The 128100-nt window shown below is 42.6% G+C and overlaps 7 protein-coding genes and 1 long non-coding RNA gene across 17 annotated transcripts; 2 read left to right on the forward strand and 6 right to left on the reverse strand.

Moving 5' to 3' along the window:
• Positions 1 to 7485: 7485 nt before the first annotated feature.
• LOC131105260 (uncharacterized) lies at positions 7486 to 11734 on the reverse strand. The gene is made up of 4 exons (XM_058053195.1): positions 11235 to 11734; positions 10349 to 11128; positions 8837 to 9553; positions 7486 to 8171 (listed from the first exon to the last, which is right to left on the reverse strand). Exons 2-4 carry the CDS (start codon positions 10667 to 10669, stop codon positions 7620 to 7622), a joined length of 1590 nt encoding a protein of 529 aa, XP_057909178.1. The 5' UTR covers positions 10670 to 11128; positions 11235 to 11734; the 3' UTR covers positions 7486 to 7619.
• Positions 11735 to 11935: 201 nt separating this feature from the next.
• ino80e (INO80 complex subunit E) lies at positions 11936 to 14517 on the reverse strand. 2 transcript variants are annotated; one of them, XM_058053197.1, is made up of 8 exons: positions 14434 to 14517; positions 14033 to 14115; positions 13888 to 13958; positions 13768 to 13820; positions 13614 to 13695; positions 13305 to 13425; positions 12995 to 13093; positions 11936 to 12537 (listed from the first exon to the last, which is right to left on the reverse strand). In XM_058053197.1, exons 1-8 carry the CDS (start codon positions 14459 to 14461, stop codon positions 12322 to 12324), a joined length of 753 nt encoding a protein of 250 aa, XP_057909180.1. In that variant the 5' UTR covers positions 14462 to 14517; the 3' UTR covers positions 11936 to 12321. The 2 variants fall into 2 exon arrangements, with proteins under 2 accessions (XP_057909180.1, XP_057909181.1); XM_058053198.1 differs by lacking the exon at positions 12995 to 13093.
• A 5533-nt stretch (positions 14518 to 20050) lies between these two features.
• On the reverse strand, positions 20051 to 37569 carry si:dkeyp-77h1.4 (uncharacterized). Its single transcript, XM_058052963.1, has 12 exons — positions 37287 to 37569; positions 32005 to 32068; positions 30783 to 30803; positions 30393 to 30668; positions 28387 to 28507; positions 27997 to 28172; positions 27632 to 27774; positions 26026 to 26173; positions 25744 to 25925; positions 25381 to 25473; positions 24846 to 25302; positions 20051 to 24765 (listed from the first exon to the last, which is right to left on the reverse strand). The coding sequence occupies exons 2-12, from the start codon at positions 32048 to 32050 to the stop codon at positions 24713 to 24715; spliced, it is 1716 nt and encodes a 571-aa protein (XP_057908946.1). The 5' UTR covers positions 32051 to 32068; positions 37287 to 37569; the 3' UTR covers positions 20051 to 24712.
• Positions 35559 to 41136, forward strand: LOC131105144 (uncharacterized). Its single transcript, XR_009119882.1, has 3 exons — positions 35559 to 35639; positions 40449 to 40533; positions 40840 to 41136. It is a non-coding gene; the product is annotated as an uncharacterized LOC131105144 (long non-coding RNA).
• On the reverse strand, positions 38829 to 52462 carry mdc1 (mediator of DNA damage checkpoint 1). Of its 2 annotated transcripts, none has more exons than XM_058052962.1 (12): positions 52374 to 52462; positions 51859 to 52005; positions 51252 to 51794; positions 51084 to 51153; positions 49393 to 50207; positions 49042 to 49104; positions 43814 to 48189; positions 43119 to 43244; positions 42135 to 42317; positions 41938 to 42063; positions 40833 to 40943; positions 38829 to 39753 (listed from the first exon to the last, which is right to left on the reverse strand). In XM_058052962.1, exons 2-12 carry the CDS (start codon positions 51989 to 51991, stop codon positions 39547 to 39549), a joined length of 6753 nt encoding a protein of 2250 aa, XP_057908945.1. In that variant the 5' UTR covers positions 51992 to 52005; positions 52374 to 52462; the 3' UTR covers positions 38829 to 39546. The 2 variants fall into 2 exon arrangements, with proteins under 2 accessions (XP_057908945.1, XP_057908943.1); XM_058052960.1 differs by lacking the exon at positions 52374 to 52462 and adding an exon at positions 52132 to 52193.
• Positions 52463 to 54085: 1623 nt separating this feature from the next.
• On the reverse strand, positions 54086 to 59227 carry tubb5 (tubulin, beta 5). Its single transcript, XM_058052964.1, has 5 exons — positions 59071 to 59227; positions 56664 to 56772; positions 55563 to 55673; positions 55239 to 55483; positions 54086 to 55074 (listed from the first exon to the last, which is right to left on the reverse strand). The coding sequence occupies exons 1-5, from the start codon at positions 59125 to 59127 to the stop codon at positions 54262 to 54264; spliced, it is 1335 nt and encodes a 444-aa protein (XP_057908947.1). The 5' UTR covers positions 59128 to 59227; the 3' UTR covers positions 54086 to 54261.
• Positions 59228 to 61373: 2146 nt separating this feature from the next.
• Positions 61374 to 69743, forward strand: flot1b (flotillin 1b). Of its 2 annotated transcripts, XR_009119879.1 has the most exons (14): positions 61374 to 61482; positions 61925 to 61984; positions 63047 to 63122; positions 63639 to 63729; positions 64730 to 64873; positions 64976 to 65095; positions 66479 to 66574; positions 66653 to 66805; positions 66892 to 67073; positions 67218 to 67263; positions 67341 to 67478; positions 67549 to 67713; positions 67783 to 67891; positions 69658 to 69743. XR_009119879.1 is itself a non-coding variant. In XM_058052907.1 (13 exons), exons 2-13 carry the CDS (start codon positions 61942 to 61944, stop codon positions 67810 to 67812), a joined length of 1284 nt encoding a protein of 427 aa, XP_057908890.1. In that variant the 5' UTR covers positions 61374 to 61482; positions 61925 to 61941; the 3' UTR covers positions 67813 to 69743. The 2 variants fall into 2 exon arrangements, 1 of the variants encoding a protein (XP_057908890.1); XM_058052907.1 differs by having other exon boundaries at positions 67783 to 69743.
• ddr1 (discoidin domain receptor tyrosine kinase 1) lies at positions 69435 to 121309 on the reverse strand. 7 transcript variants are annotated; one of them, XM_058052904.1, is made up of 20 exons: positions 121024 to 121303; positions 101264 to 101422; positions 96420 to 96522; positions 91487 to 91562; positions 91119 to 91271; positions 89330 to 89477; positions 87669 to 87771; positions 87066 to 87252; positions 82484 to 82733; positions 80710 to 80835; positions 80288 to 80350; positions 78571 to 78737; positions 78286 to 78487; positions 75848 to 75955; positions 74296 to 74600; positions 74089 to 74216; positions 72656 to 72853; positions 72325 to 72592; positions 72075 to 72224; positions 69435 to 72000 (listed from the first exon to the last, which is right to left on the reverse strand). In XM_058052904.1, the coding sequence occupies exons 2-20, from the start codon at positions 101367 to 101369 to the stop codon at positions 71860 to 71862; spliced, it is 2982 nt and encodes a 993-aa protein (XP_057908887.1). In that variant the 5' UTR covers positions 101370 to 101422; positions 121024 to 121303; the 3' UTR covers positions 69435 to 71859. The 7 variants fall into 7 exon arrangements, with proteins under 7 accessions (XP_057908887.1, XP_057908883.1, XP_057908882.1 ...); XM_058052900.1 differs by having other exon boundaries at positions 72325 to 72853; positions 121024 to 121121; positions 121217 to 121285; XM_058052899.1 differs by having other exon boundaries at positions 72325 to 72853; positions 121024 to 121309.
• Positions 121310 to 128100: the final 6791 nt, after the last annotated feature.

Below are 128100 nucleotides of genomic sequence, written 5' to 3' on the forward strand. Positions count from 1 at the left end.
TGAGTTTCGTCCACTTCCCGAACCAGGAAGGTGTCATTTAAACAACTCAAAAAAGGGCGAAAAATCGACAGCCGCGGACCTGAAAAACGGGCAAAAAACGAAGCGTCAGAAAAGTGGGATTTTTTGCCTTCTTTGGGTCCTGCCGGGACCCCTGATTAATGTGTGGTGGGTTTCGTCCACTTCCCGAACCAGGAAGGTGTCATTTAAACAACTCAAAAAACGGCGAAAAATCGACAGCCGCGGACCTGAAAAACGGGCAAAAAACGAAGCGTCAGAAAAGTGGGATTTTTTGCCTTCTTTGGGTCCTGCCGGGACTCCTGATTAATGTGTGGTGGGTTTCGTCCACTTCCCGAACCAGGAAGGTGTCATTTAAACAACTCAAAAAAGGGTGAAAAATCGACAGCCGCGGACCTGAAAAACGGGCAAAAAACGAAGCGTCAGAAAAGTGGGATTTTTTGCCTTCTTTGGGTCCTGCCGGGACCCCTGATTAATGTGTGGTGGGTTTCGTCCACTTCCCAAACCAGGAAGGGGTCATTTAAACAACTCAAAAAAGGGCGAAAAATCGACAGCCGCGGACCTGAAAAACGGGCAAAAAACGAAGCGTCAGAAAAGTGGGATTTTTTGCCTTCTTTGGGTCCTGCCGGGACCCCTGATTAATGTGTGGTGGGTTTCGTCCACTTCCCGAACCAGGAAGGGGTCATTTAAACAACTCAAAAAAGGGCGAAAAATCGACAGCCGCGGACCTGAAAAACGGGCAAAAAACGAAGCGTCAGAAAAGTGGGATTTTTTGCCTTCTTTGGGTCCTGCCGGGACCCCTGATTAATGTGTGGTGGGTTTCGTCCACTTCCCGAACCAGGAAGGTGTCATTTAAACAACTCAAAAAAGGGCGAAAAATCGACAGCCGCGGACCTGGAAAACGGGCAAAAAACGAAGCGTCAGAAAAGTGGGATTTTCTGCCTTCTTTGGGTCCTGCCGGGACCCCTGATTAATGTGTGGTGGGTTTCGTCCACTTCCCGAACCAGGAAGGTGTCATTTAAACAACTCAAAAAAGGGCGAAAAATCGACAGCCGCGGACCTGAAAAACGGGCAAAAAACGAAGCGTCAGAAAAGTGGGATTTTTTGCCTTCTTTGGGTCCTGCCGGGACCCCTGATTAATGTGTGGTGGGTTTCGTCCACTTCCCGAACCAGGAAGGGGTCATTTAAACAACTCAAAAAAGGGCGAAAAATCGACAGCCGCGGACCTGAAAAACGGGCAAAAAACGAAGCGTCAGAAAAGTGGGATTTTTTGCCTTCTTTGGGTCCTGCCGGGACCCCTGATTAATGTGTGGTGGGTTTCGTCCACTTCCCGAACCAGGAAGGTGTCATTTAAACAACTCAAAAAAGGGCGAAAAATCGACAGCCGCGGACCTGGAAAACGGGCAAAAAACGAAGCGTCAGAAAAGTGGGATTTTTTGCCTTCTTTGGGTCCTGCCGGGACCCCTGATTAATGTGTGGTGAGTTTCGTCCACTTCCCGAACCAGGAAGGTGTCATTTAAACAACTCAAAAAAGGGCGAAAAATCGACAGCCGCGGACCTGAAAAACGGGCAAAAAACAAAGCGTCAGAAAAGTGGGATTTTTGGCCTTCTTTGGGTCCTGCCGGGACCCCTGATTAATGTGTGGTGGGTTTCGTCCACTTCCCGAACCAGGAAGGTGTCATTTAAACAACTCAAAAAAGGGCGAAAAATCAACAGCCGCGGACCTGAAAAACGGGCAAAAAACGAAGCGTCAGAAAAGTGGGATTTTTTTGCCTTCTTTGGGTCCTGCCGGGACCCCTGATTAATGTGTGGTGGGTTTCGTCCACTTCCCGAACCAGGAAGGGGTCATTTAAACAACTCAAAAAAGGGCGAAAAATCGACAGCCGCGGACCTGAAAAACGGGCAAAAAACGAAGAGTCAGAAAAGTGGGATTTTTTGCCTTCTTTGGGTCCTGCCGGGACCCCTGATTAATGTGTGGTGGGTTTCGTCCACTTCCCGAACCAGGAAGGTGTCATTTAAACAACTCAAAAAAGGGCGAAAAATCGACAGCCGCGGACCTGGAAAACGGGCAAAAAACGAAGCGTCAGAAAAGTGGGATTTTTTGCCTTCTTTGGGTCCTGCCGGGACCCCTGATTAATGTGTGGTGGGTTTCGTCCACTTCCCGAACCAGGAAGGTGTCATTTAAACAACTCAAAAAAGGGCGAAAAATCAACAGCCGCGGACCTGAAAAACGGGCAAAAAACGAAGCGTCAGAAAAGTGGGATTTTCTGCCTTCTTTGGGTCCTGCCGGGACCCCTGATTAATGTGTGGTGGGTTTCGTCCACTTCCCGAACCAGGAAGGTGTCATTTAAACAACTCAAAAAAGGGCGAAAAATCGACAGCCGCGGACCTGAAAAACGGGCAAAAAACGAAGCGTCAGAAAAGTGGGATTTTTTGCCTTCTTTGGGTCCTGCCGGGACCCCTGATTAATGTGTGGTGGGTTTCGTCCACTTCCCGAACCAGGAAGGGGTCATTTAAACAACTCAAAAAAGGGCGAAAAATCGACAGCCGCGGACCTGAAAAACGGGCAAAAAACGAAGCGTCAGAAAAGTGGGATTTTTTGCCTTCTTTGGGTCCTGCCGGGACCCCTGATTAATGTGTGGTGGGTTTCGTCCACTTCCCGAACCAGGAAGGGGTCATTTAAACAACTCAAAAAAGGGCGAAAAATCGACAGCCGCGGACCTGAAAAACGGGCAAAAAACGAAGAGTCAGAAAAGTGGGATTTTTTTCCTTCTTTGGGTCCTGCCGGGACCCCTGATTATTGTGTGGTGGGTTTCGTCCACTTCCCAAACCAGGAAGGTGTCATTTAAACAACTCAAAAAAGGGCGAAAAATCGACAGCCGCGGACCTGGAAACGGGCAAAAAACGAAGCGTCAGAAAAGTGGGATTTTTTGCCTTCTTTGGGTCCTGCCGGGACCCCTGATTAATGTGTGGTGGGTTTCGTCCACTTCCCGAACCAGGAAGGTGTCATTTAAACAACTCAAAAAAGGGTGAAAAATCGACAGCCGCGGACCTGAAAAACGGGCAAAAAACGAAGCGTCAGAAAAGTGGGATTTTTTGCCTTCTTTAGGTCCTGCCGGGACCCCTGATTAATGTGTGGTGGGTTTTGTCCACTTCCCGGACCAAGAAGGTGTCATTTAAACAACTCAAACAAAAGCGAAAAATCGACAGCCGCGGACCTGAAAAACGGGAAAAAAACGAAGCGTCAGAAAAGTGGGATTTTTTGCCTTCTTTAGGTCCTACCGGGACCCATGATTAATGTGTGGTGGGATTTGTGCACCTCCCGGACCAGAAAAGTGTTGTTTTGGCACCTCAAAAAAGGAGAATTCACGACAGCCGCGGACCTGAAAAACGGGCAAAAAACGAAGCGTCAAAAAAGTGGGATTTTTGGCCTTCTTTAGGTCCTACCGGGACCCATGATTAATGTGTGGTGGGATTTGTGCACCTCCTGGACCAGAAAAGTGTTGTTTTGGCACCTCAAAAAAGGAGAATTCACGACAGCCGCGGACCTGAAAAACGGGCAAAAAACGAAGCGTCAGAAAAGTGGGATTTTTTGCCTTCTTTAGGTCCTGCCGGGACCCCTGATTAATGTGTGGTGGGTTTTGTCCACTTCCCGGACCAGGAAGGTGTCATTTAAACAACTCAAAAAAAGGCGAAAAATCGACAGCCGCGGACCTGAAAAACAGGCAAAAAACGAAGCGTCAAAAAAGTGGGATTTTTTGCCTTCTTTAGGTCCTACCGGGACCCATGATTAATGTGTAGTGGGTTTTGTCCACTTCCCGGACCAGGAAGGTGTCATTTAAACAACTCAAACAAAGGCGAAAAATCGACAGCCGCGGACCTGAAAAATGGGCAAAAATCGAAGCGTCAGAAAAGTGGGACTTTTTGCCTTCTTTAGGTCCTACCGGGACCCCTGATTAATGTGTGGTGGGTTTTGTCCACTTCCCGGACCAGGAAGGTGTCATTTAAACAACTCAAAAAAAGGCGAAAAATCGACAGCCGCGGGACCTGAAAAACGGGCAAAAAACGAAGCGGCAGAAAAGTGGGATTTTTTGCCTTCTTTAGGTCCTACCGGGACCCATGATTAATGTGTGGTGGGTTTTGTCCACTTCCCGGACCAGGAAGGTGTCATTTAAACAACTCAAACAAAGGCGAAAAATCGACAGTCGCGGACCTGAAAAACGGGCAAAAAACGAAGCGTCAAAAAAGTGGGATTTTTTGCCTTCTTTAGGTCCTACCGGGACCCATGATTAATGTGTGGTGGGATTTGTGCACCTCCTGGACCAGAAAAGTGTTGTTTTGGCACCTCAAAAAAGGAGAATTCACGACAGCCGCGGACCTGAAAAACGGGCAAAAAACGAAGCGTCAGAAAAGTGGGATTTTTGGCCTTCTTTAGGTCCTGCCGGGACCCCTGATTAATGTGTGGTGGGTTTTGTCCACTTCCCGGCCCAGGAAGGTGTCATTTAAAGAACTCAAACAAAGGCGAAAACTCGACAGCCGCGGACCTGAAAAACGGGAAAAAAACGAAGCGTCAAAAAAGTGGGATTTTTTGCCTTCTTTAGGTCCTGCCGGGACCCATGATTAATGTGTGGTGCGTTTTGTCCACTTCCCGGCCCAGGAAGGTGTCATTTAAAGAACTCAAACAAAGGCGAAAACTCGACAGCCGCGGACCTGAAAAACGGGAAAAAAACGAAGCGTCAAAAAAGTGGGATTTTTTGCCTTCTTTAGGTCCTGCCGGGACCCATGATTAATGTGTGGTGGGATTTGTGCACCTCCTGGACCAGAAAAGTGTTGTTTTGGCACCTCAAAAAAGGAGAATTCACGACAGCCGCGGACCTGAAAAACGGGCAACAAACGAAGCGTCAGAAAAGTGGGATTTTTGGCCTTCTTTAGGTCCTGCCGGGACCCCTGATTAATGTGTGGTGGGTTTTGTCCACTTCCCGGACCAGGAAGGTGTCATTTAAACAACTCAAACAAAGGCGAAAAATCGACAGCCGCGGACCTGAAAAACGGGAAAAAAACGAAGCGTCAGAAAAGTGGGATTTTTTGCCTTCTTTAGGTCCTGCCGGGACCCCTGATTAATGTGTGGTGGGTTTTGTCCACTTCCCGGACAAAGAAGGTGTCATTTAAACAACTCAAACAAAGGCGAAAAATCGACAGCCGCGGACCTGAAAAACGGGCAAAAAACGAAGCGTCAGAAAAGTGGGATTTTTTGCCTTCTTTAGGTCCTACCGGGACCCATGATTAATGTGTGGTGGGATTTGTGCACCTCCCGGACCAGAAAAGTGTTGTTTTGGCACCTCAAAAAAGGAGAATTCACGACAGCCGCGGACCTGAAAAACGGGCAAAAAACAAAGCGTCAAAAAAGTGGGATTTTTTGCCTTCTTTAGGTCCTACCGGGACCCCTGATTAATGTGTGGTGGGATTTGTCCACTTCCCGGCCCAGGAAGGTGTCATTTAAACAACTCAAAGGCGAAAACTCGACAGCCGCGGACCTGAAAAACGGGCAAAAAACGAAGCGTCAAAAAAGTGGGATTTTTTCCCTTCTTTAGGTCCTGCCGGGACCCCTGATTAATGTGTGGTGGGTTTTGTCCACTTCCCGGACCAAGAAGGTGTCATTTAAACAACTCAAACAAAGGCGAAAAATCGACAGCCGCGGACCTGAAAAACGAGCAAAAAACGAAGCGTCAGAAAAGTGGGATTTTTTGCCTTCTTTAGGTCCTACCGGGACCCATGATTAATGTGTGGTGGGATTTGTGCACCTCCTGGACCAGAAAAGTGTTGTTTTGGCACCTCAAAAAAGGAGAATTCACGACAGCCGCGGACCTGAAAAACGGGCAAAAAACGAAGCGTCAGAAAAGTGGGATTTTTTGCCTTCTTTAGGTCCTACCGGGACCCCTGATTAATGTGTGGTGGGATTTGTCCACTTCCCGGACCAGGAAGGTGTCATTTAAACAACTCAAACAAAGGCGTAAAATCGACAGCCGCGGACCTGAAAAACGGGCAAAAAACGAAGCGTCAGAAAAGTGGGATTTTTTGCCTTCTTTAGGTCCTGCCGGGACCCCTGATTAATGTGTGGTGGGTTTTGTCCACTTCCCGGACCAGGAAGGTGTCATTTAAACAACTCAAACAAAGGCGAAAAATCGACAGCCGCGGACCTGAAAAACGGGCAAAAAACGAAGCGTCAGAAAAGTGGGATTTTTTGCCTTCTTTCGGTCCTGCCGGGACCCATGATTAATGTGTGGTGGGATTTGTGCACCTCCTGGACCAGAAAAGTGTTGTTTTGGCACCTCAAAAAAGGAGAATTCACGACAGCCGCGGACCTGAAAAACGGGCAAAAAACGAAGCGTCAGAAAAGTGGGATTTTTTGCCTTCTTTAGGTCCTGCCGTGACCCCTGATTAATGTGTGGTGGGTTTTGTCCACTTCCCGGACCAGGAAGGTGTCATTTAGACAACTCAAAAAAAGGCGAAAAATCGACAGCCGCGGACCTGAAAAACAGGCAAAAAACGAAGCGTCAAAAAAGTGGGATTTTTTGCCTTCTTTAGGTCCTACCGGGACCCATGATTAATGTGTAGTGGGTTTTGTCCACTTCCCGGACCAGGAAGGTGTCATTTAAACAACTCAAACAAAGGCGAAAAATCGACAGCCGCGGACCTGAAAAATGGGCAAAAATCGAAGCGTCAGAAAAGTGGGACTTTTTGCCTTCTTTAGGTCCTACCGGGACCCCTGATTAATGTGTGGTGGGTTTTGTCCACTTCCCGGACCAGGAAGGTGTCATTTAAACAACTCAAACAAAGGCGAAAAATCGACAGCCGCGGACCTGAAAAACGGGCAAAAAACGAAGCGTCAGAAAAGTGGGATTTTTTGCCTTCTTTAGGTCCTGCCGGGACCCCTGATTAATGTGTGGTGGGATTTGTGCACCTCCTGGACCAGAAAAGTGTTGTTTTGGCACCTCAAAAAAGGAGAATTCACGACAGCCGCGGACCTGAAAAACGGGCAAAAAACGAAGTGTCAAAAAAGTGGGATTTTTTGCCTTCTTTAGGTCCTACCGGGACCCATGATTAATGTGTAGTGGGTTTTGTCCACTTCCCGGACCAGGAAGGTGTCATTTAAACAACTCAAACAAAGGCGAAAAATCGACAGCCGCGGACCTGAAAAACGGGCAAAAAACGAAGCGTCAGAAAAGTGGGATTTTTTGCCTTCTTTCGGTCCTGCCGGGACCCATGATTAATGTGTGGTGGGATTTGTGCACCTCCTGGACCAGAAAAGTGTTGTTTTGGCACCTCAAAAAAGGAGAATTCACGACAGCCGTGGACCTGAAAAACGGGCAAAAATCGAACCGTCGTTCGATTTTAAACTGTTGTTTAAACACATTGAAGGTGAAAATGTGTGATCATCCTATTAAAACAATAAAGGAACAACCAACGACATAGAATCCTTCTTCTCTTAATGACACAAGAGAGGTTATCAGCAACAACAAATGTTTAACAAATATTTTTTCAACAGGAAATTGAATAAAATATCTATTCTTATTCATTGTTAATTCATTTTAAAACGTTAGCTTCTACTCAGGCAACTCAAATTGCACATTGGTGTGGATTGTTTCCGTCTCCCGTCCAAAGCCTTCTGTGACCGCACCAAACACCACATTCACCACCCCGAAGATGATACTGCCCCCCACAATGAACACACTGAAAACCCCACTTCCACTTCTCCATGCCAGCTTTCCCAGCCCCCCACCCACGGCCGCAGCCTGATCCCCCATCTCCATCGCCACTGTTCCTACGTAGTCCCCGCTCTGCTCCAGCAGACGCCCTCCGAAAAACCTGGTCACCCACCAGGTGTTATCCAGGGCATCGCCAAAGATCCCCAGTGTGTCACCAGCCAGCGTCCCCATGCCTGTGACACCCGTGTAGCAGCAGTTCAGGAGCTCCCCCAGCATGGAGGAGATACAGTGGTAGAGGCCGTAGACGCAACTCTTGCCCATACCAAACAGGTTTTCTACAGTCCAGTGCATCCAAGAAAAGAGGTCAGAGGTCAGGAGGTAGAAGAGGGAGACCGTATCTCCTGGGAGGGCCGAGAGAACTCCAAGGTCTTCCTGAAGAACATAAGTCACCTGGATAATGACAAAATACATTTTTTTTAATTATACATATATATATATACATATATATGTATATATATACATATATATGTATATATATACATATATATATACATATATATATACACACACATATATATATATATATATATATATATATATTATAAACATAAATACAATACAATACATTATAATATAATATATAAATAAAAATTGAGTGATATGAAATAGGCCAGAAATGTGCTATAAAAATATATAATATATATATAATATATATAATAATAATATATAATAATATAATATATAATATAATAAATAAAATAAATAACACAATAAAATACATAACACAGCATTTATCAATGTTTATAATAAAATACACAGCACTTTCAAAATGTTTTTAAATTATACATATATAATAAATATAATAAATATAATAAATACAATAAATATAATAAATATAATAAATATAATAAATATAATAAATATAATATATAAATAAAAATTGAGTGATATGAAATAGGCCAGTAATGTGCTATAAAAATAAATATAATAAATAAAGTAAATAATAACATTTATGAATGTAATTACTTAAAATTAGATGAGGATATAATTACATAATGTACTTTTTAAAAATCATAAAAATAAGCCAAAAAAAAAGCTAAAATGCTCTCATTCACCTGTCCAGGAAACTGTGTGATTCTGGAGAAGACGGGCCAAAGTGGAGCTTTGAGGATGGTCAAAGTGGTGGAGATGATGGACATCACAATGCTGCTGGAATTTGCATCTTTCTGCTCAGCGCCTGCCTCATCATAATGTGTCAAAACTGCCTCTTCTCCCGTATTTGTCGTTTCTCCACTGCTACGCTCTGATGTGTGTGCAGATTCCTCTGCCTCGTTTGCTTCGGAGTCCCGCTCTTCCAAAGTTAGATCTTGACTTGTGGAGTGTACTTCCGTAGAATCTGCAGTCGACTCCTCTGTGTTCTCTGTTTCTGCCTCAGTGGGAAGCCTCATTGTGACACCTGCAGACTCCACATCTGCTCCATCACAGCCTCCGGAGAACAGCTCCTCCACTCCCAGCAGCTCCTGCAGTTCCTTCATGCTCACCTGCCGTTGACCTTCATCATCTGTGGCACTGATCAACCCCACACTGAAACTGCCTTTCCCTCCCGGGACTGAGCAACACATGGCAGACCACAGCGGTGGGGCCTGACACCCCCTAGTGGCGGTCAGGATGTAGAGATCCCCGCTTAAAGAAGAGCATTGTGGAGAGATAGTGGAGTGGACCAGCGTGGAGACAGCTGAGTCCCAGCGTTGGAGGGGGGCGTCTTCAGATGACGATGCATCATTGCCTCCTTTGAGAAGGGCTGGAATGAACACTCCATCTTCTTTAAGTGCCTGTGTGACACAAAAACAACCGTTTACATGTAATGAAAGAGGTTTCTATTTATTTGAGGAATTGAAAATAAAGTACAAAATAATCTGGCATGTCTGGCAAGTATTACATTACCTAAATATCCATTTCCTATGTCACAGTAAATCCCACATATTGTCAAACAACCATTCACATTCACATTCATACCTATGGACAATTTGGAGTCACCAATTAACCTAGCATGTTTTTGGAATGTGGGAGGAAACCGGAGTACACGGAGAAAACCCACGCATGCACAGGGAGAACATGCAAACTCCACACAGAGATGGCTGAGGGTGGAATTGAACTCAGGTCTCCTAGCTGCGAGGCCTGCATGCTAACCACTTCACCGCCATGCAGCCTAGTTTTTAATGTTATTCATTCATTCATTTTCTACCGCTTTTTCCTCACGAGGGTCGCGGGGGGTGCTGGAGCCTATCCCAGCTGTCTTCGGCCGAGAGGCGGGGTACACCCTGGACTGGTCGCCAGCCAATCACAGGGCACATATCGACAAACAACCATTCACACTCACATTCATACCTATGGACAATTTGGAGTCGCCAATTAACCTAGCATGTTTTTGGAATGTGGGAGGAAACCAGAGTACCCGAAGAAAACCCACGCATGCACGGGGAGAACATGCAAACTCCACACAGAGATGGCTGAGGGTGGAATTGAACTCAGGTCTCCTAGCTGCGAACCGTTCCCCCGCCGTGCAGCTTAGTTTTTAAAGTTATGCCAATTATTTTTTGTCATTCCATGAAGTGTACCGCCCTTACCACAAGCTCCTCCCCGTCCCGTCCTGGCGTCTCTGTCCATCCGTGGCTGAGATGCAGGGCCGAGCCGACAGCTGTGTCACAGCCGGGCCTGTGGAGAGTGGCGAAGTCAAAGCCGTTGGGTAATCTGTGACACCGAGGGTGCAGCAGCGGCGTTCTCTCAGAACCATCTATGGGAGGCGTCTGTTTGTAGAAGCTGTGACTGCAGAGGCTGAAGTCTGCTTCCTCTGTGTTGTCCTCAGCTGTCAGTGACAGGCCCCAGCCTTGCACTGGGCCTAGCAAGGCCAGGGCCCACACAGCAGCAGCTGCAGCAGCCGTCAGCATAGTGGTGGTGGTGGTGGTGAGCTCAGCAAATCTGCCCACTCTGTCTCACAAAGCCATGCAGTGTGAGAGGGCAATAAATGATTCCTTCCTGTATTCCTCACGCTCGTCTCGCTCCCAAAACCATGTTGTAAGTCCCTACAACAGGCTCAATCTTGCTTTCATTGGACGTCTCACTCCCCTCTATGTCAGTTCCATCTGCTAACTCTCCCTTTTTTTTTTAACTTTGTCCCTCCCTCTTCATCATCTCCATGGTGACACCTTTAATGTAGTGCACACACAAAGTTCACACCCTCCAAAAGCTGCCGGTTACCTGAAAGTCCGCATTCCCAAACAATAGTCGCCCAATTGCTGTTCATTTCTTTGGTAAGTCACGTTCTTGGAGGTGTCGACTACGGAACAAGTCAAACAGGTGCCTAAACTACACCACATGTAACAGAAATTGCCTTAATAGCTGTAATCCTGCAGATTGGAAGACAAAACACAGTATTTTATGAAGCACAGTGCATGAATATTATAAACACGCTAGTTAGGACATGATGTTGCAAACACAGCAAAACCTCATTACCCCCCTTGTGCGTGTGTCAGATAAAACACACAAACAGCTTGCAGTATTCAGGGCCTCTCTCTTTAGTTAGAAGTGGAATCCAGCCAGACTGCCTTCATATTGCTTAAGAGCGAGGGCAAACACGAGCCAAGTGCACCTCCCCTGGGCTTCTGTCAAGAACTTGATCAAGATTGCTTCTTTGGGTTGCAGAGTAAAACATTAAATCACAGTTTTACAGGAATGTACACACAGGCTGCAACACAGTAGAGAATGAGCTGCAGGGTGTGATTGTGTAGGTGTGGCACAAAAATGCATGACATTTGTGACACTTTCACTAGAATAAATAGTGACATAAGACCATTTGATAGGAACAACATTTTTGAGATGTACAGTTGACTGGTGTCAACATTGTAAACAATTGAAGCTGACAGACTAATATATTCATTCACATATGGAGAGGCTCAGTCATTCATTTTCTACTGTTTATCCTCACGAGGGTCGCGGGGGTGCTAGAGCCTATCCCAGCTGTCTTCGGGCGAGAGGCTGAGTACACCCTAGACTGGTTGCCAGCCAATCACAGGGCACATATTAGACAAACAACCATTCATACTCACTATGGAGAGGCTATTTATTCAATTTTATTTTAAATCATCTATCAAATGACCTCAATGTAAATTGTGCTTTCTGATAATTGTTTTATCACACAATGCAAATAAGCCATGTTTTTATGGTGTTTCAAAGTGATGCTGCATTTCGGCAAAGTTACCACAAGGGGGAGCACTAACTAAACAGGACAAAATTATTTGCTTATTTTTAAATGGTCAAACTTAAATACGGCAGATTTCCACTAAAATATAACATGTTTCCCATTATGGATTAACCTGCAATTTGAAAATTTTGCCATCAACTTCCATAAACGTACATAGAGTACATAGGCTCAATAGCAGTGACCTCTGACCTCTCATAAATCACCACATACACATTGCTGTAGGTGCCATTATGTCTAAACCCTTTTGACCACATGGTGTTTTTCACATTCAGCAATTCAGTCCAATTCAGTCCATCCTCTCCTTATGCAATATATACACACACACACACATAGTCAATCTCACTCATTAGGGATGTCAATGACTAGCTCTGCCTCGTCTCCTTCGCCTCTGTCTTCATCTCCTCTGTCGCTGTCGGCATCGCTGTCTCCCTCCTCGTCGGCAGCGTCCCCGCTGAGCATCTGTCTAGGTACCCAGCTGAAAGGCCCGCTGGCCGCCGAAGCAGCAGTTGCCGCCGCCGGCCCCGATTGGTAATTAGCTGCCATTGGTGTGACGACCTAACGGGCGGTCGGAAAAAACAAAATGTGTGAGACTCATGAATGTGAGACTCATGAATGACATACGGTGCTGGAAGGAGGGGATGAATGAATGCTATACACAGAATGAATCACAAAGATATTGATGGCCACAACAAAAAACATTAATTCCTAATAAATAAAATTTGATGTAGGAATTACTTTTTTTTGTCATTGTTTGTGAATGTTTTTCTGCAGCCCGATTTGGCACTGCAAACAGATCGGTACCGGGCCACGGCTTGTGGTAGGGGATCTCTAATATAGAGGGTCTAGTACTTGCATTTCTGCTGTAAGTTCTTAAAAACAGCAGCATGCTGCTGTTATGTAATGGATTTTGGACTTATTGCAGTTTAACAATTGAGTTTCATATATGCTGGTATATATGAACTGCACCGTTCCAGTATTGTATAGTATTTGCCCCATTTCTTCCCCATCTCACCTTCCCCGTAGTGTCTTTCTTGCCTTTGGGCACCTTTGTTTTCCTCTCTTTCTTCACTTGTTCAGCTTGTGGAGCCAAATACTCTGGTGGGAAGGGCATCTGCCACCAGTGTAAGCCGCCCCGTATGAGCACACATGCACACAATGGGAACGCATCACATGAAACATGCAAAAAAATAAAAATAAAGGGACCAAAAATGAATAATGCAACAAATGATATTGAATAGACACATAAATTAAGTTATAGTAATGATAAATAAGAAAAAAAATAGGATGCGGTGACTGGATAAGAGGGAAAAATGTACACTCACAGTGTTGAGGTAAGGTCCTGAGCCTGAGGACTGCAAGGGGTGAACACCTGAACGGGACAGCAGGGAGAGATGAGGCAACGAAGATGATGACGGTAGACACATCCCCGAGCTACTTCTTCGCCTGAAAAAAATAAAACACAAAGCAAAAATCAAAACCACATTAGAGTATCATTCAACAAGCATCAACTGATTAACTCTGTTGGGCTTTTTTTTTAGCTGGTTTAGATTCTTTTTACACTTGAATGGCACTTAAAAACACAACAGTTTGATTGTAAAATGGACTACAGGAAGTGTATTCTCAAGACTTACTTCTTTGGGCCTTCTCGTTCTCTGTCCCTCTCCCTAAGCACTTCTCCCTCGCTGTTTTCCGAAGAAACAGTTGCATCTGAATCTAAACAATAGGACAACAATCATGAAAACACAGTAGCAGAGAGCTCAACAATTTGCTGGTTGCCATGACTACCTGAGGAGTCTTCATCTACCCTCTCATAGTGCAGCAGTCGGTCAAGAAGGAAGCTGAAACGCACCGACAACTGTGTTATTAAACATAAGCAAATCAAATAAACACTGTCCATTTTGTTACCTTTTGTCTCTGGAAACTTTGAGGAGCTTTCTCTGTGCCCTCCTCAGTTCCTCTTGAAAGCATTCGTGTTCCTAAAAATGGAAGAACTTAAAAGTCATACTCAGTAGGAAAACACCTATAAGAAAACTGTGATTTCGTTACGTACATAAACGAGAAATTTCAACTTCCGTTTGAGATTTCTGTACTTCCGCTTGTAGTCGACTTCCACGTCCGGTTGACCGTTCATTTCTGAAACACATCACAGAATTTAAAAGCGAAATCTCAAGACGCGAGAAAACTTCAGATTCAATTGATATATTTGTACTCATTTAATGAACACTTGGTATTTCATTAACACTTACGTTAGCAGCCTGAGAAACACAAACTAGGCTAAGCTAGCTGAACACGTTAGCTTTTGTTGCTAGCTCCCCAAAAACATCCCAAAATCTCTACATGCATCCCATAATCTCTAGAAAGGCGCTCTGTGTTTGTTTCGAAAACTACGCTATCGTAAATTCAACCACAATACAACATATAACTAAGAAAGAAACCAAAACATCTTGATACCTCTTCCTTGAGTCTGTCTTAGCGACATGTTGTTGTGTTTCCGCCGTGTGCGTCATTACGTCACGTTACGTCATGGATGAGCGAAGTGGGCGTGTCTTCCCATATGGACCCAATATTGGATACGTGCATTATGCGCAACCATATAAGAAATACATTTTTATTTATCCGCCTTTTGAAAAAAAATAGCATCAAAATTAAAATTAAAGTTTTCATAATATACGTATAATATTTCAATACTTATTTTAATGTCAATATTTTATTTCATTATATTTTGATAACAAAGTTTTCATCATATATAAACATAAATCTGATTTTAAAAAAATCCACTGAATTATTGTACAAATTCAAACTGTATAAGCAGATATTAAACATTGTTTTACACAATAATAGCAACATGTGATAACATAAGTTTTTATTTCAGTGTTATCACAGTGTCCCTTTTATACCTGCCTCATAGTCGACTACACATCGCATCGCATCTCTTGGCCGGACCCTGCACCATGAATTATAGATGAGAGAGACTTTTGCAGGGGTGAGTAATCCTGCTTCAGTGCACTGTTAGATCCCATGGTGTGTTCAAGGGGTGATAAGGGTACAGCTACAATAAAACTACAATATTCTAAAATTGTAAGGCCACAAAACTAGAAGCAGGGATGTTTAATATGGCGATAGACTCCAGAAATGCTGACGGAAGGTTTAGTGACAGTGGCTATTCCTCAGACAGTGCAATGTCACCAAGTGTGCACATCATGCCAAAGAGCCCGGGCTCGTCGGCATGGCAACGAGCTCTTGCACACACCCATAGTGACAGTGTCATTTCTAGTACACACTAAAACCCCACAAAGATGACCTTTTCTTTTCACACGGTGTGAAATTCACACATTTGAAGAAGGAAGTGAGGACTCCGGGGTGCCATTCCCACTAAAAAAAATGATGCAGTATGATTTGGGAACAGCAGTAGCACTGCACTGGCTCCAATCAATGAGGCGCCATGTAAATCTAAACATGAAACTCAGTATCTTCCCACCATCATTTCCCTGCCCTTTGTTTTCCCAAAATAGCCTCTTCTTTGTCTGCTGCCATTAATCACATGGTGCCAAACACTGAGCCAGTAATGTAAAACCCTCCAGGAAGCTGCAAGCTCACCCACCACCCCTTACTTTTAAATGGAACATTCTCTGACCTTGCTTGATGTTCTATTCGTGTTTTGCAGGCATGTAGTTGATTGGTCTAAGATGGATCCTCTTTCATTGCATGGGTCCTCTTACTTTTGATATGATCCTGTGTTGTGCACGGTAGAATGTACCATAACTACACCAGCAATGTTAGCATTTCTGGATCTCCTGTTACAGTTCTGATGTAGCAATTTTGCATGATATCTTTGTAAAAAGGATAATGTCTTCATTGTCTTCATTGACCAAAATTGAATGGATTCTTGCCTACTCCTCCACAAAAAGTCTCTTTTACACAAAGATCCTATAAAATAGCTGCATTAAAACAGGAATGATATTGATTTATATAACTTTTATGCCACAACAGCAACACAACATCCGGCAATTAGATCATGTGAGAGCCAGGTGACGTCAGAAAGAGACAACAGCATGCAACATACAATTCAAAAGTCCCGGCTTCCTGGTATTTCCACTCGAAAGGCTACAATTCTACTTTGGAAGCCAACCTTGGTTATCTCTGTTGTGTTTACAGAATAGCAATTGAGAAATGCTGGATTTTGCATTGGTAATAAAAAATAGAGTAGATCAGGTAGGGTTAGAAACAGAAAAACACTTATTTATAACACTTTATTTACTTAAAGGCACACTAAACAAAGAGAGAAAGCCTCCATGTAAGATTTGTATTGTGATGACAACTTCTTATCAGACTAAGAGATTTCTATATTTCTATTTTTGTGCAAGGTTTAAATCCTCCTTTGGGATGTTGTGATGTGAATCATGTTCAATGTACTTTTTGGAATTAGAAAATAAAAATGAAGCCGCAGGGCACAATTAGCTTCTGGGCTGGACTTCATTTTCTCCCGCTTATCGCGTGGGGTGCCAATCACAGGGCACATATAGACAAACAACCATTCACACTCACATTCATACCTATGGACAATTTGGAGTCGCCAATTAACCTAGCATGTTTTTGGAATGTGGGAGGAAACCGGAGTACCCGGAGAAAACCCACGCATGCACGGGGAGAACATGCAAATTCCACACAGAGATGGCCGAGGGTGGAATTGAACTCGGGTCTCCTAGCTGTTAGGCCTACATGCTAACCACTCTTGCTCCATGCAGGACTTTGGACCTCACTGTGAAATTGATTCTTAAAAATCCCAATAAAACTATGATTCTTGTATTACAACTTTTTATCTCAAAGAAATACAACTATGCAGTATATTTACTCTTATGACATTAAAAAATATTAATAAAGTGTGGCACAAAAACGTCTCTAGTTATCATATAATTAACTATCCTACCATTATTTTGACAGACTATAATGAATGATAATACCTTTTAATTAAAAAAAAGAATAAAATGTAATTACATGTTGCCAAATTCTCCTTTATCCATGAGCAGGCGGGGTGTGTGGTCAGTGTCAGGGCTGTAGTACAAGCATACCAAGGAGCTGTTGAGCACCAGGCTGTTTTTCCCAATGAAGCAGGCTCACAAAGTTCTGGTGCTCTGAGATGACAGGAAATGAAGCCACGCATCACACAGTTCAGCCGGGAGGCCCGTGGTTGTGAATCACATTATGCTGTTAGAGACCATCACCGCTTCCAGAAGCCATTACGGAAAGCTGAGAGTGATTAGCAGGCAAGATGACAACATAACAACAAGAGTGTAATGGTACCATTGTGATGAGTCATCACTTTTGCTTTGCACTCACCGATGACGCGGAGACACACTTCGGGCATCTCTGATGGTGTAGCTGCCCTCGTCGGCTCGTCACTGTCTTCAGGATGACATGGTGGTCACTGATGCTGAATCGACCCTGGTAGCCCTCTATGGCCACGCCCATCATTGTCCTATGAATATTGTCTCTGAACTTACCTGAGAGATATTTGCACTCCTGCGGCAACAGCATGTTATTGCGACTGCCCGCATTTATCCCGCAGCGTAACAATCTAGCAAAGGGGACCTATTATGCTCATTTTCTGCACTTTGCATTGAGTTGTGGACTCCTATAGAGCATCTACACACAATAACCTGCACAGAAAGCTTTCTAGGCCTTCCAGATTGTGAACCTCTTCACGGTCTGTTTAATTTACTGTACTCCACAGCCGGCTTTCCTTTGGGTATGCCCATTCCGCTAATAAGTCACACTCCCAAGCGCTCCTGAGGACTTCTGGATAGGTACGCTTTTGCTAATCGACTTCATTGCCTGAAACAACACTTGAATTTGTTGTAGTATTTGGTTGCAAGGCGTGAAAATTAAAACATGCTTTAGGCTAAAAGTGGCTAAGAGACCCGAGTTCAATTCCATCCTCTCTGTGTATAGTTTGCATGTTCTCCCCGTCCGTGCATGCGTGGGTTTTCTCCGGGTACTCCGGTTTCCTCCCACATTCCAAAAACATGCTAGGTTAATTGGCGACTCCAAATTGTCCATAGGTATGAATGTGAGTGTGAATGGTTGTTTGTCTATATGTGCCCTGTGATTGGCTGGTGACCAGTCCAGGGTGTACCCCGCCTCTTGCCCGAAAACAGCTGGGATAGGTTCCAGCACTCCCCACAACCCTTGTGAGGATAAGCGGTAGAAAATGAATGAATGAATGAATAGGCTAAAAGCATTAAAAAAAACATGTGATCGGCATATGCCAATAAATGACTTTCAAAGCCAATCACAAAAGCCGATCACCTCTTGATGGGTATTGGTTGATTACACTCCTGGATGAATGGAATCATGATTAAAAAAAACTGATTGGAGCATCCCTAGTGTCGTTAACGACCATTGTTGCAAGCCAATGGAATACTACCAAGCGTGATTTTGTCCAAATTACTGTCATTGGCTGGATGGCATCTGGTTGGCTTCCACACTGAGGGGCCTGTACTCCAGACAGATGGGGGGCCAACACACCCAACAGTGTAATATGGTAGTTTTCCCTATATTTAATGGTCTGCTAGCTAGGAGATAAACGCAGAGTGTTTGCCACTTAACATGAAAGGAAGCAGAAAGAATAATTACAGCGAATTACAGCAAAGTTCCTGACTCTCTGAATCCACAAATGTTGGGGCTGGAATTCAACGGAAGTAAAGACAGCAGAGACGGAAGAAGAATTGGCTGTTGCTGATGTTGCAGTTGCTAAAAGAGCTGGCTGGAAGCTCCACGAAGAGAAGACACACAATCACAATATGAACACACACACACCTCCTCGTCAGCTGGCAACACACCACAAACTCCATATGGCACAGCTTCCACATATTACTGCACTGCGGTCGCCTTTATCCACGCTTGGTTTCAACCCACTGCTGCCCTCCATGCTTGAATTCATCTCCCATTTTGCTTATTTGTACGTCTTCTTTGATGCTACTTTTATGGTTTAGTAGTGAAGTATAAGTTAACTGAGGCCTTCTATTACATTGTGTGTTCCTCATGTGTTATTTCTGGTTGCACCGTGAGTGAGATAAACATTTGGATGGTTGTCCATAACTCAAACTCAAGTGAGATGTGTCTGACATCCCGCGAGTCCTTCACGGTGTGCACTCCCTCGTCTACAGAGTTGATGGTAAGGTACCTTGAGGTGGGTGTCAGTTTTGTTCCTCCCCGCATCAGGACCACATCTGGAGAGTATGGAGCTGACCTGATCGTACGTGGATAGCATTCATTCATTCATTTTCTAACGCTTATCCTCACAAGGGTCGTGGGTGTGCTGGAGCCTATCCCAGCTGTCCTCTGGCAAGAGGCGGGGTACACCCTGGACTGGTCGCCAGCCAATCACAGGGCACTTATAAACAACCATTCTGCAATGCAAACAACCATTCACACTCACATTCATACCTATGGACAATTTGGAGTCGCCAATTAACCTAGCATGTTTTTGGAATGTGGGAGGAAACCAGAGTACCCGGAGAAAACCCACACATGCACGGGGAGAACATGCAAACTTCACACAGAGATGCCTGAGAGTGGAATCGAACTCAGGTCTCCTGGCTGTGTGGCCTGCACGCTAACCAAAATCCTCACCATGGAACGTCATGCTGATTGGTTAGTCTTGCAGGAATGCAGGACTTTAATCCATGAAATAAAACTCCAGTTTCTCCAGTTGTTTTCTAATCGACTGATTTTCCAAGAGAATGTCCAGATTGGTAAAAATATTCCTGAGATCCGGAGTAGAATACTGAGCAGGAAGAAGGACAAATGTATTAAATACATTATTAATATCCAAAGGTTCCGTATAATGTCTGCTCCAATTTTAATCTATGGGATACCAAAAACCTAGGGAGCTTCAGCGTCCATGGCAGATGTACCCTGCTCGGAAAAAAATGCCATGTCAAGGTTATCGAAGCTGAAAACAAGGCGTTAGGCCTAATGCCCGGGGCACGGCGCTGGCGCTAGGGTTGAGTGACATGTTTGACTGACCTTCATTGAAGTGAGAATGATAACAACGACTACACAGCGATCATAATTGCCTGTTTATTCTTGGTGCTCTCTGAAGCCATGAAATAGTCAAGATATAAAGATTTTTTTGTTTGTTTTTACAACATATGGACATTGCAGCACTCGTACAGAAACAGACACACATACTGTATAGTGTATTGGCTTTTACAACAGTGGTTGTGTGGTGTTAGTGCAGGGGGGGGAAAACAATAGCTTGAAACAATATGACAACAACAGATTACGCTTCTCTCAGGGTCTATAGCAGCACCTTCTCTGGGGGGAGGGGGGGGGGCAGAGGACCTTAGCGGTTGGCGTAGCAGCTTGAGAAAAATAAAGACAACCTGCTACTATTAATATCTGCTACATGGTACTATTAAAGGCCCCCTACTATGCGTCTCCAAAGCCTGTTTATGAGCAACAAAAGATATTATCTCCGTCAATTGTTGAGGCATAGATATAAGTATAGAAAATGGATGGATGGATGGATGGATGGTGAAAATACTGTAATAGGGGACCTTTAATATGAAATTATTTATATGGTGGGCAAGATGGAGTGCACCACTTGGCTGCAACCAGCAGAGGCACTGTTGATTCAGTCTTCGTTACATCTATAGTCTTCACAATTTGGCAGTGTCCATTTGTCTAGAACAGTGTTTTTCAACCTTTTTTTGAGCCACGGCACGTTTTTTACATTGGAAAAATCTGGCACACCACTATCCAAAAATGTTACAAAATGTCACCATGACTTCACATGTGCATCAATAAGTCTATCGGAGGAACAAGGTAGGTGTTGCCACACGGACCAATATTACATGGCTCTGCCAGTCTTTACACCACAGACACTCGACAGTAGCCACGTTTTCCAAATGACCTTTCGGGAAGCAATGGTATCCATGGAAAGGAATATTCCAATCTCTTGTTTACATGCACCGTGAAAATCAAACAGAATAGTCAATGGGTCATGTGCGGTAAAACGTAAATATCAACGTCACGTGATACCGGTTTCCCCGAGTTTTTCTTTCACTTGTTGGAATAACTCTGTATTGTCAATTTTTCTTCTGTCCAGTCTTAAAATTTAGTTTGAATCAAAAACAAACTTTGCTTAGCAGTCCAATGCCGATTGTTCGCCTCCATTTTTAAAACTGAAGAACGTCTGGAGTTGCATGTTACGTTATATCATATCCGCATGCGCTGAAGGAACGCACCCGGGATCAATCTTGCTAATATTTTATAATTAAACTCAGGACATGTTTTATATAGATGTATATTTTCTTTTTTAATAAAACCGGACTTGTGAATGGCGTATAGAAGGGTTCAGATTCTGTTTCACAGATGGCGGTAATGCACACGAAAGCTGCTTGCCAACCGCCAATAAACAACAGAAGAAGAAAAACACCACGAAGAAGAACGCACCCTGACAAATTTCCGTTTGAGCGGGTACAAGATACTTGAATTGGATTGGTTAAAGGAATATTCCACCCCTGTTCAATTCTTTCCGTTTGAGCAAATATACCAAACGCAATTGGAATATTTGGGTCCATATATTCATGGCTATTGACATAATATTTGCAAATGATGATTAATCAATGTTAACTATAAAAAGTGATATTGGATAATTCCTCACGGCACACCTGACGGTTTCTCAAGGTACACTAGTGTGCCGCAGGCACAGTGGTTGAAAATCACTGGTCTAGAACATGTAGTGGCCAAATATGGCGGTCATCGGTGCAAACTTTACCCCCAGAAAATTGCAGATGTACCTTATGTTTTGGCTTGTGAGTATTATGTAATATGTACGTAAACACACCGGTAACAGACAGAAAAGAAGCCCGTCGATCCAATACATTGACAACACTAAAAATAAAAGTAAACAACAACATTTAGTGTTGTTTTTTTTACATCTGTGAGCACATTAACACTCATAACTTGTGGAACATAGCACTTGCTTTTCTTCACACACATCGACACCTCGCGCACACACACAACACACACACACACATACACACACACACAGATGAAAGTGCACTAAACACAAGCATGTATTACAGGCAAAACACACACATCTTTATCACTGCTGTGATGAACACACCCACACATATACTGTATATAAAGTGTACGATGACAAAAAAGCCTGCATGTTTTCTGTGGCCATGCTGCATTCAGTGGCATCAGGTACATTTGAACACAACATGGGAATACTGCGAGCAAGCTTGCAATAATATCAGATAACCCTGAAAACAGCGGATATAGACTCTATACATGTCATTGCTTACCTTTTAAATCAGCTTGATGCATTAGTGTGTATTAGTTGGTATAGTATAGCATGAGAGAGAGATATTTTTAAATATTCCGATTGGTGAGAAATTTTAATTCTTCTTTATTTTTTTTTAGTATGATACAATAACCATTCCATACACAAAATTTAATTAGCGGGTTAATAAAGGGCTTTTACACATGCATTATGTACAAGGCTGGAGTGTGTGTTCGCATCTTTGTTCCACTGATTAATTAATTAGTTAGTTAATTTTAGCCAGAATGCGAGGCTTTTGTCCATTCATAGAACACAGTTGGCCATTAAGCATAGAGGCACCATTTGTATTACATATTTTTGAGTCGATCAGTTTGTATTTAGGAACCTTCAGGTAAATATTATGGCTTTAGTATGTAAATGCTGAATTATTGTCTCATATTCTTTCTTACTTTCCGTATTTCACTGATCTATAATTGTTCTTTTTCTGTGCTTCTACTATTAATCCTTTTTTTTTTGGTCAATATCAATATCAATACACCCAAATCGGACAGTCATTATTTTTTCATGAGGTAGAGGCATGTGTTAGTCACATGACTACACACATATCTGGAGCAAGATTGTGTTAACTGAATAAACTGGATAAACTGGAGCGATGACAAAATACTATTTTGGATACATTGAATAGGTCATTTGCAGGAGGGGGGGGGTTCCCAACCAGTCGGGTGTGGTCAGGGCTGAGCCAGGTCAAATGTAGAAGTCATTATCAATATAGAAATAATGTGTTATTATGTAATATACAAGCACTGGCCTTTGTCACCCGCATAAACTGCATGTATTTGTATTTTTTTGGCACTAATGGATACATTAATGGCGTTAATGGAGGGTCGTTAATTATTTGTGTGTTCTGTTATGCTTTTTGAATACATCTTAAAGGGGCGGAACTGAAAAACTATAATTATTTTAGTCGAAATGGTTGAGAACCCCCTGAGTTACAATATAAAGGATGACTTGTCTGGGTTTTTTTTTAAAGAAAAATAAAGCCTAAAAGAAGCAACAACAAGTAAAAGGGAATAACAAAAATAATAAAACAAATATTGTAATTGATCACCCAAAAAACCAACAGACCAATCAGCATCCTTTGAGGTGTGTTTTAGATTGGATAGTACAAGCGTGTAAACAACAACGGCCTAGCATGGCTTAGCGATGACTGCGGTTTTATCGGAAACGGGACAACATGGCTTCATGACCTTCATATTTCATTTACAATACTAAACAAAACACACTTTTGATGCATTCTTCAAAAAAATATGAAGGATTATATATACTATATCATATCATATTATCATATCTCAGTGCACCACTTTTTTTCTGTGATAAAATTGCGGGAAAACACTAAATGAGGACACTCAATAAGTGATAAGCGACTGACATCATGGTAATCAATCAATATCTGTTGTTGGTATAGCGATACGGTGCCATGAGAGATAGTGATCAATATACAGTATATATGTATATATATTATATATAGAGATATTTGTGTAATTTGTTCATTATTTATGCCATACTCTGTTATAAATAAAAACAAATATTAGGTTTAATCACAGTCCTGTAAAAACACAATATTTCCTATTTCCCAGTAGCCGTGAATGCAGCATTTAACTAACAGTGGCGATGGTATAATGGCTGTGTTTGAAAGTTCTACATAACATATTGTTTGGTAAATGTGATTGCATATCATGTTAACGTGGGGTGATGTTGACATCAAAAAAGAGCTGCTTTTTTTTGTTGTTGTTGTTTTGCATATTTTGCATGCTAGTAAGTAAATAGGCATTCAGTGTTACGGTGAGGCCAAATAGTAGATGTTTTAGTGAAATACCTTATGTGTACTTTGTAATTGTAAACTCTGCAAAGGATTTCATTTGCAGTCTGGCACTTTTCTTTTTACATCTTATAAAAGATAAAAGGCTGCAAGAAATGTGCAGCTAAAGCGGGGCACACACATAAAAACAATATGAACGATGATAAAATTGAATTGAAACTTCCTTATCTGCTCCAAAAATGATACAAATATATGTTAATAAACATTTTCCAGATATACACGTTCAATATTTAATACACCGAGGTTAGATGTTCGGCACTTTACTGCCACTCGTCATTAAAACATGGGTTATACTCTACGTGTGTGTACCCCACTTTAGATGTCTAACAATCCAAAGGTTTCTGTGAGATAAAATAATATTAACTTTAAGATATTAATAACTTTACACACTGCTCTGCACTGTTGGTTTAGAAAGTGATGGTGCACGGTGATGATCTGCAGGGTGAGGTTCCCCTTGGGTATTTGTAGGGTATCCTATAGTTCTAAAGTGGTGGTGATGGTGGGATCTTCGTATTTACCCACTTTGGTTCAACCCCGGATTCACTTCGCTCTTTTTAGGCGGTACCTCCGATAAGATCCGCTTGATCCGGGCCTGGCTCGGGTGTGCCTGTGTTGGTAAATTAGAGACGTGGTTATTAAATGTAGTAAAAGGATGATTATTTGATGGGACTTAATGTCATGACGTACAATTTGGGACGGGTTCCGGTGGTGTCGGCACGGAGTTCTCGATTGGATCAGTTGCAAAGGGAATGTTATTGGATTCTGGTGCTGCCGGGCTGGTGGCTTTTAGGGTGGCAGCAGGTTTCTGATCAGCTGGACTGACGGCATTCATGGGTTCCGGACTTGAGGCTGGACTGGGTTTTACGTCTGCTGGTTTGGGCACGTCCAAGTTAACTGACTGATGATCGGGGGTCTTCTTGATCTCGGGGACGGCTTTGGTTTCAGCTAGTGGGCTTGCTTTTACTTCCATAGCGGCCGGTGATTTGGTCTCCGGGGGAACAGAGATGCTCACAGCCTCCGAGTCAGGGATTTGGTCCGGGGCGTCAGTGTCAGTGTCCAGGGGGAGAGCGGTGTTAAAACCAACACCGGAATCACTGGTATCGAGGTTACCAATGCCGACCTCTTTAGAAGACACCTCCAGACCCTGTATCCATAAAATCAATAGATGAGAATCCTGGGAATACATTAATTATTCCTGATTCCTGGTCCTTAAACGTCTTACTTTAATGTCCACTTCAGTGCTCTGAGATTTCTCTGTGTTGTCCGCCTGGGAATGCTTGGATTCCTCGCTAAGTTTGGTGATGTTCTTTACCACCTTTGAAATGAAAATGAAACCAAAATACTTACATTCAACCTTTTTATTATTGTTTCTATTCATAGTCCCTCACTATAACGTGGTTCAAATATCGCTCCCTCACTATGACTATGGCCTATTATTAGTCCAAAAAAATTTTTTTTCTCCCAACAATTATACTTATTTTTGTTTAAAACAAAGAAAAAGTGACTTCACTGCTATATTCTTGTTTTTCTCCCCATTTAGGCCAAGATAAATAGCATCCCCAGCTATTTAAACAGTCTGTCCAACCTGTCTGAAGGCTTCTCCCTCGTCTTCCTTGCCAGCATTCTGGGCAATCTTTTCCAAGGCGGCGGCCCTCTTGGCCCTCTTCTTGACTTTGATCAGGCAGGACAGCAGGCAGGCCAGCAGGAGGAAGACCAGCAGGCCCAGTAGGGCGATGATGGCCACATAAAGAGATTCCAACTTGTAGGCTGCAAAGAGTCAATAAGAAAAGACTCAGAAGTCAATAAGCCAACTGAACTTTCTTGTACTTTTTTCTTGTACTTCCTGACAAAATCGGTTGACTCTTACGTTTGAGTTCCAAGTGGACGTTGGACACAGGGAATCCCAGAATGTCAGTAACTTTGAACAGACCTTCATCAGAACGCTTGACCTTCTCCAAGATGACCTGTGAGCCCTCCAAGGACAGGCGGCCCTCAAAGCCCAGCTCTGTTTGGGCCTACAGTCAAACCACATGTATTCTTTTTATACAGCGTATATGCTCACTGATTACATTACATACATATTGAGATCCAATGCAAGAATATTAAAAAATACATTTTTGTGTTCATGTTCTCCCCGTGCATGCGTGGGTTTTCTCCGGGTACTCCGGTTTCCTCCCACATTCCAAAAACATGCTAGGTTAATTGGAAACTCCAATTTGTCCATAGGTATGAATGTGAGTGTGAATGGTTGTTTGTCTATATGTGCCCTGTGATTGGCCTCTCGCCCAAAAGACAGCTGGGATAGGCTCCAGCACTTCCCGCGACCCTCGTGAGGATAAGCGGTAGACAATGAATGAGTGAAGGAATTTTTGTGTGGCCAACATACTAACCACTTGTCCACCGTGCAGGCTATTCATGTCACTTAATTCCCATACTATGAGTTTTTTCTCATAACATTACAACTTAATTTTTCTAGCTGAGATATACCTATGTTTTTATGATATCAGTTTAATTTCTGGTAAACATAAACTTTATTTCCTTAAGATAAATTGTTTTCCTCTTAAAAACACAACTTATTTACTGTAATATTAGGACATTTTTTTCATAAAAGTGCAACTTCATTCATTCATTAATTTCTACCGCTTATCCTCACTAGGACAGCAGGTGGTGCTGGAGCCTATCCCAGTTGAGGCGAGAGGCGGTGTACAGTCTAGACTGGTCGCCAGCCAATCACAGGGCACATATAAACAAACAACCATTCACACTCACATTCATACCTATGGACAAATTGGACAATTTGGAGTCGCCAATTAACCTAGCATGTTTTTGAATGTGGGAGGAAACCGGAGAAAACCCACACATGCACGGGGAGAACATGCAAACTCCACACGGAGATGGCTGAAGGTGGACTCAAACTCGGGTCTCCTAGTTGTGTGGCCTGCGCACTAACCACTTGTCCGCCATGCAGCCAGAAGTTCATCCAGCATGCAGCCAGAAGAAATTTTGATAATATTATTAATATATATATATTTAATATTATATATATATATATATATATATATATATATATATATATATATATATATATATATATATATATATATATATATATATATCATATATATCATATATATCATATATATCATATATAATATTATAAAAAATATAATTTTTCCTCATAAAACTATTTTTTTTGGCCCATCATGTCACTGTTATAATGGGACTTTTCTTGTAAACATTAGACTTTAGCCTTGTAATATTACAACATTTTTTCTCATAAAACTACAACTTTATTCTTGTATTATTACAGCTTTGTCCTCAAAGCAAATACGATTCAGATTAGATGTTTTTCTTGATATAATTTTTAAAAAGTCGTCACAAAAACGTCTTGGAATTAATAATATGATATTTTTCCTACACATTATTATACCATAATGAATGATAATAAATACATTAAAAAAAGAGGTAATTACATGTGTAAATTCCCCTTTATCCATGAGCAGGCGGGGTGTGTGGTCAGTATCAGGGCTGTAGTACAAGTGTACCAAGGAGCTGTTGAGTATCAGGTTTATTTTCAGTTTTTCCCCATGAAGCAGGTTCTCAAAGTTCTGGTGCTCTGAAACAAAACATGTGGGGGGGGGGGCACATGAGATGACAGGAAATGAAGCCACGCATCACACGCTTCAGCCAGGACGCACGTTGCTGCGAATCACTTTATGCTGTTAGAGACCATCACCGCTTTCGGAAGCCATTACGGCCAGCGGGAAAGACGACAACATAACAATAAGAGTGTAATGGCGCCATTGTGATTGTGTCATCACTTTTACTTTGCACTCACCGATGACTTGGAGACAAACTTTCCTCTTGATACTGCCTCGGGCGTCCCTGATGGTGTAGCTACCCTCGTCCGCCCCCGTCGCTGTCTTCAGGAGGACATGGTGTTCATTGACGCTGATCCGACCCTGGTAGCCTTCTCTGGCCACGCCCGTGCTTGTCAGCAGCACAAGGGCGGGTCTGCAAAAGAAGGTTGATTCGCTTTTGTCAGTAGTAAACAGCAGAGTACACCTGTCATATTGAGGTACAACACATTTTGTAGTAGTAATAATAATACTTAGATCATGCCATAGTACATGAAAATATGTGCTGCAGATTACAAATGGCCGCTGGCTGGACTTTAGACATGTCTGACGTTATTATCATTATATTGTCAGGTGTAACAGGAGTATACCTGGCTGTCAGGTTGGCCTCCACCGCGCTGGGCTTGTACTCCAAAGTGATGGGGGCCGTCACCCCCAACAGTGCAATACGGTAATTTTCCCCATATTTAACGGTCTGCTCGTTAGTACAATCTAGGAAGTAAAAGCAGAGTTTTTGGCACTTTAGTGAAAGGAAGCAGGGTGAATAATTACAGTGTACAGCAAAGTGCCTGGCTATTAAGTAGGAACGAGTGACAGAGTAAGACATCACTAGTCGAGGCAAGAAAGAGAATGAAGAGGGGTGGAAAAAGCTTGACAGATGCAGCAAAAAAAAAAAAAAAAAAAGGGAACAGATTTTCAAGAAGTGAGGGAGCACTGATCCAGAAATGTCAGTCCTAGAATTAGGGAGGAAGTAAAGACAGCAGGGAAGGCAGAAGAGTGGGCTGTTGCTTAAAGAGCTGCATAATTACTAGCTGGCAGCTCCACGGAGAGAAGACACACGATCACAACAAACATACACACCTCCTCATCAGCTGGCAACACACCACACACTCCATATGGCACAGCTTCCACATATTACTGCACTACGGCCGCCTTTATCCACGCTTGGTTTCAACCCACTGCTGCCCTCCATGCTTGAATTCATCTCCCATTTTGCTTATTTTTGTGTCTTCTTTCATGTTAACAGTAATATGTGTTTGGAGCCTGTTTATGGGCATCGAACAAGTAAAACCTATCATCTCCCTCACTTGTTTGCTCTACTGTTGCACGCTCAAATCATAGCTTTGAAGTTCAATCATTCACGGGCATGCTGGAGACTATTCCATTCATTTTTTAGCTAAGATATCAGTTTCATTTCTGGTTAACATAAACTTTATTCCCTTAAGATATTTTTTTTTCCTCTTAAAAACACAACTTCTTTACTATTCATTCATTTTCTTATCCTCACGAGGGTGGCGGGGGGTGCTGGAGCCTATCCCACCTGTCTTCAGGTGAGAGGCGGGGTACACCCTGGACTGGTCGGCAGCCAATCACAGGGCACATATAGACAAACAACCATTCACACTCACATTCATACCTATGGACAATTTGGAGTCGCTAATTAACCTAGCATGTTTTTGGAATGTGGGAGGAAACCGGAGTACCCGGAGAAAACCCACGCATGCACGGGGAGAACATGCAAACTCCACACAGAGATGGCTGAGGGTGGAATTGAACACGGGTCTCCTAGCTGTGAGGTCTGCGCGCTAACCACATGACCACCGTGCTTTAATACTGTAATATTAGGACTTTTTTTTTTTATAAAAGTGCAACTTCATTCATTCACTATTTTTCTACCTCTTATCCTCACTCGGGTCGCAGGGGTGCTGGAGCCTATCCCAGCTGTCTTCAGGCGAGAGGCGGGGTAGACCCTGGACTGGTCGCCAGCCAATCACAGTGCACATTTAGACAAACAACCATTCACACTCACATTCATACCTTTTTGGAATGTCGGAGAAAACCGTAGTACTCGGAGAAAACGCACGAGGAGAACATGCAAACTCCACACAGAGATGCTTGAGGGGGGGAATCTAATCCGGGTCTCCAAGCTGCGTGGCCTTGTTTGCTCTACTGTTGCACGCTCAAATCATAGCTTTGAAGTTCAATCATTCACAGGCATGCTGGAGCCTATCCCAGCTGTCTTGGGGTGAGAGGCGGGGTACACCCTGGACTGGTCGCCAGCCAATCACAGGGCACATATAGACAAACAACCATTCACACTCACATTCATACCTATGGACAATTTGGAGTCGCCAATTAACCTAGCATGTTTTTGGAATGTGGGAGGAAACCAGAGAAAACCCACGCACGCACAGGGAAAACATGGAAACTCCACTTGGAGATGCCCGAGGGGGGACTCGAACCCGGGTCTCCAAGCTGCGTGGCCTGTATGTTACCCACTCAACCACTGTGTAGTTGCTTTAAGTTATAAACTAATAACTTCCTTCCTCATGGACATGACTCAACCCTAGCTAGATGAGCTTAAGGTCAGCCTTACCTCGAACTATAAGAGTGATGCGTCTGACGTCCTCTGGGTTATCTGGGTTCTTTACGGTGTACACCCCCTCTTCTCCTTCGCCCACAGCGTCGATGATAAGGTACCTGAAGTGGGTGTTAAATTTGGCCCTGTTGTTGACCACCTGGCCGCCCCGCATCAGGACCACATCCGGGGAGCGTGGAGCCGACCTATTGTGAAAAATCACCTCCAGGTTGTGGGCGTGCAGCATGATGTGGAAATCCTCACCGTGGAACAACTTTATAGTTTCCTCATTGACTGGTTCCAAGCAGGGATGAAAGGTCAATACACAGTCATTATTGTCAAAATACACAGCAACAGAAGATACTGCATAGTAAAGCACAAGGGAATGTACGTGCTTGTCGTACTTACCTTTTCCAGAGACTGACAGAACTGTGGATGGAAATAACGTACATTATCACATACTACAGTATTAATTGTCCCTGTACCCTAGAAACCGGCCATGAATGATACGGGAAAAAGGCCGAAATGATACTGTGTCAAAGCCCAGGGCAGTGATACTGATAAAATATAGAGTTTAACCATGTCCAGTATCAGCCCCCGTAGCTGTCCACTCAGAGCGCGCTGCTCTGGTATCGTGCCCGTGAAACAACCAATCAGAGAACAGCGCACGAGCGTGAACACACAGCGTTTGTTTTGCTGCCGTCTGTGCTCTGTCAACATGTCAGCGGTTAAATAGTAAATAGTATAGTAAATATTAGTATAATAGTAAATATTAAATAGTATGTGATAATAAGCTCATGATTAAATAGTATGTGATCATAAGATCATCACATGGTTTGTCTGGTATCAGGCCCAGTATCATGCATGATACCTGGCCTGATACCAGACAAACCATGTGATAACCGAAAATGAGTGCTATGTTGTTGTAGCCTTACACTGCTAACACGCTAGTACATTACAATGGAAAGAAAAAGATACCATCTTTACAAGTACAATGGAGTCTGTAAAGTCGATTGTACAAAAATATTCTGAAAAGGATGTACTATATTGTATGAGTGATGTTTACAACTTTCAAAAACACAACAAAAATGGGTGTTATTGTTTAAATTATTAATTATTATCTATTTATCTAGTTTTTGGTTCACTTACTTCAAATTACGAATTATTTTAATTTTATTTTTCATGAAATTCAAGCTAATGGCTGAACTGGAGGCTTGAAATTGTGTACCAAAACACTAGGGAAGAGAGCAAAGAACATTCTTGGTGACTAGCTATTTAGCTTCCTGTGTAGCAGTAGTGAACAATAACAGCATCCAGATCATTAATACACTGTAGGTCAGTGGTTCCAGAAGCTTTGATCCACATTTAAAAAAAACATAAACCTTTTTTTAATCTTCATTAACTTGAAATATTTTATTTATATTTAAGTAATGAATTCATTTTATAGTCAGTAATTCTGGTTCAAAAATTAGTATCAGTCAAATTTGAATAGGTTTTCCATGAGCACTGATACATTTATAAGTATTTGTCCAATATAGCTTTTATTGCAATGGTTTGAAGTTTTACAATTGCAATTCCTATTCCCAATGTTTCCTGTGGGAAAAATACTGAAAATCTCTTTCTTTCCTACCTGTGGCAAGCAGAAAAGTGAGTGTGACCACACTGGCTGTCCTCATCCTGGCTCTATACGGTACCTACAGAAAAAAAACAGGACATAATCCAAATCTGATTATTTATGAATGTGTTGAACTAAGAGATAATTGTTGCTCTCTTGTAGCTAAATACGGTAGTTAGAACATTAAAAAACATTCAGCAGTGTAGGAGAAAAATATCCAATATCATGACATCACCTGATGATGGTAGAGCATCCACACACTGTGACATAAACCGCATTCTAAGTGCATTATTACATTGTGCAGCATCACAAATGAAGGGAAGTGGAAAGCAAGACGGATCAAATAAAGCCCAGTCTTAAGATTAAATATCATTTCTAATGTCCTGAGACTGAGTCATTGTTCAAATATGGCCATGTACTCTAAAAAAAAGGGACATTGATCCTCAGTGAAGAAGAAAGGTCAACAACAGGAGACGTAATATCATTACTTTACTGCAGCGTTAGATCCCTCTGCTGAAAACAAATGCTCAAGTCTCAGTGTCAGAGCTTGAATATGGATATTTAAATGTAGCTACTAAATAAATATGATCAGTTTTCAGTATTTCAAATCAGCGGGGTGCAAAAAAAAAATCTGTCCCTTAGGGGGCATGACAGAAAATAACTGAGAAGCACTAATCTAATCTAATTTAACCTTTGAACTCTGTGGCTTCCTCCCATATTTATGGCTAAATTTGAATATTTACTTCAGAAATACTACAATAATCAGTGAGTAAACAGTAGCTTTCTTTTTTGGCAGGTGCTAAATATAAGCTATCAGTGCACCCACAATGAGTTGGTCAACCCATTGCAAATCGCAGGAGGTTATTATACGTATATAACAATATAACTCAAATTCACTCAAAAGGTGTACCTCATTAAAACACGTACCAATATGAGATTAAAATGAAAATAACTCTTTTAAAGTTTTCCCCTAATGCATTCTGTCTTGAGCAATGCATTCATTTGAGGCACTGCAATGACGTCAGCCTCCCTCTGGGCTCCTCTGTCGTCAATCCATTTACTATGCTGCCTGTCCTCCAATGAAATGCGTTGCTCAACCAAAATACAACTTTATTTTAAAACTTTGTATATATTTATTAGGTACAGCTTTTTAGTGTTAAGTTGCTGTGTGATGAGTTTAGTGTTCTTAGGAAGATGACACCGTCAGACTGTTATATTGACTCCCTGCAATTTCCAGTGGGTCGACAAGCTCGCCCTGAGTTTTTTTTTTAATAACCGGAGTACCAAGAGAAAACCCACGCACGTTGAGAACATGGAAACTCCACAGAGATACCCAAGCGGAGATTTGAACCCAGGTCTTCCCGATCTCCGGATTCGACAGTAACTATTGAAAGGAAATGTTCATACCACATTATTATCTAGTTAATTAGCTACGGCATGGAAAAAACACAAAGCAATCATCATTGTTTTGTGTTTCTTGTAATAGCAGAAGTTAGTTCTAGTCCAATTTTCCTACTTCATGAAGTGGCCATTGAATGATGTTTGATGTTTGTTTCTTTTGGAGGGCGGCACGGCGGTCGTGTGGTTAGCACGCAGACCTCACAGCTAGGAGACCAGGGTTCAATTCCACCCTCGGGCATCTCTGTGTGGAGTTTGCATGTTCTCCCCGTGCATGCGTGGGTTTTCTCCTTGTACTCCGGTTTCCTCCCACATTCCAAAAACATGCTAAGTTAATTGGCCACTCCAAATTGTCCATAGGTATGAATGTGAGTGTGAATGGTTGTTTGTCTATATGTGCCCTGTGATTGGCTGGCCACCAGTCCAGGGTGTACCCCGCCTCTCACCCCAAGACAGCTGGGATAGGCTCCAGCACCCGCCGCAACCCTCGTGAGGAAATGAAAAGCGGTAGAAAATGAATGAATGAATGAATGTTTCTTTTGGCTTTTTCCCAATTACGGAGTCGCCACAGTTGATCTTTTTGATCCGCATACTGATTTTTGGCTCGAGCCCTTTATATTCCGAATGCCCTTCCTGACAAATAGCGATGGTGCTTACTAGTGGAGAGTCGAACCCAAGGCCGAAACGCTAACCATTACACCACGGCGGGCTCCAGGGAGTGATTTTGATGATGGACATTAATAGCTCTAAGAAGGCCTCGGATTGTGTTGAGCACTTGTGAGCTTCCCTGGTACACACTGCTAAATAAATACTCACTGGGGTCATCATTAATCCTGCATGCAAATGTCATCAGACAGAACAATTGTCGCCTGCAGCCATAGGCGTTTCATTAAAGCGGTGCGGTAGCGGCGGAGTGACTTGTTGGCTGCTTTGTGATGATGCTGAGTGTGCAACATCACAAGGGGTCCACCTCAGTGAACACGCAGTGCCCACACCGATGTGCCCACCGTAGCCATCCTTTGGGGCGTGAAGCTGCACAAGCACACACACACACAAAGCACAACAAATGTACCATCTGCCATTTTCTCTCCCTGCCTCCCTCAATGCATGCATGCATGCATGCCCTCCTTTGGCCTCCATCATTCTTCTTCCCACTTGTATCTGCCTTTCTCACATCTTCAAGTACCCCACAGTGGCCAGACACAGTGTGTTCCGTATCACCCGTCCTCCATTATTATTTTCATCGCTCTCCCTTCCTTCTTTAACGCCATCCACCATATCCGACTCTGATAATCAAAGCCTGTGTTCCTTCAAAACATCTACAAGCACAGGCAGATCATTGTCCATCGCTTTAAAGAGGCGGAAATGCCTTTAGTGACTGCTGATGTGTGTGTGTGTGTGTGTGTACAAAGCTACCTCTGTCTGACCCCACAAATGGAAAAGTGGAAGAAGGGATGGTTGTGATAATCACTTTGATTCAGTGTCTTGAAGCAGTTGGTTACTTGCTTTCAACCAATAGAGGTGCTGTTGAACTAGTTAGCTATCTAAAGAGGAACATAACACCAGCATCACAGGTCATTTCTGCTTAATACGACACTGGCATGGAAACAGGAGTCCATAACATCCCGGGCAGCATTTTCCGAATCAATTAAAAGATTCATAAGCATGTCATAAGTCATAAAATTATTAGATTTAATTGTACTGACTGGGGCAGCACGGCGGTCGAGTGGTTAGTGCGCAGACCTCACAGCTAGGAGACCCGGTTTCAATTCCACCCTCGGTCATCTCTGTGTGGAGTTTGCATGTTCTCCCTGTACATGTGTGGGTTTTCTCCGGGGACTCCGGTTTCCTCCCACATTCCAAAAACATGCTAGGTTAATTGGCGACTCCAAATTGTCCATAAGTATGAATGTGAGTGTGAATGGTTGTTTGTCTATATGTGCCCTGTGATTGGCTGGTGACTAGTCCAGGGTGTACCCCGCCTCTTGTCCGAAGACAGCTGGGATAGGCTCCAGCACCCCCGCCACCCTCGTGAGGATAAGCGGTAGAAAATGAATGAATGAATGAATGAATGAATTGTACTGACTGTCTTTAACCTTACAAATACTGAGTCCTGCATTGCTCCACCCACGGACGCATCTGATTGGCTTAGCAAGTCCCAGCACATTAGTGGCAAAGAAATCAGAAGCGGACATTGTCCACACACGGCAGAGAGAAACATTTTTACTCGTGTGGAGCAAACAAATGTCAAGGTAAACACGGAAAACTCTCTAGAATTGTAATAAACTTCCCAGTGCTCTATATCTCAAAACTACTAATGTTAGTGAGCAGCAGAATAGCATAAGAGTGAAGTAAACGTTAGCGCTAGCTCTGCTAGCATGTAGTACTTCCCAACATGTCTGACTTACTTGATAGAAGGTTGCTGCTAATGTCAACGGTCAAAACAGTCTGAGATAGTGGTATTTTTTTTTTTAAATCAATTAACTTCTATCTAATCTTCTCTTTTATAAGAGGGAAGCACGCCAAGGTGAAGGCTGGCTAGTTAGCTTACCATAACATTAGCTTGCTAGTCTGGCTCTGTGTCTGACTATTAGAAATGGGGAGAAGGCATTTAATATGGAGTGTGTACATGTACAGCTCACAACTACTACAATTATGTAACATTAAGAGCAGAATAAAGACAAACGGCCTACCTTCGGACAATTTAGAGTAACCAATTTACCTCACGTGGTACCTCATTTAAACGCACTGTGCGGCCTCATTCTGCCTTTATTCTCATAATATTTCAGTTCTTTTCATACAGTAGAATGAGTTTCTTTTCATGTGGTCGCAATATTCCGATTTCGCGGAGTGGAGAATGCAGCAGGAGAGAGGAAAAAAAGTGTTGGGTTAATCAACATATAGCATGCAAAAAGGTTGATTTTTAGGGCGAGCTAGCTGTGAAAGTGATGAACTAAAGGATGAGACAGGCTCCTTGCACCTGTCACATTCTGTCAAATCAGCCACTTTGAGGAGGATGAGGAGGAGTAGGAGGGGGGGGGGCAATATAGAGTCATTAACACCCAGTATATTATTATTGACCAAACTGAAGCACGGTTACACACACACACACTCACGCAGTGATGCGTTATAAGGTGCTGCAAATATAGCCAACAGTGCTATGAGGTTAGTGTTGCAGGCTAGGGTTGCAGTGGTGGCGACACAGGCGGCGGCGGCGGCAGCGAGGGGGAAGTGAGGCAGGATGATGGAGCGTCCTCTCAGCTAATGGAGGCTGTTAAGCCTTTTAAGACTTCACAGAACATATACACAAACACTAAAACACTATAGGAGGTCACGGCTGCTCCGAAACATACAGTGTGAGCATTATTCTAAACGTATACATCTAATCGAGGGACGACACCTTCACAGGTACACCTGAGAGTATTTTGTTTAAATCATATATTACTTTAGTATATACTATATGTCTATATTCTGTAACTATGTAAATTGGGTATGCATGCAAACACTACACAAAATATGTATTGTTAACAACATAAATGCAACATTTGTTTTCCTTACAGTGTACCTAGTGAATTGGACATAATTTCAATTAACAATTGAAAATAATTTTTGTATGTTTTTAAAGCAAATCAGGGAGAAGTGATGTAATTACACCCAACAACACTGCAAAACATACAACACCTAGACTAATATATGATAAACCATTAATTCAACGTCCCAATCTTCTAAAAAAAAGTCCAATCCGTCCCGTCCCCTCCACCCTCCAGGGCCCGGGACAGCAGACACACGCACAAGGCGTGAAAAAGCTGCAGAATTTAACCCGTCACGCACCGGCTACATTTGAAGACAAGTCAACCGAACATGAGCACCTATAAGCGGGGAAGAGAACCGGCTCATACCTCGTTAAGGCAGTCTGGATGATGATGACGATGATGCAGGATGCTGGAGGAGGCTGCAGAGGAAGTCCAGCGGTGCTGCTTACGTGGGTCTCCCGGTCTCTCTCCCACTCCCTCCACTTCACGGCTCGCCCTCCTCAAGAGATGCTACTGCTTCTGCGGCTGCACTCGGCGACTCCGGCTCAACATTTGGAAGACGTTCAAAATATGCCGAGCACTCGGAAACACTCGGCTCTTGTCGGGAAAGATCGGACACCAACAAACCAATCCCCTCTCCTTCCCTCCTTTCACGACACCCACGTTTGTGTGACACGACCCGAAAACAGAGTCGATATTAAGGCGGGAGCTCGTTTCGATTGTGGCGTCATTATGGAAAGATGTTTACAAATGAAATTGGAAGAAGCTAAATTAGTTAAATGTCAATGGATCAACTGAATGATGTCATTCATTCATTCATTCATTTTCTACCGCTTATCCTCACGAGGGTCGCAGGGGTGCTGGAGCCTATCCCAGCTGTCTTCGGGCGAGAGTCGGGGTACACGCTGGACTGGTTAAAAAAAGCATAATACAAATATTAAATATGACATTAAATTAATGTTAATGTGCAACAGTGCTTACATATAAAACACAATACTGCATGTTAAACATATTTCATACTTCCTATAGATTTCTAAAAACATTCATTCATTCATTCATTCATTTTCTACCGCTTTTTCCTCACAAGGGTCGCGGGGGTGCTGGAGCCTATCCCAGCTGTCTTCGGGCGAGAGGCGGGGTACACCCTGGACTGGTGGCCAGCCAATCACAGGGCACATATAGACAAACAACCATTCACACTCACATTCATACCTATGGACAATTTGGAGTCGCCAATTAACCTAGCATGTTTTTGGAATGTGGGAGGAAACCGGAGTACCCGGAGAAAACCCACGCATGCACGGGGAGAACATGCAAACTCCACACAGAGATGGTCGAGGCTGGAATTGAACCCTGGTCTCCTAGCTGTGAGGTCTGCACGCTAACCACTCGACCGCTGTGCCACCCTTCTAAAAACATATTATATACAAATATATCCTAGATTCACCTAGAGCCCATTAACCTCATTGATTTTCTACTGCTTATCCTCACGAGGGTCGCGGGGGTACTGGAGCCTACCCCAGCTGTCGTCAGGTACACCCTGGACTGGTCGCTAGCCAATCACAGGGCACATATAGACACACAACCATTCACACTCACATTCATACCTATGGACAATTTGGAGTCGCCAATTAACCTAGCATGTTTTTGGAATGTGGGAGATGGCCGAGGGTGGGATTGAACTCTGGTCTCCTGGCTGCGAGGTCTGTGTGCTAACCACTCAAATGCCGTTCAGCCGCACCTTAACCTAAAAATAAAAACTAAAAATCATCAAAAAAAAGATTAAATTAAACAAAAAAGGCAGGTCATATTTCTGTTTTTATACATTAACCAGTAAGATACGTAAGTCGCCGGTAGATTCCTATATCCTGCTTAATTTTATATCTCCCAGCCCCCTGCTTATATATTCCACAGTGCAACATATGATAGACAGACACAGAAACTATTTAATGATTTCAGTTGCAAGGTGGACATATACGTAGATGCATGGTTGGAAGCTTCACACGTCTTTCTTTAAAAGGCAGATGATGATAGTGATACATGTAAGAGTGCAGTTCTTGCCACATCCGCAAACAGGGGGAGTGACGTATGCAGTTAAAAAGGCTTTGGATGATTGCACAGCAAGGACAAACTACATAAGATATTGATGAGGAAGCAGCGTCAGCCTCCTCGGCTGCGCGGCTTCCGTACATGGTTAATAGGACTGCATGGGGCCTTAATGGAGCTAGTTGGTGGTGGTGAATGGAGACTGTGGACACTCTGCTATCTTCATTATCATCATCATCTTGGTGTATAAAAAGGCACTTCTTATGTCGAGAGCTTGCCGAAATCCACCCCTTGTTTGGTAAACATGATTTATACACTCGCGCTTCAACGTGTGATTACAACGAGCCTCCAGTAAAACGGATGTTAAGCAATGTTAATTCCTGCTCTGAACGTTTGAGGTGGGGCAGAGAGGACAGGGATAATGAACAGGTCGTTAGTCCCATCTGGCACGGTATAAATAATGCTTGTTTAAAAAGTACTTAAGTACGTAAGTACTTGTCAACAGGATGGAGGGGATGGTAGGTTTGAAAGTAAAAGGGATGCTCGAGGAGGAGGCTGAGTCACTTCCTGATCGGGGATGCTACGTCTTCTTCCTGCTCCGCCCTTTTCCGCCTGTAGCAGGCTGCAGGGTATCAAGCGGGCCCGATAGTTTGTGCGTGTCGAAGTCCAGTTTGTACTGCAGGATCCCAGAGAGGATGAACTCTGCCGAGACGACTGGGAACGATGCCAAGGCGGCGGCGCGACACAGCGGCCAGTCCTCCTCGCAGGAGATCACAACAGTATTAGGCTGAGGAGGGACACGAAAATAAACAGTTTTAGACATCCATTTAGAACTACAGTGAAGCCCTGAGGGGGAATATGTTTTCCCATGGTAAATCATGTAAACAGGGTCAAACTGTCACCGCCATAAAAACTTTAATAACTGGACAGGCATGTTTTACGTAGGAAGGGGCATGACAATAAAAGTAATAATATAAGTGTCAGAAACAGTCAGACAAATTTGAGTGTCATAATGTTGAGTATATTTCTTAAATTAAACCTTCATGCGACAGTTTTTTCAAGAAAATATTCAGTTTTGATATAACTGTTTCAAACGGGTGTAGCTTGAAAACGGCTAGAGATAAAAGCATACTGTAAATGGGAAAAATCATCAGTATGACTCAAAGTTTGTGATGGGAATAAATTCACTAATCTAATTTGCATATTATGACATCACCAGGCTGAGAAATCTTAAGGGTTGAATTGCTGTTACATGTATTTTACTTGCATACTTCATTTTTTCCCTAGCAATTTACAAATATTTTATATTTTAGCAATTTACTTATACTTTACTTATATTTTTAGAGCATTTCTCATAATATTTTCAGAATTAAAAGGTATTTCCAAATTTTAGTTTAGTAATTTTAGTAGTAATTTTAAAAAGTCTTGTTTTTTCCCCCTTATCCATCCATCCATCTATTTTCTATGCCGCTTATCCTCTAGGATCACATGGGCATGCTGGAACCTATCCCAGCTGACTTCAGGCAAGAGGAGGCGTACACCCTGGACTGGTCGCCTGACGATCAAGGTCATTTACGTCACAAATTTACCTCATGTATGTATTTTTAGAACATTTCTAATGGTCTCGGAAGTGTAAAAAGAAGTTAACCACTGTCATATGTAAAAGCATCATAACAACCTCTCTTAGCTTTGATAACTGGCGTGTAAGTAATGATTAAGTATAACATGCACAGCTACGCTGAATAAACTCTTGAGAGGTTCTTCTCAAAAAGACCTCAGGATTGTTGGACTTTAGAGGTTCCACTGATTTGATGATGAAGTGTCACTATGCTGTATACTGTGCATTTTTTTAGGGCTTGTTTTTACCTTGTAGGAAGACGGCATCTTGGGAAGAAAGGTGGCTCCACTGCAGGTAATGATGTCTTTCATGTAGACCGGCTCTGGCTTCACTGACTTAGTGATGTGGATCGCATATCCCTGGAGGAGATGAGGCAAAAAATGTGGCATGAGGATCTTTTGGAATGTCTGCACAAAAGATCAATACAAGCTTTCTTTTTTTAGCCGGTATATTGAACAACTCCTTTAGATGACACAGCACATGGCTGTGGAGGATTCAGAGACTTGACTCGGTTTACATCTTGCGTTAGAATTCTGGCTCCGACTGCATAAATGAGCCGTGTAAGGACAAATGCATGCTAATGTAATTCTATACACTGGAGGTTGTTTTGACTGGATAAAATCCTGCAAGCTGAAACCAAAAGATTCCTTGCTAAAGCTATTTTCACAACATTTCAGTTGGGAAACATTTTGCAGTGTAACTAGTTTTCTAAACTTAAAAAATGCAAAATCCTGCCGTGACACACATGGTGGGAATGCTGTGATGAAAGCTAGATTCTGCCACAATTAACTTAAAAATGTCAAAGCAATCAACTTGAGAAAAACGACATTCATTCATTTTCTACCGCTTTTCCTCACGAGGGTCATGGGGATGCTGGAGCCTATCCCAGCTGTCTTCGGGCAAGGGGCGGGGTACACCCTGGACTGGTCACCAGCCAATCACAAACAACCATTCACACTCACATTCATACCTATGGACAATTTGGAGTCGCCAATTAACCTAGCATGTTTTTGGAATGTGGGAGGATCCCGGAGTACCCAGAGAAAATCCACGCATGCACGGGGAGAATATGCAAACTCCACACAGAGATGGCAGAGGGTGGAATTGAACCCTGGTCTCCTAGCTGTGAGGTCTGCGCGCTAACCACTCGATCACCGTGCTGCCTTAAAAAAAACGACATAACCTCAAAAAGACACAACTTCCACTGTCAGAGTGCTTCTTGTACTTAATTCTAGTAAGAGCTGGCTCATCTCGGATACTTTAAAAATCTTTGTAAATTTGACTTTCTACTAATTAGTGTGTTACTTTTTGTGTGAAATCCTACAAATCAACGGAAGAGGTGAGTGAGAGTACCTGCAGGAGGGGCTGACTGCTGGCAAGCCTCAGTGACTCCTGCAGGCAGAAACTGAACTTCTTCTCCTGCTCTGGATCCTGCACAATGAAGGCTTCAGGAGGCAGAAAACTCCCGGCTTTACCGCTCTGAAACAATATAGAGGACTGTCTCACTTAAATATTACACCATTTTTTTGGGCTTTTAAAACCATACTAACCATCTCCAGCCACTGTGTGTTGACAATGGGAACTCCTTTGGCCACAGCACACAAGAACTTGACAGTCCTGCGCACTTTGTCCGTCACCAGGCAGTTCATATCTGCGGCGCAGTTAGCCAGAGTGCCTCCTAAACAGGACAGCACTTCCTCACCGGTTTCGTCCACCACCCCGGTGAACAGCACCTAAAAGGTTAATTAAAATAAGCACATACCCATTAATAGTTATGTTATGTTTGTCAGTCAAAATTGAATAAATGCAAGGAATCGCTCCCGAACATAAACATTATGGACGCTCACATTGCGGCACAACCACCGGTCAGTACTGAAATGTCCGTTGGAAGATGGCAACTATTTGAGGAAATACAGGATTTGATTTTCCAATAAATTTATGAATGTCCTCATCCAAAAGTAGGATTATTTATCCCGGAGGGAAGATGCTGTGTCATTCATTCATTTTCTACTGCTTATCCTCACGGGGGGGTGCTGGAGCCTATCCCAGCTGTCTTCAGGCGAAAGGCGGGGTACACCCCGGACTGGTCGCCAGCCAATCACAGGGCACATATAGACAAACAACCATTCACACTCACATTCATACCTATGGACAATTTGGAGTCGTCAATTAACCTAGCATGTTTTTGGAATGTGGGAGGAAACCGGAGTACCCGGAGAACCCATGCATGCACAGAGAGAAACTCCATGGCCGAGGGTGGAATTGAACTTGGGTCTCGTAGCTGTGAGGCCTGCACATTAACCACTCGTACGCCGTGCAGCCCTAATACTGTATCATGTGACACAATATATATTATTTACAATTTACAGTCGTGTAGAACTGCGTTGTATCATACCAAGAGATGTTTCTAGTATTTTGTTGAATAAGGCAACTGAAATATTTGAAACAGTTCTGCGGTGCAGTTGTACGCCACTCCATACTACAACCACAAAACCTAACATATTGCTACTTGGCAGAATGCATCATACACAAACCTTATAAAATTGACCGGCAGTTCGTGGTCGACGACTCAGTGGCGGGGAAGAGGTGCAAGAAGTCCCGGGAGAGGATTCCACGGAAGCTTTTCTCTTACGGGTTTTGCTGCTGATTGGAGTCTGAGGCTGCGGAAAGATGGAGGATCAACATGTAGCTTACAAGGCAGAAAACGGGAAGCAGGAAGCGAACTTGTGTGCGTCAATTTAGCACTTCATTCATAAGTACTTCAATAGCGCCATTAGTGGTGGGTTTAGCGTACTTTGTTGGGTTAGCCAGAGGAAGAAAAGCACATTAGTTGAAAAGGCTGAAATCATAAGGGAGACAAAAACACTAGCTTGGACAACAGCTACAACTACAAAAGGCAATTAAAAGAAGGCAAACCTTCCATGCTGTTCCACTCCAATCCTGTTGGTGGCAGCATTTAGTATGACACCATATACTGAGTAGTATTTCCAATGCTGCCTATGATGTAGTGCATTTGTAAATATATACTATAGTAAACATATTTTCCCCTTAGACTTTTAGACTTTTAAAGCTGGTGTTTACCACAACTGTAATAATCCTCATTTAGGGCAAAATAGATAAATGCCAGATCAACTGTTATTGTTCTGATCGATATATGAAAAGAGGTTTAAACCTCTTTGATAATCTTAAGTAAAATGGAATAGTACCTAGATAATTTTGATGATGTTACCTTTGCAATTTCCGCAGCACCACTGACAGATGGCAGACTTCCATCCTCACTGGACGTGTCGAAAAGAGATTGTTTAGCAATCCTGCCTCTTCTCTTAGCTTGGACACGAGCGAGAGAGTCATCTTTGACTTCTTCCCCTCCTGCCTCCAACTCTCTCTTCCTTCCTTTTCTCTTGTATTCTTTAGCCGCCTGTTGATTGTCGTCACCGGCCTCAACGGCTTCACTTTTTACCGTTTGGCCCCTGATGGTTCTTTTAGGCAGAGAAGAGTCTTCGCCAGCAGATTGGTTCCTCTGATTTGACAGCTCTGCAGCTGTAGGCTCTTTGGCATTGGTTCGCCTGCGCCCTCTGGTGGCAGGTGACGGTGGCTGCTTTCCATCATCTTCACTGAGGGACACATCTGTCTTCTTGCCCCTTCTGCCTCTTGGTGTAGGCTTGGGAGCAGAAGTCTGACTTAAGACAGGCTGGACCAAGCTGGAAGAGTCTTCACCAGCAGACTGGTTCTTCTCATTTGACTGCTCTGTAGCTGTGGGCTCTTTGACACTGGTTCTTCTCCGCCCTCTGGTGGCAGGTGCATGTTCTACCTCTAGTTTCTCTCCATCATCTTCACTGAGGGACACATCTGTCTTCTTTCCCCTTCTGCCTCTTGGTGGAGGCTTGGGAGCAGACTTCTGATTTAAAATAGGCTGGACCGAGCTGGGTTCTGGTTCTGATTTGCCCCTGATTCCTTGCTGCCTGCTACCTCTGCCTCTACTCCGAGAGCTGAGGCTGCTGCAGGACATCTCAGAAGCAAGGGAAGTGGAAGAACTGGACCTTGAAAGTACATCGCCAATGTCCTTCTCTGGTGGTTCCTCCACAGCCATCATTTGTCTCCTGGAGGTGGACACCCGGCCAGGACCATTTGACCTCTTCTCCACTCTGCCCCTCCCCCGACTCGTTTGTGTGCTTGCATTAGACACTTCAGAGCTGACAGAGTTGGAACATGAGCTGGTCCTCTTCGCCGGGACGTCATCTGGATCCTGCTCTTCTGCTGTGAGAGCGGCGATGGTTCTTCTGGTTGCTCTTCTGCCTGTCAATGGTGTTTTGGGTCTTTCTTCGGCTTCAATCTTCAGCTCCGTCCTCTCCCTCTCACATATTTCTTCTTCAATGGCCGCTTCCAATCGTTCTTCCCTTTTTTGAGACTCTGCAATTTCTTTTTGTAGTCTTTCCTGCTCTTCATTCTCCTTTCTCTCAGGTTCCCGAATCTCGTCTCCGTTTATCTTGCTTTCCAATATTTCCACTTGGATGCTTTGATGCTCCCCATTGTTCTGTTGATGGTCCTTGGTCTGCTGCAACTTTGCCTTTTCCATATTTTCCTTCACAGACCTGGATTTTACAGACTTTCCTCTAGCTTTAGTTCTTCTGATATCTCTATTTTCTGTGTCTTCCTCCTCTTGTGTTGTTCTTGAGTGTCCAACAGCGGTGCTGCTAGTTCCAACATCATCTTCGGTTCCTCTCTGAAGTAGTGAACCTGGTTCATTTTCTGTTGACTGACTTGTAGAATCCAATAACGACTGTGTCTCATCTTCAAACTGCAGTGGTTTGACTTTTCGTCTACGTGGGCCCGGAATAAAAATCTCGCTGTCCAGTTCCTCATCTTCAGATGTGTCAACAGGCTGAGTTGCAGGCTCTTCTTCCTCTCGACCTAATCCATCCCCGAGAGCAGATATCTCAAGCGACTGAGGCTCCTCCGCTTGGGGTTTTCTTGGAGCTACTGAAATGTCATCATCGCTACTCCTTTGGCCTTTATCCCCATCTTCTCGCTGACTTTTTAGGCTCAAAACGTCGGGCAGTAATTCAAGAGTGCTGCTGAGGGACTGAGTCTCCTCCTGTTGCTGCTTTGTTTGTTTATTATGGCTTAAGACTGGAATAGAGTCCTCATCATCACTATCCTCATTTTCACTTGTAGCCATAGGCTGGGTGACAGCTACATTCAAACTCGATGTGGGTCCCGTCTCAATCTGAAGCTGGATTTCATCTTTAGGTAGGGCAGGAATAAGGTCCTCTGTATCACTCTCCATGGTTTGACTGGCAGCCGTGGGCTCGGTCTCAGCTGCAGGAAAGTCACAACTAATCAAGGGTTGTGTCTCTTCTTCCTCATTCTCACGAGGGTCATTTTCACTTGAAGTCATAGGCTGGGTCGGGGCTACAGTCGTAGAGTGCTCTTCTATGGCCGAACCGTTAGAACACATAATAGATTGAGTCTCTTTTTGAATTTGTACCAAGACCGGAATCAAACCCTCGCTGTCACTCCTGTCAACGGGACTTGGAGTTATGACGTGGGTCTCTGTTACGGGAATGTCGCAACCAGTCAAAGGTTGTGTCTCTTCTTCAAGCTGTACTAAGTCAGGAATTGGAGCCTCACTGTCACTCTCCCCGGTTCGACTAGTGGGTATAGGCTGAGTCTGGTCTAAGTCCATGGGCGGCGTCTCGGCTGCAGAAAAGTCACCGCTCATCAAGGGTTGTGTCTCTTCTTCAAGCTGTAGCGGCTTTGCTTTTCTTTTGTTATATTGGATTGGAATCGAGTCCTCATCATCGGTTTCATCGTTATCACTTATCGCCATAGGCTGGGTTGCCGCTACGGTCATAGGCTGCACTTCCACAGCCACATCGTTAGAACTAGACACTTTTTCATGTGAGGCAAGAACGGGGTCCTCGTCATCATTTTCCTCTGTGCGACTCGCAGCTATGGGCTGGGTCTCACTTGAAGAAAAATCGCAACTAGTCAAAGGTTGGGTCTCTTCAAGTGGCCTCGCTTTTCTATTATGATGTAAAACTGGAATCGAGTCCTCCCCATCATGTTCATCATCATCACTTATAGGCTGAATCACAGCTACATTCAAAGGATTAGTATCAACAGCTAAACATAGAATGAATTGCTTCTCTTTCTGAGGTTGTACTAAGCCAGGAATTGGAGCCTCACTGTCACTCTCCCCGGTTCGACTAGTGGGTATAGGCTGAGTCTGGTCTATGTCCATGGGCTGGGTCTCGGCTGCAGAAAAGTCACCACTCATCAAGGGTTGTGTCTCTTCTTCAAGCTGTAGCGGCTTTGCTTTTCTTTTATTATATTGGATTGGAATCGAGTCCTCATCATCGGTTTCATCATTGTCACTTATCGCCATAGGCTGGGTTGCCGCTACGGTCATAGGCTGCACTTCCACAGCCGCACCATTGGAACTCAGAATAGGTTGCGCCTTCATTTTATGTGAGCCAGGAATGGAGTCGTCATCATCACGTTCCTCATTGTGGCGAGTACCAATAGGCTGGGTCTCGGCTACAGGAACATCGCAACTAGACAAAGGTTGGGGCTGTAAAACTGGACTTGATTCCACCCCATCGCTTTCATCATCATCATCATCATCATCGCATGTAGCCACAAGCTGGGTCACAGTCTGGGTATCAACAGCCAAACCTGTTGTGTATTTCTCCTGTTTTTGAAGCTGGACCAAGCCAGGACTTGGGTCCTCTTCATCACTCTCTTCAGTTAGACTTGTGGGTATTGGCTGAATCTGACCTAGGTCCGTGGGCTGGGTCTCTGCTGCAGAAAAGTCGCCACTCATCAACGGTTGGGTCTCGTCTTCGAGCTGAAGTTGCTTGGCTTTTCTTTTCCGTACTATTGGAATGGAGTCTTCATCCTCGCTTATATTTACCAGTTGAGTTTCAGGAATAGGTTGAGCCTCATCACAAGTTTCTCCAACCGCCTCCTTGTGTTCTTCCATTAAGTTCATTTCTTTTGGTATCTGATCTCTGGTATCTGGCAAAGATGCAACCTTGTTTGTAGTTGGGGCTTCTATTAAGGCAGGTTGGGTTTCAGGCACTGCTAAGGTAGGAGAAGAGGTGGGCAAGTCCAAAGGTTGGGTCTCTTCCTCTGGGTCATCTTCAGACCCATTGTATGGTTGTGAAAGATAGGCTTGTGTTTCTTGTAAAGCCAGCTCTTCCTGACGAACTGGACTCTTTGCAGGCTCCTCATAGGCTTGCGTGGCCTCCATGTTAAAATCATCCCTGTGGGATGTCCTAGCTGGTGTTCCATATGCTTGTGTATCTGCCACACTCACAGAGACAAAAGCCTGGGTGCTCTCCATGGCCAGGGCATGGGCATGGGCATGACTTTGTAGGTGGCTGCTATCGGACAACCCCAGTTGGAAAGATGCCGCTCCGCTCGGTAATTCTTCTACGTTTTCACCCGAGGAATTATGTTCTGATGCTTGGCTGTCGTCACGGAGGCCACCCTGGACCTGCTCTCGTGTCTGAATGATGAAAGGCTGCGTCTCGGCCACGACAAAGTCCTCATCCTCCAGGCTGTCTGAGCATGAAGACAAATCCGTTGGTCTCACTGCACCTTGGGGGAAAAACATTTCCATTAAAACATGCATAAAATGACCCTGTTTGTCATGTTCCCACCATGCGGTACAGTTCAGTTTGATACAGAGCAGTTCAGACCCGGTAAAACATGATCAGGCTTACTTTTCACTGATACTAGAAGAGTGGAAGTTTGCCCTGGAAAGGAGAGGAATAAAGTATATATGTGTGAATGAGAGGGACCCAAGTGGAAAAATTTGGTTACAGGGAGGAGATATATAGAAGGTGGAGAATTTTAAGTACTTGGGGTCATCATGAGTGACCAGGATGGATAGGATCAGGAACAAGTACATCAGAGGGACATTACATGTTAGAGGCCTTGGAGATGAAGTCAGAGAGGCCAGACTGAGATGGTTGGGAAGAGATAGTAAATATATTGGTAGAAGGATGCCGCGTTTAGAGCTGCCAGGTAGGAGGCGTAGAGGAAGACCAAAGAGGAGGTTTATGGATGTAGTGAAGGAAGACATGAGGGTTGTTGGTGTGAGAGAGACAGAGGCGGTTGATTTGCTGTGGCGACCCCTGAAGGGAAAAGCCGAAAGAGGAAGCGAAAGAAGATTCCCTTCTCCCATCCAGTTGGGTTGAAAGTAATTATCCAACAAGTATTTTGTGTGTCAATTGAGTGCGTGTCGCGGTTTGAAAGCGCACACAGTAATATCCTATGGTGATGGGTTCTGAAGGGACACGGTTACACTCCACTATAGCACAAAAATAAACAAATAATAAGCAACCAACTGAAGTTCAGAAGGTCAGATATTTGGGGATTTTTTGACAGCAGACTAAACCCATTTGGTGGAAACAAGTCTTCCATCAAAAAGCGACAACAGTAACTTACGTTTAAATGAACTCTGAACAGGACTAAGGAAGGCTTGGGTCTCCATCATCTCCACGTCTCTTTCTAAAAACATCAGAAAGTGCAAATAAAATGATAAGATCCACAATAACAATGTATATGATAAAAACAAATTGGGCACCCCCATTGTAATTCTTAGTTGAGAGCTCTTTTGTTGTCTCTGATATGGCTAATTAAATATTACAAACAATTCTCAATAAGAAGCAGTAATCAACAATAAAAATATTGTTAAATTAACACCTCTTTGTGTAAAAAAGTGAATATTTTAGCTATCATTTTTTATAGAACTACTGTATCTAACATCATTAGATGTAGTGGTTGTGGATTGTTTACCTTGCACAGGAGTAGAGCAGTTCTGTAGAAGTGCATCATGCAACCCAGATGTTTTTATCCCAGGAAGATTTGGCATTTTGTCCTCCATGTCTGTTTTGCTGTCCTGTCCACGGACACATCCAGCAGAGGGCGCATTGCACTCATCCACATCTGTGTCTGCAGACTCGGAAGCCGCTATGTTAGTGTCAGCCGGAATGACTGCAACAGGCACATTATTGCAGTTTGATCCTCTGACATCAGGATGTGTATTAAAGGCAGGGCCCTGATCATCATCTGACTCTGACAAGTCCCCCATCTTTAAGTCTAGCCTGGAGGGGGTTTCGTCTCTGCTGGTGTTGTCAGCCCCCTCGTCCACATCTGTGTCGCTGTCTAGTTGGAAGTCATCCAGCAGCACTGGAGGAGCTAAATCTAGTTTCGGAGCATCATGTGACACATCAGCATCAGTCCCCTCAAGGCGTCCAGCTTCACCATCATCCTCCACATCTGTATCGCTGTCCATGTGAAACTGGACTGCTTCCGCCTCCACATCAGTGTCACTGTCCACGTTAAAATCAGGGATCACAGTGCTTGTGGACACTTGCAGCAATCCTTCTCCCATAAAGCTTGCATTGCTTTGTGGCTGCTCCTGCACACCATGTTTTTTCTCCTCAAGCCTCATCCCTCCTGGTGTCGGGCCGTTTACCACAGCGCCTTCCCCTTCATCACTGTCATCTACAGTCACAGGCGAGATTATGTCACGCTCTTTGCTGAAGCTGACATGTCTGTAGGGCTTCTCTCTGGCGGAGGACGACAGTGTGATCAGGCTTTCATCCTCACTGAAAAGGACAATGGAAGAGACAAGGATTATAGAGCAGATTTACAGGGAGGTTGAAGTGTTCAATCTTAGGCCACCGATAGATTTATTGTTTTAATGTAGACTTCATTACTTCTATGTTGTCGTTTTCATGTTAATAGCGCACTCTAAAAAAAAAATCTTAAAAGGGAACCTATTATGCTGATTTTGGCACTTTATATTGAGTTGTGGACTCCTATATAGCAGCTACACATGATTACCAGCACAGAAAGCATTCTAGTTCTTCCAGAATCTGCACCTATTCAGCTGTATTTATTTGGATTTCATGCTTCCCGCGAAAACGGTCTGTTTTAATGTACTCCACCCATAGCCCGCCTTTAGGTACAGTGGATGATCACACTGCAGAATGCATAGAAATAGTTTTAGTTTGTGGCGGCAACTTTATAGAGGTTGATAAAGGGTATCGGAGTTGATAATAAATGGCAATTTATCTTTTTAAAATGTCTGTTTATGTGTTAGATCCTGAATCCCATCAGGAAGTAGAGACTGGACAGTCCGAAGTTTCTCAAGAAAAGAGGTTACTTCAAGACGTCCTTCAGTTGTAAGTAGCTTTACCATTTTAATTACACATTCTAATGTGTTTTGCAGGGCTACCAGTGTGTATAAAAACGCGGGTAGACCCACCAATTGTGGTGGAAAAGGCTATTAGCTCCCTGTATGCTACACAGACAAGCACATGACTTACACACAGTGTGACATCACAATAGTTTGTCATCGTTTAACACGAGAATACGACATTCTAACTACATTAATAGGTCAGAAAAGTGGAAAAAAACATAATGGAAAAAAGCATAATGGGTGCCCTTTTAAGTTGAAGAATTTACATCCTCTGACATACCTTTCAGGGACTATATTGTTTGTAGGACTCAGGAAGGTGGCACTGCGGTTATAAGAGTCTGAATCTGAACCTGTAAAATCCAAGGAAATCATAAACATATTTAATTGTATTAAAAATTCATACATACAGAAATAGCCATACACTTCCTGCATTACAGATCATACTTACCTATAGACTTGTATCTGCCCTCTCTTTGCCCCTGAATCTCTCCATCCGAGTCAGAGTCAGATTCCGGGACCAGCATCCTCTGCAACTGGACTGGAGTAGTCTCTGCAGGAGTCTTCTGTGCTCCATCAAGTAGTGATGGCCCAACTGAAGCATTTGTGCTTCCACTGGCCCTCACCTTAACTTGTTTCTCTATGGAAGTATCTGGATACCTGAAGTTCAAGCCTGCTGTCCTGCTCTCAGGAATCCCGGCGTCCTCACAGGTGATGTACTGACACGGGATGTCCGCCACCACCAGGCGGTCACCCTCGCTGAGAGAGTAGCGTACATTCGGAGTCAACTTTCGGCGCCCCTTTCGGGTACCGTTCATGCTGCCCAGATCCCAAACCAAAGCTTCCATATCAACTCTAATATGGGATCCTCGTCTCCGGTAGACAGAGATGCTGATGGTGGCGTGCTGCTTGGATACAGAAGGTGCCGGCAAGGGCAGAGTACAGGTGCTGGGGTCCCGACCAAGCACGTTATCGCCCACAAAAAGGGGGAAGTCTGTGAGACAAAGAGCGCTTTGTCAATATTGACCAGAAAGTTTAAACAAAAGTTAACCACTTACCTCTTTCAGGGATGTGGTCATTCTTCAAGATGCACAGCTTAGCTAAAGGTTTCCGGCCACTGTTTGGTTTCTCTTCGTGGTCCTCCTCATCTGACTCTAAGATGGAGTCATTGATGACCTGCGTAGCATCCATAGCTTGTGGGACGTCTGTGAAAATAAATACAGTATTAATTTTACCGTTACTCATTCAGGATTCTTCGTATGACTTAACATAACATGTTGTGTGCGGCTAACATTAGCATAGCATTAGCGTGCACCTCTCCAAAAACATACCAACTATGAGATTGATGTGGATACTTAAATTAACATGGAGAGTTAATCCTCTCACGTTTCTAGTAATCAGTTAATTGGCAAAAGTAAGTTAAGGTATGGCAAACGTCACTGCAACGCGTGCATCACTTTACATTTGATCGGTTAGACAGCTAAATCTTTAACAGTGTTTTGTACTAAAGCTCAAAACTAGTTTTCGAAGTCACGTAAGTAATCGGTATAAAACCAAATTGAGTATCACTTACCTTACACGCCCCGAGTTCAATGAGGAGATAAACAATCCACATCCCTTCTTCCGGGTGACGTTTGATCAACCTCCAAAAAAAGAGTCAGGGCTCTACGATTGGTCACAATAGCCGTCAATCATTTTGAGCTGCACAACCAGAAGCCGGTTACGAGTTGGATGCATTACCCAAGTCTCTGATTGGACCAAGAACCGGAGTCAGACACCCACTTTTCGCGCCACGTATCTGTCTTAAAGGTGTAAGTACCAATTCAGTGAGAATGTGTTTTTTCTTTGGAGGGCCAAAATCTAAATACTTCTAATGTTCATCATAATGTTATAAAAATTACGTTTAATATTTCACTATTTTTTTATACATTTGACTGAAAATTTGCTGAACATCAATTACTACACTTAAGGACATTGTACTTGCTTTATGCAGTGTATTAGATAGAGGCAGTACTACATGACATAGTACTGCATGAGTTACAGATAATGCATTTTAAGTCTGGCTTGTGCTTCATTCCAATGATAGTTGTGGTTGCCTGGTTCGCTTGTCATTCGTTATTCAGCCTTAACCACCTTTACGCTTACAAAGCAGAAAAATTGAATATTACATGACTTAATAATAGTGTGTTATTATCTGGTCTGCTGCATGCCTCGACTGTCAAAGGAAATGCATTCTTGCGTGTTAAAATAATTAATTTCAGGGTGCTTGAATACACTATTGCTTTGAGACAGGAAACTGCTGATCACAGCTGAAGCTCATATTATGCTGCTTGTAAAATTAGACTTTTTTTTAGTCCAAGTCAGTGTTCTGTATAAACGGTACCAACACAGAATGCAGTGACATGGCAGTTCCAGCTTTGGGGCTATTAGAAACCCCTTTAACAATGCAAAAACAGTGTTACTGTATGAAAAAATGGCCGAATGGGTGGACAAAGTCACCCTGGCTATTTTCCACCTTTGGAGGTAGTCCGAAGCCGGCATTTTTTGTGTCTTTGTCCTGTATATCGGCCAGGTGCTGAACAGGGATGCAGTTGAACCAGTAATTTTCCACTTTGAGCGGTATAGAATCATAAGCCCCTTTTTCCAAATTTTCCACCATTTTTTGCCTGCTGTTCTGTATGACAGGCACCAACACAAAACAATGGTGAATAAGATCGAGCCTGCAATTTTCCATCTCTGCAATTAGTGTGAGGGCGGCACGGCGGTCGTGTGGTTAGCGTGCAGACCTCACAGCTAGGAGACCAGGGTTCCATTCCACCCTCGGCCATCTCTGTGTGGAGTTTGCATGTTCTCCCCGTGCATGCGTGGGTTTTCTCCGGGTAATCCGGTTTCCTCCCACATTCCAAAAACATGCTAGGTTAATTGGTGACTCCAAATTGTCCATAGGTATGAATGTGAGTGTGAATGGTTGTTTGTCTATATGTGCCCTGTGATTGGCTGGCGACCAGTCCAGCTGGGATAGGCTCCAGCACCCCCTGCAAAGCTTGTGAGGAAAAAGCGGTAGAAAATGAATGAATGAATGCAATTAGTGTCAGAAACAGTTTTTTTCTGTATTAAGTACACCAAAACAAAGAAAAAAAAAGTGTGTAAGTGTGTACTGCACAGATAGGATAGGGGAGGTGACATTATTATATGTAAATGATTGTGAGATGCGCACAATTGCAACTATATCCTGTTTTGTTGGATTCTGTGTAAGGTACAACAAATGTTGGAACTATGAACTGCTAATGAACAGACATCAGTTTGTGGTTTGACAGCTTTTATTTTGAAATGAATGAGATGGGAACGCTAACTTGTCTAAAAGTGGACTCTAGCAAAGCTGATACTATGTTGGTTCCTTGGTTACGTGAGTAGTTGCTCCTTTTTGACCGTTTCTCGTTGTCTCGTCTCCTTGTTTCTCTTCAAGCATCTTCCTCAGCGTCCTCCTCAAATTCACCCTCCTCCTCAGCGGTGGCATCCTGGTACTGCTGGTATTCGGACACCAGGTCGTTCATGTTGCTCTCGGCCTCGGTAAACTCCATCTCATCCATGCCTTCGCCTGTGTACCAGTGCAAGAAGGCCTTGCGCCGGAACATGGCCGTGAACTGCTCGGAGATGCGCTTGAACAGCTCTTGTATGGCCGTGCTGTTGCCGATGAAGGTGACGGCCATCTTGAGGCCACGGGGGGGAATGTCACACACAGCCGTCTTGACGTTGTTGGGGATCCATTCCACAAAGTAGCTGCTATTCTTGTTCTGCACATTCAGCATCTGCTCGTCCACCTCCTTCATGGACATGCGACCGCGGAAGACGGCGGCCACCGTGAGGTAGCGGCCATGGCGCGGGTCGCATGCCGCCATCATGTTCTTGGCATCGAACACCTGTTGGGTGAGCTCGGGAACGGTGAGGGCGCGGTACTGTTGGCTCCCCCTGCTGGTCAGGGGAGCGAAACCGGGCATGAAGAAGTGCAGGCGGGGGAAAGGCACCATGTTGACGGCCAGTTTGCGCAGGTCGGCGTTGAGCTGGCCCGGGAAGCGCAGGCAGGTGGTGACGCCGCTCATAGTGGCCGATACCAGGTGGTTGAGGTCTCCGTAAGTAGGCGTGGTCAGCTTAAGTGTGCGGAAGCAGATATCGTACAGCGCCTCGTTGTCGATGCAGTAGGTTTCGTCTGTGTTCTCAACCAGCTGGTGGACTGACAAAGTGGCGTTGTAGGGCTCCACCACTGTATCTGACACCTGAACACAAAAAACACACAAAATCGTTGTAATTTCATTACATAGATGGATATATATATATATAAAGCAGCCATGACTGTACTCATCAAAAGTATGTTTGCTATATACTGAAGTAATTTTTGCATATAGTCGACTCTGTAGTGAACTGAAGCAGGCTAACTTACTTTGGGGGAAGGCACAACGCTAAAGGTGTTCATGATCCTGTCGGGGTACTCCTCCCTGATCTTGCTAATGAGGAGCGTTCCCATTCCCGACCCGGTTCCTCCGCCCAGAGAGTGTGTGAGCTGGAAGCCCTGGAGGCAGTCGCAGCTCTCAGACTCTTTACGCACGACATCCAGGACCGAGTCCACCAGCTCGGCGCCCTCGGTGTAGTGACCTTTGGCCCAGTTGTTTCCAGCACCACTCTGACCTACAGTGACATGATGTGTGTTAGCTTCTCTGTTCATAGACGACTATGCCAATAACGAATATAACTTCAAAACACTCACCAAACACAAAATTGTCAGGTCTGAAGATCTGGCCAAAAGGTCCGGACCTCACAGAGTCCATGGTTCCTGGCTCCAAGTCCACCAGGATGGCACGGGGCACATATTTACCTCCTCCACCAGAAAAACAAGAAGACAGAATACACAGACAGAAAGAAGACCAGCTCAGTCACAATTTCAACATGATAACACAGAAACTAACACTGAATTGCATTCATTGACGTGTGTGTGAATGACGGAAGAAAAGCTCTGACTTGCTTGGGGAGACTATTCATTCATTCATTCATTTTCTACCGCTTTTCCTCACAAGGGTCACAGGGGTGCTGGAGACTATCACAGCTGTCTTCGGGCGAGAGGCGTGGTACACCCGCCAGCCAATCACAGGGCACATATAGACAAACAACCATTCACACTCACATTCATACCTATGGACAATTTGGAGTCGCCAATTAACCTAGCATGTTTTTGGAATGTGGGAGGAAACCGGAGTACCTGGAGAAAAACCCACGCGTCCACGGGGAGAACATGCAAACTACACACAGAGATGGCCGAGGGTGGAATTGAACCCTGGTCTCCTAGCTGTGAGGTCTGCGCGCTAACCACTCGACCGCCGTGCAGCCCGGATATTTAATTATGAAATGCAAACTATCATGATATCACTCAAGAGAACATGTTGAAAAATAACATTAACCTGTCAAAATTAATTCATTAATTTTCTACTGCTTATCCTCATGGGGGGTGCTGGAGCCTATCCCAGCTGTCTTTGGGCAAGAGGCGGGGTACACCCTGGACTGGTGGCCAGCCAATCACAGAGCACATATAGACAAACAACCATTCACACTCACATTCATACCTATGGACAATTTGGAGTCGCCAATTAACCTAGCATGTTTTTGGAATGTGGGAGGAAACCGGAGTACCCGGAGAAAACCCACACATGCACGGGGAGAACATGCATGGAATTGAGCTCCCATCCTGAGGCCAATTATTGTGAATTTGTACACAATCCATGACAGCTACAAACGTCCAAGTCCGCGTTTAGCATACTCATCAGACATGTCACCCATTAAGCATGTTTGGGATGCATTGTTTTGTGTGTCTAACCTGTGGCCTCGTTGTAGTAGACACTGATCCTGTCCAGCTGCAGGTCACTGTCTCCATGGTAGGTCCCTGTTGGGTCGATGCCGTGTTCATCACTGATCACTTCCCAGAACTGCACAAACACACACACACATACGAACAGTATGGCATTACTGTTTCCTCAATGCAAATTGTAGAAAATGAGCAAAACAGGAGCGCTTGCATGGTGATTATCCCTCCTGTCACTGATACAGTTGTGCTGCTTTCTCATCAGAGTGACTAACTGACGACTCGCCACTTCTTTCACATACAAAAACGTGCAAAGAAAAAGGCACAAAGAAGCTACTGATGCCTTTTGTGGGGCCAAAACTAAAAATAAGAACCTAGCTGAAGAAGTTGATTGTCTTCAGATCTGCTTGCTACCCCCCACTTTAAAAGACCATACTTGTGTCTGTGTTTTAAATCCCTCCAAGCCAGTGGAATTGTTGATGTAAGCAAGTAACTATTCGCAAGACGAAATCCTCCAACTTTTTTTCCTGTCATGCAGCCTCACTTTTTTTTTTTTTTTTTGCCAAGAGCAGCAATAGCAGGATTTACAATAATCTGGATAAGCGGGGCAGCATTGGAGATCAGTATTTAGGAGATTGGAGAATGGTGGGGGGGGGGGGTCATCTGTGGACTGACTGTCAAAATAAAACAAAGTGACCTTAATATGAGGAGGGACAAAGAAAAGCATCATAGGGAAAGAGACACAATGGACGGCTATCAGCAAAATATTCACGGTGAAAGAATGAGGACAATAAGCGGCAAAGCGATGCCACACCCTGACCCACTTCACCACAAAGACACCCGCTCAGCAATTGTGTCAATCAAATCCGCTGGACATCAGAGTCAGGGAGAGTCCATGGGGAAAACAAATATGATATAAAAATAGGGAATACAGTATATTGCTGATGATCTGTGATGTTATGCTAATAAATGAAAACATAAGCATATAACTGATTCAAATCATGTCTATCTATCTATCGCTTATGTATGACCACATTAGCATGGAATGAAATTCAATTTGGGAGCCTGCAGTGACTTCACCCAGGGAGCATCAGCTGTTTCCTCCATTCCTTCCCCCACCCTGGAGCATTTAATGTGGTTAGGGGAATAAGAAGCCATGGATCACAAAGGCAACACACACACCCTTTATTAAAATTATATTTCAAACAAACCTACATAGCATGATGTGATGTAATAGCCAACAGATTTATTTGTTTTTCAATTAATTTTTCAATTTGTTTTTACATTAATCCTTTATATTAATTAAAAATACATTAAAATGTATTTTTTTTATTTTTAATATGCCTCCTATGACATATATCCACTCATATGAGACGTAAATAAATGTTTCTTTATAGTTTTTATTATGTACAGTATACTGTATAATAAATACTTTAAAATATTTTCACTAAAACTCTGACTTCAATATATTTAAAGCCCTATAAGAGACAAATGCATGCAAAATAGATTTAAAAAACAATGTAAATGTTAATTAAGAACGATCAGCAGACTGTAACGAGTGTGTAAGAGGTGATTTTAAGCATTTGTATAGCATTGCTTGTGAAGCAGATGTGTGGCCTTGGGGTGGTATGATGTCATACTATTGTTCAAAGAAAATCCGCTTGGAATTATCATCATCTAGTATTTCAGTCATTAAATAAAACAAGGAAAACTCAGAGAAATCCATGTTATCAAGTAATAAATGGGATTTTTTTTTTATTAGATGTGTGTATTGCTTTACCAATTAACCATGCCACACCCTTGCTATACAGCAGCTGAGCCATCCGCTGCAGCCCCTGGAAATAAAAATCTCATCAATAGCAGTTATTGATCTGTCAGTCATTTACGAAAAATAAGATTAAAAAAAAAAAACTCACTGTAGATCTTCTTCTATACTCCCATTGTCTGGGTTATTTAAATATGCCCAGTATGGAAAGGACAAAAGACTCTAAATGAGATGAATTCTGTGTGAAAGGCTCCTCTTGACAATATTTCTTTTGGGGGGTTCTTCTCTCATTTGCACACACACACAGAGAAACACACAGACAAAAGAGGGTGGATGAATGTGGAGACAGACACGCCCGGTGTGGACACAAGCAGACAGACAAACCGACAACACAAGCGCACCGTTATTCTCCACACCCACGCAACATTTACCGCAATGCACAATAGTCACCAAACAAAAGACTATATATATACATATGTATATATATATAAGAATATATCTACATTATATATGCATATTATTCATTTTTGTTAGGCTCTTTGTCCACCAGTTATGAGGGATACCAACCACCTGCACAATGGAATCAAACCCACTATTCACAAAACTTATTAGTGAAATTATTTTGACTTTTTTTTTTTTTTTTTAACATTTTCCTACCTTAGCACCAATCTGGTTACCGCACTGGCCGGCTTGGATGTGCACGATCTCCCTCATTGTGGATGCTTTTAAAAAAAGAAGTCTGGAGAGCTGAGAGTGACAGCAACGGCGAGACGACACCCACTGAGCTGGCTGGACAATGCCTTTATAATGCTGGAGGGGCTCCAGAGCAGGGAGGCAGGCTGGGGGCCGGGTTGAGGGAGGAGGAAGAGCAGGAGGGGCTTAAAGAGGCAAGAGCCCGGGCGTTGTGGGTGTGGATTGGCTGGGATTGCTGCAGATTCGGGACCACTAGGAGGGGCTATGGATGCTTCCTTGCTGCAGAGTAGGGAGTGGTGGTGGTGATTAGATATAGCAGAGGGTCTTCAACAGCTGTTCAGCACAGACACAGATTAAAAAAAAGGAATTATAAATGACCAGTCTGCAGCTGACAATGACACTACGCCCCTTCCTGTAGCTGTGCAACTGGGACCACATTGATGAGATACTGTACTTTATTTATTTATAACACAGTGTGTGTTCTATTTCCTCAGAATTTTCAAAAAACATTTTGTGTTTTATGATGTCTTATTGTGCTTAAAAACAAAATTATACTATATAACTTCAAAACATTCATTCATTTTCTACCGCGTTTCCTCACAAGGGTCGCGGGCGTGCTGGAGCCTATCCCAGCTGTCTTCGGGCGAGAGGCGGGGTACACCCTGGACTGGTGGCCAGCCAATCACATATAGACAAACAACCATTCACACTCACATTCATACCTATGGACAATTTGGAGTCGCACATTAACCTAGCATGTTTTTGGAATGTGGGAGGAAACCGGAGTACCCGGAGAAAACCCACGCATGCACGGGGAGAACATGCAAACTCCTCACAGAGATGGCCGAGGGTGGAATTGAACCCTGGTCTCCTAGCTGTGAGGTCTGCGCGCTAACCACATGACCGCCGTGCCGCCCCAACTTCAAAACAATTAAAATTAATTTACTTTCATGTAAATTAATATACCACAGGCTGCACGGCGTTCGAGTGGTTAGCACGCAGGCCTCACAGCTAGGAGATAGGAGTTCAATTCCAACCTCTGCCATCTCTGTGAAAATGAATGAATGAATCACAGTCTTACTGTGAATGTACTATTTTGGATCATATTAAAACAAAATTATACTATATAACTTCAAAATAACTTCTAAACAATTAATATTAATCTACTGTCATGTAAATTAATATACCTCAGGCTGTGCGGCGGATGAGTGGTTAACACGCAGGCCTCACAGCTAGGAGATAGGAGTTCAATTCCAACCTCGACCATCTCTGTGTGGAGTTTGCATGTTACTTCGGTACGATACTCCGGTTTCCTCCCACATTCCAAAAACATGCTAGGTTAATTGGCGACTCCAAATTGTCCATAGGTATGAATGTGAGTGTGAATGGTTGTTTGCCTATATGTGCCCTGTGATTGGTTGGCCACCAGTCCAGGGTGTACACCGCCTCTCGCCTGAAGACAGCTGGGATAGGCTCCAGCACCGCCGCGACCCTTGTGATAGAAAATTAATGAATGAAAATACCTCAATTAAAATGTTGTTTTTGAGCCCACACCAATCCCACTCCAGGGCGTGCCTAGAGGCAGGCCGCGGTTGGAATACATTAAAACAGGACATTTTCGTGGGAAGCACAAAATCCAAAGAATAGGTGGAATAGGTGCAGTTTCTGGAAGATCTAGAAAGCTTTCTGTACTGGTTATTGTGTGTAGCTGCTCTATAGGAGTCAACAACTCAATACGCAGGGGCAAAACATTTTCATAATAGGTCTCCTTTAAGGTTAAGATTTAAATATAGGCTACAGGTGTGCAATGTTTTTATTTGTCCACCAGGTGGAACTACTTTTTCCACATTCAAAGCTGCATAATCATCATGAAAATCTATTGGTCCATCTACGGAATCAATAATAATAACAACAATAATAATTCTTTACTTATTAAAAAACACGTTTTTCAATTAAATAAAAACAGTGTAATTATGTAAGCATAATGGCCTTTAAAGGGTTCAAATTCCAAAACTAAAATTAAAACTTGATATGTAATGCTAGGCTGAATTAGTGGGGAAAACATTAACAAATTATATTTTTACTGTTGTTTTTGGGACTGATTTTTTATTTTGGTTGGTTCAAATGTGTGAGACCCCTTAACAGTTACTTTTTCAAACATCCTACTGTAGATTCTGACTGTGATATGCCGTAAACACGTAGTTGCCACTTTTGAGGGCTAGATGGCGCCAGAAACAACAACGGGGCGTGGTTCACAGTCTACTTCCGGTCTTGGCAGCCATTTTTGTCGTTTAGAGGACTGACGGAAAACAGCAACCCTGCGCGAGTCACCGTTACGACAATAAAGCTTATTTTTGTTGTGTCAAACGGCTGTCGGTGAGTCAAACTTATATGACAACGATGGAATATTACTATTAGTTCATATTTTATCAAAGAATAAGAGAGTTGTCGCAATGCTAACCATTATGACTTCTCGGAATGTTGGGTCTTTGGGGGAGGGGGGGTGGCGAGGGGGGAGCTTCGGTAGGCTTTGAACATAAACAAGTGACATTATCTTCAGTAAGTCAGTTAGACTATTATATGAATGTTAATATGTTTATATTTATATATGTACATGTTACATTAGACCGTATAACGTTTAATGTGGTTTAATTGGACTTGTTTGAGGTGGGGGCGTGGTTATGTCAGTGCAGTGAATCGATTAAATAAAAAGGCACAGAAGGTTCCTTATCAAGTTTCCTAATCCTTCTTTAACGTTATTTACCACATTGTCATGTTATATTTGTCATTGACAAGGTATTATTGTTTCTGTGTTTAGCATCAAAAGGAGCAAATATGTTCTACACATGTGGACCCAATGAAGCCATGGTGGTCTCAGGTAAGGTTTTTTTTTTTGGTTTGTTTTAATTTAAACAACCCACTGATTTGAAATGTAATTTAGGATTTTGGTCATTCCTAGGGGTCGTACTTGAAACACCTTCTATCAAAAAAAATTTAATCCTGCATTCAAGATAGTTTGTTGACGGTAAATTGCAAAAATCTTGAGTGTAAGGTCAGAGGGGAGCTTGTAAAAGAACAAAACTTTGTTTACTAACATCACATGACCATGTCAAGAGACAGCTGTTTTTAATCATCATGTCATGTGACTCGATTGTGAAACAACCAGCAAAGTTTACCTCATTACTGAATATCACGCTTTCAGACTAGCCAGAGCAAATATTAGCATTAGGTTAATACCTAAAGCCCCTGTGCAGGCCAGGTATTAGTACATACTGAATATTTACTAATTAGACCATTCATTTTTTACCGCTTATCCTCACAAGGGTTGCGGGGGTTGTTGGAGCCTATCCCAGCTGTCTTTGGGCGAGAGGCGTGGTACACCCGGGACTGGTCGCCAGTCAATCACAAGGCACATATAGACAAACAACCATTCACACTCGCATTCATACCTATGGACAATTTGGAGTCGCCAATTAACCGGAGTACCCGGGGAGAACATGCAAACTCCACACAGAGATGGCCGAGGGTGGAATTGAACTCCTAGCTGTGAGGTCTGCGTGCTAACCACTCGACCACCGTGCAGCCCTAATTAGACCAATGGTCCTCAAAACATTTTTACAAGTACCACCTCCAAAATATTTTTGCTTTCCAAATAGCATCATATAATCATGTTCTAGCTTTTAATATTTCAGCAGAGGAAGTCAGTTTTAGTTAATTTTGCATTAATAAATTTGTATTTGTACAATTATTGCGTCATTATGTGTCATTTTATTTTTCTAAAAGAAAAATCCACCTATTAAGAAGTGATGGCGGCAATCCTGTGTTACATCATGGAGTAACTAGAGTGATGTGTTTTTTTGCATTAAAGGTTGCCACATAATGAATGCCTTTAGTTCTACATTAGTAAATACCATGTTGACATCTTCTCCTTGCCTTGCAGGCTTCGGCCGCTCTCCTCCACTAATGATTGCTGGAGGACGAGTGTTTGTCATCCCGTGTATTCAGCAGATCCAGAGGTGATAGCTCTATTTTGTTGTCTTTGGATTAAAACATGGCGGTCATTGAAGTATAAGCCAAGTGTAAATGAGCTGTTTTTGTTATTACTGGTCCAAGCAAGCCTAAGGAAGTGGTTGATAATTGATTTTACCATCTCTGGCTCTGCCTCATATCCTCTCATCATTGCAGAGCACAATCTTATTACTACATTTGTGTTTCTGTTGTGTGATTACAGTGCAACCTATAAGGTTGAGGCATCATAAAACCTTCAATATGCATTGTTTTAAATAACATTAACCACTATATGGTAAAATAGTGTACGGCGGTGGAGAAAGGGAGGCTTGCTGACCATTACTGATTGTGATATGACTATAAAAAGACGTTAAATGCAATATAGTGAAATAACTTCTAAGTGTAGAAAGAAGTTAGTCGCGATATCGTCAAAATACTAAGCTATGGTTATTATCACACTTGTCCTTTTTGCCATTTTCAGTGAAAGATCCTGATCCATGTTTTTTTTTTTGTTGTTGTTGTAGAATCACTCTGAACACACTGACTCTAAATGTGAAGAGTGACAAAGTCTACACCCGCCATGGCGTCCCCATCTCTGTCACCGGCATTGCTCAGGTAATTTTTTTTTTGGGGCAAATATATGAAACATTACAGTGCATTTCTTACATCAATCAAAATATAATCATGTTCATTCCACAGTCTTGTTTTATCCTGTTATTATTATCATTTTAATATTATTATATTTAATATATATTATCTTTATCATTATTAACATTATTGTTATTATTATCACCATTATTATAATGATCATTAATATTACCATTTTCATCATTATAGTTGTAACAATTTTTTGATTTTTTTTTCTTCTTGTAGAGTGCTGTATCATTCCATCTGTTGTTTTCTGAAATCTGCAGTATTTGTGCTTTTATTGTCAATTTATTAGCCCACTTTTTCCCCCTAAGTGTAACATTTACATATCATTTTCTGGATTGCATGTGTCTAATCTTGTGCATTAAAAAACAAGAACTTGAGATTGTGTCTGAACAGGTGACCAATTCAAACATCAGTTTCTTCTTGTTAAGCCCTACCATGAGATTTTTAGACGTGCTTTTTAGTTTGTGTGTGTCTAGTCTTGTGCATTAAAAAGCAAGGTTTTAGGTCTGTGCTCAAACCAATGACCAGCTCCAGCCCCAGCATTTGGGATGGTCATTTCAAACAGATTAAAATGCTATAAAAATATTTGCGAGCAGGCAGGCAGGAGGATCCGTAGGAGAGTGCACACTTTAAACCTTGCCTTTCACCAATCATGGCGGGTCTTCAATGTCAACACTGGCAACAATGGCGGTAGAGATCGTGTTGCAGACTCCTAGCTGTTTATCTTATACACAGATTATTCTGCATGCACACACGCACAAATGGGTGGTGTACAGTTGCATTGTATATTATTAGAAGTATTGTTTTTTTCTGTTGTCTTCACCAAATTGCAAACAATAGCAGTGACTTCCCATAGCAAATATCTATGAGTCACAGACCATAACATATTATTATCGTCACCTTCAATAACAATACCATTGATCTCAGTGCTGTTTCATCCGATATTGTGTTTCTTTCTCAGGTCAAGATCCAGGGCCAGAACAAGGAGATGCTGGCCACCGCCTGCCAAATGTTCATGGGAAAGTCAGAGGCTGAGATTGCCCAAATCGCACTGGAGACCCTGGAGGGCCACCAGAGGGCCATCATCGCCCACCTGACTGTGGAGGTGATGTTCTATAATGATGCTGAGGCTAAAGGAGCGTCACTCTCACTCCCTGTTCAGTTTATGTAACTTTGTGTGTGTGTTTTTTTTCCTCACCTCTCGCAGGAGATCTACCAGGACCGTAAGAAGTTCTCCGAGCAGGTCTTCAAGGTAGCCTCCTCTGACCTGGTCAATATGGGGATCGGAGTAGTCAGCTACACCCTCAAAGACGTCCATGATGACCAGGTATATCAGATACAGTAAAAGGGTTTCCAACTCAGGGTCTCAGATCCTCTCAGGAGGCAAAGCAAGCATTAGTACAGTCCCATGATAGCATAATATTGTGGTATTCCTCTTTTTTTATGTACTACAGTGGAAAGTACCAAGTCAAAACGCCCCAAAAACCAAACAGTTAAGTGCTCCGGGAAAAATATGCTGCAAAATTGAATATTGCTATAATCATTCAGCTATAAGATATAATTCAGTTCAGTGAGTATCTCAGGATGAATTCCACAAGTGTGTTTGACTAGGCGGTACTAGAAACAGCAAATAGGAAAAGGGTGATGATAACCATAGAATTGGAACTGCAATATGAGCAATACAAATTAAGTATCAAATACATACACAAATGACTTATGCTAAACAGATGCTAGTGTAATTGGCATGTAAATGAGCAGAAAAGGCTGCCAAATCATGTCCTGTTCCTACTTCCTTAACCTGTGATACATCTGTCAGGTGTATTAAAATTGGCAAGCAGGGCTGTACTCAGTAAGGTAGGGAACCCCCCCTGGGAAAAACCTGAAAAGAAGGCATGTTTGCACCACATTTAAAGGGGATCTATTATGGTCATTTTTCAACCCTTTGTATTGAGTTGTGGTCTCCTATAGAGCAGCTACACACAATAACGCGCACTGAAAACTTTTCAGATTTTCCAGAATCGGCACCTATTCCAGCTGTATTTCCTTTTATTTGTGCTTCCTGTCAAAACGCTCTGTTTTAATTTATTGCTCACACATCCAACATGCGTCCTAACTATGAACCATATAAGGATATAAGGAAGTCCGCCCCTCTGTGACATCACAAAGGGGCAGTTTTACCACGCCTTTTGAAACTGAGCATTTTGAGCCATCCCAAACGTCTTTCAGGGCTCACTTCCAAATACACAAACCTCATTATCTGAAACTTTGGCATCATTTAACACGAGAATACAACATTCTAAGTACATTTATCGGTCGGAAAAGTGGAAAACAATATCTATGATATGCCTCCATATTCAGCTCTCTGAAGTGGGACACATCTGAAGTCACAATAAAGGTCTGATGGCGAGAACTGTACCTGCATCATGAACCTTTTAGTAACTGTGACGTCTTTTCCCACTAATAGACTTAAGTGGCCTTTATTGACTGTTTGCAACCCCCCCGCCCCCCTTCTCTTCTGTTCTGTTCTGCTCCATCCCCCATCCGCTCTGTACATTAGTGATGAATTAGAGCTAAGTGCTACTATGGCAACCGTGTCCTGTTAGTCTGATATGCATCTTTTTCACAGTGGTGTAGAAGTACACATCCACAACCACAGTAATACACGTATTACTACACTTCAATCAAAACATTTGTACTTTGCTTCTTCTAGGACTACCTCCATTCTCTTGGCAAGGCCAGGACAGCCCAGGTTCAGAAGGATGCCAGGATTGGAGAGGCTCAGTACAAGCGGGATGCTGTCATTCGGGTAAAAAAAACGGCATCGTCAGCTCATTTTCACACGGAATTCTTGTCAGGAAATCTCAAGTTTGATTCCACCATGCAGGAAGCCCAAGCCATGCAGGAGAAAGTGTCCGCTCAGTACAAGAATGAGATCGAGATGGCCAAATCCCAGAGGGATTACGAGTTGAAGAAGTCCGCCTACGACGTTGAAGTCAACACCAAGAAGGCCGAGTCAGAAATGGCCTACCAGCTTCAGGTACTAATGCCGTCCCCTTGATCTGCTCATGCTCCTTGGGGAGGAACCAGCTCCTTGAAAGTCTTCCTCGAAAATGCTCTTCCCAGGTGGCCAAGACCAAGCAGCGCATTGAGGAGGAGAAGATGCAGGTTCAGGTGGTGGAGCGCTCCCAGCAGATCATGCTGCAGGAGCAGGAGATCGTCCGCAAGGAGAAGGAGCTGGCGGCCAAAGTCAAGAAGCCCGCCGAGGCGGAGAGATTTCGTCTGGAAAAGTTGGCTGAGGCTCAGCGGTATGAACGTTTAAGAACTATTGGGAATGTGTTATGCCTGCACATAACTAGGAGCATGTGACCTACATTTTTTTAGCTTGCAGTTCAGAGCAAAATAGCAACGAGGGAAAGGAAAGTTAAGCTAATTTTTTTTTTTCCTGACAGCCTGCAGCTCATCATCGAGGCTGAAGCCGAGGCCGAGTCCATCAGAGTGAGTCTTTACTTCTTTCCTCCTGAACCTCCATCTTTAACTTATCCATGCATCACGCTTCACCTTGCTTGTTGTAGATCAAGGGCGAGGCCGAGGCGTTCGCCCTGGAGGCAAAGGGCCGCGCTGAGGCGGAGCAGATGGTCAAGAAGGCGGAAGCCTTCAAGCAGTATGGAGAGGGAGCCATGGTGGACATGCTCCTGGAGAAACTACCACTGGTAGATGAACATCCTTTTTGACGTCTTTTTGTTGTTGTTGTGGCGCTAACATCACGCGTCCTGTCTTTAGATGGCAGAGGAGATCAGCAAGCCTCTGACGTCAGCCCAGAAGATCACCATGGTGTCCAGCGGCGGCTCGGATGTGGGAGCTGCCAAGTTGGCCAACGAGGTCCTGGACATCATGACCCGGGTGCCCTCGGCTGTGGAGAAACTCACTGGAGTGGACATCTCCCAGGTATCCATCCATGTAGGTCAGTATAGAATCCATAAGAACCCACGGTGACCTCTTGGTTTATTATTGCAGGTCAGTGGGCAGTCCCTGCGTGTCCACTAAGACACCGTGGAGGATCACACCTCCTCTCTCCGTGCCTCCGGAACCACTCTGGTGACTCCTACCATCAAATCGCATGCAGGTGTGCCTCTACCGTGTCTCTATCGTCTCTTCCTCCGCCATTTCGTATCTCTTCATAAGTGCTGGTGTTTTTATCGATTTAGATAAATCTATTTAGCTGGAAATGGTTTAGTGTCTGCCTCGTTGCACCAAAAACATTTGGTTGTGCCTTTTCATCAACAATGTGTCCTCACATCTGCTTCATGAGCGCCGCTAGCCTGTCAAATAGATCCAAAGGTTATCCTATGCACTACACATTAACTGAGCGCCAATGCTACACATAGAGAGTATTACTACCACACTGGAAAAAAAAGTACTTATGTTTGAAAAGTAATAATTTGAACGAGAAAAAAGTGGTAGCATTACCGGAATATTGAATATTGTCACAATTTTAACTGGTGAAAAAGGTAATATTTGCAAGAACAAAGGCGTAATACTCCAATAGTCATAATTATGAGTGGAGAAAGAAGAAAAAAATGTTGTTATTGAGGGGCAAGAAAGATGGAATAAAATAAATGACCAGAATAATGCTATGCTTTTTATCATGTAATATTACAATAATATAGTCTAAAATATATTCCATGAGAAAAAAGTCAAAATAGTAGGACAATATGTACTATTTACATTTGCAAAATTGCCAAAATAGTTGCAATATTATGGGAATACTGCAAGCATATTCTGCATAATATTACTAAAAAATAATGGTCATTTAAAAAAAAAACAATAACTGCGGTATTGAGAGACTCAAATAATGTAATAATTGTTATAACACTGAAGGATTTAAAAAGCATATTTAGAGAAACATCTGCTCTGACTATTGATTTTGAGCACTTAAAATGCTGACATTTTAGTTTCGTAATATTTGTTGTAAAATATCAACCTTATCCTCGGAGTTGTTACCTTTTTTTGTCGATTCTCAATGTAGCTGTAATAGTCAATATAATTTGTGTTTTTGTGTGGTGTCTGAAATTGTTAAAGCAGGTGGGATTAGTGGTTTGCCAGCCAGAGACACGGTGGGCGTGATTTAGGGACGGGGAGTGGGAGGTCTTGCATTGTGAAAAGCAAAGGAAGTGTTGCTGGACGTCAACCATTGCTAACTACAGCTTGAACTGTCGTGTATGTTTGGTTAGCTTTGACTAATTATTCTCCATGTTTGCAAGGATGCTGACTAACATCGAGGTCCTGTTACATAGTTAGGTACCCATAAAGCTGCATGTCTGTTTTTTTTTTGTAATTTTTAAAAAAGACTTTATAATGCTTTACTAACAAATCAAAGCTGTAATGCATCTCGTCACCGTGAAGTGCCTGGTCAAGATGAACTGCTAAAAAACAAACTAAATCTCAGACCTCTTGTGTTCAGCTTGTCAGGGAATACATACAGTCATGGAGGAAATTATTAGAACCGCCTTGTTTCCTCACTTTAATGCCTGGTACAACTAAAGCTACATTGGTTTTTACAAATATAATTGAACTTAAGAGCGTATATTTAGCCATGTCTGTTTTTTTTTTTTATACTAGCCAAAATAAACCAAAGTTCTTACATCAATAGCTATGGCATTGTACTGCAAAAAAAAAAAAACAACTGTGCTTTTTTTAGACATTCCATGTTGTCCTGTCCAACACACTTGTAGTAGTACCAGCCTTTTAAAAAAAAAACAAGGCTGTTCTCATAATTTCTTCCATGACTGTATCACCGTCTATCCAACCGGTATAAGCCATAATGCTGCCATGTTATTTGGAATTTAACCCTTTAACTAATCCTATGTTTTGTTTTTTTTGTCACGTCAGAAAGAAGCATTGCTGCATGGTATAGCCGCAATAGTATGAAAATGGTCAGCATTTATCTGTATTAATAAAAATGTGCTGTATAATTAGCCATGAGTTTTTCCTTTTAAAAATTTGTAACGACTTAACTTTATTGAAACATCTACAAAAATAAACAGCAAAATGGATGGTAGCGGCATCAAGGTTGCAAAGCGTGTCTACAGAAGATAGAGAAGACTCTCAACAAAAGAGTTTTCCATATATTAGTACAGGAAAATACAGATCTGTATTCAAAATATGTACAAACTATTCATGTAACCACAGACAATGTACAGTATCTATAAAAAGTGATTAGTTGTACTACAGTGTATCAAAAAAAAAGGACTCAAATGGCACCGCGACCATTTGGCATCAGTAAACAACTATTAATTGATCATGTAGAACAGTGAATTCTCAACTGGGTGGGAGGGTCAAGACCCGAAAGTGGGTGGCATAGTTTTGGGTGGGTCGTGGGGTCGTGCCCCCCACCCGCATAGATGTCCGTGAATGCACCACATGTCTGTGCTATTTGCTTGCTGTGCAACGACAAGATGCACATCATGTTTACGTCCGACTTGGTCAAGTTTGAGTGAGAGAGCAATGACATCGATGCTAGTCGTTCGCTACCAGAGCAGAGGGTGATGGTGTGTCCCGCAGCCAAACCAGTTGAGAAGCACTGATGTAGAGAACTGATTAACAGTGCTGTACAATGAGTAACATAATGTAGACGTCCTACGACAGTCAAAGAGCATTCACGGCAGATCCTCAAGTGTCCGTCATTTTAAAATATTATACATCCAACAATGTCTTTCCAGTCGTCCAATCACTGCTCTTCATTCCACGTAAGCAGGAATCATAGCAACAGTTCATCAGCCACACGTGTGATGGAGTTAAAGTGCAGGAAGGTTGTGGAAATTTTTGTCCAAACTGGAAGTGACATTTCTGCTTAAAAGCGGAGGGGGCAGGGGGCGTGGTCATGTCACATCATCATCGGGGGGAATTGCATTTTCCCTGGCAAAAAAAAAAAAAAATGCTGTTGGGGGCTGGAAGTGTTTGTCTGCTCTGCATTTTGTCCCGTTTGAGTACAGTGTGGAAGTGGTTCATCAGGGAACTCATTGACACTGGGCTGCTATGTGAAGCACTACAGAACCTCTTCAGAGTTGCAAACTTGGGGCTTAAAGCGGATTAAACCCAGGAATTGAGCCCAAATCAGCTATGTGGACCACTAGAGTCTTCCCACTCTTCCCACATCCATCCACTTTCTATTCCACTTATCCTATTCCTGACTTTGGGGGACAGGGGTCGGGGTACACACTGGACTGATGAGCCAGGGGAGGGCTGTGTGGAAGGCAGCTACATGAACCTCTACATCTGACCTCATCTCGAAACATCTATGGACCCACTTCTCTTGTTCAGGGTTGCAGGGGGGATCGGACTACACCTCGAACCGATTGGCTAGAAATTGAGGCCAAGGCAGCCTTGTGAACCACTACACTATCAATGGATCTCATTTCCCAATAGTGCCTCTGGTGCAGGTTACACTGGACTTACGTAAACCACTACACTAGTCCATTCCAGCTGACCTAAATAAAAAAAGATGGAGATCATCCTGAACAAGACTGCTCAGGGATTTGAACTCAAGGCAGCTATGTGAACCACTACAACACCAACAGCGTTCATCTCCTAACATCCATTTTCAGGGTGTCAAGGGGGAGCTGGAGCCTATCCCAGCTGACTTTGGACAAGAGGCTAGGGACAGCTGTGAGGAAAGGCAACTTTGTGAAGCACTACATGGTACTTTTCTTTATCTTTTATCCACTTCAGGATTGCAAGGTGGGGAGGGGGGGGGCTGGAGCCTACCCTAAAGGGTGAAACCTGGACTGATTGGGGTTTGGAGTGGGTATTATTGTGCTATGTGAACCACTTTTGAAAAAAAAGTCACAAGGAAAAAAAAAGGCTCCTAATGCAGAACGCACCCACCACCCACTACATTACACCCACATTACACTACATCATGTAGCTCAGCCTAAGCTCTACACTTGTCAAGCTAGCTTACTGCAGTTTCCTGGGAGGGGGGGGTCTAGTGTGGGATTAAACTGAACCAGCAGCGTCTCCAGCAGCCCCCCTCCACCGAAAAGTCCAAAATGTGTTTTTTTTATTTTTATTACCCAACTCCACCAGTGCATCTTACACCATATTCATGGCGTCCTCCGTGAGGAAGGAGTGGATGTAACCAAAAGATGGTCGGAGCTTGCAGTCTCTGTTCCAGCAGCTCAACATGAGTTCATGGAGACCCTGAGGGCAAACGGCAGGCTTGCCCAGATACACCTGGATGGGAGGAGACAAAATGGAGGACGATGAGGCTATCTGGTTTGAAACCAGAAGCGGTGTGAACGTACTACCTGTCTGCCCTGGTCTCTGAAGAACTCTCCAGCGTTGTCGATGACTTGTTCATCCGTTAGGTTGGAGTACGGCTGCTCCTGACAGACGCTCAGCATCTCCCACAGGGTGACCCCGAACGCCCACACGTCGCTGGCGGTGGTGAATTTACCCTGGGAACACATAGCGGAATATTTGAAACCGATACATTCTGCAGTACCCTTGAGCAATACGCAAACATCTTTTCATGGAGGATATTGGATCTTCTCTCACCATGAGGATGCACTCCCAGGCCATCCAGCGGATGGGCAGCACAGCTCGGCCTTGGATCCTGTAGTAGTCTCCCGCGTACAGATTCCTGCTCATACCGAAATCGGCGATCTTGATGTGGCGCTCGCCGCTCGGGTCGCCGCCGCTGTCACCTTTGTCGCCGCCCACGAGGCAGTTCCGCGTGGCCAGATCACGGTGCACAAAGTTGAGCGAGGAGAGAAACTTCATGCCGGAAGCGATCTGGCTGGCCATGGAGATGAGAGCCGGGTAGCTGGGAACAAAGATGTCGGGTAAGAATAAAACCGACACCATATTTGTTAACGCCTTCTCATACCTGATGGTTGGAGTGTTGTGGGAAGGACCGGTCTTGTCCAGCAGCACTCGGTGGGACAGATACTGGTTGAGGTCTCCGCACTCCATGTACTCCGTGACCATACACAGGGGGTCGCTGCTCACACACACCCCCAGCAGACGGATGATGTTGGGGTCCTTAAGGCGGGAGAGGATCTTCACCTCCTTCAGGAAGTCATTCCTAAAGGATGCACTTTGTTTAATTCCTAGAGGTCAGGTGTTGGGGGACGGATGATTTGGAGGTACATGAATAAAAATGAGGCTGCGCGGTGGAGGAGTGGTTTACACGCAGGCCTCACACCTAAAAGACTCGAGTTCAATACCACCCATCTCTGTGTGGAGTTTGCATGTTCTCCCCGTGCATGCATGGGTTTTCTCCGGGTACTCCGGTTTCCTCCCACATTCCAAAAACATGCTAGGTTAATTAGCGACTCCAAATTGTCCATAGGTATGAATGTGAGTGTGAATGGTTGTTTGTCTATATGTGCCCTGTGATTGGCTGGCCACCAGTCCAGTGTGTACCCCGCCTCTCACCCAAAAATGAATGAATGTTGTAGTAGAAGTTCAAAAATGTGGAAAAGTGGGGTTTTAGACCCCAACTCTCCAATGAAATGAATGACCTATGACCTCAAAAATGTGAGTCAAAATGGTGAAAAATGGTCCCCTCTGAAAAGTGTGCTTTAAGGTCTCCAATGGGGGGTCTGGGGGGGTTTCCAGGGTGCTTTTTTATGTCTGACCAGGACACCCAATGAGATTTTCTACGATTTTATACAACCCTTTGACCCCCATGTGAGTGTGAATGGTTGTTTGTCTATATGTGTCCTGTGATTGGCTGGCGACCAGTCCAGGGTGTACACCGCCTCCCACCCGAAGACAGCTGGGATAGGCTCCAGCAACCCCAAAAGACCCTCGTGAGGATAAGTGGTACAAAATGAATGAATGAATAAAAATGGAAAAACAATTAGCGCCTAACATTCACAAATACAAGTGTCCTTGAACCCCTCACGCTGTAAAGAGAATGGAGCAGAAAGACAGTGCATGAAATAGTCCATTGCTCTGTGTGCATTATATGAACAAGTAAGATTTTATCGATATTGCAGATTTTATCGATATTGGCATTCCAATCCTTGCATGGTACTGCAGTGAAAACCTGTCACTGTGAGTGGGTATCCCCCCCACTGAAGTTACGAAACTAAAGCTATTAAAATGCAAGGATGTCAACATCAGACTGGAATAAAAGTAATGTAGGATTGCTTATCTACTTATCAGCGCTCATGTGAATTTTCTCCCACAATTACAATAAAATTAATCAAATTAATTATGATCAATAGTTCAAGTTAATTAAGATAAAAAGGTGTATGATATTTGACTGGTACTGTATATGGATAATGTGCTTTTAGGTGAAGATGAGAGTACCTGGCATTCTTGGATGCATCAGGCCGCAGTATCTTGACAGCCACCAGCAGAGGGCGACCTTTCCTCACGTTGAAGGGGAACTCCAGGTTGGGGAGGTCCTGGGGGTTTTCTATTTCACACAGGTGCACCTTCCACCACAATGGCAACACAGTTTAAGCACCTTCAACACCCGCATCAACAAACGTACTTGTCACTGCATGTCCCCACCTCGCCAAACTGCCCCTCCCCGAGTTTCTCCTTGAAGATCAGACACTGACGGGGCAGCTCTGGTAAGGGGGTGGCGTCCGCCCCACCGGGGCTGGACGAGGCCAGGGCGGGGACGGCGTAGGTGTTGTTGCCGCTAACGCCCTGCAGGCTTACGATGTCGGCTTCGGCGTAGTGCGGCACACTGGGGGGAAGCGGGGGGGACACGGGCGGCGACAGAGCGGGGTAAGGCGGTGACCCGGGGTAGGGAGGAGGCTCGTCCTGCGACAGGGGGAAACTCTTCTCCAGGTCCAAATCCAGTCCACAGGCTAGAAACAAGACGTAGTGTACACTTGTTACACAAAGATAAACAACTACTGCTGGATACAAAATGGAGGGGAATGAAAGATTTTGGAAATGATTACAAAGTTACGGCGCCCCTCCAATAATGAACACCTTACAGATGCCTGGTATTCTCTGCATTTGAGTAAACAGACACCCCTTGTCCACTATGAGGAAATACAGTATTCCATTTAAATAGTCCAGAAGATAAAGTGGTTACATTGCATCTCGTTACTAATAATAGAACCATCATAAAAAGACAATATGGATTCCCTTCGTTGATTGACAGATAGAGCTTCCAGAGTCCAAAGAAGGAGGCTAGAAAAGGTATCCAATTCCCAGAAAGGGTGAGAACATTAGCAAAAAGAGTGAAATGACGGACATATGTTAGGACTTAGGCGGCACGGCGGTCGAGTGGTTAGCGTGCAGACCTCACAGCTAGGAGATGAGGGTTCAATTCCACCCTCGGCCATCTCTGTGTGAAGTTTGCATGTTCTCTCCGGGTATTCCGGTTTCCTCCCACATTCCAAAAACATGCTAGGTTAATTGGCAACTCCAAATTGTCCATAGGTATGAATGTGAGTGTGAATGGTTGTTTGTCTATATGTGCCCTGTGATTGGCTGGCCACCAGTCCAGGGCGTACCCCGCCTCTCGCCCGAAGACAGCTGGGATAGGCTCCGGCAACCCCACAAGACCCTCGTAAGGATAAGCGGTAGTAAATGAATGATTTAATAAAAATGGAAAAACAATTAGCGCCTAACACTCACAAATACAAGTGTCCTTGAACCCCTCACACTGTAAAGAGAATGGAGCAGAAAGGAGTTCATTGCTCTGTGTGCATTATATGAACAAGCAAGTAAGATTTTATCGATATTGCAGATTTTATCGATATTGGCGTTCCAATCCTCGCACGGTACCGCAGTGACTCCAAATTGTCCATAGGTATGAATGTGAGTGTGAATGGTTGTTTGTCTATATGTGCCCTGTGATTGGCTGGTGACCAGTCCAGGGTGTACCCCGCCTCTCGCCCAAAGACAGCTGGGATAGGCTCCAGCACCCCCGGCGACCCTCGTGAGGAAAAGCGGTAAAAAATGAATGAATGTTAGGACTTACAGGAAAGAGGCATGCACCACAAGATGAAGAGCCAACCCCGACAGGCGTCTACGTATGTCAGCAGCGGAGGCGATGCGGGAGCCTACTTTAGCTGCATTTGCCCAGACTAAGGTCTCTTACCATGGGGCACATTGAGGTTCTTTTCCTGAGCCTGACAGGTGCCGGGCCTGGAGCCTTTCCTGTGATCTGACAGGAGCAGGTGATAGGCCGGGTTGTTTAACAGCAAGGCTGAGAGACCACAACATACACATATACACACAAATACACACATACACACACACACAGCGCGATACAACATCAAGTGGACATGTGACAAAACAAAATAAGGTACTGTTAGCATGTCAATCCATCAATAAAAAACGGGGACGATGGGATGCAGTGGCACAGCAAGGACAAGCATGTTAAAAGAAAACTAGCCAAAGTGGATGAAATGGTGGATGTTCAAACCATGGCATGCCAGTCTCATGCGGTGCGGCACGACGACACGCATGCCCTCGTTTTCATCAGTCATCCTTTTCTTTCCCCCTTCAAAATAAAAGCTCATCCTCACTCCTCACTCAGGTAATCATCCAGGTGAACTATTTTCTCAATACAATACGTCAACTAAAGTTTGGGGACTTTTTTTGGGGGGGTACAGCGTCCTTGGGTTCCATAAAATGCCTAATAAAATGCATTATTATTATTATTACGGTACTATTTGTAGTATTATTACAGGAAAGAACTCCGATTTCCTCCCACATTCCAAAAACATGCTAGGTTAATTGGCGACTCCAAATTGTCCATAGGTATGAATGTGAGTGTGAATGGTTGTTTGTCTATATGTGCCCTGTGATTGGCTGGCGACCAGTCCAGGGTGTACCCCGCCTCTCGCCCGAAGACAGCTGGGATAGGCTCCAGCAACCCCTGCGACCCTCGTGAAGAAAAGCGGTAGAAAATGAATGAATGAATGAATGCTACACATCCGGCTGCATGGTGGATAAGTGGTTAGCATGCAAGCCTCACAGCTAGGAGACCCGAGTTCGGGTTTTCTCCGGGGACTCCGGTTTCCCCCCCCCACCCCTTCCAAAAACATGCTAGCTTAATTGGCGACTCGAAATTGTCCATAGGTATGAATGTGAGTGTGAATGGTTGTTTGTCTATATGTGCCCTCTGATTGGCTGGCGACCAGTCCAGGTTGTACCCCGCCTCTCGCCCGAAGACAGCTGGGATAGGCTCCAGCACCCCCGTGACCCTCGTGGGAATAAGCGGTAGAAAATGAATGAATGTTGTAGGAGACACCGAGTGTGTAGCGCGCAAGCCACACATCTAGGAGAACTGGGTTCGATTCCCCCTTCGGCCATCTCTGTGTGGAGTTTTCGTGGGTTTTCTCCGGGTACTCCGGTTTCCTCCCACATTCCAAAAACATGCTAGGTTAATTGGCGACTCCAAATTGTCCATAGGTATGAATGTGAGTGTGAATGGTTGTTTGTCTATATGTGCCCTGTGATTGGCTGGCGACCAGTCCAGGGTGTAATGAAAATGAATGAATGTTGTAGTAGAAGTTCAAAAATGTAGAAAAGTGGGGTTTTAGGCCCCAACTCTCCAATGACATCAATGACCTATGACCTCAAAAGGCTCCCAAAAATGTGAGTCAAAATGGTCCCCTCTGAAAGGTGTGCTTTAAGGTCTCCAATGGGGGGTCTGGGAGGTTTCCAAGGTGCTTTTTTTATGTCTGACCTGGACGACCAATGAGATTTTCTATGATTTTATACAACCCTTTGACCCCAAAAAGACGACGGCCTTGAACTAAATGGACTTTGCAAAACAGCAGACAAATGTACCCCTCTGAAAGTGGCGTTTTAGGCCATTGTTGGGTCCATCTGGCAGCCCTAATGAGATGGCCTGAGTATCCTGGCACAACTCCCTAATGCAAAAAAAAAGATTTTGCATAACAAAACTCTGTTTTAGGTCATCTGTAGGTTCAGCCGAGATCCTTCACGAGGCTTTGGTAGGTAGACTAAAAAGGTCATGGCAAAGACCTGAAAAATTCAGCAATTTTGTACAATTGTGCAACAGGATAAAAGAGCAGACGTGACCCGTTGCCGTTTGAGGCCATTTTTGGTCCAGCTAATGAGGGTTTGTTAGCCCACAAGCTGGGCTGGGAGGCAACCTGAAAAAATGTAAAAACATAAAATAAAATTTTTTAGGAAATTTATAGTCCAACTAGGACTATGACGGTTTGGGATCCCTAAAGAGTGAAAAACACAACACAAATTAAGACCAAAAATAAAGCCCATTTAAAAGCTCCATTCCAGGCCATTTTCACTTCATGGAGGTGTAATGGCAGGTGTCCCGAAACTTTTGTCCATGCATTCAATGAGTGACATTCATATAATTCTCCTGGCAAAGAGCGCAAGAGCTTGAACACGTGTGAAGAAATCTGAAGTGGCGAAATTTAAAGCCTGTGTGTGTGCGTGCTTCAATAGTAAACAACCTCTATCAGCGTGTTGTGTTCAAGTGCCTCTCTCAGCAGGACATGCTGTAAATGGCTGCATGGAAGCATGTGTGTGTTAACCCACCCGTGCTGTCACGGTGGTCGCGTGGGCGGAGCAAGGCGCTGGGCTCCTGGTACTCGCACTCGCCCTCCCGCTCGGGGTCATCGGGGAAGGTGTGTATGCGCTGGTAGCGGCTGGAGTAGCTGTGCGTGTTGTTGATGACCACGTTGTCCGAGGGGACGGAGAGGTGGACGCGCAGCTCGTCACTCGAGAGGCTGTTCTGGGCCTGCCGTGGTAACATGAACACACCACATAACCATCCATGGAGTTCAACCCCCCCCCAACAATATTTTATGCAGGTGTACAAACCTTCCCCAGCAGTTTTTTCCAGTATTGCCTCCACAGGATGACGGCAATGACAGCCAGCAGCAGTAATATGATGCCGACTAGGCAGCCAATCAGAATGGCGGTGTTGCTACTATCATCCTTGGCCACCGGAAGCCCCGCCTTTGGTGACACGGCGGCAAACTCGGAGCCTGGGACAGATGAGAAGAAGGTGACGTCAACTGGTATCCATTTTTGTGATGCTTGTTGTTTAGTACAGCAGTCAGCTAGTCAGTGGGGATCTATGCTGAGAGTTATTTGGCTTATCTTACACACACACACACACACACACTGAGGTCACTCCTGCATAGTTTCATCACCTAACATATCTGGGGCCTCTCTAGGGGCCCGCTATGCGGAGAAAAGAATGTGCAAGGCTCTTCAACAACCTGAACCATGAATCAACACAATGAGGCTGTTTGATCATCTTTCAAGGTCAAACGCGGCATGCAGGTATGTACCAACACACACACACTCCCGCATGCACACGCACACACACACAAAGTCTCCAGCCTGTCAGCACCATAGTGGTAACAAACCCCCAACAAAAAAAAAAGAACTTCCAGTTATGTGTCCAAAAAAAACCCCGGAAAACATGCACTTTGTGCCACCACGGCCATGTTGTTATTCTTCATAAACATATTATGTGTTAGAGTTCTTGCTGCACACAGTGGAACACCTCAAGTTGAATAAAAACTTTATTTTCCTAAACTTAAAACACATACTACTACTGATGTGTTGAGTACCTCCCCCACATGTATGTACAGTAAACCTCGGATATATCGGATTCAATTGTTCCCACTGGTTTTGTCCGATATAAGCGATATCCGTTATATGCGTATACCGGAAAATGTCCGTTTTACGCATATATCGGATTTATATCCGGTATATGCGTAAATCGGATTTTATCCGTTATAAAAAGGCACTTCCTTGACTATGTTTCCAATGTACCTGGACGCGCAGGCAACGCTGCAAACGCTGCAAATGACGTCGTATAGCGGCCTGTCACGATTCAGCAAATCGGAGCGCCACGATGCGGCCATCCGATATATGCGAGGGAAATTTAATGGAAATGCATTGGAACGGGACTGGAGATTTTGTCCGAAATAGGCGAAATCCGTTATAAAAAATCCGATATATGCAATGAATTTTTATTGGAAATGCATTACAGAAAAATCGGTTCTTTTTTATCTGCCCGTTATGAGCGAATTTCCGATATATCCGAGTCCGATATATATCCGAGGTTTACTGTAGTAAATAGGTTCCAAAATATTGTACACGGCTAGTAACTTGAGGTATTTGACATCATTGGGTAGTTTCATCAACTTATAGTATCGAGCTATGATGTCATACGAGGGGTAAACGTTGCCTCGGGACAGATTTGTGTCCGTTTTGTGTTATGTTGTCCATCCCACATCGTCAAAGAATAGCAGTTTTAATGTATTTTAGATTTACTTCATTTGACTACACGGCGGTTAACTTCTTTTTACACTTGCATGGCAGTTAAAAACATTGAAAAGCACAATGCATGCTTTCCTCTTCCTGAGACGCCATGTGTCCATCATGCGCCATCAAAGATTGATATAGTTTTACTATCCGGTCATTGATGACAGTTTGACCTTGAAACCGACTCCAACCAGAGACGTTCCACAGTATTAGTAGGCCACCCATTTTTTATTTTTTTTTCTTAAAGCCGCCTCACCTGACAGCATCCAGTTAGCAGTGGTGTTCATCATGAAGGTGGAGGTGGCAGTGGTGGGAGATACTAAAGGAGGTAGAGGAGGAGAAGCAGGGAATATGGACAAAGAAGGAGGGTGTGAATGAGCAGAGAGGCGGTGAAAGGAGGAAAGCGACCAATGAGGAGGATGGGATCTGCCCAAGTAGAGTAAACGGTTGACGCTAAAGATACCAGGATGTTGTGTGTGATTGTCCAGTATGATCCTTAGCTGGTTTCTGCGTCAAAAGTTAAGATGCTCTGTTAAGATCTCTGTAGCACTCGTCATAATGGCAAAGGTGAAAAATGATAAGCAAAGGAGGAGAAAGTGAAGAGGAGTGAAGGATAATAATGGGTAATGAGAGCAGCCTCCAGACAAAGAGAACGCTGGAAGCAGGAGTCGGACTCACCAGTGGTGGCGTTGGAGGTGCTGCGACTCGGCGCTGGGAAGGAAGAAGAGGTGCGGTTGAGGAAAGGAGAGGAACTTGTGGTGGGAAGGATGGAGTTTGTCTGCTTTCTGTCCTTTTCAAAGGGCTCTGCAAGAGAGAGTAGAAACATTATAAAAGTATATTTTGGTCACCTTATTTAGCTAAAAAAACAAGCACATTATTATGAAGATAAAAAGTAAAATGTAATACTAAACTAATTAGAATGTGAAGGCGTGCCTCACAACAGTTTTTCAAGCTTGCTGGTTTCCTGCCAGGAATCCAAACAATGTATCATTTATCACAAGCACTGCAGGGATATGAAGGCTTTTCATCATCCTGGGTTAGTCCATTAATTAGTAACATTAACATAGTTAATTAGGAAGATTAATATAGAGAGCTGCAGGGTCAGTGTGATACAGCATCAATGTGCAGGTTTTATTTGTTTTTTTTTCCCCATACATAATGCAATCTGCCCTAAAAACTGTTCCCTGCCAGTCGGGCTGCCTGTGACATTGCCTGTCTATTATTATGTTGACTTTTCTACTCATACAGATCATGTTGTATCATCATAATGACCAAAAAGAAGTTTGGGATGGCTCTGAAAGCTTGGTTTCAGGGAGTTTTTCCAGCACCAGCTCCCTGTGACATCACAATGAGTCTGACTTTCTTATATGGGCGTGCCCGCGTACAAGCTGTTAGCTGTACAAGCCGAGTGGGACCAATCAGAGCAGAGTGGGCATGCCCGGAGGTGGGTTGTGGGTGGAATACATTAAAACAGATCGTTTTGGAAATGCAAGGAAATACAGCTGGAATAGGTGCAGATTCTGGAAGATCTAGCGAGCTTTCTGTGCGGGTTATAGCATGTAGCTACACTGTAGGAGTCCACGTCTCAATACAAAGGGCCGAAAATGAGCATATTAGGTCCCCTTTAACTGACACAAACTAAAATAAAACACAATAAAAGTTAACAAAAATCAAAATACAAAAGTAAAAATAATAAAAATAAAATGGAAAAAAATAACTAAACAAAATTAAAATTAAAACATTCATTCATTCATTTTCTACCGCTTTTTCCTCACGAGGGTCGCGGGGGTGCTGGAGCCTATCCCAGCTGTCTTTGGGCAAGAGGCGGGGTACACCCTGGACTGGTCACTAATAATATAATGATGTTATATTATAGTACATATCATATAATAAACATCAATTAATTATAAATTAAATGAAATTATAAAATGGTAAAAATAAATACATATCTTAAAATTCTGGAATAAGGGACATGGGGGAGGCACTGACGGTGCACAAAAGTCTTGTGGTGCAAAAGAAAAGAAAAAAACTACAGCAGTAATAATAATAATATAATAGTAGTAGTAATGACATAAGACATGGTAGTGGTAATAAAAAACACAAAACATGTCCCATCACTGAAAATTAATTAAAAAATTATGATCATCATAACAACACAGGCTACTGTTGTGGCCGTAATCCACACCAAGCTAAAACTTGGTAATACAAGTGTGAAGGTGACTATAGGGGTGTTAGTTCACATCTAGAGGACTCTAATAATGTTGAAAACTGTATTTAGAAGATTGTAAACCACTACTATCTAAGTAAAAAAAAAAAGTGATTTATAACTAATGAATGCTACTTTGCAGATATTCACTGGAATCAAGTAACTACGATAAACGAGTGATTACTGCGTATTTTTTTGGTGCTGCCCAATCCCAATCCCAAACACGGCATGAATAGAGATACCCACCAGACAGGAATGATATCTCGCTGAGGAGCAGCCAGCGGTCTGAGAAGTAGAACTTGCAGCGCAGAATCTGAGCCGTGTGTCCTCCCAGGGGCAGGGAGATGGTCCGAGAAGAGGGATCCTTCAGATCCTCCAGGGGGACGGGCAGTGCGAGCGCTGGAGACGACCACGGCTGGAGGATGCCAGGTTTGAAGAGACAATCCACCTTGTTGAACACCCGCACACCTTGAGTGTGACGGTTGTTACTGTGCACCTAGTGTAGGAGGAGGAGGAGGGTCAGAATAGATAATAAACAAATAACTCTGTGGTAGGTTCCTTCATTCAACTCAGCTGGGCACATTTTATTAGTAAACAAAATATCAACACATTGTCAGCCTCCTTGCTGCCACTGTAATTGCTTCTGCAAGAGTTGGAGTGCAAAGTGACTGCTGATGAGGAAACCTAAAACACTGCAGAGAGAGGAGGCGGATAGGGAGTCAAAAATAGAAAATGGACGCCATACATGCCAAACAATGGCAGCTCACTATTAACTGCAAAAGGTCGGAACACTGGTGGATGACCGGCAACAGATGCACAACTTATTACACCCTCAAAGCATTGAAAGATTATGTTTTACTAATATTAACATTTCCGCACGGCGGTCAAGTGATTAGCGCACAGACCTCACAGCTAGGAGACAAGGGTTCAATTCCACCCTCGGCCATCTCTGTGTGGAGTTTGCATGTTCTCCCCGTGCATGCGTGGGTTTTCTCCGGGTACTCCGGTTTCCTCCCACATTCCAAAAACATGCTAGGTTAATTGGCGACTCCAAATTGTCCATAGGTATGAATGTGAGTGTGAATGGTTGTTTGTCTATATGTGCCCTGTGATTGGCTGGCGACCAGTCCAGGGTGTACCTCGCCTCTCGCCCAAAGACAGCTGGGATAGGCTCCAGCACCCTTGTGAGGAAAACGCGGTAGAAAATAAATAAATTAATAAAAATGGAAAAACAATTAGCGCCTAACACTCACAAATACAAGTGTCCTTGAACCCCTCACGCTGTAAAGAAAATGGAGCAGAAAGGAGATTATATGAACAAGTAAGTAAGATTTTATCGATGAATGAATAATATTACATTTCAGAATTTGGATTACTCTCCTCTATTATTGGTTAACTTTTTTTTTTTTTTTTACAATTGTGTGCTAACAATGTGAGACTTTCAGTACGATAGCCTCCAAGCGTCAAAGGATTGACGTATTTTGCATTTTCTATTGTGCTAGCCACTGCATAGCTTTTGTGTGACAGCTAATAAACACTAAAGTGAGGTCCATCCCATTCTTTTTGGGTGTTTAATTTGTCCAGTATTTCGCCTATTTTTCCACTTGCATGATATTGAATATTTCCAAAGGGGAGAAACTGGAACAAAACAGTCCACCAGCATCCAGGAAGAGATCATTTTCCACCTTCACGGTTGCACTGTAGCGATGACAAAAAATCAGCAAGACAACCGAATAAGCCGTCAAGGTTAAAATTGTTGAACTTAGCGACAAATAAAATCAAAAGAAGTCACATTGTTAACCTTGCACCTCATTCGGAGCCCTGCTAACGTGATCCACATGTGAGCGCACGCGAAGCGACAGCTGCGCCACATGAGTGTAAGTTGCTTCTTTGTGCGCGTGTGTTAGCAAAAGTCACAGTGGTGGTCTGGAAAGTCAACAGAAAACAAGACTGTGTCAATCTAAATTCTCTACTGGGAATTTCCTGTGATCCTTTTGTTTTTTTTTTGGTGCAACCTCTCTGTGTTCTTACAAGGTCGTGTTTCAATAAAATCCCATAGGACTAAAAAAAAAAAAAAAAAAAAAAAAAAAAAAAACCTGGCTTGTGTTGAGCAATTAGCTGCAGGTTAAGTCCAAGAATCAGACCCTGACCTCTTGAGTGGGACAAATCCAGTGACTAGATCGCAATGACATATGAGGTTGGTGTTGGAAAACCCCTGGTGAAAATCCAGGAAACAGGCAACGCTTAAAGAAACATTTTGGGACTTCAGAGGTTGTTGCCTGTAGAACAGGGGTTGGCAAACTTCGGCCCGGCATGCCAGTTGCTTAAAACTTAAACATACAAGCTGGCAACATGACATGCAAGTAGTCAGAGTCAATTGGAGACAATCTTTTGATGGTTTAAGTAGCTTATCACATGCAGCGATGCACCCACTCCACTGTCTAGGGACATCCACACTGTCTAGGGATCGACCGATATGTTTTTTTTGGGGCCGATGTCGATACCCATTTTTTTTCCATCAGCCTTAGCCGATGGCCGATTTTGCTTGTACACCCTGGACTGGTGGCCAGCCAATCACAGGGCACATATAGACAAACAACCATTCACACTCACATTCATACCTATGGACAATTTGGAGTCGCTAATTAACCTAGCATGTTTTTGGAATGTGGGAGGAAACCGGAGTACCCGGAGAAAACCCACGCATGCACAGGGAGAACATGCAAACTCCACACAGAGATGGCTGAGGGTGGAATTGAACCCTGGTCTCCTAGCTGTGAGGTCTGCGCGCTAACCACTAGACCGCCGTGCCGCCCTATACCGAGTATAAAAGCAAGTATTTCAACTAAGTTTAACTGTTAGAGGCTAGTTGAAAAGTGTGGGAGGGGTACCGCGACTGCGTGTGTTACAGGGTCCTCCGGCAACACAAAGCTGCCCGGCGGATGCCTGTCTGAAAATAATGCGGCAGAAAAATACATCGGCGAACCCACGCGCGTATCGGCCGATACCGATTCAAGTAAAGAACGTAAATATCGGCCGATCTTTAATCCACATACTTTTATCATTCATTTTTATCATATTGTACAGTATATTACGTACTACATTACAGATGTTTTCTCCATCCCTAGAGACAACATTGCTGTAATCTGTTGTGGCTTGTTGTATTTTATAGGTTGCACGCATCAAATGACCTCCAGGAGTTTGTTTGCAGGGCTTCATTAGAGGCATAAATAAAGCATTAGCCTCCCATTACTCTGCCGTGATGCTCGACTTACCATAATGAGGTTATTCATTTACCAGATCAAAGCCTTCATTAAAAAAAATAACCACAAAAAAGGTCTTTGTCAGCATTGTTATCTTCGCTCAACACATGGAAATCATTTTGGAGGGTCTTACTTCGAATAACATTTATAGGCGTTATTCATGAGCATATGGATTTATGCATCAAGTTGTTCCAGAATACAATTCAGGTCATGTGGCCCAAAGTGGAAATGGCCGGCAGTATGAAGAATGAAGAACATCTGGACACAAATGATTATTTGGGGGTACTTGTGCCCCAAGTGGGGATTCATATGAATGCAGACAGGAAATTGAAATGGGAGCGAGGCGATTGCACAAGGTACAGAATTCTGTTTAACCACAGCTCCAAAAATGTGTCACACACACACGCACACACACACACAGCAAGAGGTTCCAAGGGCATCACAAAGACCTGTTGGCAGTCGACTGCATGCATAAATAGGAAAATCTAAGAGATTTTGAGGATAGTGCATGAGTTCCGGATAGAGGATGAACTACCTTGGAATCCAAATAAGAGCGTTGTTTAAAACATGTCCTGGGGAAGGTTGGAGCTCACGTCAAAAGGGCTCGACTCGAAAAGTCGCATAAATTACTATTTCCACACCCGAAAAGTACTAGCACAAAATATTCAGGGGAGGGGCACATTGACAGAAAGTTAATGTTCCTGTAGGCCGGACCGCCCCCTTGATGTACTAATTAACAAGACTAAAAGAAAATAAAAAAAGATATATAGCAGTAATAATAATATAATAGTAGTAGTAGTAATTGAAGTGGTCTTTTAGTTCTTTTTATTTTAATTGGTTTTATTTTTTATACCTTTATTGCTTTGCTTCTTGTTTTTAATATTTTAATACTATTTTATTTCTTATTTGATCTTTTAGTTTTGGATTAAATTCAATTTCTACCTTTATTTATTGTATTCAATTTTTACTTTTTATTTTACTAGTCTGTGCAGCACTTTGGAAACTCTATATAAATATACTAAATAATAATATAATATAATAATACTATATAAATAAAGTGGATTGGATTCGATTAGATTAAAAAAAAAACACCAAACGTGTCCTGTCACTGAAAATTAATTAATAACAACATTATGATCATAATAACAACACAGGCGACTGCTGTGGCCATAATCCACTCCAAGCTAAAACTTGGTTATACAAGTGTGAAGGTGACTATAGGGGTGTTAGTTCACATCTAGAGGGCTCTAATGTTGAAAACAGTTTTTAGAAGCCTCTAAACCAATACTATCTTAGTAAAAAAAATTTGATTTATAATTAATGAATGCTACTTTGCAGATATTCACTGGAATCAAGTAATTAATTACTAATTAACAAGACTATTTTTTTAAGTTTCCTATGGCCTGGTTCGGCCCTGCTCACAGCAATAGCCAAAGATCCTCTATATAACCAAAGTGGTCTGCTGTTTTCAGGGATCTCCTGCAAAATGGGAGTCACTTCCACGTTTTGAGCTGACCTAGCGGGCCAATCTAATCCAAAACACATCTGCTGCCACTGCTGCTTACCTGCATGGTGTGGAAGACTCGTGGCTTCTCAAAGTGGAACTCAATGTCCACGCTGGGCTTCCCGAGAACATCTCTGTTCCAGCCCAGGTAGTCGTAGCCCGACCACACCCTCAGCTCTTTGGTTTCGATGAAGTCGTCCCCTCCCAGGACGCCGTCGCACAGCTGACCCAGGCCACCAAACTGCATCCTGCATACACACGGCAACACAAGGTCACGACACTGACAAACAAACAGTAAGGTCACCAAACCGGTGGTGACTCTCCTGTCTCACATTAGCGCACATCTGCACCGAAATACGTCTGGATCGCATCAAAAGGTGTTAGCTTACTCATAAGCAAAACATCCCAGGCCCATTAACCGCACAGCCCGAGCGAGCGAGCATGACCCTCTAGCGGCTTGCCAAAACATTAGCACCAGGAAACATGCCTCCAAATCCCCCAGCAACTAAAATAACACAGTGGGTCCTGTTTGTATTAGGCCTTGAGGAAGGAGCAGGACAAGATCGGACTCCATGAGTTGAGTGGTACCTGACGGGAAACACGTGTAGCGCGAACGCTTCTTTGCTCAAGCATTTCGGGCCATTTTAAAGCCACAAGTGCTTACCTTTGTTCTGTGCTTCCATCGTATGTGGAGTCATTCAGGTAGACGGGCATGCCTGACAGATTCATGACGTGGCCCACTGGAGCTGTATAAGCCTTTAAACCATCTAGTGAAAGACACAATGCCAACAATTTGTCATTTGATTGCTGAAAAAAGGGCAAAAATGAACAAATTGCATGGAGGACTTCAACTTGGGGAGAGAACTAAACAGTTTGTAACCTACAATCTACAGTTAGTGGTGCCTCAGCATGTTTGCTTATACCATAAACTGTGCTGATTGGCGGAAAAGTGCCCATATTTATGCTATATAACGCGCCTCATCTCAGGCTCGGAGCCGACCTGGCTTACACGCCACGATGGAGGAAACTAACAAGACTCCCAGAAGACAAAGCCAGGACAGCTCTGATTTAAATCTGTCCTCCTGATGAACGAGGGAGTTGGAACGAGGCTACAGAGAAGGTAAGCGCTCATAAATACAGCGAGTGCTTCGGGGATCGTAGAGACCCACGCTATCCATCAGAGGGCGGACACACTAAACTCTGGCAAACATTAGCAAGCCTGTAAATTTGATGCATGGGATGGATGGCGAACACACTTGTAATCATTATTATTGACTCAATCCTCCTTTTCCCCTCTCGTCTTGGGTAGGACTAAATCTAAAATGACACTTAAGTCAACCTTCAATGTCTGAAAGGGAAGATTTGGAAAAATATACTATTTTTCCGGATTTAAAAGCAGAAATAATCTGTTCCAGGATAAAACTGTGGCCATAATAAAACCTATATTATGTACATTATTGTTGTGTACATTATGTATTAACTGTATTATTATTGTATTATTATTATTTAACTGGATTATTATTTTTTTTATTTAACTGTATTATTATTATTATTTTATTATTATTTAACTAACTGTATTATTATTATTTAACTGTATTATTATTATTATTATTATTTAACTATTATTATTATTTTTTAATTATTATTTAACTGTAGTATTATTATTTTGATTTAACTGTATTATTATTATTTTTTAATTATTATTTAACTGTATTATTATTATTATTTAACTGCATTATTATTTTTTTTAATTATTATTTAACTGTATTATTATTATTTTTTATTATTATTTAACTAACTGAATTATTATTTTTATTATTATTTAACTAACTGTATTATTATTATTATCATTATTATTATTTAACTGGATTATTATCATTATTATTATTTAACTGGATTATTATCATTATTATTTAACTGGATTATTATCATTATTATTATTAAACTGTATTCTTATTATTAATTAACTAACAGTATTATTATTAATTAACTAACGGTGTTATTATTATTATTATTATTTAACTTTATTATTATTTTTTTATATATTATTAACTGTACAGGCAAAGTTATCTCGTCAAATACATAGTATAGTTAACCTTTAATTGTGATTACACATGACAGGTGTGAGTATTACTGCCAACTTTGCCATATGGTACTGAGCAGCCAGGACGGTTGCTACAGTTTCCATTTCAGCTTTTTTTGATCAAACAGCATATTTTTCCTATTTCCTGTTTATTTTCACTGCTACCCTTCTGCCATGACATCATAACCACACCAAAAAAAAAAGCCAAATAAAAAGCAAAAGTCAAGAGAGGACACACTCACCCGTCCACACGCAGCCGTAGAGTTCCACTCGAAGGCAGACACTCATGACCCTGTCAGCCAGCGGGTAAAAGCGCACCATACGGGCCACTATGGGAGGCCCCAAGTCTTTCAGAACCACATCGTAGGTGTTCTCATTCCCCGACACCACCTTGGAGAAACAAGCACAAATATTCACCCACACTCACTCTCCCTCCTGTTTTTTGGTAGTTTGGAATCTCGCCCCGAGGCAGGAACTTATTATTCAGGGCGTGCTCCGCTCTTAATCCCAGAAAAGCTCAAATGAAATGCCTGGAACTTTCAAACACAGACGTGACGACTGATTTCAGAGGTGACGCCTCGGGCACAGTATTGCAGTTGCAGCATTTATGCAAGAGTTACACCGGAATTAAATTTGAATAGTGGCTTCCTTACATGAGTGTAATTCTCACGGTAGACGATACAAAGCACAGCTCAAAGTTGATCACTAGTGAAAATATTGGACGCTGACCAAACAAAAGCACAGGTGTTGTCATTGAAACTGAAACTGAAAGGTCTACTGGGCTCTTTTGTTACATCTCATGTAAAGTCATAAAAGATGTATTTACATAAATAACATAAAGCCCTGCACATGGAATCAACCCGCCGTCTCTAGCACTAAGCAATTGTGATGGTCGACGATCGACCAAGTCAAACAAGGTTTTACTGAACCGGGACTCGCGGGTATTCGACTCTTAATTTTTGTTCATTCACTCAACAGCTGCTAGCTAAATTAATTCCTTTCCACTTCCTGTTTCTGTCTGAACTACCCGCTCACTAACACCGAGCCTAGCACTCGAACGCGGGAACTCTCAAACTGGTATTCACAAGACTCCCTCACTAACACAAAATGAGGGTGCCGACTGGTGAATCGTGAACCTAACGTGGGTTCATGTGTTTAGTGAATTCTGCTGGGTTGGGTACTCGATTCACTTTTGTGAGAATTGAACTCGGGTCTCCTAGCTGTGAGGCCTGCGCACTAACCACTTGTTCACCGTGCAGCCTACCTCCAAACATGATATAGTGCAAAAAGTGCAAACTACAATTTTAAAACAGTTCTTGTATCGGTCTTCAGATTGCTAGTCTACCTTATGAAATGTCCAACCTACACTAGAAAGTCGATAGTATTTATCGATTATAGTACACATCAGCGCCGTTTCTAAGCAATTGTGATGGTCGACTCGACTAAGTCAAACAAGGTTTTACTGAACCAGGACTCGCGGGTATTCGACTCTTAATTTGTTCACTCACCCAACTGCTGCTAGCTAAATTGAAAAGGAAAGACGGTAACATGACAGATCAACTCTTCTTTCCACTTCCTGTTTCTGTCTGAACTACCCGCTCACTAACGCCGAGCCGAACACTCAAACGCGGGAACTCTCAAACTGGCATTCACTAGACTCCCTCACTAACACCACATGAGGGTGCCGACTGGTGAATCGTGAAACTGACGTGGGTTCACGGGTTTAGTGAGTCCTGCTAGGTTGGGTACTCGATTCACTTTCGTGAGTGACTCATAAAAAGTCAAGTCAATAAAAGTAATCGAGTTTCCCATCATGACAACGCAAGATACTGTTTGGTGGTCCCTTGTTTGTCAAATCTAATAGGAAGAGAATCTTATCACTTAAAGGGGAACTGCACTTTTTTGGAATTTTGCCCATCATTCCCAATCCTTATGTGAAACATGTTACTTGTTACATCTCATGTAAAGTCATAAAAGATGTATTTACATAAAGAACATAAAGCCCTGCACATGGAATCAACCCCGCCTTACTTCCTGGCCCCAGCGGTCCTTCCATGTCATCCACTTCACTCCGTCTCGGGAATAGTGGAGACGATAACTACGGGCAAACTCCTGGCCGTGCCCGTCAGCATGGCGACCCTGTGTGCCCACCAGTGCCAGGAAATGAAGTTTTCGCAGGTCCACCTGCAGAAAATGGGGAGTCAGTTAGCTGGAGCTTTGAGCCCTGATCGGAAATACAGTCGAGGGAAGGAAGTAGTCATGTGTGGCATTCCTTATGCCCGCTTGTCCTCGCTCGCTTGCGCGGGTATGCTGGCTGACTTTAGTGATAAAAAAAAAATCTGAGTATAGCAAAGTAAAATTATATACGCGCTCAATTCAAGCAAACTGAAAGTGGTCACCTGAAGATATTCAGCTCCACTGGGGAAGACGGCGCCTGCGGGGCACCAAGCTCCGTCCCCTTCTCCTGTGCTCAACCTAAAAATGGACACACATGAATAATTAAATGATTCAGTGAGTGAACAAGGCACAAATAAAAAGTTATTGAAATACAACACCAATGCCTGTGGCACTCTTACTACTGCAAGCAGACACCCACATACAAACAGGCAAGCATACACCCGGCTAGGACTATGTACAGATGCACGTACCCCCAAAGGGGAAAAGTAGCAAGTGAGAAAGACAAATCCCACTCTAATGCAAACAATGTAATTATCTGGACAACCACGCAAACTATTTAGCAGCCTTTAACTCATAGTCCATCCAACATTCTGTTCAGGGGCTTCTTTTCAAAATAAAAGCTGTGCATGAAACCATTAAATCCATTATGTCACGTCGACAGTGATGCTGCTCCCCTCGGGGGAGGGTGAGGTCATGCAGCAGGAAAGAGCCGCATGATTTCACACATACACAAGTCTTATGATGGGCGTCAACTACACTCCAGCAAGTGGTGGGATTAGCGCATCATAGTATTGCTTCCTATTTGATACTAGCCGCTTTCTATTAGCTAGAACGCTGCAACACTGTCGTCCATGTCGTGTTTTTAAATTATTTCTCCCTGGCTTTTAGCACCCATCCCTCCTCGTTTTCCTTCTGTACCTCCACTGCTGTCTCAGTGTTTCCCCCCGTGTCTCTTAGAGAGCGCCTGCAGCTAATAATCTCTTCCACATGGTCAGACTTTCTGCCAAATGTACACACACACACACACACACACACACACACACACACACACGTATCACTCCTACACATGGTTATTGTAGAATGTTACATGGCTTCCTGACAGACAAGTGGGTAATGTGATTACAAAACAAACACTACCACCTTCATGTCACAATAAACCTCAGGAAAACACATGGTGGGACTTACACGTGCGCGTTTCTGTACACAAAACAATTGACTGGGGATGGACTATATTGGACACACCTGTACAATTTCATGAAATCCAAAAAAAAACAAAAAAAAGAAAGAAAAGATACTATTACACTATTCTGTAATAATTTAAAATATCTCTCATTGGTCCCACATTAGTGTATTAGAAGAGTGCTGTGGAATTTAGAAGTTTAAAAGTGCCTTTAATAAGCCATACTGGGAATACACGGTTTGTGTGTCTTTAGCTTTAATTCTAATGAGCTGCATTTAGGCAAGTCGGTTGTGACCGTTTAATTACGGTATTACGGTCGTGACCCGGTTTTTGATACTATAGCTACAAAGAGTTCTGTTCTATAACAAAAAAAAATATTCCATTTATAAATAAGGAATCCTGTTTAGTTGAAATTCACTTGTAATGTTCAGTTCTGGAAGCAATTAACAGTGATAGATGAGGGAGGCTTTCATTCTGCATTTGTTCAGCGTAATAGTTGCCATATATCACGTGAAACAACATAACATTAGCGTAACTTTAGCAACATTTATGTAAACTTTAGCTACGCAAGCTAAAGTGCTAATAATACAGTTAACAGCAACATCATGCTAGGCTATTCACTGAAGAAAACTAAATGGTCAAACTTACACCCACCAGGTCTCATATGTAGCAACGTCTGTTTTTGTTTCTACAAAGAATGAAGAAAAAACATACTCGAGGTGAGTAAGAAACGGTATCATCTCCATGAAAAAGGTTTGAGTGCTTCCACTCTCAAAACTGGAGCAAAATGGCCACTGGTCATTCATTTTCTACCACTTATCCTCACAAGGGTCGCGAGGGGTATTGGAGCCCATCCCAGCTGTCTTCGGACAAGAGGCGGGGTACACCCCGGACTGGTAGCCAGCCAATCACAGGGCACATATAGACAAACAACCATTCACACTCACATTCATACCTATGGACAATATGGAGTCGCCAATTAACCTAGCATGTTTTTGGAATGTGGGAGGAAACCGGAGTACCCGGAGAAAACCCGCGCATGTACGGGGAGAACATGCAAACTCCACACAGAGATGGCCGAGAGTGGAATTGAACTCGGGTCTTCTAGCTGTGAGGCCTGCACGCTAACCACTCGATCACCGTGCAGTCCATGATATATTGTAAAAAGTACAAACTACAATTTTAAAAAAAATGTATCGGTCCTCAAATTGCAAGTCTACCTCGTAGTAAGTCGATCGATTCTATCGATGATGGGACGCATCAGCGCCGTCTCTAGCCCTAAGCAATTGTGATGACCATCGACCAAGTCAAACAAGGTTTTACTGAACCAGGACTCGCGGGTATTCGACTTCTTAATTTGTTCACTCACTCAACTGCTGCTAGCTAAATTAAAAAGGAAAGACGGTAACATGACAGATCAACTCCATGTCTCAAATCAACTCTCCTTTCCACTTCCTGTTTCTGTCTGAGCTACCCTCTCACTAACGCCGAGCCTAGCACTCAAACGCGGGAACTCTCAAACTAGACTCCCTCACTAACACCACATGAGGGTGCCGACTGGTGAATCGTGAACCTGATGTGGGCTCACGAGTTTAGTGAGTCCTGCTGGGTTGGGTACTCGATTCACTTTCGTGAGTGACTCATAAAAAGTCAAGTCAATAAAAGTAATTGAGTTTCCCATCATGACAACGCAAGATACTGTTTGGTGGTCCCTTGTTTATCAAATCTAATAGGAAGAGATTCTTATCCCTTAAAGGGGAACTGCACTTCTTTTTTAAATTCTGCCCATCATTCCCAATCCTTATGTGAAACATGAACATATATAAGTTAATTTGAGCTATGTTACAATGCTGTCATTGGGATACACTTTTTTTCGACTATAAAGCCCTCTAAAAAAAACAAAACAAAACATTGCATCATTTGATATACATGCCATGATCATGCATTAAAACGTACACTGATGATAACATGTAATCGTTTTGATGATTTAAAACACTACCGAAACTTCTTTCCACAGCACGTTCGTATCATTAGCGGACTTCAGAAAGATGCACCACTGAGTGCAACGAAGTAAAGCCATGACCACTTTTTTTTTTTTTGCCCGTTGACCTCATTTCCCAGCAATAACCACGTCACGTTACACGTCATCATCCCACCAACAGCCTCTTTTTGTAACATCTGCATTGTGTAACGCTTCCACACATCCAAATCACTGCAGTGTGCCACTCTCCAAAAGTTATTTGAATTCCAAAAAAACAATCCATCACGGTCATGTGTTGGAGTCTGAATTCATTTTGTAAATGTTTCAACTGTCACTTGGCAAGTTGGCAGATTGAATGTGATGATGACTGCACTCTGCTTTGGAGGCGTAACAAAACAGCGGAGGCGAAGAAAAGAAAAAAAAAAAATAGGCTGAGTGAAGCCCGAAATGTGAAACTGCAGCGAGACTTCAGAAACGACCTGTCACAATGCACAGCGTGCTATTTTATTGCACTGACAGGATAAGCTTTGTGAGTGTGCCAAAACCAGCCGCAGAATCCTTCTGAAGAACAACTCAACAATGATGTACACTTGCTAGACAGTGACCAAGGGTACGTTCATATGTGCCATGTTTGGGTCAGTTAAAAAGGAGCTATGTTCAATCAAGTCCTTACTTTATGTATATGTTCTTTACTGAGCAGCCTGACAAAAAAAAAAACAAAAAAAACAGTGTGAACGCTACTTAACCCTTAGATGAACGAGTGCCTGGACCCATACTAGAATCAATGCGTTTTTATGTCAATTTTGCCCCTTTTGGTTAGGAATAATCACTTGTATGATATTTAGTATTATATTTAGAACCACACAAGAATGATTTCATGTTAGGAACATCTTCATTTTTCACTTTTTTTACATATTTGAAAAAGAAAATGACCCCGTACAACAATAGAAAATGTGAGGATCCATTGTGTGTTACATAAAGGGAAGTTAAAAATGTGAATGGCATGATAGCAAAAACATGTTTTTTGAGGAATACATGGAATATGAAATGATAATTGATAAATGATAATTCTTTCATTACGAAGATATTTCAAGAAAACAACCTGACCGGGTCATTTTTGACCCACTTATAGAAGGTTGGGGTAGTATCACAAAAACAAAAATTTCTTAAAAATGTATAAAAGATAAGTTAAAAATGTGAATGGCATGATATCAAAAACATGTTTTTTGAGGAATACCTTGAATATGAAATGATAAAAATTTTTCATTACAAAGATATTTCACGAAAACAACCTGACCGGGTCATTTTTGACCCCCTTATAGAAGGTTGGGGTAGTTACACTAAAAACAAAAAAATCTTAAAATGTATAAAAGATAAGTTAAAAATGTGAATGGCATGATATCAAAAACATGTTTTTTGAGGAATACCTGGAATATGAAATAACAATTTTTCATTACAAAGATATTTCACGAAAACAACCTGACCGGGTCATTTTTGACCCACTTATAGAAGGTTGGGGTAGTAACACAAAAACAAAAAAATCTTAAAATGTATAAAGATAAGTTAAAAATGTGAATGGCATGATATCAAAAACATGTTTTTTGAGGAATACCTGGAATATGAAATAACAATTTTTCATTACTAAGATATTTCAAGAAAACAACCTGACCGGGTCATTTTTGACCCACTTATGGAAGGTTGGAGTAGTAACACAAAAACAAAAATTTCTTAAAATTTATAAAAAATAAGTAAAAAATGTGAATGGCATGATATCAAAAACATGTTTTTTGAGGAATACCTGGAATATGAAATGATAACAATTTTTCATTACTAAGATATTTCAAGAAAATAACCTGACCGGGTCATTTTTGACCCACTTATGCATCCAAGGGTTAACAGTGTACCGAACCACAAGTGTGAATGCAGCCATTATCTAAACACTAAAAGCTCACCGTGGCAACAATTCATCATTTATTTAGTGAAACCCACTGACCTTCCATGCTTGGCCTCGGTGGAGTCAGACCAGGCACTGGAGGCAGTGATGTCAGAGTCTGGGATGCTGCCATCCTCCATCCCCAGGGCGTAACGACACTGAGCTGTCAGGAGGAAATAGACAGGAAGGGACATCAGACGTGAACTTAAAAAGAAAAATCATTTCTTTAGACATTCTTATTGGTATGGAGCTTTAGCGCAGGAGAAACTTAATATTCCCAATAAATGTCAGCCGGCATCATTTTGTCACGGAGCATTCAGTTGTTATGTCATCGTTGGGAAAAACTTCCGGACTTTTCGGCGCTGCGTGAGCGTCACAGTCGCAAAGAGGAGACGGGAAGGATTCCAAACTACTGCAATAAATTTACTTGTAATTTCCCACGCTGCACAGATTTATCTAGCAGAGGAATAAAAAAAAACACCCGTATATTATTCTTTGCATGACTTACTCCTGTAAATCCTACATCCTCTGATACGCACAAAGAGTACAATCAAACAACTTCACTTATAACAAATCCTGACATTCAGTATGTGGTGCAACCAACTCCTGGCTGTTGTAATAATCATGTTGCCATAACAATGGAGATTGTGAAAAGGAGGTGAAGAAGCATTTGCAGGCAGGAAAAAATGTCATGCGTGATAGAAGAGTTTCAGCTAAAATGAATGGAAAGGTATAAAAAACTGTGCTGAGACCAGCCATGTTGTTTTGGTCTAGAGACAATGCCACTGAAGAAAAGACATGAGGATGCTGATGTTCTTATTGGGAGTGACCAGGATGGATAGGATCATGAACGAATACATTAGAGGGACATTACATGTTAGAGGCCTTGGAGATAAAGTCAGAGAGGCCAGACTGAGATGGTTGGGATATGTCCAGAAGAGAGATAGTGAATATATTGGTAGAAGGATGCTGCGTTTAGAGCGGCCAGTAGTGAAGGAGGACACGAGGAGGGCATGAGGGTAGTTGGTGTGAGAGAGACCGATGCAGAAGACAGGGTTGGATGGAGGAGATTGATTTGCTGTGGCAAATTATAAATTGTATTGAATCGTAAAGGCATATTGTAAATTTAAAAAAAAACACCATTATGACCCAAAGATTGTGATGGGAGTAAATCTACTCATCTAATTTGCATATTATGACAATATATGATACCATTTCATCAAAATGTCTGATCCATTTGTAACACACCCAGCCATCATCTGGATTTTGTGACTTTGGTATTTAAAGGTTTTTTTTTATTTTTTATTTTTTTTGGGGGGGGGGCATATATATGAAACATCACAGTGCATTTCTTACATCAATCAAAATATAACTTTCCATTATTTACATTTGTATTCAACTATCTGATCACAAGCCCAAAAGGAGTAGGCTGAAGCAAAAGCTTATAAAAGATACAATCATGTTCATGCCACAGTCTTGTTTTCCCCTGTTATTATTATCATCATTGTAATATTATTATTCTTATCATTATCATTATTATCATTATTGTTATAATCGTTATCATTATTACCATTATTATTGTTATAATTATCACCATTATTATAATCATCATTAATATTACCATTTTCATCATTATAGTTGTAACAATTTTTGGATTTTTCTTTTTTTTTTATTATTTAATTTTACAGACTTCATTGCTTCTTGTAGAGTGCTGCATCATTCCATCCTGAAGATCCATCCTGAATCCTGAAGAGGCTTTCAAGGTTTCCCCACCATCAGTCGGGGGTTCAAAATGGGTCAAAACAGTAGTGACAGTAGTTACTAACAGTAGTATTAGTATTAGTATTAGTATAAATGGTTTGGGGAAGATTGTGTCAATAAAATGTTACAGATATGTATGATGCTACAGTAAACCTCGGATATATCGGACTCGGATATATCGGAAATTCGCTCACAACGGACAGATAAAAAAGAACCGATTTTTCTGTAATGCATTTCCAATAAAAATTCATTGCATATATCGGATTTTTTTATAACGGATTTCGCCTATTTCGGACAAAATCTCCAGTCCCGTTCCAATGCATTTCCATTAAATTTCCCTCGCATATATCGGATGGCCGCATCGTGGCGCTCCGATTCGCCGAATCGTGACAGGCCGCTATACGACGTCATTTGCAGCGTTTGCAGCGTTGCCTGCGCGTCCAGGTACATTGGAAACATAGTCAAGGAAGTGCCTTTTTATAACGGATAAAATCTGATTTACGCATATACCGGATATAAATCCGATATATGCGTAAAACTGACATTTTCCGGTATACGCATATAACGGATTTCGCTTATATCGGACAAAACCAGTGGGAACAATTGAATCCGATATATCCGAGGTTTACTGTATTTACATCCTGCAGTAGAATGTTGCATTCATGACCATTAATCCCTTGATGTACACCTCTATCCCAATTTACACCAAAATATAATGAATTCTTATTTTGCTAATACCTTGGTTTTCACTTTTTTCGGGTATTAGGCTTCACTAAAGGGTCCAAATATTTCTTTTCACAGACGTAATCCAGTACAAGTACACTAAAGAGATCGGTATGAAGGAAGGTGACTAGTCCTATCCAAGACTACACCATTTCACATTCCTTCTTTTGTCTTTTCAACTTCTCTGACCCAGCGGGGCTCCTGTTACAGTTAGCGCCGCTGGGGGGGTGGGGGGGGGGGGGGGGGATTTGCAGGAAAGCCAACAAAGGAAGAGGCGACAGAAATGAGGGCGCCGTAGGGTGGAAGAAGACAGAAGCGAACGGGTCTCGGGTAACGGCGCTGACTGGGCTCCAGCGGCAGGCATCATCAAATGATCCAGATAGCGTGGGATTACACTGCGAGCCAGCTGTCTGCTCCAAACGGGGCGGGTCGGGTGGCAATAAAGCAGAGAAGGGGGTACTGACAGGAGGAGGGTGACGGAGAAGAAAGGGGCCAGGGGTTATTGAGTCACTGCGCTGGAATTCTGGGGCTGAATGACAAACCTTAAAGACCTCATTGGGCTTGATCCGCACCCATCAAACAGGTGCCCACATCATTAAATCATCATCACGCCGCCAGTTCGAGTCCTTGCAGTTTGTCCTTTAGAGGACAAACTGTGAATCAATCTGCCAAAATTGATTGCCAAGTAACTCCCTAACTATTGCACCATTTTAATGGGGGTTATGCTTGAAAAATATGGCTTTTTTTCTGCCTCATTTCCACTAGGTTGCTTTGACATATAAATTGCACCCACACAGATGGGGTGGGTGAAGTTGACCCTGCAATTTTTCCGTGATAGGAGATAGTATGAGCCGTTAACACATGCAGGAAGGTGTCGGCAGGTAAGAGTATTTATAATACTATTTATATTCTAAAGGAAGGCAATTGTCATTGCCTGACATGTTGTGCTTTCCTGGATTCTGCATAAAAGCAAATAAACGATGCATTTCTTAATGATCTGTCTATAGGAGGTGAGTGTCTAATCAGCCGTAACAGAGGAAGAACCTGAAGTGGTATTCTGCAATGCCGGGACTGGGGTTTGATCCCTGTAGTGATGAAAGCAAATGACACATCTTATCTGATATAATGTTTTCCTTTCATTTTTCTATAGGAGCCCTAATACCATACAGTATCTAGCTCCTAATTGGAACACCAGTGGGACTTCGGTTGGAACAAACAATCTGTGTAATGGAGTGAAAATATTGCCGCTGTTTGCAATATGAAACAAAACGTTGACAAACACAAATATGCTGTATAAGCTGAGGCTCGGGTTTTCTTGCAGCGGTCAGATATTAAACAGAGCGCTCCGGTTACACCTGTGCCCCCCCCCCCCTCCCCTTGTTTCGATACTTTGACTGACACTATGTAATCTGGCAGTGCATTAACAGTCCTGACCAACAGTCCGACTTCATTCTCCTGTTACACTGAACAGACGGGGGGGGGGGGGGGGGGGGGGGGGGGGGGGGGGGGGGGCGCACGGGATAGTCTGTTGATGTAGGAACAAGAATGATAGGTAGAACGGGTAGGAAAGAACGGCCAAGAAGGGAATGACAAGGATTTATGGCATTTAATCAAATTAAAGTTATATTATGTAATTGCTGTCTGTATGAAAAAAAGAGGAAATTATACATTATTAATATTCATTCATTTCCTACCGCTTATCCTCACGAGGGTCGCGGGGGTGCTGGAGCCTATCCCAGCTGTCTTTGGGCGAGAGGCGGGGCACACTCTGTAGTGGTGGCCAGCCAATCACGGCACATATAGACAAACATTTGGAGTCGCCAATTAACCTAGCATGTTTTTGGAATGTGGGAGGAAACCGGAGTACCCGGAGAAAACCCACGCATGCACGGGGAGAACATGCAAACTCCACACAGAGATGGCCGAGGGTGGAATTTAACTCAGGTCTCATAGCTGTGAGGCTTGTGCGCTAACCACTCATCCGCCATGCAGCCTACATTATCAATATTTCAGGTTAATTCACATTCATTTTCTACTGCTTATCCTCACGAGGGTCGCGGGAGGTGCTGGAGCCTATCCCAGCTGTCTTCGGGCGAGAGGCGGGGTACACCCTGGACTGGTCACCAGCCAATCACAGGGCACATATAGACAAACATTTGGAGTCGCCAATTAACCTAGCATGTTTTTGGAATGTGGGAGGAAACCGGAGTCCCTGGAGAAAGCCCAAGCATGCACGGGGAGAACATGCAAACTCCACACAGAAATGGCTGAGGGTGGAAATTGAACCCGAGTCTCCTAGTTGTGAGGCCTGTGAGTCCCTGCCTGGACTAAGAGGCACACGCCATCAGTTCAAATATCCGAAGGGGTACATGGCTGTAAAAAAAAAAAAAAAGTTTGTGAACCACTGTTGCGTGTTCTACCTGCATTGAAGTGCCACTCATGATCCACTTCCACAGCCGCCATCAGCACCGCCAGGGCCAGCGTGACCACAGCGAAACAAGTCAGGTACCTCACTGGCCTTGCCATGACGGCAGCACCTGGTTACCCGTCCGGAGACCCGCTAACGATCACAGGCATTCCTATCAAGAAGGGAAACAAGGCGTTAGATATCAAACATAAACAGTCGCGTTTTAGCTTAGCAAAACACCACAAAGTTTCTTTCAGGTACTGATATGTTTCTCTATCTCTCATGACAGGAATGATGCTTGATTCCGATACACCGCCTAAGTCTTGTTTAATGAGGATGGTACAATTAGCTCGACATTTACTCTCTCCCTCAGGTCTTGAAAGGCCAATCGATTCCCAAACTGTGAATTTCAGACCTGTTTTCGGTTAATTGGGCGGCGTATAATCAGCCAGGGGATGTTTGAGACAGAGTCACAATAACAATGGACTGACTATCTCACTGCTACTTTAACAAGGTTCTTTTAGATTTTGCTTTTTGTCACCAGCATCACAACACATTTGATGGCTGCCATTGTACTCAGCGAGAGGAACCGGGTAACTGGTAATAAGTGCAAGTCTGAAGTCGGAAAGACAGCTGGAGGTGAAAAAAGAGAGAGCGCATTTCTTCCCAGAAGACCCTCTGGGTTTCAACTTCATCTTGAGTAGACCGGGATGGGCCCGACAGCTGACGCACAGCTGTGGTGACAGGAGGAGGGAAGGAGGTGTAACGTATGGAAACAAGAGTTAGGACTTGAGCCCCGCCTATGATTTAATGATACACATTCTCCAATTGATCCTTATTGTAATAGGTTTTAGCCATCTTAATATGTACAGATTTCTATTAAGTGATGAAGACCATTACATCTCCATCATTCATGTCTAACGTGACACAGGAGATGATTTAATATTGGAGCGTGCTGACAGAAACAGATAGTCAGGCCGGAATCATCCAGTCTGGTTCTGATAGAACTGCTGCTATATGGCATCGTCCATGCTACCTCTTTGGTCCTTTCATTTTGGGCACAGCCTCATTCGGCCGGGCTCTACTCACTTCAGTTTGGGACAGTCGGGTTTCCCCACTTTTGAAATCAATGAAAACTGCTTTGGAGTCTGGTGTAACGCCACCTTAAACTAAGTTTACATTTGGTCATGCAGTAAGGAGTACAATATTACTTGAGGAGACTGAAATTGGAGACTGCAAAATATAATACTGTCCAGAGTATAATACAATAATACAATATAATCATTCATTCATTTTCTTTTTCCTCACAAGGGTTGCGGGGGCGCTGGAGCCTATCCCAGTTGTCTTCGGGCGAGAGGCGGCGTACACCCTGGACTGGTCGCCATCCAATCACAGGGCACATATAGACAAACAACCATTCACACTCACATTCATACCTATGGACAATTTGGAGTCGCCAATTAACCTAGCATGTTTTTGGAATGTGGGAGGAAACCGGAGTACCCGGAGAAAACCCACGCATGCACGGGGAGAACATGCAAACTCCACACAGAGATGGCCGAGGGTGGAATTGAACCCTGGTCTCCTAGCTGTGAGGTCTGCGCACTAACCACTCAACCGCTGTGCAGCCCCTACAATACAATAACAATATAATATAATACTGTCCTTAGTGTCCAGAGCTAAGACAATAATAGATTACATGTTTTTTGTTGTGTTGATTGTGATGCCAAAGTTGCTCGACCAGTTAAGCATCCCAAATGGTATTGTGGTGATATCAGTGGTGACTGATCTGTGTAAAAGGGGCAGTAGAGTGGCGGATCTATGAGAAACAATGTCCAGTTTAAGAATCATCAACAGTATGAAGGTGCATTTGTGAGAACAGAGGTTGCACGTTCTCTCTGTGCATGCGTGGGTTTTCTCCGGGTACTCCGGTTTTCCTCCCACATTCCAAAAACATGCTAGGTTAATTGGCGACTCCAAATTGTCCATAGGTATGAATGTGAGTGTGAATGGTTGTTTGTCTATATGTGCCCTGTGATTGGCTGGCGACCAGTCCAGGGTGTACCTTGCCTTTTGCCCGAAGACAGCTGGGATAGGCTCCAGCACCCCCGCGACCTTTGTGAGGATAAGCAGTAGAAAATGAATGAATGAAAATACCTCAATGAAAATATTGTTTTTGAGCCCACATGTGTCTTATCAAACTATTGCAATCCTTAAAGGGGACCTATTATGTTTTTTCCACTTTTCTGACCTATAAATGAAGTTATAATGTTGTATTCTCGTGTTAAACGATGCCAAAGTTTCAGATAATGAGGTTTTTGCATTTGGAAGTGAGCCCTGAAAGAAGTTTGAGATGGCTCAAAACCTTAGGTTTCAGAGGGCGTGATAAAACTGAAGGTGTGTGATGTCACACATGGATAGGGTTCCTTATATGGGCATGCGCTGTAGGTCAGATACAGCGTTTTTTTTTTTTAATTGGCAACTCCAAATTGTCCATAGGTATGAATGTGAGTGTGAATGGTTGTTTGTCTATATGTGCCCTGTGATTGGCTGGCGACCAGTCCAGGGTATACCTCGCCTTTTGCCCGAAGACAGCTGGGATAGGCTCCAGCACCCCCGCGACCCTCGTGAGGAAAAGCGGTAGAAAATGAATGAATTTGTGAGAACACATACAACACATGCGTTCTCATGTAATATCCAGCTAGAGTCCAGACACAATGAAGTGAAGTGTGTGCATAATGGAACAATAGCAGTGATGATGTGTTTGTAGGGTGGGTGGTGACTTATGGCCTTGGAGGGAATGTACGTATGCTGCCATGTGGGCATAAAAGGTAGCCGGTGCAGCTGTCCTGTGTTCTTATACCACGCATGTATGATAGGAGTTTTTAAGAGTACGTCAAATTCAAAACGCTGACATGTGAGGCTTTAAGGTGCGGCAGTAAAAGCTGAGAATCTCCCCTGATCAGGTGTCACTCGACAAATAAACAGGCCGTAGCAGACGTATTATTCCCAAACACAGAGACGACATCACTCAAATGGAGGAAAAAGAAGAAGAAGAGGGGGGGGGAAAAAAAACAGACAAATGTTTTGGCGAGCAGGGGAAAAAAAAGTGTCTGCAGCCATGTGAGACTTTGTTTTGTTGGGGAAAAGTCAAGTGGCGTTGAACAGCTGTGGTTAGAGCTCAGGCAACGAACACAAGAGAAAGGCCCCGCTGTGTTCTGGTGAAGCCCGACGACCGCTTTCGAGTTTTGTCTTGGCTAATCCAACCAAATGAACGCACGTATGAGCAGCTGCTGAAGAACAAAAGTCGGAACGCAATGCATCATTAAAGATACTTTCTATAATTAGACAGGTGTCCGTTCTGGGACAATAAAAAGTCCAAAAGTGTTTACGTGTTCAGGCGTTTGACACATCTACGACTATACGAATACAATAACAGACACCCACGTACAACAATGCTAATGTGGTCTATTTACTACCATGATGACATTTACAGTCTAACCTGATTAAATCCCCTGTAATCTACATTTTGCCACCAGAAATGAATCATGCTAAAATGATTCTAGTGGAAAATCAGCCTTTTACGACCCAAAGTCAACCCCTAAAATCAATGCAATCGCTCCTCTTGAAAGGCTTAAATTAATCCACAAAGTTATGCATAGATAATAAAGCAACATCTACTGTATATTCTACTAGAGAGGATATCAAATAATGACATTATGTTAACATGTACAATGCCAAACAGTGTGTGGTGTTCAGTACTTTGGAATAAATGTGACATTTTACACTTAGTAAAACTCACATAACCTTTGAAAGCTGGCCTTTCAAGTACAGTAAAGGCAAACTTCTTAATGTCCGACAGTCAAATTCTGAGAGAAAAGTTGTAATGCAGGGGTCTCAAACATGCGGCCCGCGGGCCAAATGTGGCCCGCAGGACACTAGTTTGAGGCCCCCGCCTTGATATGAAAGTTTAATGTTAGCAAGTTTGATATGGATGCTGTATGGTATCATGTACCCAGAAAAAATTATTACGTTTGATTAATGTTCATGTTAAAGGTTAAATAACTGTTAATAGTTATCCTCCCTATCCGTGTGGAAGTGGTAGGTTTTTGGCTATTTAAGTTTAAAGGAAATAACTTGAAGGCTACCGTTTAGGTCGCTAGCTGTCTAGTTTGCGAGTTAGCATGTGTCTCAAGACCCTGCAATATGTTGTAAATAAAACAAGTATAAATGTGACTATAGTTGTGTTTTGTCATGTCTACAGGGCTCTAATAATGATTTGTTAATTTTAAATCTGAAAAAAATAATTTGTCTACCCACCAACTATATGTGGTTTCTTAAGTTTTTTTTATTTGCTGTTTTATTATTATTATTATATTTATTTATTACTGATTGATTGATTTTCTTTATTCTTGATTTGTTTATTTTTCATCTTATTTTGTGCAGAAAAATAAAAATTAAGATATTTGAGAACAGTGGAATGTTTTATCAGAGCTTTTATTGTAGAAAATCGGAATCAAAACACTGAAAAAGTTTGTATATTTTTCTGTTTTTAATAAATGCGTTTTTTGTTGTTTTTTTTTTTAAACCTGATGCGGCCCAGCCTTGCCCAGACCCTAACTCCAGTGGCCCCAGGTAAATCGAGTTTGAGACCCCTGTTGTAATGGAACAAAAGATGCTGACAAACTTGCATGCAAGCTTGAAAAAAATCTTATGTTTACCATGTCAGCCATCTTTGTTTACCATCCGCCTATGAGGAATGTATGGTATGCGGTCATAAAACAATGTAAGCCACTCTCGCTCATGTGACTAGGAATCAGCAACAGCACCTTTTCTTCATAAAAACACATCTGAAGAACATTTAAGAGAAACCCATCCAATATGAAAGACTAATTTCATGTCCATCATTCCACAAGCCAAACAAATTCATGCTGTCATCTGCTACTGATGAAATGGAAGCGTGACCAAAACCGGCAGAGGTTCAATGCTTTGCTCAGGGCACATTGGCAGTCCTTTTAAACGATATTATGCATCCTTACATCCTAGCCAGCATGATTCTTCTCAATATGACACTGGCATGGAAAAAGACGTTCAGAACATTCAGATATTATACAACACTAATAAAAAGATGACTATTTATGGAGGGGTGTATATAGTACAAATGTATTCATCAGATTTATTGGTCATGAAAACCAATATTTCAGTTTTATACCAATGTCAGCCATTGTAACTATGAATTTAGCACCAGAATGAGGCACTAATATCGACTTCTTTGGTTTGGTTAATACTGTTTACGTCAGCATTCATTCATTTTCTAGGGTCGCGCGAGTGCTGGAGTCTATTCCAGCTGTCTTCTGGCGAGTCCAGTACACCTTGGACTGGTTGCCAGCCAATCACAGGGCACATATAGACAAACAACCATTCACACTCACATTCATACCTATGGACAATTTGGAGTCGCCAATTAACCTAGCATGTTTTTGGAATGTGGGAGGAAAAACCGGAGTACCCGGAGAAAACCCGCGCATGCAGGAGGAGAACATGCAAACTCAACACAGAGATGGGCGAGAGTGGAATTGAACCCGGGTGTCCAAGCTGTGAGGCCTGCGTGCTAACCACTCGTCCGCCATGCAGCCGCCTTGAATTTAGTTATTCAAAAAACATAATGGTTTCAATCAGATTGGGAAGGACAAGCCAAAAAAAATTACCACTTCCACATGGAATGGCAGTAGAATTTCTTTTCATTGTCATGTCGGATATTCCATAGCTGACTCCATCCAGTGTGAAGGTAAGCTAATGTAAACCCACACAAATGCACGGGGAGAACATGCAAACTCCACACAGAGGGTGGAATTGAACGCGAGTCTCCTAGCTGTGAGCCCTGCGTGCTAACCACTCGGTCGCCGTGCAGCCCAGACTGTACATATTAATTGAAAATACTGTCATATATTTGGGTCAATACTGTAATTAATTAAATCAAATGCCTGCCCCCTCGCTTTGAAGCAATATAGTGGGAAAGTTATTAGTCATGAAACAGGAAACCTTATCTTTGGCAGTCATTTCTTTGCTTCTATTGCCTTTATTGTTATCAGTTTCAACTTTGAGTCGTCCCTTTGTATTGTTGTGCGACTTTTGCATGATGTTTTCCTCCCTTTTAAGTCAAATTGATTTGTGAGGCTATACATATACATATATTTCCAAAGTATTCCATGTTTCACTCCGCTAAAGGTGTTAAGTGTCCAACCGACATGACTAATGGCCACAGGGGACATATAGAGTAGTAAGCTCTTTGTTCTGGACTTCCTTCAGCATATCGGTTGGTTTCGTCCCCCTCACAGGGCTCGAAGGAAGGAAGTGTGAATTACTCCTCCGTTCCTCGCAGCCTTTTTGACGATGAGGAAATGGGTTATTTTCCCTGAACGTGTTTTTTGTTGTTACGTGACTCAGAGAAATGATGCGAGGAAAGCATGAGCGCATCATTAATGACCCAAAGGTGACTCACTTTTAGAAGGACATTTTCTGTAGTGCCTGTGCAAAGTAGCCTACGGGGTTTGATCAAACACGAATGTATAATATTTACTATGTTTTAAAGCATGGGTGGGTAAATATTTTGTGGGCCGCATTGAGTTAACAAAATTGAGAGGCCAGAACATACGTATATTTAACACACACACACACACACACACAATATTTTATGCTTATAGTTTTTTCTTGAATTATTTGTCTAATTTTATCTGTAAAAGTGTGATACTATCAGCTATATGTTCTCAAGTTAATTTTTTCAGGAGCACTTTAAACATCAGACCACATCAAACTATGTCATTTAATTGTACAGTTTTGTTGTTTTTTTTTTTTACTAAATAAGACATCCGACTTGCAAGTCATGTTGCCAGTTTGTATGTTAAAGTACCCGGAGAAAACCCACGCATGCACGGTGAGAACATGAAAACTCCACACACAGATGGCCGAGGATGGAATTGAACCAAATGGGAAAAAGATTTTCCATCCAACAAATTTCCATCGGAAATAATAGAAATACAAAAAAAACTGTGCCTGATTCAAACTTACAGCCTTAATTAGAAACATTTAGTCATCCCTCCTGTTATCAGTACAGCATGACAACCACAAATTCCTACCTTAACTGGCGAATGCCGACATTTGTTGCAAGTGTAAAAAGAAGTGAAAATGGAACAGAACAATACATTCTACTTTAACTTTGATAACAAGCGATAACCACTAAACACCTCACCATGAGGCTTTTATTGTGGAATAAATGTCGCTAAAAGGCAAAGGGAAAAGCACAATACACAGAGATGGCCGAGGGTGGAATTGAACCCTGGTCTCCTAGCTGTGAGGCCTGCGTGCTAACCAGCCCCGCATACTTAAGATTGATTTCAGTGTTTTGTAGTCAACAAATTCCACACACGCGTGTACACACAGTATTCTTCAATACCAGGAAGTGTAAGTCACAGCGGCGGTATGTAGCGCCAATATGAGTGCTACAAGAGGGTGGATGGATTATGAGTCACTTAAAGGAAGGAAGACGGCCACAATGGCTGCAGAGAAACTAATGAGAAAACACTTTTATACCTCAAGAGAGAAGAAACAAAAGGAAAGTGAGTGGAGAAGCTGGTGAATCATGATGATGCAAACCCGAGGCATAGCAGGATGAACACTTCCTGGAATCATTTGTGCTGCACGCTAAGCGACTCATTAAAGACGGAGGAAATACACCCGAATGAAGACACAATTGGGTTTAATAATTGGATACAGGGTTTGAGAGAGAAACCTATGAACCTATGAAGGAGGTTTGTTAGCGTGAAGCTACACACAGCCGCAATCGATGAGGACTAGCAGGTCCACTTAATGCATCTCAGTGCTGTGCAATGTAACAAATGGTGACTGATTACCGCAGCTTTGGACTGCCTGGCCAAGAATGCCTTCATCATCGCCCACAGAAAACATTGCAACACCCTGGAGGCCAAAAACACATTTCCTTTCATGTTTTCAATCTACTAAAAGTGTTTGTCAGTCCATATGTTAGCCTAGCACTTCATAGCTAACTGTGGATAATGTTTCATGATAGCATTACTAATAACGTGGCATCGTAACATACATGGGCATATGGCTACTTTGTTTTCCATGTTACAGTTTCTGTCCCGTTGGACAGCAAGCCAGACACTCAGCTTCTAAAAATAGCCATTTTCGATACCGCTTATCGTCACAAGGATGTCGGGGGTATGCTGGAGCCTATCCCAGCTGTCTTCAGGCAAGAGGCGGGGTACACCCCGGACTGAGTAAACAATCATTCACACTCACATTCAAAGTAGTGGGGTTATTATTAACCCAACATGGAATGTTGTACTCGGAGAAAACCCTGACATGCACGGAGACACACAGCGGAGTTTGCATGTAATGGTAATGGTTTTATTTCATTTGAACATGCATCAGATTACAATTGAATGCATCACATAATCAGTTCACAGTTCCACATGTCCAAAAGGAGTAGGAAGAAGCAAAGCTTATTAAATCCTACCCCTCCATCTGGTACTTTTACAATCAGTAACTGTTACATTTGTTCACTTCCTGCTTTCCTAATATAGTTTAAGTTTTTATTTATTTTATTTTTTATTACGTACCAAAGTACGAGGTGATATGACCATCCAATGACATAATGTGTACCATAGTAAGTGTCAATATAGTGATATGTATAGCACATCATGACTGGTTCAAGACTCTTCATCCTTGTATTTAGCAAACATCAACTGCTTGTATTGTTTCTTGAATTGGCTCATCGTTGTGCATTGTTTGAGGGTCTTACTCAATCCATTCCATAGTTTGATTCCACATACTGAAATGCTATGGCTTTTTAACGTAGTCCTAGCATATAAGTGTTTCAAATTTAGTTCTTCTCTGAGATCATATTTCTCCTCTCTTGTAGAGAAGTATTGGATGACATTTTTAGGTAATTGGTTATTTTTAGCATTGTGCATTATTTTAGCTGTTTGAAGATTAACTATATCAGCAAGTATATGCGATTTTAGAAATAAGTTAATATGTTTTCTGTAGACGTCATTATGAATTATCCTTACTACTCTCACTTAGGGGCATGTGGCTCATTTTGGAACCAAAACCTAGAAAAGTTGAGGTTGCCGATTAATAAAAATACTGTAAATGTGTTACAATAAGAAAAACAACAACAAAACAAGTCTCAACTGAAAACCACTGCTTTTGGATCGGCGGGTGCTGAGAAACCTCACACATGTCACTACATGCCGTGCAATCACCCTCCACTTCACTTTCCCTCTTTTGTACGATCCAGCAGGAATGAAGAGGAGTGGCGCCTCGCTTTCTGCACACACTCAGGCACTCGATTAAAAAAAAAAAAAAAAGCACAATTCAGGCCCAAACCGCTCAATATGAGCCTTTTAGTTCTATACAGTCATTTCCATACGCTTTGCACAGAGAGCGCCTCATTGGAGACCATCACTAGCCAAGTGTGATAACGATGAGGGGGTTTCTGTGGTTACTATGACAACCACTTTCACCTACGCCATCATGGTTCTTTTCTCAACTGTTTTTACTTTGTAGTGAGCGCAGTTGCACAAACTGTTGAGTTCGTCATCAGTCATTCTTCATAATAATGTGATGAGGTGACAAAAACAATTGACTATTTCATTTTCTGCCAATCCGTTTATCCTTGTATTATTATTTATGTCATATTATAATAATATTCTTGTAATACCACATTCTTATTTTGGTTACATTTACACATTATTCTTGTAATACAATGACTTTTTTAATGACCATATTTTTCTTGTAGTATAGCAACCCTATTTCCGTAAAAATTAGGACTTAATTTTCATAAAATGTCAACATTATTCTATACATTTTATTTAAGTTAAAATTAATTCAATTAACTTTTTTTTCATATTTAGTATTCTCAGTAAAATTAAATTTTCCTTCGAATGCTACAAATGTATTTGTACTAAAATGACAATTCAATCCTACAAGATAAATCTAATTTATTCTGGTAAACTTTCAAGATTATTCTTGCAATTCTACTGTTTTATTACGATTACATATATCATCTGAAGGGACGAACCCTCAGTTTAAACCACTAAAAAGTGTACCTATTAAAAGTGATAATTTGACATTTTCTCAGGAGTACACCCCTCCCGTCAGAGCGACCTTCGATCCTACCCGATAATAAGAACACCTTAGTGGTACTTGTGCTTTTGAAACTCATAATGAGATAAGAGCAAATACAGGTAGTATGTGCCAGTATTAACATGTCAGTGTCTGTGGATGCCTCTCTTCATGAGTTTGAGACGCAATCCCAGAATTCAATTTGCACATTCTCGCCAACACCTGCTTGGGAGCAAGAAGCATGTGACAGCCCAGTGCGACTCTCACACAATGACCCCGGGAGAGAAAACGGTCCGAGGAGGTAATGGAGCGGAGAGACTTTGGGTGGGGAGGTGGGCAGCAGAATGAATCATCAACCAGAGAATAGAAACACGATGAGACTAAGGAAAAACTTTAGTGGAGCTCAGCATTCTGAGTCAAAAGTGAAGAGAAAAACAGCAGGCCTTTTCTTGTCATCTAACAAGACAGAAACACTGTGGATTCATTTATTCATTCATTCAGTTTATGACTCCTGTTTATGACTTTCTAAATATAATTTTAACATTATAGGAGCTCCGTAGTCATGAAATAACACCCCTATAGTCACCTTTATACTCCTATTTTGTCTTTTGTTTACAATGCTTTGCTCAACTATGATATACAGGCTTCACATAAAGGAACACAAGCATTAGCTAGCTACCTAGCTAACTGGTTACAGTAGGCTTGAATTTAGTTATTAATTTGTTTGTTTTCTACCGCTTATCCTCACGAGGGTCATGGGGGTGCTGGAGCCTATCCCAGCTGTCTTTGGGCGAGAGGCCGGGTACACCCTGGACTGGTCGCCAGCCAATCACAGGGCACATATAGACAAACAACCATTCACACTCACATTCATACCTATGGACAATTTGGAGTCGCCGATTAACCTAGCATGTTTTTGGAATGTGGGAGGAAACCGGAGTAGCCGGAGAAAACCCACGCATGCCCAACCCACACAGAGATGGCAGAGGGTGGACTTGAACTCGGGTCTCCTAGCTGTGAGGCCTGCGTGCTAACCACTCGTCCAACATGCAGCCGTGAATTTAGTTATTCAAAAACCGTAATGGTTTCAATCAGATTGGGAAGGACAAGCCAAAAAAATTACCACTTCCACATGGAATGGCAGGAGATTGTCATTGTCATTTTTTTGGAATGTGTGAAGAAAACGGAGTACCCGGAGAAATCCCACAAATGCACGGGGAGAACATACAAACTCCACACAGAGAGGGAATTGGACTCGGGTCTCCTAGCTGTGAGGCCTGTGCGCTATCCACTCAACCTCCGTGCAGCCAAACACTGTGGATTAAAGCTAAATTGTGATCAAACAATGATAGCAACTGGATTAAAGTTTAAAAAAAAAAAAGGAACAGTACGCCTTGGGCACAGGCTGACACTCCTCGACTAACAAGCTCCTCCTTGCTAATGTGACCCTTCAAACCACCCTTAAGACCCCCCCGGATGTGAAGACAGATCAACCTACTCACTTAGACGAGACTTATTAAGACATTTTAGAAGGCAAAGCTTTGATGCGAAGCACGACTTAGGGCTCCTTGTTCCTATTCTACAGGATTGGAATAGTTTGCCAGGAGGTTGTAGTGATTATTACCCTGTCACAAGAGGTGTGTACATTTTCGTGTGTGTGCGAGAGAGCGAGAGAGAGAAAGTGAGTCACAATATGAAGACTTGAGAAGATGAAAAAGCAAAATAAAGTACAATGTGGACAGAAAAAAGCTCAATAATGTTGGGTAGACCCCTTCAATTAGTGAAAAGTACAAATACAGACAGAAATTTGTCATGAACTTTGACCTATCTTCTAACAAAAACAGAAAATGCATGAGGAATCCTAAAATGCTTTGTTTAACACCTCTATTCAGTCTTCTATGGTTGCCAGGTGTGTCGTCTACTAATATAAATACATGCCAGGCAAGCTGCCAAACATTCACTGTGGCTGTAGACAACCTCCTGATGTTGTTCTTTTAATAAATCCACAATCCTTTTGTGGGACATGAATCTTTATGTCTCTTTTCTGTGCATTCTAAAGATATCAAAACAGATAAAAAGAGACAACTCAGTTTTGTACATATGTGGGACCCACATGTTGGAGCACCAACAATTCTCCATTTACATATACAGTAAACCTCGGATATATCGGATTCAATTGTTCCCACTGGTTTTGTTCGATATAAGCGAAATCCGTTATATGCGTATACCGGAAAATGTCCGTTTTACGCATATATCGGATTTATATCCGGTATATGCGTAAATCGGATTTTATCCGTTATAAAAAGGCACTTCCTTGACTATGTTTCCAATGTACCTGGACACGCAGGCAACGCTGCAAACGCTGCAAATGACGTCGTATAGCGGCCTGTCACGATTCGGCGAATCGGAGCGCCACGATGCGGCCATCCGATATATGCGAGGGAAATTTAATGGAAATGCATTGGAACGGGACTGGAGATTTTGTCCGAAATAGGCGAAATCCGTTATAAAAAATCCGATATATGCAATGAATTTTTATTGGAAATGCATTACAGAAAAATTGGTTCTTTTTTATCTGTCCGTTGTGAACGAATTTCCGATATATCCGAGTCCGATATATCAGAGGTTTACTGTAATATGATGTATATATAACTACAGCTGTATTATTATTATTATTATTATTATTATTACTCATCAGTGATATTCTGGCTAAGAAGTTACAACATTGCTGCTGTGTTGTGCAACATACAGTACAATTTAATAAATGACCATGTGGTCAAAGAGAGTACTCGTGTTTTCCTTTTCACTTTCTCATGCACTCCGAATCATTATCAAAAATTAAGTTGTTATATATTATATAGTGAGTTGCTGAAATCAAATGTCAATTGGGTTGTTACTCCTGACTCCAAACATGGAGGTTTTCTTCAGAGAATTGTGTCTGGTAGAGCGTAACATGAACTTGTTTACATCTAATTCTACAGGCAGATGGATTTTTTTTTCTTTTTTTGCAGAGCCCTGAGCGACAACGAGGCTGTGCGCCAAAATATGATAGAAGACAAATGACAGAAATTCTTTGAAGTAAAACTCGGCAAGCCAAAATAACTTTTTTATTTTTTTTTCGTGGGCATGCACACGCCAGCAGCCTTGACGCTATCTTACCAGAGCACCCTCGACGGGACAAGGAAAGCTGATAAATGAGCAGAGGAACATGGAGAGTGGAAGAGACGCCAGGATGAGATGGATAAGTGGAGGCGTGGGGGGGCGGCAATAAATCATGTAGAGCTGCTGCTGCTTCAAAGGGAGATATTGAGATGATGATGGAGAATCTCGGTCCTGATGTTAGATGCTAGGAAAAAAGGCTACTTGCAGTATGGGCTTGGTCTTACACAATATACCCACCGCCTACATATTGTCCAAAAAAAACTTAAATTGTGACAATAATTGCTTAATGTGTTCTGCTGCATGTGCTTTTAGAACCGTCTGATGTTTTTAAGTACCTCCAATCCTGCAAAACACATCCGTCCACTTCACACCACATCATAACAAATTCACCTTGTAAAAAAATAATATGACAGACACAATAACAAAAGTAAGATTCAATATTATTAATTGGATATTTTCCTTTTTCAACCATCGTAAACCTGTTTATGACTTTCTAAATATGATTTTACCATTATTGGAGCACCGTAGACATGAAATAACACCCCTATAGTCACCTTTATATTCGTATTTCGTCTTTTGTTTACAATGCTTTGCAGGCTACACATAAAGGAACACAAGCCTTAGCTAGCTACCTAGCTAACTGGTTACAGTAGCCTTGAATTTAGTTATTCATTCGTTTGTTTTCTACCGCTTATCCTCACAAGGGTCACAGGGGTTGCTGGAGCCTATCCCAGCTGTCTTCGGGCAAGAGGACTGGTCGCCAGCCAATCACAGGGCACATATAGACAAACAACCATTCACACTCACATTCATACCTATGGACAATTTGGAGTCGCCAATTAACCTAGCATGTTTTTGGAATGTGGGAGGAAAGCGGAGTACCCGGAGAAAACCCACGCATGCACGGGGAGAACATGCAAACTTCACACAGAGATGGAGGGTGGAATTGAACCCGGGTCTCCTAGCTGTGAGGTCTGCGTGCTAACCACTCGGCTGCCCTGAATTTAGTTATTCAAAAAAACGTAATGGTTTTAATCAGATTGGGAAGGACAAACCAAAAAAAAAGACCACTTCCACATGGAATGGTAGGAGATATTCCATGGCTGACTCCATGCAGTATGAAGATAAGCTAATCTAATATCATGTCTCATCAATGTAATATTACTCATAACTAGTGACCAAAATACTACTTATAACGTGTCTTTCAATATTTCTGACTAATAATAGTCCACAGTCAACCACAAAACAACAGCTATTTATTAATTAATTGAAAAAAACAACTTTTTTTAGCTGTTATTTACAGCTAGCATACTATGTTTGCTAATAACATGATTAGTCCACAATTAACAAATGAATTAATCATGATTTAAGCTCCTTGGCTGAGATAATTAGAGGTTGAGAAGTAATGTTGGGAGATTCACAGACAGAAATTTTGAAGTATAAGAGACATAAAGCATAAATAGACATAAATAGAGTCGGAAATCTACTTTAAAGTGCCGCCTCTTGTTAACACAATAAACACATACGACAATTGAATTGAAAGGTCTAGACTGGACGGGAATCTGGACAGTTCAGTCTCGTATTCCTGTGAAAAGCACAGACAGGAACAGAAGTTAAAAGTCAAAATTGAATTACGACCTTTAAGGACCGCAAAACCACCAATGTGACCATTGTCCTCTTGCTGTGGTTAACCAGCCGTGTGAGAACCAGGCAACTGGGACAAACCAACTCGAAAGCAACATTGTCCAGGATTTAATACTTGGGAGGTTTGAAACTCACGTCCACTTCTCTTCAGGCCTTTTCACGGAAGCCAAAAAGCACAGAGGGAATAAAGATAAAGATTGTTCCACCCACAAAACAATGGAGTGGATGAAGCGTCAACAGAGACGGAGGTCAATGATCAACTGGGGTTAGACTAACCAGTGCTATTTGACCAAAAGTATGCCTGAAATGTTGCACGAAACCCGCAAGAGCGTGGCTGACGGCGAGATATATATCGTGCTAAACCCACAGATCATTTCGGCGAGCATTACCAAATTATTAACTGCATGTATTGTGCTTTTCCCTTTGCCTTTTAGGAAATTTTATTCCACAATAAAAGCCTCATGGTGAGGTGTGGAGTGCTTAATGCTTGTTATCAAAGTTAAAGTAGAATGTATTGTTCTGTTCCATTTTCACTTCTTTTTACACTTGCAACAAATGTCAGCATTCGCCATTTAAGTTAAGAATTTTGTGGTTGTCATGCTGTACTGATAACAGGAGGGAGGACTAAATGTTTCTAATTGAAGCTTTAAGTTTGAATCAGGCAGTTTTTTTTTGTATTTCTATTATTTCCGATGGAAATTTGTTTCAAAAATCAGATTCCCGTTTGGTTCAATACCACACTCGGCCATCTGTGTGTGGAGTTTTCATGTTCTCCCCGTGCATGCGTGGGTTTTCTCCGGGTACTCCGGTTTCCTCCCATATTCCAAAAACATGCTAGGTTAATTAGCGACTCCAAATTGTCCATAGGTATGGATGTGAGTGTGAATGGTTGTTTGTCTATATGTGCCCTGTGATTGTACCCCCGCCTCTCGCCCGAAGATAGAGAGCTGGGATAGCTGGGATAGGCTCCAGCACCCCCCGCAACCCTCGTGAGGATAAGCGTTAGAAAATGTTTGGATGAAAAGATGGATGGCTGACGACAAATAAATACCAATTGTTACATGAAAGAGGGATGACATTGTGTAAATATCAGGGAGCCTAGTAGTAATCCCTGGAGGACACCGTTGCTTAGAGGGGAAAAATGACAACAATGCAGTAGAGCAAGCTATTTTTTAAATATTTGAAACATCTTATATACGTACTTATCTGCCGTAGCGTGCAGTCATCAACTTGGCTTGTTTACGTTTTATCGTTTCAGTCATTTTCTTATTATTGGAAAAATCCAACGCTAATCATATATAGATATGTAAAATTCAAAATAATTTTTGAATAATAATAATTAAAAAAATTTCTCCAAGACACAAACACTAATTAATAATGACAAGTTCCCATATTTATCTTATTTTATTTGTCTATATGTGCCCTGTGATTGGCTGGCGACCAGTCCAGGGTGTACCCCGCCTCTCGCCCCAAAGACAGCTGGGATAGGCTCCAGCACCCCCGCGACCCTCGTGAGGAAAAAGCGGTAGAAAATGAATGAATGAATGAAGTGCCCAAATTTACTCAAACATTTAGCAATCCTATCCAACCATTTTCAATCCCGCTTATCATCGTATGCTAGAGCCTATCCCGGCTGTCTTTCGGGCTATTTGACATATTCTTGTGTTCCCTGCGCTCGACCGCACAATACATAAACAGCAATTACAAAGAGGACAACGGCTCCCAGGAGAGACCCCGTGGTTGAAATTAGCAGCCAAACGGCCATTAAACCAGGAACCACAAAACTGCGTATGCCACCGGTGGGGATGTGTACCAACACTGAGTGGACCCCCACCTTCCCTTTTCCCTTGGCCTTCCATTTTTATTTCCCTTTTAACCAAAAGCTCAAGGCCTATAAAAGTAAAAGGGTAAACTTCTTGCCAATAACACGTCTACTGGTTTTTATATGTGAAAGTGCAGCAAGAAATTGCTGTCTTGTTCTCCAACTCTTTCATTTACGTCTAACGTCAAGGAGACAAGACTTTCATTTTGTTGAAAGATGAGAGCTACCTGGATAGATAGTTAGATAGATACGTCTGGCATAGTCTATGACTGAATTTCATTCAATTCTGCGGCAAATTAAAATGTGCCCTAATATGCAATAGTGCCTTTTTTAAATGATGCAATAACAGCAATATATGTCCCTAGAGCGTGTTAATGAGCACCAAACTACAGAAAACTCTTACTCTTATGCTTACTTTTGAGATTCTGCATTTTCATTCCTCATAAACATAATATTACCTAGGACATACCTCAACTAGATGAGCCCGGCCCGTGTACTGTATATGGCCAAAAGCAGGCTTGGCTGCACAGAGCAGAATAAAGACTGGAGGTCTATCAGTACGCTAATAATAGAGTTGATAACGGTTTTCTATCCCACACTTTGTTATGAAGTTAGAAGTGATATAATGGCATCGACTTCAATGGGCAAGTGCAAAGTGTATATTAGGGAATATATACTGTATTAGGGGGATGCATGGTGTATGAGTGGTTAGCACGTAGGCCTCACAGCGAGGAGACCCGAGTTCGATTCCACCCTCGGCCATCTCTGTGTGGAGTTTGCATGTTCTCCCCGTGCATGCGTGGGTTTTCTCCGGGTACTCCGGTTTCCTCCCACATTCCAAAAACATGCTAGGTTAATTGGCAACTCCAAATTGTCCATAGGTATGAATGTGAGTGTGAATGGTTGTTTGTCTATATGTGCCCTGTGATTGGCTGCACGACCAGTCCAGGGTGTACCCTGCCTCTTGCCTGAAGACAGCTGGGATAGGCTCCAGCACCCCATGTGACTTTTTATCTCAGAATTTCCACTTCTCCTCTCAGAATTATGACTTTTTATCTAATGAATTCGACTTCTTAGAATTTCAATTTTTTGATCTCAGAATTTCACATTTTTGATCTCAGAATTTCACTTTTTTGATCTCAGAATTCCACATTTTTGATCTCCGAATTCAAATTTGTTATCTCCGAATTCAAATTTGTTATCTCCGAATTTCACATTTTTGATCTCCGAATTCAAATTTTTGATCTCCGAATTCAAAGTTTTGATCTCAGAATTTCCTTTTCTCATCTCAGAATTTCCTTTTCTCATCTCAGAATTATGACTTTTTATCTCATAAATTCAACTTCTTAGAATTTCAAATTTCTTATCCCAGAATTTGCACTTTGAATCTCAGCATTTCGACTTCTCATCTCAGCATTACGACTTCTCATCTCAGAATTACGACTTCTCATCTCAGAATTTCCACTTGTGGCAGTATAAAGACATTGCAGATGAGTGCAAAACTTGTCATGCACAAGTTTCCTGTGTTGCCACGGAACTGGGAAGTTTAGTGCATATGAAGCGTCATCATATGTGACACTCCCACGGGATGGCAAGAAGCCATTAGCTGTACCAAAAAAAGAGCAACCCCCTGTCCTGTTTCCCCACAAAACAAAACATTTCCTGCTCAATTTGCTAACTTATGGCCGTGTTTTCACATGACGTCTCAGGTGGTGGATGGCCGGGTTTGGTTCTATTTCCACCTAAAGCAGAACCATGTGTGTGATGATGATGTCATGTGAGGTCACCTGAGATGCTGTGTCGGGGTCATGGGGTTAATATATGGGTGGGTGCAGCAGCCAACACCTGGATGTGTGGAAGCGACCATAAATGCTGGACACTTTTATTGCTCCCAAAGGAGAAAGAATGGCTTTTGTTTGTGTGTTTCTTTGTGAAGGAGCCGTCATGTGAAGAAACACAAGAGGAATGCGGCTCTTTAAACATTTTAGATATATGCTCCAGGAACTGTTCTCATTTACCCGGGATTTGGAAAAACCTTGGCATATTATCCAGGTTGAAAAAAGAAATTACAAAATTAAAATGTGGGATAGGGGCGGCATGGTGGTATAGTGGTTAGCGCTCAGACCTCACAGCTATGAGACCAGGGTTCAATTCCACCCTTGGGCATCTCTGTGTGGAGTTTGCATGTTCTCCCCGTGCATGTGTGGGTTTTCTCCGGGTACTCCGGTTTCCTCCCACATTCCAAAATTCTCTCAAAATTGTCCATAGGTATGAATGTGAGTGTGAATGGTTGTTTGTCTATGTGTGCCCTGTGATTGGCTGGTGACCACATGAAAATGTGGGATAGGAATTTTCAGATTTCAAGGAACAAACGCAAGCTAGTTCCAGGAAATATTGGAGGGAAGGCACTATTAACAGTTATTAAGAGATGTTTCTAAACATTTAGTGCTATTAAATTGTTGATTTTCATTTATTTATGCATTTAATATTCATGTTTTGTATAATTGACTGACTTAGAAAACATTTAGCAATTCTCAACTGCTCCACAAATTAGCTTAGCATGAAACATCTGCACAAAAACAGACATATGCATCAATTTGCCCCCCAAAAATCTCACATTAAAATACTTTTTGAGAGGCAGTGAAAACACAAACCAGACAGATTAGCAGGAACTTTTTTAGCCAGTAAATAAATTCCTGGTGATAAAAGTTCCTGGTAATGTGTATGCACCAAAGACTAAATGCATCTTGATGCTACTGCTGCTGCATTAGTTTGCTGTAAATCCAGTCTGTGATGCATACTGTCAGGGCATTTCAGATACGCAGTAGTTTAATATTTCTACTGCACGACACGGGCGCAATGTAACACCACCTATGCGCCTGGTTAGGGATCACTGGCGGGCGGCCAAAGCTCCGAGAGACTCAGGGACGCCACACAAACAAGCAAACACACAAACAAAACAACCGTTTCAAATGAAACGAAGGACAAAAACTCACCTTAAAAAGAGCCACTTCAAACTTTTCGCTTTATGGAAGTGTCCACAATGTCCAACACAACCGAACTTGATAGCTGGACGCACGGCGTCGCACTCCCACTTTGTCACCAAAAGGGAAAGTCCTTGTTATAAACGTGGTAAATAAAATGTCAGGGAACTTTAATTGAGAGAAAAGGGCGTCTTGCCGTCCATACGTTTGTGTCTGTCCCTGAATGTGAGACTGGAGTCCTGCTCGCTAGCCTGCCTGCCCAGCTCTGCAGCCCAGCGGGCGCCACCAGGTGCTCATTTACATAACTGCACCGGCTACGGCCAATCACAGCTCAAGAGCAAGGTGCCTCATTGGATATTCAAGTCGGGGCACCTCGTCCAATCGGAAGCTCTGGTGGGCGGGGTCGGTGGCTGAAATTCGGTGCTTGTCTGTGACGCTTTTGAAAAATGTACATCACATGACCACATTTAGATTAACATAAACCAATGTAATGCTTTATGTTAATATTTAAATTTCTTCATTTTTTTATTTTAATGTATTAAAAGTAGTACCACTAGATGGTGCTGCTTTTCCCATTCAAAGCGTAAACCTTGACATTTATTTTATTTTTTTTTAATTATGTAAACAAGCTGACCTTTAAAAGGTTAAATGAAAATACAGTTTGTTCTGCTTGATATATATCTTCCAGATAGACATAGTTTTAAAAGATTGATTCACTTAAAGTGAAAAATAATCATTATATATTTTAACAACAACATTTTGATGTCTTTAGGGATCATAACACATGTTAACCTTAAGCTTGGTACATTATTTGTTAACATAAACAATAAAGTGCCATTTTTGTGTTATCAACCACCCGCTTTAGCCCATTTCCTGCTCATCCGCAGCCTCTGAAATAAACTTTATTACAGAGCATCAGTGGTGTAACTGTATAGCATTACTGGCCCTGGGCTATAATGACTCAGATTGAAGGGTTTGCAGTAAAACACAGCCCGCCTTAGCGTTGTTGATACTGGACCCCGAGGCAGGACCAAGAAATGAGGAGGGAAATTTGCGTTTCACACAAGAGCCGCTTTGCATGTGTGTTTATGCTGTTTTGCGCCAAAAAAAGCCTGTATCTGACTGCTAATTTGGGTATGTGTTGGTACTTGTGTAGGTCATTAACAGGCTAGGCCACACCTTAGATTAACACCAGAGAACTGATATGCTTATTTATTTTGCTTTTGTGACCTATTTATGGGATGTAACTGAAATATTTCAAAGCAAAATGAGCTCTCCTGGGAATAACTACAGTCTGTAGCGGTAGGTTATTTTCATATAATTCGATATTTACAAACCGAGAATTCACAAAAAGCTTCTAAAATATACTTTTATAGAGCACAAATTACTAAATTAATAGGTTATGTAATTTTTAGACTATACCAGGGCCCCCGGACCGTACTGGGGGTATGTGTTGGTACTTGTGTAGGTCATTAACAGGCTAGGCCACACCTTAGATTAACACCGGAGAACTGATATGCTTATTTATTTTGCTTTTGTGACCTATTATGGGATGTAACTGAAGTATTTCAAAACAAAATGAGCTCTCCTGGGAATAACTACAGTCTGTAGCGGTAGATTATTTTCATATTCTTCGATATTTACAAACCGAGAATTCACAAAAAGCTTCTAAAATATACTTTTATAGAGCACAAATTACTAAATTAATAGGTTATGTAATTTTTAGACTATACCAGGGTCCCCGGACCGTACTGGGGATATGTGTTGGTACTTGTGTAGGTCATTAACAGGCTAGGCCACACCTTAGATTAACACCGGAGAACTGATATGCTTATTTATTTTGCTTTTGTGACCTATTATGGGATGTAACTGAAGTATTTCAAAGCAAAATGAGCTCTCCTGGGAATAACTACAGTCTGTAGTGGTAGGTTATTTTCATATTCTTCGATATTTACAAACCGAGAATTCACAAAAAGCTTCTAAAATATACTTTTATAGAGCACAAATTACTGAATTAATAGTTTATGTAATTTTTAGACTATACCAGGGCCCCCTGGACACCCTTGTTTACAATTATATACAATTCCAGTATTGCATAATAAGTTTCTTACACATGTTTCTGTGTTCCTTCACTAAGTTCTTTTATATTCTGAAAGACCTCATCAACTCTCTCTTGACCTCAGACCTCCTGCATTTCATTAACATTCTCTCAAGCATCAAACTATCCACTTCCACTGTTTGGCCTTCATGTTTTTTTTTAGTTCTTTCTAAACTTCCATCCAAGATCGAATAATCTATGAAGGCTTAAATGAATGGGCTGTGTCCGACTCTCTGGACCTTTGTCGTTCCTTTTCAGTGCATTGTCCTACTGGTTCTGCTTTGTTGGTTTCCAAGGCAACCAGCCAATTTCACTCAGAAATTATGACCTTTTTCACCGTTATTTCCTTTTTGTCTCCTTTGCGTCTTTATGTCTTGTTTTCTGTTGCACACCCCCTGACCTCTTTCCATATTTTAAAACAGAGAGTTCCTCTGTGGTTTTGTTTGTCACACTTTTCTACCTCTTCCTCTTTTTTCCTTTCTGGCTTTTGAGTGAAAAGCAGCAGAGCATAGAAAGCAGGTCTGATCCTGTGAGGAATTCACTGGTAGAGCGAGGTGGCTGTAATAAGATCCAGCCAGGACAAGGAAACATTCCCTATGACTGCTAACGCAAGATAGCCATGTTATTATACCGTTGCTTCTCACGAAAAGGAAGACTTTGATATACTTTACTGTATACATTGGATAGCAATATACAGTAGATTTACTGTATCCCAACAGCCATTATTGTTGGAATAGCTGGGAACATTGTGTCCTTAATGCGAATATTTCATGTGATCATGATTGTTATCTAGCATTGCTCTTGGATGTGGAATTCACCAGAGGTTGGTTGGTGGATGTTCGACACCTTGCACTCCTCCACTTTCTCTCACACTGGTGGTCAATTGGGTTCAGACCACAATGCTTCCATCAATATGCTTGAAACCAGAAACCTCAGAGAAACCCCACGCATGCACGGGAAGAACATGCAAACTCCACACACAGATGGCTGAGGGTGGAATCGAACTCAGGTCTCCTAGCTGTGAGGTCTACGTGCTAACCACTCGACCACCGTGCAGCTTTCTTTTCAAGTTCATTCATTCATTTTCTACCGCTTTTTCCTCACGAGGGTCGCGGGGGTGCTGGAGCCTATCCCAGCTGTCTTTGGGCGAGAGGCGGGGTACACCCTGGACTGGTCGCCAGCCAATCACAGGGCACATATAGACAAACAACCATTCACACTCACATTCATACCTATGGACAATTTGGAGTCGCTAATTAACCTAGCATGTTTTTGGAATGTGGGAGGAAACCGGAGTACCTGGAGAAAACCCACACATGCACGGGAAGAACATGCAAACTCCACACACAGATGGCTGAGGGTGGAATCGAACTCAGGTCTCCTAGCTGTGAGGTAACCACTCAACCGTCATGCAGCCTTCTTTTCAAGTTGTGTTTTGAAAATAAACTACATAAATGTATCACCTGTCAGCGAAAAGTGAAAACATCCAAGCAAACTGGAAGCAGCTGAATTATGAAAGGGAAGTATCCACCTCAGAAACACGAGGTTTGTCATTGGACAACCCAACACATGGGTTGGGTGGGGGGGGGGTCCAACCTTGTGTCTGACAGCTGTGCAGGACAACGCAGATCACTCCCAGAATGTCAAGCTTGCAGTATGTTGGGAAGCAGCGGAAAACTACATGCCTCGCATACCATCCTCTCCCTAAAACTTCTCGTGTGTCTTCTTTTCACTGGGAATGTCCAAAACCAGGAAATGGCCATGCAGAATACGTTTAGGTCTGTGCTTGCTTAAATACGTACTTATGCACGTGACACTTGTGGTATATTCATTTTCTACCGCTTATCCTCACGAGGGGCGCGGCGGTGCGGAAGCCTATCCCAGCTGTCTTCGGGCGAGAGGCGGGGTACACCCTGGACTGGTCGACAGCCAATCACAGGGCACATATAGACAAACAACCATTCACACTCACATTCATACCTATGGACAATTTGGAGTCGCCAATTAACCTAGCATGTTTTTGGAAACCGGAGTACCCGGACAAAACTCCACACAGAGATGGCTCGGTGTGGAATTGAACTCGGGTCTCCTAGCTGCGAGGCCTGCGTGCTAACCACTCAGTCACCGTGCAGCCCATGATGATTTTATTCGCCAATTAATCTAGCATGTTTTTGGAATGTGGGAGGAAACCGGAGTACCCGGAGAAAACCCACGCATGCACAAGGAGAACAAAATCAGATATGCCCAAGGCTGGAATTGAACTCGGGTCTCCTCGCTGTGAGGCCTGTGTGCTAACCACTCTGCCGTCTTGAACATACATTCAGTATCAATTTCTATGACAATATATCTGGTCAAGTAACAATACTACAGAAAGTAAACTTGTGTATACTTTACAGTAGTGAGTGTACAGCTAGTATAGATTTACTATCCACTAGAAATGAGTCAACACACAACCATTATTGTCTAAATAGCTGAAAATACATGCGAGTACCAAAGATAATTGTCTTGTAAAAACCCAAAATGACAACTACTGATAATGAACTACTACAACTAATGATACTACTACTACTACTACTACTACTACTACTACTACTACTACTGTGGAGAATAATAGACAACTGTGTTAACTCTAAACACGTAACTTTAGCAACTGTTGCCAAAACAAGTGTTTCAAGGCATGCTGGGAAGCCAGAAGCACTCCCATTGTCTGTGTAACAGGAAACCACCGCCAGGTCTTCAGCAACAAGGAGTTGGTAAGGGGTTGTGAAGAACCCATTCATGTTCAACGGTTATTAATAAACAGAAGATTGGATATTTATTTTTAAGTTGAGTTTGCGACCTCTGTTCCGTAGTATGCGGTAGGTATAGTGTTTGGCCTTACATGCACCTCCTCCTCATGTTTCTCAGTGGGGTTGCGTTTGATCGACCCCCTCGGAGAACATCTCAGAGTGGCGCTAAAGGTGTCAAGAGGTCACAGGGGTCAGAGTTTGCCCCCCCCCCTCCATTTGAGGTGGTTCCTGGGTCGGGTGTTTTGAAAGTACGAGGGTGTCAGCTAGTTAGCTACACGCATTTAGATTTTTTTTTTCCTCGGCTCATCCCATTCTTATTCCATGTTTAGAAGCGGTGCATCAGTGTTTTAATTATAAGTGCAGATACATATTGGAAATATTATCTCGTCAAACGGAGAAGGAAGTGTAAAAATGGCCAAGCACCACAAAATCAAGAAAAGAATGCATTATATTTTGGTGTGGACTTTTGAAGGCCATTTTTTTCACTTTCACTTTTCACTAAATCAACTATTTCTAACTATTTCATACTGCAAAACCTCTAAAAGTTGAACACAATCCATTCCCCAATGCAAGGACGACATAAAAATAAAAATGATCTGTTCCAGGGCCAAACTATTGATGCCATTTTACACTTAACAGCCCACCTGGATTTATTGTATATGTAAAAGTGTCATGCAATCATGCTATATGTGCTTGTGTCCCTTTTTTCAGGAGCACTTTTCAAACAGCTGACCACATCAAATAACCAAATTGATTTAAAAAAAAAAGCTACTTAAACCATCAAGCTATGATGTTAATTTTAAATTAAATACTTTAGAAAGAACGGGAGGGCCGTATTCAAACACTTGGTGTGCCAGATGTGGCCCCCAGGCCGTAGTTTGCTCACCCCTGGTGTAGGAGCTTCTGACAGCTCATGATCTACTGTCTAGCTTAATGTGTCTGAACTGCCTGCCGGCGGAGGAGGAGCACTCACTGTCGCACACACTTTGTCAGAATTTGTTCCACCCATCAATGTCCCGTATTTTGTGTTCTAATGCAATTTTTCAACTGATCTTAACTTTTGATAAGCACTGTATAATTGCTGCTCTACCAATTAGTGAGCCTTTGTAGTGTTTTTTTGTGTCCTGGTTTAAAGTGAAACAACAAAAGTATCAATCGTGTATTCAGTCAGTACTCCATCCTCACGACATGTAAAGCAGCCATGATAAATGTTGTGCTGCTGTATCTGGCAATCACGCAGCTGCATGCAGCATGATGATCTCACTGTTGTCAGGGGAATGCTGTGCAGGGAGGCTGAGGCGGAGACATGACGGGTGTTGGATGTTTGCTGTCAGGGGGGAAGCACCCCCCCCCCCCCACTATAAATGACCACTCTGGTGACCCTTCACACAGTCGTCCTGTCCCTAGAGACCCTCTCAGCAGTGCACTTGTGCTTCTGCTTCCTCATTGGAGTTAGTAGTAGAAGAGGGTGGTGGTGGTGGTGGTCTCGGGTTTCTTTCGCCGTAAGAAATCCCCCTGCTATTCATCCACACACACACACACACATATGTGACAGTGTGGAGGGCTACTGCCTATGCTATGGCATTTGGGAAGCTCCTCCACAACTGTTCAGTATACAATGTATCCCTCCCATGATGCAGCTTCCCTTCCTTTTCACCTGTCCCATTTCAGTGAACGGTCTTCAGCTCATCTCTAGACTTGGTAACTGCTAACAACAAAAAGGGCGGGGTAATAATTGTTTTGTTAGCCTTTTGTATGCCAGTAGGCCACTTCCTGGTTCTCTATTGTGATACAGTTGATTTTCAAATAGAAAGCACAAAAGACGGACTAAAACATTCACTGTGCACTGTCACCATGGTAACAAAAGCCTGACCAGCTTTCTGACTAATCTAATCCCTGTATTTTTCTGTGTAGGCTCCTTGCAGTGAGAGTTGGGGCTGATTGAATGGATGGATGGATGGATGGGTGCGTTGGAGCGGGGATGAAGGGCCGGGGTTGTTCAAGTGGGAAGGGTGTGAATGAGTGTCATTGCAATGCAGTGAGAAGTGGTGCTAAAAATAGCGAAATGACACATGGGCTCAAGTTGGCAAACAGAGGGCACAAACAGGTACAGTAGAAATGGCCAATGCCTTCGTCCGAATCCCAAATCTACCCCTTACCTTTTAGCCTTGCGTGTTCACAAGAATCAAATGTCTTTTTTTT

This window comes from Doryrhamphus excisus, chromosome 17, assembly GCF_030265055.1.
Source record: "Doryrhamphus excisus isolate RoL2022-K1 chromosome 17, RoL_Dexc_1.0, whole genome shotgun sequence".
Classification (NCBI taxonomy): Eukaryota; Metazoa; Chordata; class Actinopteri; order Syngnathiformes; family Syngnathidae; genus Doryrhamphus; species Doryrhamphus excisus.

Excerpts from the sequence above, each read along its gene's own strand:
- LOC131105260 (XM_058053195.1), bottom strand. The coding sequence starts at position 10,669 with ATGCTGACGGCTGCTGCAGCTGCTGCTGTGTGGGCCCTGGCCTTGCTA. Across the intron at positions 9,554-10,348 it reads GGGACGGGGAGGAGCTTGTG|GCACTTAAAGAAGATGGAGT; the intron begins GTAAGGGCGGTA and ends TGTGTCACACAG. Across the intron at positions 8,172-8,836 it reads TCACACAGTTTCCTGGACAG|GTGACTTATGTTCTTCAGGA; the intron begins GTGAATGAGAGC and ends GTCATTATCCAG.
- ino80e (XM_058053197.1), bottom strand. The coding sequence starts at position 14,461 with ATGTCGCTAAGACAGACTCAAGGAAGAG. Across the intron at positions 14,116-14,433 it reads AAGACAGACTCAAGGAAGAG|AAATGAACGGTCAACCGGAC; the intron begins GTATCAAGATGT and ends GATGTGTTTCAG. Across the intron at positions 13,821-13,887 it reads AAAGTTTCCAGAGACAAAAG|CTTCCTTCTTGACCGACTGC; the intron begins GTAACAAAATGG and ends GGTGCGTTTCAG.
- si:dkeyp-77h1.4 (XM_058052963.1), bottom strand. The coding sequence starts at position 32,050 with ATGAGGACAGCCAGTGTGGTCACACTCACTTTTCTGCTTGCCACAG. Across the intron at positions 30,804-32,004 it reads CACTTTTCTGCTTGCCACAG|TTCTGTCAGTCTCTGGAAAA; the intron begins GTAGGAAAGAAA and ends TTCCATCCACAG. Across the intron at positions 25,303-25,380 it reads GCACTGAAGTGGACATTAAA|GGTCTGGAGGTGTCTTCTAA; the intron begins GTAAGACGTTTA and ends TTATGGATACAG.
- mdc1 (XM_058052962.1), bottom strand. The coding sequence starts at position 51,991 with ATGGATGCTACGCAGGTCATCAATGACTCCATCTTAGAGTCAGATGAG. Across the intron at positions 50,208-51,083 it reads AACAATATAGTCCCTGAAAG|TGAGGATGAAAGCCTGATCA; the intron begins GTATGTCAGAGG and ends TGTCCTTTTCAG. Across the intron at positions 40,944-41,937 it reads GCAGTCAGCCCCTCCTGCAG|GGATATGCGATCCACATCAC; the intron begins GTACTCTCACTC and ends CATCTCCTCCAG.
- tubb5 (XM_058052964.1), bottom strand. The coding sequence starts at position 59,127 with ATGAGGGAGATCGTGCACATCCAAGCCGGCCAGTGCGGTAACCAGATT. Across the intron at positions 56,773-59,070 it reads GTAACCAGATTGGTGCTAAG|TTCTGGGAAGTGATCAGTGA; the intron begins GTAGGAAAATGT and ends GTGTTTGTGCAG. Across the intron at positions 55,484-55,562 it reads ACCTGACAATTTTGTGTTTG|GTCAGAGTGGTGCTGGAAAC; the intron begins GTGAGTGTTTTG and ends ATGTCACTGTAG.
- flot1b (XM_058052907.1), top strand. The coding sequence starts at position 61,942 with ATGTTCTACACATGTGGACCCAATGAAGCCATGGTGGTCTCAG. Across the intron at positions 61,985-63,046 it reads TGAAGCCATGGTGGTCTCAG|GCTTCGGCCGCTCTCCTCCA; the intron begins GTAAGGTTTTTT and ends CTTGCCTTGCAG. Across the intron at positions 65,096-66,478 it reads AAGACGTCCATGATGACCAG|GACTACCTCCATTCTCTTGG; the intron begins GTATATCAGATA and ends TGCTTCTTCTAG.
- ddr1 (XM_058052899.1), bottom strand. The coding sequence starts at position 101,369 with ATGGCAAGGCCAGTGAGGTACCTGACTTGTTTCGCTGTGGTCACGCTG. Across the intron at positions 75,956-78,285 it reads CGACCACCGTGACAGCACGG|CCTTGCTGTTAAACAACCCG; the intron begins GTGGGTTAACAC and ends GTGGTCTCTCAG. Across the intron at positions 72,854-74,088 it reads GATGCATCCAAGAATGCCAG|GAATGACTTCCTGAAGGAGG; the intron begins GTACTCTCATCT and ends TGCATCCTTTAG.